Genomic DNA, 136,340 nt, shown 5'->3' with positions numbered 1-136,340 from the left:
ACAAAAAAGACAAACAAAGGGACAAACAGGATGATGGTTGAGAAAAATAAGACATCACAGTGTCTGAGTTCATTGTCGCAACACCAAGAGTTCATGTCTATTTCCTCTACCTCTCTGAAAAACAATAACAGGGATAAATTCATATCTTTCTTACTGCTTAGGGAAAGGGAGTGAGTAAAGTTGGGCAATTTGATTAAGATTTTGTGAGTAATAAGTTTGAAATAAGGATTTAAGAATTCTTCTCCCAAATAATTGTCCTAAATTTAAAGAGCCACAGATCCCCGCTGATTATGGTGACGTGAGGCGAGGATTGAGGGAAGGAATCTTGGTGCTAACATGTTAGAAACGATGTAGACAGGGGTAGTAAAGAATTCAAAGATTGCCTGACCTCATTGCCAAGAATATTGGTAACCTCAGAATCTCAGAATCCTGCTTGACTTCACTTTCTCAAATCTCAACTGTCTCAGTGTGAAATGGGAATAACATATAGTACCTCGCCTACAAGAATAATGTGAACATTAAATGATATGTGTGCAATTAAATGAGATTATTATGCAGTGTCAGGTGATATAGGAAAAGTAGGCAATAAATGGGAGTCATTATTAATAATAAAAGCAGCAGTTATAAGAATATAAATAATACAGGTCATGATCTTCTCTCTGACCTAGATTTCTGTATCATGAACTCTTAAAATCTTGATTCCAGAAATATTTAATTTATTATTATCCTCCATAAAATATTATTAATAAGAGAATAAAAGCTTATTTTTATATGAATAATTCTAAATTGTATTATACTAATACTTTTTAAAAAAATTGAGATACTTGAAGCCACTTATGGATTAAAACAAAACAAATCTAGAAACAAGCAATCTTACACTGTGACAATGCTAATGAGGTTTCTTGGCATCTCTTGATGGAGTGCCTTTTTTCCTCTAGTGTTTTGAGCAAAGTGCATCAACAAAGTCTCATCATTAAATTGTCCCCCCAGGAACACAGAAGCAACCTAAAATCATTTTTACTAGAGTCCTTGCGATGATAAGGAGAGCAGTAACATTTTTGGTTGAATATTTATTGAGCACCTCTGTGCCGCATGGTTCTAAGAGCTGAGGAGAGATCACTGAACAAGACAGTCCAAAATCATAGTCCTTGTGGAGCTTGCATTCTACTATAGGGAAGACTAACAATAAAAAAAAAAAAGGATAAGTAAAACATATAGCTTATCAGGTAGTGATAAGTGTGAATAAAATAAATCAGGAAAGGACAACTAAGAGTACTAGAGAATAAGGATGAGGATATCATTTTTTAAAGGGTGGTCAGGGAAGACCTTACTGAGAAGGTGATATTTGAGCAAAGATCTGAAGGAAGTGGAGGGTGTCAACCATGCAGAGAATTGGAGAAAAAGTATTACAGGCAGTGAGAACAGCAAGTGTGCCAAAGCCCTGAAGTAGAAGTGAGTCACAACAAAAAGACCACTGCGGCTGGAGCCAGGTGAGGGAGGGGAAGAATAGTAATATCTGAAATTAGTTTTGAGTAGAAAAATGACTTGATATCTTAAAAGGCTCACTCTGGCTGCTGTGTTGTGAATAGGTTGTAAGGGTATGTGTGAAAGAAAGGAGGTGAGTTTCGAAGCCATTTCAACAATCCAGCCTTACAATGAATGATAGCGAATCAGACAATGATGGCAGTAGCAGAGATGGTGAGATACAGCTGGATCCTGTATGTATTTTGAAGACAGAGCCAAGTATGTGGTGACAGATCAGATTGAATGAAGAAAGAAGAGAGGAGTCAAGTATGACTATGTAGTTTGGGGCCTGAGCAACTGGAAGAATACAGTTGTCATTAACTGAAATGAGCAAAGCAGTGAATTAAGTAGGTTTGGGAGGGGGAGATGAGGTGGTCAGTTTTAGGCATCCCACATTTTGAAATAACCTATTAGAAATCCAAGTGGATATGCCAATTAGGCAGTTGGATACACAAATATGAAGTTCAGAGAAGAGGTCTGCGATGGAGTATTTAAATGGTATTTAAAGCCATAAAACACTATGGAAATGAGTATGGGTAGAAAAGAGGTCTGAAGACTAAATCCTAGGCAATTCAATAAATTGAGTTTTGGGAAATGAGGGAGCTGGGAACTGATCACTGAGTAGGAAGAAAAACCAGGAGCTTATCCTGGAAGTCCAGTTTCTAGTTGAGGAGGAAGTGATCGACTGAGTGAAACGCTGCCTATTGAGCAAGTAATACGGGAGACCTGAGCACTGGTTACTGGATTTAGCAATGTGAAGGTCACTAATGACCTTGAAAAAAGGAACTATAGTGGTGGGATAGACATGAGAGTCCAGCTGGAGTGAGTTCATGAAAGAATGGGAAGAGAGGAATTGGAGACGGAGGGAAATAACCTTTTTGGAAAGTTTTGCTATAAAGGAGAGCAGAGGAAGGGGACAGTAGCTGGAGGGAAAGTGGGAGTCAAGGTGAAACATTTAATGAGAAAAATTATAGCATGTTTGTACACTGATAGCAATGTTTTTGTTGGGGTGGGGAAGGGATGTGGGGATTGACAACCTGAGAGAGATAGATGATAGATGATGATAGATAGGTAGGTAGATAGATAGATAGACAGATAGATAGAGAATGGCTGAAACAGTGAGTGCCCTTGAGTAAGTGAGAAGGGGTGGGAGTGTGTGCAGAAATGGAGGAGCTGGCCTTAGACAGCAGCATGGGCCGTTCAGTCCTAGTAACAGAAGGGAAGACAGAGCATATGGGAAAGGAGGTAGTGGAAACTTCTGATTGTTTCTGCTTTTTTCAGTGAAATGAAGTTTATCAGCAGAGAGAGTAAGAAGATAGGGAAAGGGTATTAAAGGTCTGGAGAGAGAAGAGAACGTATGAAACAGTTGCCAAAAAAAGTTGTATGGTGAGTGATCTAGAGAAATGTGGCAGGATTACTAGTAGGCACTGAAGTCCCCCATGAGGTCATGAATTCATAGTGAGACTGGGAAGCACTGTTGAGTGTTCAAGTTCAGCTACAGAGGTAGAGAGAAAGCTGGAATAAAGCTGGGACTTTGCCAGGCAAGTACCATGAAGAGAGAGGGGTGAAGGAATCAAGAATATATGTAATGGAGTGATTATAATGATAGACTGTGGGACTTAATCTGAATAAGGACACGAGAGAATGTGAGGAACAGCAAAAAAGAGAGTTGGATTTGTAGATTGTCACAGTGTGGTTTTGGGCAGCAGAGAGAGAAAGAACTGGAAAGATAAAATTCAGTGATTAAGAAGTGGGATCTTCAAATTTGAGATTAAGATGTTTTATGAATTGGTGAAGACAAAGTCTAAAGGTAAGTTATAGGTTGAACTGTGTTCTGAAAATTCATATGTTGAAACCCTAATCCTCATAACCCCAGAATGTGACTATATTCGGAGATAGGGCCTTTAAAGGAATGATTAAGTTAAAATGAGGCTGTTAGGGTGGGACCTAATCCAACCTGACTGGTATCCTTATAAGAAGAAATTTGAAAACACAGAGAGCTACTGGGGATTCCTGTGTACAGAGGAAAAACCATAGGAGGACACAACAAGAAGGTGGCCACCTGCAAGCCAAGGAGAGAAATCTCAAGAGAAACCAAACCTGCTGACATCTTGATCTTGTTTTTATAGCTTCCATTACTGTGAGAAATAAATTTCTGTTGTTTCAGCAACCTACTCTGTAGTATTAGTTATGGCAGCCCTAATACACTGATACAAGGTATAACCATGATCGTGACTGGCTGAGTGAGGTAGGGTGGATGCAAGAGGATTGGAGGAAAGGAACTGACAGAGCTGGGTATTGGAATGACTACTTAGAATGAGTATTAAAACCAACAATTATGACAATGGTAGTTTTGGAGAGAATGGCTACACTTAGAGAGTCAGGTGCTGAACTCTTCAAGAAATAAAAGGAAGTAACCTTGAGATGGAGTGAACTGAGGGTGGGAGATGACAGCAATATAAACCAGTAGTGAAATTTACAGTCTCTTCTGCCAATACTCAACCATCTCCTCTCTCATCAACTTTGAAGCAAAGCTAGTCACAATACTGAAAATGTTTGATTTGGCTTTCAGTTTTCCTCACCTTGAAATTTCTTGTCATAGTAATTCTAACAGGTCTGAAATGATGAGAAACGGGAAGAAGAGGTTGATCTCTCAAGAGGATAATTGGCTTCCAAGAAACCCAGAAGCAGTGTGTTTTACTAAACATATTTGCAAGCTTCTGAGAGGGTGTAATTGAGATTTCATGGAGTTTTATTGCTAATAGTTTGTTCTTTGGAGGGAAGTGACTAAGAATACCTTTTGTTAAAGTTCATGTGGAGGGAATCACTGAGCATTTCCCATCCTGTATTAATGATTAATGTATTAAATTGTAGCTTCCAGAATTTTCAGTGTCAGTGAGGTGAGTTGTCACTGCCAATCAGCACCTCCCTCAAACTAATTATGATAAATTGAGATCTTTTGTACTGGAAGCTTTCAGATACATTGAAAACAAACGACAAGTATTCTCACATGACATGAAGGTGAAGGCATTATTAACCTCATTTTGAATGTGGGGAGAAAATGGATCCAAGAAAATTTTTTTTTTTAATTAAATCTTTATTGTTCAGATTATTACATTTGTTCCTCTTTTTTCCCCCCCATAGCTCCCCTCCTCCCAGTTCCCGCCCCACCCTCCGCCCTCAATCCCCACCCACTGTCCTCATCCATAGGTGCACGATTTTTGTCCAGTCTCTTCCCGCATCTCCCACACCCCTTTCCCCCCCAAGAATAGTCAGTCCATTCCCTTTCTATGTCCCTGATTCTATTATAATCACCAGTTCATTCTGTTCATCAGATTATTTATTCATTTGATTCTTAGATTCACTTGTTGATAGATGCATATTTGTTGTTCGTAATTTGTATCTTTACCTTTTTCTTCCTCTTCCTCTTCTTAAAGGATACCTTTCAGCATTTCATATAATCCTGGTTTGGTGGTGATGAACTCCTTTAGCTTTTTCTTATCTGTGAAGCTCTTTATCTGACCTTCAATTCTGAATGATAGCTTTGCTGGATAAAGTAATCTTGGTTGTAGGTTCTTGGTATTCATCACTTTGAATATTTCTTGCCACTCCCTTCTGGCCTGCAAAGTTTCTGTTGAGAAATCAGCTGACAGTCGTATGGGTATTCCCTTGTAGGTAACTGAGTTTCTTTCTCTTGCTGCTTTTAAGATTCTCTCTTTGTCTTTTGCTCTTGGCATTTTAATTATGATGTGTCTTGGTGTGGTCCTCTTTGGATTCCTTTTGTTTGGGGTTCTCCGCGCTTCTTGGACCTGTAAGTCCATTTCTTTCACCAGGTGGGGGAAGTTTTCTGTCATTATTTCTTCAAATAGGTTTTCAATATCTTGCTCTCTCTCATCTTCTGGCACCCCTATAATTCTGATGTTGGTACGCTTGAAGCTGTCCCAGAGGCTCCTTACACTATCCTCGCATTTTTGGATTCTTTTTTCATTTTGCTTTTCCGGTTGGGTGTTTTTTGCTTCCTCGCATTTCAAATCATTGACTTGATTCTTGCGCTCCTCTGGTCTGCTGTTGGGAGTCTGTATAATATTCGTTATTTCAGTCCGTGTATGCTTAATTTCTAGTTGGTTCCCCAATATAAGATCGAGGGTCTCATTAGTTTTCTTGTAGATCTCATTAATTTTATCGGCGGCTTCTAAACAGTTCTTGAGAGACCTTAAAAGTGTGGTTCTGAACTCTATATCTTCCATTGACAATTTTGTCCTGTTTCTTTGTTTCCGCATTTTGTTATGCTTCCTTGGTGCACCCCCTAGTGGTCTTTGTGCACAGTCTTATAGTGAAACCTTGATTGTTGTAGCTAATACCAGGGAGAGTTTGACCGCCAGGCCAAGTGGCTATGAGACTCAGCTGTGTCTCAGTGAGAGAACTTCTGTCCTCTAGGGAGGTGCTAATCTAGCCTTTGCCTGAGGCTATCTGGCAAATGCCTCTGTGCAGGGCTTAGGCGGGGCGGGTCGCACAGGATCAACAGGGTGGTCCGGAGAGAGCAGTTATGGTGGCTCTCAGTCCTGTCCCCGGGGGCTCTGCCTCTCTGAGTCCCAGCACCCACTGCACACCTTGGAGAGAAAGCTGCACTCGCTCTGACCGATGCCAGACAGTCCTGCTTCTCCCGTTTGAGTCTGGGTCCCTAAAGACTCGCCCGGATCTGGAGCTCAGAGTCTGCGACTCCCTCCCGATTGAAAAAACCAACCGCGCCCTCCGCCGCCAGCCCGCTCTGCGCACTCCGCACCTCAGAGTTTGACTTCAGCACTGCGCCTCCTCTGAGTGTCCGTATGCGTTTCTCTTTCCTCCTAGTTGTAGGACCTCCACTCAGCCAGCGTTCCTGTGGTTCTGGGTGATGTCCCTTCCGTCTTTTAGTTTCACTTTTGAAGTAGTTGTTCAAGGCAGCAAACTCCGGCATTAACCTATGCCGCCATCTTGGTTCTCTCAAGAAAAAAATTTAAAACTTGCCCAGGAACTAGAAGTTAAGCCCAGACTTTCATATTCTTTGGACTCTTTCACTATGTTCACCCTTGTCTGATAAACTTTTTTGCATGAACACTCTCTTCTTCATTGCACAGATTTATTAAGTGTGGGTATTCTGATTCCTACAGTGTTATTTTGAAGATACACTGGTTTTAGTGGGAGAGATACCTAGTCGGTTGTTAGCAAGATAGATTGCTGATGTCTTCTGTGAAGACGGGGTTGGGGAAGAGCAACATGCCTGGCTAGTATTCCTCAGTCTTGGTCACACTCCAAAAGATGTCTCTGGTGATGTTTTCATGACACAGGCAGTTATGAAGGAAGACTGTTTAGTAAGGGTGACAGAAGAGAATAAAGAAGAGATGACAAGCTGGAAACCTTGATAAAACTGTGAAAAGGGGAAGTAAGCAATTTCCTTGTCTTTGGTTATCACATTAACAAAAATATCTAATGAATTCTTCCTGGGCAACTAAAAATTTTGCTTAATTTCATTCTTAAGAAAACTCTTTTTTAACATGCCTGCTTAAAAAAATTGTACTCATTAAAAGCACTTCTAAAGTCATTTGTCTCCAGTAAATTCCCAATTTTCTTGCCAAGGAATTCTTACTAAATCAGGATTTTCTTGCTAGTCCTCCAGGAACTGGGAAGAGTCACTGGGTTTATGCTCATTGGCTGTCCCTGGCCTTGGCTTCCCATTCTCTCTAGCAGAGCTGAGGAAATCCGCAGGATGCCTGCTATCAGTAGACAAGGTGACTCAGGAGGAAACACTCCACTTAAAATAGTCTTGGTGTGCAGTCTCTGAGTCACTTTAAAATCAGAGTTAAAATATGATCCTGGAATTAATCCACAGATGATGGGAAATGGAGAAGAAGGAAGTATCTAAAAGAAATTCATCATATGTTTGCCACAAAGACAAAAGTTTGAATGCAGCAAAGGCTAACATTCAGAGAGAAATTTCACCCAAGGAGTTCAGTGGGTGAACTGTGATTTACTCCACTGACCATGGGCATAAAGTAGTGGTCATGGGTCAATCTAGGTACCTACTGGGAGTGCATATTTCCTTAAAAACACATTAGAAAAGCTACAGTAGAACAGCTGTGTAAACAGAAATGGGCCATTAGGGTGAAGAATCCTTGATTTTTTGTGTTTAAAATTCTTTCTCTAGAATTATCTGGCCCCAAATGTCTATAGTGCCACTAGACTTTAGGTCCATCTCCAACTAATGGTAACCATCTAGCATTTTGCCTACTGAGAGGCGGGAAGGAGCATACAACTCATATTCAAAGCTCCTCAAGCAATAGTCCATATTAGGAATAGATTTGTCTTGCCTGCCTTTTATTCCCTTCTCCCTGGCTCCAAGCCCTCCAGAGTCCATTTATTTATTCCAGCTCTTCACAGTGAAGGACTGAGAAGCTGCATTCATCATTGATTCTTTAAATGTGTTTTGGACAATTATTACCTAGCAGGGAAGCAAATGAGCCATTTCTTGCCCCCAAGATGCTATGCTTAAAGTCTAGTTGGGGAAATAGAAAAGTTCAGCTAAAAGTTTGTAATACAAAATGTTGAATCCTCAATAGATGTAAGCATAGGCTTCGTGAAAGTACAGCAGGTACAGGAACCTTGAATAGAGCTGGGTTTATGGGAGATTCCTTGGAAAGGTGGGGATAGAACTAGTCATGGCAACTAGCTGGGCAAACTGAGACTCAAGCAAAGTTAAATGTTTACTATTACATAAGTGCAATGTATGACACTTGATTGTTTGGAAAACAATACGTTGAAATACATTTTGGGGACAATTAGAAATACATGAAAATAGATAATATTGGAAGGTTGTTTTTAATTTATTTTGGGTGTATTAACGGTATAGTTATGAAGGAAGTTGTTCTAATTTTTAGGAGATATATACACCTGAAATGCATTTAGCAAATGGTTTAACAAAAATCTGAAATCTGAAATGATTTAGCAGGAGGAGGAGGAGATGGGGAGGGAGAAGAAGTATGGATGTAAGATAGATTGATAAATGAAGCAAATGTGACAACCTGTTAACAATTGTTTAATTCAACCTGGATGTTCATTTAGCTAGTTTTTCTACTTTCCTGAATTTTTGAACTTTTTCATTAAAAATAGTTGAAAAAGTTCCCGGCTGGCATGGCTCAGTGGTTGAGCATCAGCCTATGAACCAGAGGGTCATGGTTCGATTCCAGGTCAGGACATATGCCCAGGTTGCAGGCTGGGTGTGGGGCATACAGGAGGCAGCCAATCAATTATTCTCTTTCATCATTGATGTTTCTATCTCTGCCTTCCTCTCTGAAATTAATTTTAAAAATATACATATATTTTTTAAAAAGTAGTTGAAAAAGAATACTTGGTAGACATTCAGTTGTATATTCACCAACAGTACTCAACATTCAGAGGGTGATTTCATTTTGGGAATTCAAAGTGGAAAATAAATGCTCTGCCCAAACAACTGCATTGGGCTGCACAGAGCACTGAGTTGGGAAAAAGTGGCTACTCTGCAGCTTGGGACCAGTGGAACTGGCTGTGTCTGGCTACAAAGTGGGATACAAGGAATGTAATTGGGAAGATGGCTGAGGAAGGAGCCCAGAGCTCAAAAGGTCCTGTGTATGTCAGGCTAAAGAGTTTGGACTTTATCCTGAGGAAGTCAGAGCCACTTAAAAGTGGATAGCATTTTGATATCACTTCATACCTGTCAGAATGGCTATCATCAATAAATCAACAAACAAGTGTTAGAGAGGATGTGGAAAAAAGAAACCCTCATACACTGTTGGTGGGCATGTAGACTAGTGCAGCCACTGTGGAATACAGTATGGAGGTTCCTCAAAAATTAAAAATGGAACTGCCTTATGGCTCAGAGATTCTACTTCTGGGAATTTATCCAAAGAAACCCAAAACACTAATTTGAAAGACTACCCCTATGTTCATTGCAGCATTATTTACAATAGCCAATATTTGGATACTTGGAAGCAGTCCAAATGTCTATCAGTAGGTGAGTGGATAAAAAAGCTGTGGTACATTTACACAATGGAATACTGCTGGGCCATAAAAAAGAAGGGAATCTTACCCTTTGTGACAGCATGGATGGACCTGAGAATATTATGCTAAGTGAAATAAGCCAGACAGAGAAAGGCAAGTACCATACAATTTCACTCATATGTGGAATCTAATGAACAAAATGAACTAACAAGAAAAATAGAGACAGACTCATAGAGAGCAGACTGACAGCTGTTGGGAGGGTGTTGGGGGGCTGGGTAGAAAGGGTGAAGGGTTTGAGCGAAAAAGAAAAAAGGAGAAAAAAACTCATGGACACTGACAACAGTGTGGTGATTGCCGGGGGAAGTGGAGGAGGATATGAGGGGACAAATGGTGATGGAAGAAGACTTGACTTGGGGTGGTGAACACGCAATACTGTGTACAGATGATGTGTTGTGTAATTGTGCAATTGAAACCTGTATAATTTTGTTAACCAGAGTCACCCCAATACATTCAATAAAAAGGAAAAAAAAAGAGTGGATAGAATTTTAAAGCTCATTCTAGTTTCAGTTTGAAGGATGGATCAGAGTTTGAAAGGTCTGTAACTAAAAGATCACTCTAGAGACAATTGTAGTAATTCCACTATATATAAAGAAGGCCGAATGCTGGTGAGGATGAAGAACAACAGAAATCCTCATTTGTTGCTGGTGGGAATGGAAAATGGCCCAGTCACTTTGGAAAACAGTTTGGCAGCCTTGTACAAAGTTAAATATACACATACCATATGTTGGAACCATGCCAGAGGTGCCTAATAGTCAAGGCCAATTAAAGCACAGAGGCCTTGTTGTCAATTCATCGGACTGTCCAAGGCCACTCTGCACCTAGGCTAAGATACCATACACAGCTGTAAGGCCACAGCAATCTCACGGTAAGCTGTGTCCCTCTATAGCCAAATGCTTGATGTCACTGTTGGCAACTAGCCTTCTTTGTCTCTGGAATTACTGACTAGCTAGTGTGAGAAGCAGAGGTGGTAGGACAGAGAATGTAGCTCCTATGTGTGCAGGAAAGAGGAGAGCTCAGATGGAGCTGAAAGCTGGTACTGCCATGATGTAAGGCTAAGAGCTCATAGAGAGCTCAGATATAGCTACCATATTAACCAGAGTGCTGGGCAGGAGAGACTGGAGAAGATGCTGAGCCAGAGAGCTTGGGTACCGCTACAATGTGAGGTGGTGAGTCTAGGGGGCAGCATGCGGCTGCTCAGATAATAGCTATGGGTGCAGAGATTAATGCTACTATGTAAGGCAATTATGTTAACCAGCTAGTGTCTGGATGCCTGCCTGTATGGACTTTGCTGTAAAGAACTGTTTTGTCTAATGGCTATGTAGTCACTGGCTTCTGCAATATAGACTCATTCTTATATGCCCACAACCTCTCATGGCTTCTCTGTCTAAGACCTGACGTCCAAGGAGGTCCAGACCCATGGAGGGGGGCTTGGGCCCAACACCTGTTACTACTGAGTAGAGGATAAAGGAGGAACTTGGACTAAGTTCCCAACAGTTAGTACAGTGGGCAGGGTTCGAGAAGGAACCTGCCCTGGCATAGTCGGGAAGAATTTAGAGGAATACATGACTCAGCAGCAGTGCTCGTGCAGGGCTCTAGCTCTGTCTCTGACACCATACAACCTAGCAATCCCACTCCTAATTATTTACTTAAGAAAAATGAAAACAACTCTACAAAGACCTTTACAGAAATGTTTATATTCACCAAAAATTGGAAGTATTAACTGATAGATAAATAAATTGTACATTTATAAATGGGATGCTATGTAATGAAAATGGAAGGAACGATTGATATTAGAACATGAGTGAATCTTGAAAGACTTATGTTTAGTGAAAGAAGGCAGACTTCATACTATATATGATTTTAGTGCTATGATGTGCTGAAACAGACAGAGCTATTGGTATAGAAATCAGATCGGTGATTACTAGGAGCTGGGGTGGGGGAGAGTTGACTACAAAGGGCCACAAATAACTTTATGGGGTGGCAGAAATACTGTATACAGTATTTTTATTGTGGTGGTGATTAGACAGCAGTATACATTTGTCAAAACTAAGCCTTCAAAGTGTGAATTTCACTGTACAGAAATTTTATCTCAATACCACTCATTTCAAAAAAAGGAGGGGAAGGTAAGAGGGGGTTTGGGGGCTGGATGAGAAGATGAAGAGATTAAGAAGTACTAACTGGTAAATTCAAAATAATCAAGTAAAGTACAGCATAGAGAACTTAGTCAATAATATTACAATAACTATGTATGGTGTTATATAGGTGCTAGCCTTATCAGGGGCTTAATAAGTTATATAAATGACTGATCACTAGGTTGTATACCTGAACCTAGTATCATATTGAATGTCAACTGTAACTGAAAAATTTTTTTAAAAAGTGGGAAGAAAAAGAATAATAGGATTTACAATTTACTGGATAGAGAATAGGGCTAGGAAAACTAAAAGATGTTTTGATGATTAAGAAAACAGGCATACTAGTCAATGAAAGAAAAATACCACATGATATCACTCATCTATGGATAATAAAGACCATTATAAACTGATGAACAAAAATAGATACAGAGGCAGAGCAGCATCGAACAGACTGTCAAACTACAGCAGGAAGGCCGGGGAGGGTTGCGGGGGGGGTGGGGGGGGTGGGGGAGGGGGCGGGGGGCGGGGGGGTGGGGGGGGGTGGGGGAGGGGGGCGGGGGGCGGGGGAGGGCGCGGTAAGAGATCAACCGTAGGACTTGTATGCATATAAGCATAACCAATGGACACTAGACCCTGGGGGGTAGGGGAGGCTGAGGGAAGGTCAAGGGGAAAACAAAAAGGAGACATATGTACTACCCTTTGTAATACTTTAAGCAATAAAACAAAATTAAAAAAAGAAAAAGAAAACAGGCATACTGCCCTAGCCAGTTTGGCTCAGTGGATAGAGCCTTGGCCTGTAGACAAAGGGTCCCGGGTTTGATTCTGGTCAAGGACATGTACCTTGGTTGTAGGATCCTCCCTCGCCTGGGCCCTGGTCAGGGCTCATGCAGGAGGCAACTAATCAATGTGATTCTCTCACATTGATGTTTCTCTCTGTCTTTCCCTCTCTCTTCCACTATCTCTAAAAATCAATGGAAAAATATCCTCAGGTGAGGAGAAGAAAGAAAGAAAGAAAGAAAGAAAGAAAGAAAGAAAGAAAGAAAGAAAGAAAGAAAGAAAGAAAGAAGGAAAGGCAAGGGCATACTCTGGGGACATACAGAGGAATTTTTTTTGTGTGTATATGTGCATGGACATGCCTGTCTCAAATAAACTGATGATAATCTTCCTTGGGATATGTTTTTCACTGATTTTACATGTTCTTTAAGCAATTAAAATATATGCAAAATGATTTCTTAATTCTAATTAATAAAAAATATTTCACTTAAAAAATGAAGAATGCCTATAATAAGGTGGCAGCGCTAGGCATGCAGATAGTTTGGAGAGAATTTAAGAAGGTAGGTTCTTTTCCAGGAAGTAATTTTTCAGGTAAGATATGCTTGCACATGAGCATATGGGCCAACCAAATAAGAATATTATTACAGTATTTGTGGAGAGAAAAGCCTGGAAATAATTTGATTTCCCATTAATAGGAAGCTGATTAAATATATTATGACATATCTACATAATATGGAATGAAATAAAGGTATGTGTGCTGATATGAATTGATTGATGAGCTCAAAAAACACTATTCAGAATATTACTATTTATGTAACAAAAAAGGTGTATATATACACTCCTATAGGCATAGAATATCTCCAGAAGATTATGACAAGAAGCTGTTCTATCTGCCAGTTTCCCTTCAGGAGACAGAAATTACACAATAATTTGCATAGTGAAGATTTAATATAAAGAATAATCCTATATAATAAAAGAGCAACATGCAAATTAACCATCCCTCTGCTATGCTCAAGCCACGCCCATAAGCCAATCAGGAGCGAGTATGCAAATTAACCCAACCAAGCTGGCAACTGCCATGGAGCTGGAGCAAGAAGGAGGCTTGGGTTGCCCTGGCCCTTGGCTCTGCTCAAGGCTACAAAGTTTCAATTATAGAAGATAAATGAATCCCAGATACCTGCTTCCAGCCAGCTATGGCCTCCGCTCAAGGAGGGGCTGGGAGCCTGGGTTCAGCCGGACATGGGCTCCGTTCAAGGCTACAAAGTTTCAATTATAGAAGATAAATAAATCCCAGAAAAAGAAAAAAGAAAAAAAGGAGAGGCTGGGAGCTTGGGTCACCAGGGGTTGTTGCCAGACTAAAAATGGCCATTAGTCCCTCACCCAGGCTGTCCAGGTACCCCAGAGGGACTCCCCCACCCTGAAGGGGCTGTGGGCAGCTTGAAAACAGCCCTCAGCCACTCACCCAGGCTGGCCACACCCCCATGGGGTGAGGGTCCCTGCTGGAGGGCTTGGCCAGCCTGAAAACGGCCCTCAGCCCCTCACCCAGGCTGGCCAGGCACCCCAGTGGGACCTCTACCCTGATCCGGGACACCCTTTAGGGCAAATCAGCCAGCTCCCACCCATGCACCAGGCCTCTATCCTATATAATCAAAGGTTAATAATCAAATTGACCCTAACAACAGAATGACAAGAAATGACTGCGAATGACTGGTCACTATGACACACACTGACCACCAGGGGCAGACACTCAATGCAGGAGCTGCCCCGTGGTGGTCAGTGCACTCCCACAGGGGGAGCTCTGCTCAGCCACAAGCCAGGCTGGCAGCTGCCAGCATAGCAGTGGTGGCGGGAGCCTCTCCCACCACCTCAGCAGTGCTAAGGATGTCCGACTGCAGCTTATGCCTGCTCCCCGCTGGCAAGTAGATATGACCCGAGGGCTGCCAGGCTGCCAGAGGGATGTCTGACTGCCAGCTTAGGCCTGATGCCCCAGGGAATGGGCCTAAGCCAGCAGGTGGACATCCCCCGAGTGGTCCCAAACTGTGAGAGGGCACAGGCCGGGCTGAAGGACACCCCCGAGAGCACAAATTTTTTTTTTATATTTTATTTTATTTTATTGCTTAAAGTATTACAAAGAGTATTATATATGTCTCCTTCTTTTCTTTCCCCCAACCTTGACAATCCCCTGGCCTCCCCTACCCCCCAGTGTCTTATGTCCATTGGTTATGCTTATATGCATGCATACAAGTCCTTTGGTTGATCTCTTACCCACCCCCCTCCTGCCCTCCCACACTCCCCAGCATTCCTGCTGTAGTTTGACAGTCTGTTCGAGGCAGCTCTGCCTCTGTATCTATTTTTGTTCATAAGTTTATAATGGTCTTTATTATCCAGAAATGAGTGAGATCATGTGGTATTTTTCCTTCATTGACTGGCTTATTTCACTTAGCATAATGCTCTCCAGTTCCATCCATGCTGTTGCAAATGGTAAGAGTTCCTTCTTTTTTACAGCAGCATAGTATTCCATCCTGTAGATGTACCACAGTTTTCTAATCCATTCATCTACAGATGGGCACTTAGGCTGTTTCCAGATCTTAGCTATGGTGAATTGTGCTGCTATGGACATAGGGGTGCATATATCCTTTCTGATTGTTGTTTCTGGTTTCCTGGGATATATTCCTAGAAGTGGGATCACAGGGTCAAATGGGAGTTCCATTTGTAGTTTTTTGAGGAAACTCCATACTGTCTTCCATAGTGGCTGCACCAGTCTGCATTCCCACCAGCAGTGCACAAGTGTTCCTTTTTCTCCACATCCTCTCCAGCACTTGTCATTTGTTGATTTGTTGATGATAGCCATTCTGACAGGTGTGAGATGGTACCTCATTGTTGTTTTGATTTGCATCTCTCGGATGATTAATGACTTTGAGCATGTTTTCATATGTCTCTTGGCTTTCTGAATGTCCTCTTTTGAAAGGTGTCTATTTAGGTCCTTTGCCCATTTTTTGATTGGATTGTTTATCTTCCTTTTGTTAAGTTGTATCAGTTCCCTATAAATTTTGGAGATTAGGCCCTTATCAGATATGACATTGGCAAATATGTAGTCCCATTTGTTCATTTTCTCTTTAGTTTCAAGTGCCCTAGGAGCTGTATCAGTGAGGAAATTGCTTCGGCACATGTCTGAGATTTTGTTGCCTTTGAATTCTTCTAGAAATTTTATGATTTCCTGTCGTACATTTAAGTCCTTTATTCATTTTGAGTTTATTTTTGTGTATGGTGTAAGTTGGTGGTCTAGTTTCATTTTCTTGTATATATCTGTCCAATTTTCCCAACACCATTTATTGAAGAGACTATCTTGGCTCCGTTGTATGTTCTTGCCTCCTTTGTCAAATATTAATTGAGCATATTGGTTCGGGCCGATTTCTGGGCTCTCTATTCTATTCCATTGATCTATATGCCTATTCGGGGTCTTTTTTTATTCCAGGTGAATTTTTGCAGAGTTCGTTCTAGATCTCTGAAGTATGCCATTGGTATTTTAATGGGAAGTGCGTTGAATTTATAGGTTGCTTTGGGCAGTATGGACATTTTAATGATGTTGATTCTACCAATCCATGAACACAGTATGTTCTTCCATCTGTTTATGTCTTCCTCTATATCTTTTTTCAACGTCCTGTAGTTTTCTGAGTAGAGGTCTTTTACCTCTTTAATTAAGTTTATTCCTAGGTAGCTTAATTTTTTTGGTGCGATGGTAAATGGGATTGTTTATATAATCTCTCTTTCTGAAAGTTCACTATTGGTGTATAGAAATGCCTCAGATTTCTTGGGGTTAATTTTGTATCCTGCTACATTGCCAAATTCATGTATTAAGTCTAGTAGCTTTTTGATGGAGTCTCTAGGGTTTTGTATGTATAATATCATGTCGTCTGCAAATAAGGACAGTTTTACTTCCTCTTTTCCAATTTGGATGCCTTTTTTTTGTTCTTCTTGCCAAATTGCAATGGCTAACACAATTTGTTTATGTGACGTATCACGTTTATTGATTTGCGGATATTGTATCATCCTTGCATCCCTGGGATAAATCCTACTTGGTCATGGTGTATGATCTTTCTGATGTACTGCTGGATCCGATTTGCTAAGATTTTGTTCAGGATTTTGGCATCTATGTTCATGAGGGATATTGGCCTGTAATTCTCTTTCATTGTGTTGTCTTTACCTGGTTTTGGTATTAGGGTGATGCTGGCTTCATAGAATGAGCTTGGAAGTGTTCCTTCCTCTTGAATTTTTTGTAGTAGTCTGAGGAGGATAGGTTTTAGTTCTTCCTTGAATGTTTGGTAAAACTCCCCTGTGAAGCCGTCTGGTCATGGGCTTTTGTTTGCTGGAAGCTTTTTGATGACTGCTTCAATTTCTTCCATAGTTATTGGCCTGTTGAGATTTTTTAGATTCTTCCTGATTGAGTTTTGGAATGTTGTATTTTTCTAGGAATTTGTCCATTTCCTCCAGGTTGTCTAGTTTGTTGGAGTCGAGCTGTCTATAGTATATTTTAACAATCATTTGTATTTCTGTGGGGTCTGTTGTTATTTCACCTCTATCGTTTCTGATTTTGTTTATTTGGGTCCTCTCTCTTTGCTTCTTGGTGAGTCTGGCTAGAGGTTTGTCAATCTTGTTCATCCTTTCAAAGAACCAGCTCTTGGTTTCGTTGATTTTCTGTATTCTTTTTTTGGTCTCTATGTCATTTATTTCTGCTCTAATCTTTATTATCTCCTTCCTTCTGCTCACTCTGAGGTTTTCTTGTTGCTCTCTTTCTAATTCTTTGAGTTGTAGAGTCAGCTGATTTACTACCATTTTTTCTTGTTTTTTGAGATAGGCCTATAGAGCTATAAACTTCCCTCTCAGGACTGCTTTCATTGTGTCCCATAGGTTTTGGATTGTTGTGTTTTCATTGTCATTAGTTTCCAGGATGTTTCAAATTTCTTCTTTGATTTCATTGGTAACCCAATCAATATTTAATAGCATGCTATTCAGCTTCCAGGTGTTTGAGTATTTTTGGTTGTTTTTATTGTAGTTTATTTCTAATATAATGCCATCATGGTCTGCAAAGACGCTTTTTATGATTTCAATCTTCTTGAATTTGTGGATACTTTGCTTGTGACCCAATATATGGTCTATTTTTGAATATCTCTTATGAGCATTTGAGTAGAACGTATATTCCCTGGCTTTGGGGTGAAGTGTTCAGAAGATGTCTATTTAGTCCATCTGATCTAGTGAGTCATTTAGGATTGCTGTATCTTTGCTGATTGTTTGTCTAGAGGGCTTATCCAGAGCTGTCAGTGGTGTATTAAAGTCCCCTACTATGATTGTATTGTTGTCGATCTCTCCCCTGATATCTTCCAGGAGTTTTCTTATGAATTTTGGTGCTCCTGCATTGGGTGCATATATGTTTACCAGAGTTATATCTTCTTGTTGTATTGATCCCTTTAGTATTATGAAGTGGCCTTCCTTATCTCTTGTTATGGCCTTCACTTTGAGGTCTATTTTGTCCGATATAAGTATTGCTACCCCAGCTTTCTTTTCCTTTCCATTTGCCTGAAAGATATTTTTCCATCCTTTCACTTTCAGTCTGTGTGAGTCCCTTCTAATGAGGTGGGTTTCTTGTAGACAGCAGATGTATGGGTCATGTTTTTTTATCCATTCAGCCACTCGATGTCTTTTGTTTGGAGCATTTTGTCCGTTTACGTTTAAAGTTATTATTGAAAGGTACTTGTTTGTAGCCATTTCTGTTTTTGTGTGGCTGTTTTCTTTCTGAGCTTTTTATTTCTTATTTTTATACCAGTCCCTTTAGCATTCCTTGCATTGCTGGCTTGGTGGTGATAAACTCCCTTAGCTTTTTTTTGTCTGTGAAGCTTCTTATTTCCCCTTCAAGTTTGAATGATAGCCTTGCTGGATAGAGTATTCTTGAATTCAGTCCTTTGCTTTGCATCACTTTGTAAATTTCTGTCCATTCTTTTCTGGCCTGATGTGTTTCTGTTGAGAAATCATTTGACAATCTAATGGGAGATCCCTTGTATGTAACTTTCCGTCTCTCTCTTGCAGCCTGTAAGATTCTCTCTTTGTCCTGAACGTTTGCCATGGTAATTACGATGTGTCTTGGTGTGGGTCTTTCCGGGTTCACCTTGTTTGGGACTCTCTGTGCTTGTGTGACTTTTTTCTTCCCCACCTCAGGGAAGTTTTCTGATATTATTTCTTCTAATAGGTTTTCTAATCCTTGTTCATCCTTCTGTTGTTCTGGTACCCCTGTTATTCGTATGTTGTTTCGTTTCATGTTGTCCCAAAGCTCCCTTAGGCTCTCCTCCTGTCTTTTAATTTTTTTCTCCAAGTGCAGTTCAGTTTGGGTTGTTTTGCTTCCTTGTCTTCTAATTCACTAATTCGGTCCTCCGCTTCTCCTAGTCTACTGTTGATACTTTCAATGGAGTTTTTCATTGCAGCTATATCACTCTTCATTTCTTCTTGGGTCTTACTTAAGTTGTTGATTTTTTCATCTGTTTCTTCTAGCTTCTTGCAGAGGTTGTCGATTTTTTCCTCAATCCGGTTTATGCACTCTAGGACCCTTATTCTGAATTCTTTTTCTATCATGTTGCATGCCTCTTTATTACTTAGCTGCTTTTCTGGAGAGTCCTCTTTTTCTTTCCTTTGGGGGTTTCTTTGTCTACCCATGTTTGATCTCACTGACATATCTAGACGTTGAGTCGTTCAGTGGTTGCTCCCTTGGTGGCAGTGACTCCTTGGTCTGTGGTTGCTCTTCGGGCGGTTGTGATAGCAGCTGCTCTTCAGTTGGCAGCAGCTCCTCTGGAGGGTGCTGTTCACAGCTGTGGTGGCTCTTCTGGCTGGTCGGGCGAGGTTTCACGTACAGCTGCTGTTCCTCAGCAGAGGGTGTTGGTGCTCAGGAGGTTGCTGTTGCTTGGATCTGCTGCGTTGATTTAAAGGCACAAAATACAACACAACAAGGCACCACGTACCAGGCACTATACACAAATATATTCACGATATTAATAACCCCAAATAAAGGTGACCACCTGAACTCAGAGAATTAGGGGATAAGGAAGAAGGAAGAGAAAAAGAGAAAAGAGAAAAAAGAAAAGAAAAGTAGGGACCAAAAAAAGGAGTGCAAAAATGAAATTGGGAAAAAGGAGGGGGGGGAAATAAAAGCGAGAAAAGAAAAGAAAAGAAAAAAAAAGAGCGAAAAGAGAGAATGAAGTGGAAGAGGGGAAGAGACTTATTTTTATATGAGGAGAATACTCCTATAGAACAGCCATTAATCCCAACAAATTCCAGCAACAGCTCCCTGGAGATGAATGCAAACTAGAAACAACCAATAATATAACGATGAAAATAGAATGGAGAACACTGATCCCAAAATAAAATAAAGAGAATATAAAATGGCACTTTAAAAAAAAATGGTAAAATGGTAGCAGTAATAATACTGGTTAAAAATAAGAAGGTAGTAATTAAAAGGGTAAAATCAGGTGATGGAAAAAAGAAGAAAGAAAAAAAAAAGAAAGAAAAGAAAAAAAAAGAAAAAAAAAGAAAAAAAATTGGTTTCTTAGTTAAAAGGTGAAAAAAGAAAAAAAAAATTGCAGTAGTGAAGGTCCTTCAGTTCTTCTATTCTTCAGTGTGGCTCGCCTTAGACCTGCCAGGTATTCAGGAGAGTGTTGAGTTTCCCTGCGATACACTGTTCCTCTGTGTTGTAAACCACAGTCCTTATTTTAAAGCAAGCCGCATTTGTTTCCCAGACTGCCTTATTTTGTGTTTAGCAAAGAGTCAGTTTGTGGGTCAGCCTCTGGGTGGCAGGGTTCTGGGGTTGGCCTCTGAGGCTATAGGGCCTCTCTGTCCAGTGGAGGTTCACTGCCCAGAGCTGGCTGCGCAATAGTTAGTTACCGGGGCTGTGTTGTTGCTGGGATTGAAAATCCCTCTATAGGCCAGACCCTGTTAACTCCCGGGGACTGATCAGGTTATTTTAATCCTTGATCTCGTTCAGGGTGGAATCTGGGTGTGGCTGTGCTCCTTGCCTGGGGGCTGGGGGGAGGAGACTCACTCTCTGGAGAGAATGTCTGCCCCAGACCTGGGCTGGGGGTGTCTCAGCACTCAATTTGCTGCCACCTCTCCCGGCCCCCCTTCTCTCCTCAGTCTCTCCCCAGATTCCACTCCTCCGCACACTCTCCCTCTCTTCAGCACAGGTGAGTGTCTATATCCGAAATGTCCCATAAACAGGATTCAGTGAAAACAAACAAACAAACAAACAAACGCCGGCCGCGAAAATGGGGAAGGCTCGGTTTCTGTAAGCGTCTTCTCTTACCAGGACTGCATGGTCTGGTCAGCTCTTCAGGCTGCCCCCTTTAGGCTCAGTCCTCCGTGATCACAGAACCCAGCTCTCAATTCCCCAGGCGGCACCAGGAATCCCACGGTTCTCCTTTCCCCTGTCAGGGGCTCTGCCTGTCCCAAGGGACACGGCTGTCTGCCACGCGGTCTCCCTCCGACTCTCTGGGTTCAGAGGTCTGGCAAACTTTCCTGCCCAAATCCCTGGTTTTTTTACCTTTCCAGGGGAGTTCTGCTCTTCCCGGCTGCAAACCGTCTCACCAGCTGAGCAATTTCGCCAATTCGGGGTGGGTGTTACTAGTTTCAGCTGCTCACTCCATTTGCTCCGTGACACGACCTGGAACGCGTCTGCCTATACCGTCGCCATCTTGGATTGTTGTGTTTTCATTGTCATTAGTTTCCTGGATGTTTTTAATTTCTTCTTTGATCTCATTGGTAACCCAATAAATATTTAATAACTTGCTATTCAGCTTCCAAGTGTTTGAGTATTTTGAGTTGTTTATTGTTGTAGTTTATTTCTAATATTATGGCCTTGTGGTCTGAGAAGATGCTTGGTATGATTTCAATCTTCTTGAATCTGGGGAGACTTTGTTTGTGACCCAATATGTGGTCTATTTTTGAAGATGTCCCATGAGCACTTGAGAAGAACGTATACTTTGTGGCTTTGGGGTGAAGTGTTCTGAAGATGTCAATTAAGTCCATCTGATCTAGTGAGTTATTTAGGATTGTTGTTTCTTTGCTGAGTTTTTGTCTAGTGGATTTATCCAGTGATGTCAGTGGTGTATTAAAGTCCCCTACTATGATTGTATTGTTGTCAATCTCTCCCCTGATATCTTCCAGGAGTTTTCTTATGTATGTGGGTGCTCCTGCATTGGGTGCGTGTATGTTTATCAGGGTTATATCCTCTTGTTGTATTGATCCCTTTAGTATTATGAAGTGGCTTTCCTTATCTCTTGTTATGGCCTTCACTTTGAGGTCTATTTTGTCTGATATAAGTATTGCTACCCCAGCTTTTTTTTCCTTTCCATTTGCCTGAAAGATATTTTTCCATCCCTTCACTTTCAGTCTGTGTGAGTCCCTTCTAATGAGGTGGGTCTCTTGTAGACAGCAAATATATTGGTCATGTTTTTTTATCCATTCAGCCACTCGATGTCTTTTGATTGGAGTAATTAGTCCATTTATGTTTAAAGTTATTATTGAGAGGTACTTATTTGTAGCCATTTCTATTTCTTTTTTTTTTTTTTGTGGCTGTTTTCTTTCTGGGCTTTTTAGTTCTTTTTACACCAGTCCCTTTAGCATTTCTTGCATTGCTGGCTTGGTGGTGACAAACTCCCTTAGCCTTTTTTTGTCTGTGAAGCTTCTTATTTCCCCTTCAATTTTGAATGATAGCCTTGCTGGATAGAGTATTCTTGGATTCAGTCCTTTGCTTTGCATCACTTTGTAAATTTCTGTCCATTTTTTTTCTGGCCTGATGTGTTTCTGGTAACATTTCGACATAAGAATGTCCAAACTTATAGACTCTATAGTACAGAGGATACACCTGAAAGCAAGATCTCAATAGACAGATAAATGCTTTGGAGAGTAACAGTTTGTAGTTTCTTATATGCATTTGAGATTAAGGGGGAAAACTGTAAGAAGAATTACATGAAGGTGGGAGAAAGCAAGATAGGGATTGAGTTAGAGGATAATTAAGATTATGTACTCTCTTACATGCTTTAGAAGGAGGGGTCTAAAAGGGTGGTCAGCTATTACTAGGAGCATTTCAAAAGTGTGTTAATCTAGATGCACAGAAAAAATGGACAGGGCTTACTTAAGATAAGCCTTAAGGTAAAGACGTTTTATGTCTCAGAGTGATTACCTGCCCAGTTAGGAAATTATGATCAGGTTACCCTGTGAAGTTATTTCCCATAGAACCCCTTTTTAATCTACAAGTCACATTTGAAATTAAAAAAATAGGTGATTCCACTGTTCCCTCTTCCAGTTTTTAGAAAAAAAGTTGGCATGCCATGCAGTGAGAGGAAATGAAACAAAGCTGTGTTCAGTGGCCTGGAGTGTAATGCTCAGAGGCTCCAGCAAAGCCTGCAGACCTCAACATGATATAGTTACAGATTCTCAAAAATTGAAGTAGTCTATTTTTAACATTTTATTTAAAATTTTTATTAATCAGTATAGACTGCTCCAAGAATTCAAAATATGGTGGGGAAAGGGAAATTTTCTCTTCTTTCCCTCATAGTTCTTCTGGTTGGCCTAAAAATCAAATTTACATGAGACAGATTAACAGAAAATAATTTAATTACTTATGTACATATGGGGGTCCATAATAAGAATTATGGATAAATTGGGCAGTTGAGGTTTATATGCCATCTTCAACTAAGAAGAAAATGTGGTGTGGTGTGTGTGTGTGTGTGTGTGTGTGTGTGTATGTGTGTGTTTGGACTTCAATGAGGAAGAAGGCAAGCCACATGAAAATGAAAGGAAATATTTGGTAAACAAATGTTTGCTGAATCATCTTTAACAATGGAACACATAGAAGACTTCCATCAAATGACCTTGCTATCACTCTCAGTTCATATTAACCCATAGTATCTATGATGCTAGCTCCCTTCCTGGAGCAGGTTCCCTCTCAAACTTATCTTAGGCAGTTAGGGAGAATATCGAAAGTTCTTTCTGAGTCTTTTGTTTCTTAAAAATAACCAGCTTAAAACAATTAATATCCCCCAAACAGACATATTTTGGAGTGATAAACTCTGCTCTCCCTCAGTGTCCATAGTGAACAAAACTGTAGCTCTCACTGAGCCTAGCAACAAGAAGGTCATTCTTCCTCTTGAAGTGCACCCTCTTAAACTGTGCAAATCTGGTTTGGCTGGCAAGGCATCCTTAACCTCGGGGAGACTTTGGTTCAGTGCTGTTTTTATTCCTCTCTGCCACATGCTATCACTGTTGAAGAACAGTTGGTTTGCCTTAAAATGTTTCCTGCCCTAACTGGTTTGGCTCAGTGGATAGAGCATCGGCCTGTAGATTGACAGGTCCCAAGTTCGATTCTGGTCAAGGGCATGTACCTTGGCTGTGGGCACATCCCCAGTAGGGGATGTGCAGGAGGCAGCTGATCGATGTTTCTCGCTCATCCATGTTTCTAACTCTCTATCCCTCTCCCTTCTCTCTGTAAAAAATCCATAAAATATATTTAAAAAATAAAATAAAATGTTTCCTGTCTGCTGTGAGGAGCCCTCAAGATGCCAGTCCATGCAGAGGCCACAGTGGCTGTGCACAGACAACAGCGTGCACCCTCAGCACTCATCCCTACCAGGCCCCACGTGGCAGCCTTTCAGCCCATCTCTTATTTTCTGTGCCCCTAGAGCTGGCCCTGAAGCTCTGAGTCAGGATGGATTCCTCTGTCCTGTGCTTTTTTTCCCAGTGATCACCATGGGGTAGGACAGCAACATTATTTCCACCCCACCCCCAACTCCCAAAATATAAAGAGCCTCTCTATGTCACCTTTGCCTAGACAATATAAATTACTCAACCTTTACTTACATATTCTCTATGGTCTAAATGATATGTATCTTTTAAGGAACCCCATCTCGTTCACCCCAAAGCTATTTTCTATCTTAGCCCATAAGGGAAAAGGGAAAGTAGCTTGCACTTCTCACACAAAAGAATTAAAGAGATACAACAGAATATTAACTCCTTTTACAAGGCTAAGATAAAATAATTCTAGTATATTTTCATTGTCATTTTTATTATTCAATGAAGTTACAGACCTGTAATATAATATAACTACAGACTCATGGTATGAGAAGTAAATACATCTAATCCCCTCAAAGGTGTTTTATCCTTCCATTTCTCCCCACCTCCAGCACTGCCCATGTTTTTACCATATTATACTCTGCTTAAATATTATCTGGTCTAATGCCATGTTTATTGAGAAGGGAGTGAACTTGACCAAGGGCAAACCTGGGGCTGAGGGCCCTGACTCCTAGTCCTAGTCCAGGAGGACTGGAGTCCTAGTCCCATGATCTTTCTGCAACATCTTCATATCTGGAGATACTACCAGCCTTGGAAAACCAAAGAATTACCTAGAGACTGGATGGGAAATGGAAATGAGTCAAGGTAGATGGTCAAGGAAGACCCCACAGCACCTGATTTAATTTTCTGCATCCCATTACTGAATACATATGTCTTTTTCAAACTGCTGAGTTCAAACTGCAGCTAATCTTTAAGCCATCTCACTCTTGTGGACCCCAAGAAGAAAGATTTATTTGATGTGGACCCCGAGAAAGAATTTATCTGCTGAGATGAACTTCCCATGGTTAATCAAGGGCTAAAATTTTATGAATAATAAGAATCTAAATTTTAAAAAAAGAGTCTAATGGCCATTTTCTGACAAGGGCTCTTCATGTACTCTGTATACAGGGAAGAACATCAGACTAAACTTTCAGCTCCCCACACTATGCCCCTCTTGTTTACCATCTGAGTTAACTACTGCAGAGAAGCCATGGTTTTATCTTTCTACTGAGGGACTGAGATCTGCCTCGTCCAGTTAGAATTGCATAAATTGTGTCTTCATTTGCATCTATATTGATCAATAACAACTGCAGAATTTGGAAACCTCATTTGTATAAAATTGGGATGGGCCAGAACTTTGTATAAAAGGTGGTCTCCCATTGTCTGGAAGGGAATACAGTTTAGATTGCTCCCTGAATATGTGTCTCTCAGGCTGCAGTTCATTTTGCTCAAATAAATGCTTTTTATTCTTTATTACAGTCTAAAATTAATTTTTGTTACACTCTGCTTGCTACTTTCCACATGTCTCTCTTCATCTCAGGGGTTTCTATCACATCTACTTATATATTACTAGAGGCCTGGTGCACGAGTTCGTGCATGGGTGGGGTCCCTCAGTCCAACACTGCCTGCAGCGCCTACCTGCCGCTCCCACTCATCCTGGCCCCACTGTGCCTGCCATAGGCTCGCACCCAATCAGGTCCTATCAGGAGAGGCATGTGTCACTGCAGCAGCCCTCGCCAGCCATGAGCCCTGCGTCTGGAGTCCTCCCAAGGGGAGTGGCCTGTGGGATCAGGCCAAAACCAGCTCTCCAACATCCCTCGAGGGGTCCGGGATTGGGAGAGGGTGCAGGCTAAGCTAAAGGATTTCACCAGTACACGATCAGGGCCTGGGAGGGACCATGGGAGGGCTCCAGGGCATGTCTGGCCCATCTCACTTAGTCCCTATCAGCCGGATGCCAGCAGCAAACTAACCTACTGGTCAGAGCGTCTGCCCCCTGGTGGTCAGTGTACGTCATAGTGAGCATTTGGGCAGCCTTAGCATATCATTAGCATATTACACTTTGATTGGTTGAATGGATGACCGGCCACTGGACGACTGGACACTTAGCATATTAGGCTTTTAATATATAGGACTAGAGGCCTGGTGCACAAAAATCTGTGCACTCGGGGGGGCATCCCTCAGCCCAGCCTGTCCCTTCTAACAGTCTAGGAGCCCTCACAGGATGTCCTACTGATGTCCCTGTGGGGAGCGGGCCTAAGCCGCAGTCTGGCCTCCCTCTGTGGAAGGCAACTGGCCGATCAGGTATATAGATACTTTCTGAAGGCAGCACAGACTCCTTCCTTATTTCTTTCCTCTGTGGTTGGAGAATAGGGGACTAAAAGGTGGAGACAGAACTGTGGCCAGGCCTGGGGCTCTTGTAGGCAGCAGAAAGAAGGAGAGGGCTGGGGAAAGTCTAGACACGGTTTTCTTCAATTGTCCTCCCTTTCTCCGGGCCCCTCGCTCTCTTCTTTCCTTGTCATGGTGGACGCTTGGGCCTCAGACTGACAGGAGCGACGGTGGAGTTCAGCCCCTTCACTTCTCAGCTAAACATACAACTGCCTCACATTCCAAGTGGAGCTGTTTTCAAGTGGCTAAAGTGCTGGCAATTCATGCCTCCCAGCCTTTCCCCTCTTGGGTTTCCTCCTTGGGTCAGTTGCAAACTTCACCGAGACACCGAAGCAACTCTTCCCTGGTAGCTCTGCACCAGCCCCTGCCTGGGCCCAGCCGGGCACTCTTCCTTGAGGTCTCTGGGTCCACAGTCTGAGCTCAGGGAGGTCACCCAGAGCCCGTTCCCCCGGACAGGTGGAGCAGGGGGGCTAGCTTGAAGAGCTGGAGGAAGATGGCAGAGTAAGAGTTGGTATGAACCAGCGCCTGCTTAGCCAGACTTCCTAAGCTCCCCACCAGGCCCAGGCTGGGCCCCTTCCCCACACCAGGAGGATCCCAGCTGAGGTCCCCCTTCCTGCACCCAGTGCTCTCCTCCCTGTTCTACCACTGGGAGAAGGGAGCAGCTCACCTGCTCTGGACCCTGCCAACCTGGCAGGCTGAGGGACAGGCAATGCAGCCTAGGGTGCTGGTGGCTGCAAGCCTTCTCCCCATCCCTGAAGCGTGGGTCAAGGTTGCAGCAGCTCACAGCCGCCCCTGGGCACCATGCATGGAGACACCACTCTCCACTGAGCCACCATCCGCCCAGGACCTGTGGAGGTTGGGGGCTCCCACTGGTCCCACTGAAGCCAAACTCGGCTTGGCCAGCCACCCCCACTGCCTGAGGGCTGCGCATGCCCCACAGGCCTCATCACCCTCATGAATCGTGGTGGTCTGGCTGTCCCATCCCAGAAAGTGGCTATCCCGATCACCATGGCTCACTCCCCGGTGCAATTGGGCCTTCCCAGCAATCATGTAGGCAGAAGCTGGGCCTCTGAGGGGAAGGAGGAGGGATGCACAGGCCAGGGTAAAAGTGGGGAACTTGGCGGTGTAAACGCAGCCCCCCCCCCCCAACGTCATACCGGCCCCTTGTGCTGCATTCCCGAACCACTGGGTGCCCTTGCCCAGCACTGTGCTTTTGGGCCTGGGGTGGGGGTGAGGGACCTGGAGGTGTGGCCTGAAGGCAGCCCTCCCTGGCTTGGAATCAGAGTGGTCAATCAGGGAGGGATGCAGGGTGCCCAATTCAGCCTCTCTCTCTCTCTCTCTCTCTCTCTCTCTCTCTCTCTCTCTCTCTCTCTCCCAGAGGGCCCTGTGTCCCTGGCGGGCAGGCGGGGGCTCAGGCGAAGGCAAGCAATGTCAATCACCTCGCCTGAGCCCCCGCCCACCCCCGGGTTGCACACGGGACTGGGCCCCTTGTCTCTGGAGGGTGGGCGGGGGCTCAGGTGAGGCGATTGGCATCACTTGCCTTCGCCTGAGTCTCTGCCCACCTCTGTGTAGCACACCGGAGTGGGCCCCATCCCCGCCCCCAGGTCGCACACTGGGGCCTGGATGGCAGCTTGTGCTGTCCCGCCCTGCCTGCAGTATGCAAATTAGCCGCCATCTTTGTGGTGGTTAATTTGCATATTGCTCTGATCAGCCAATGGGAGGCGTAGCAAAGGTAAGGTCAATTACCATGTTTGTCTATTATTAGATAGGATTATTTTGGCTTCTTGGAATCTTTCTTTCCTTAAGCCCAATTCTATATACCTGAGTTTATACTACTGAGGAGACTTAGGGGGTGGCCCCTATGTAGCCTCAGGATGGGGCTGATCACCAAAAGACCAAGTAATCAGATGTCTGGAATTTTTAGCTCCACCCACTGACCTCCAGGAAGTGGAAGAGAGCTTGGAGGTTAAGCTTTATAAAAATTCTTGAACAACAATATTTGATGAGCTTCCAGATTGATGAACACATCAAAATGTGAGGATAGTGATATACCCAGAGAGGACATGGAAGCTCTGTGTCCACCCCCGGCATTTTGCCTTGTGCATCTCTTTCCAATCTGGCTTCTTCATGCTAATATTAAACTGGCAAACACAAGTAAAATGTTTTCCTGAGTTCAATGAGCCATTCTAACAAATTATTGAGCCTGAAGAGGGGGGGGGGGGTCAAGAGAACAACCTAAGTTCTCTGAAATAGGTACAGTTTTAGAGGACTGAACCCTTAAATCTGTAGAATCTGTCACTAAGTCTGGATAGTTTTAAAATTGAATTGCATTGTTGGGCACCCAGTTGCTAACCAGAGAAAAGGAAAATTGGTGGTTGGTGTTGGAAAACACCTGTATTTCCACACAAAATCCCTGTGCTGGGTTTCATTTGTGTGGAACTCTAATTTTATGAAGAGAACTGCACAGCTACTCCATAATGGGGGCAGGGTTGTGAATGAGTCAAATCCCCACCCATCATATTTCCATTGTCTACCTTCCCGAAACCCATGCTAAAATGTAATGGTTGTGCCCACACTCCTTCAAGTGGGTAACACCCCCATCCTAGAATCCCTCCATGTACCCTTTTCTACACAACCCCTATCTGCCCTAGATGTAGCCATTATCCTGACCTATGGTAATCATTGCCTTACTTTTCTTCATAGTTTCGTCATGCAAATGCATCCCAAACACTATAACTTAGTTGTGCTTTTTTATTTTTTTGGCAGGAGGGTGAAAGGACGTGGGGTATGTATCATATCAAAGAAGATTTTACAGTGGGTAGTGATTCTAGAACTTGAGTAAGCATTGGAATCACCTCGAGCATTCATTAAACACAGATGAATCATTGGGTTCTACTCCCCTGTTGCTGGTTCAGTAGTCCTGGGGTGAGGACTGAGAATTTGCATTTCAAACCAGTTCTCAAGTGATGCTGATGATGCTGGGCCAGGACCACACTATAAGAACCACAGACTCATGATATGTGATGCTATATCCAGGGATGCCCGAGATTCATCTTTAAATAAACAGGCTTCTTATTTCCAATAATATTTTTGAAATCAGCTCCCAGATTTTACAATGCATGTGTATATTCTTTCCACTATGCTTAGCCAGTTCCCATGTGTCCAACCAGAAGAGCTGAGGTCTGAGATCCCATGAGCTCTTGTTGTTCCTAGACCACTAGTGCCAAACCACTATTCTATGAAGGTCAGAAGCATTGATGTAGCAGAGTTCTCTTGGGTGACTAGTCTCTAAAATTTGGATGCATTTCTTTCAAGACTAAGATCAGTAAAATCCTAAGATTCTCCATTTTGCACACAATCAAGAAGGAAAGCTTTCTATCCTCATCAATACCAAATAGTCAAACACAAAATTGCATTTGCCACTCTAGCTATACTGCTATGCAAACTGAAACCATGAGCTGGTTGGTGGTATAAACCAAAATACAGACTCAATCTCTTCCAACAGAATTTATATGAGGTAAAAAGAAAAGTGAAACTAATATTTTGTCCTTACCATCTTTTTGTCACTCAGTGTGTTGGCTCCCAGTGATCTCTGCTCTCCTGTACCAGGGTTGGTCTGTGTGATTAAGTATAAAAGCCTGCTGCTGTCCTTTTTCTATCTATGGCTCTTGGGTGCGTGTTCTCTCCCTTTCATCGTGTCTCTGGAGAAGCCCGTGCCTTGCTGTAAGCAGCTCATTGGAAAGGCAACCTTGCAGGTACTAAAGCCTCCTGATGAAGGCACATGAGGATCTTGGAAATGGAACCTCTACTCAAGTGAAGCCTCAGATGACAGAGGACCCCATAGGCATATTGACTGCTGCCTCATGGACAACCCTAACCTGGAGCCTGCATTAAAACTGCTCCTGAATTTCTGGCCCCCAGAAACCATGAGAAAAAAATTCTTCCCTTAAGCTGCTAACTTTGGGGTAACCTTCTATACAGCAGAAAATGGAAAATACAGGTGCTTTTCCAATGTTACCCTGTTTTAGCCTCAAACAACCCTGAGGGATAGTAATTGCTGTATTTTACGGACATAAAATGCCATCAATTGTAAGATGCTCCATTTATTCTATGAGCCATTCAAAAAGAAAAGAAATGCTGTTAGTCAAACTATCATATGCCTTCAGTTGTAAGATGCATTCCTAAGATGCACTCCAATTTCAAGTATGTTATGTGTGACTAAAATGTGCATCTTAGAATGTATGTATTGTGCTATCTGCATTTTGTGGCTGGGATTTCTTCTCATGCATTGGAGAAATGAAAGTTGTTTGTTGTTTTTTTTTAATCCCCATTATTAGCTTGGTGTGGAGTAGCCACTTAGTATATGTCTGTAAGAGGTTTTGTTTTGAATGGAGAGGTCAGTTATCTGAATGGACATAACCTGGCTTCTAGGGCAAACTTGGTTACAACATAGATCTTGTTTTTAATTAAAGATCAATATGGGAAATTTTACAAATTTCTCATGTTAGTCAAAGGAAGGTTGCTTTCTGGATTTTTAACCACCTGTCCTCTTACTGAAGTGCAAATGTGCTCCATAGGTGGCCTTTAAAATCAGCCCAAGGTGCTCAGGCTCCTTAGAGTAGCTGAAATTCTCATGTACATTATGTGAGTCAGACATTAGTATCATTCTCACTGGACATCTGAGGCAAGTGAAGTTGAGAGATATTAGGAAACTTGTTTACGATAACAAAACTAGGAAGTGACAAAAGCTGGAGTTCTACCGGCTGTTTTGACTGCTGCTCCTCCCACATCATTGTGCCTTCTCTAAAGAATGGTCCTGGCCTTAAATACATTCACAGCAAAGCAAAACAGGCAGCCAACTCCTGTGAGTGTTTTCAGAGGCCTCTAAATAGGCCTTTTACATGAATAGCTCACTGTCTTCATCTTGGAAGCACAGAGTGTTTCATTATCTCATTACTCCTAATAGCACCAGACATTTTCAAACAAATGAATTAATGTGTGCAGAAAGTTCTTGAGATTTGAAGACTATAGGCACAGTGTGAAAGTGCAGCATTGTCCTAAAGCCTGAACAGTTGTCATGTAGTCACAGACTTGGTGAGTCCTCCTGTGAAAATCTCAGATTTTCCAAGTCATGGAGTTAGAGGCAGGAATAGGGGAGGAAGGCCCAACAAAGCCACCCCTGGTTGGAGATGGAGAAAATCGATAAAGCAGAGATGCCACAGGGAATACCATTGGCAACTCTGATCAATTATTGATGTCTGCCTGATCTGCTGAGTAGAGAAGAATTCTAAAGCCATGTCTGGACCTGCTGGGAAAGAGTTCTGGGAATGGTTAGTAACGGTTAGTTCATGGGAACAGGGCTGGAGAGTTTGAAGCATATGTTCAGAAATTTACCCTTCATGCTACAGATCAATGATTCTCAACCCTGGTTGCACATTAGAACCATCAGAAGAGCTTTTTAAAAATTTTAGTGCCCTTGCCTCATCCTAGATAAATTGAATCAGAATTTCAGAGTGGGGGCTGATAATCTACCTATATTTTAAGAACAAATTATAATTGGCATTCAGTTCTGAGATCCACTGTTGTAAGATTATTTCCTTCTTGAGCAGTAGTTCTCAGCCTTAACTATACTTTGGGATTGCATGGGTTGTATTAAAAATTTATTGATGCCTAGGTTGCATCCCCATTTTTGTCCTGATTTAATTAACCAGGGGTGTGGCCTAGGCACTGGGAATTTCAAAAGCTACCAAGTAACTTTTTTTACAGGCTTTACTTTTTAGAACAGTTTTAGGTTCATAGCAAACTTGAACAGAAGGTATAGAGCTTAGTTCCCATATATCCTCTTCCCCAATGCAAATAGAATCTCCTCCATTATCAACATACCCCATAGAGTGGAACATTTGTTATAATGGGTGAACCTACATTGACACATCCAAGTCCATAGTTTATATTAGGGCTAATTCTTGGTGTTCTACATTGGTTTAGATAACTATACAATGGCATGTAGCCACCATTATAGTATCATATAGTTTCACTGTTCCAACAATCCTCTGTTCTCTGCCTAGTCACCCAACTCTGCCACCTCTTTCCCCAAATTTTGGCAACCACCATTTTTTTGTTTGCTTTTTATTTCTACTTTGGACCAAATTTATTCAATTAAAAAAAATTTAAAGAATTCTTTAACCACTGATTTTTTTTACTATCTCCATGATTGTGTCTTTTCTAGAATGTCATAGAGTTGAAATCATACAGTAAGTAGCCTTTTCCAATTGGCTTTTTTCACTTAACAATATGCACTTAAAGTCTTCCCCAGGAGGCTGTTGGTGACTTGGCACTCAGCCTACCTGAGCTGCTGCCACTATCACCATCATGGCCCGACAGCCAGGCACTTCTTACTCCGGGTTTGGAGTGCATGCCACATTGGAGTGTCTGCGGAATCTTCCATGGGAGGAGGCCACTGGGAGCCACTACAACTCAGTGCCCAGTCTTACCATCACTATTGCCACTCTCCCAGCCCAGCCATGCAGCACGACCCCAGAATCACAAGTCGTTGTTTGGGAGCTGCAGTGTTGACCACAGAGGGAGCAGTTACTGTCCCTGTCCCAGGTGTTGCTGGAACTGCAGTCAGGACAGAAAATGAGTAAACTGTGGCTAAGCCACAGAATTGGAAGTTCTAGGAGCAGATAGAGGTGGCCAGGACAGTGCTGGTTGCAGGGGTGCGTTGGGAGCACAGTGGCAGTAATCCGAGGCCGAGACTTACTGTTAGGGAGCAAGCAGGGCAAGCACCCCTCCATCATCCAGCCAGGGAAGTTAGCCCTGATCTGATTCTGCAGGAGGCGGCCAGGCAGTGGAGCTGTGAGGTGTCCAGCGGTTCTCAACCTGTGGGTCGTGACCCCTTTGGGGGTCGAACGACCCTTTCACAGGGGTCGCCTAAGACCATTGGAAAGCACATATGTACTTACATATTGTTTTTGTGATTAATCACTATGCTTTAATTATGTTCAATTTGTAACAATGAAATTGGGGGTCATCACAACATGAGGAACTGCATTAAAAGGTCGCGGCATTAGGAAGGTTGAGAACCACTGTGTTCGACAGTGATCCTGAGGGACCCTTTAGTTTCCAGAGGAACTTTTGAAGGAAAGCTGGATGGGGACTGGACAGTGGGGCCCGGGAAGGAGATCCTGCCCACCTGGAGAGCAGGGGAGCCCTCCCTTCCATAACCTGTGAAATGGCTAGTTCTGCCCCAACCTTCAGTGACCTGAGGCAAGGGAGAAAGGCTCTGGGGTGGAAAATCTGCATCCCTGTGGCTGGGTATGGCAGTACCTAGGTCTCCAACATTTGACCTGGTCAGAGCCTGGCAGGAGGCCCTACTCAGTGGGGGCCAGTGGCATTGGAAGAGTGGACTGCCAAGTGAGACTGATTTATTTTTAGTTTTTCATTCCCTCCTACTTGAGGTGGTGGTGTGGGGTTTCCAGCAAGTCAGGCAGAGCTGAGACATTGGAAGGAGAGGAAGTACTCATCCCCCTCCTACAAGCTATAGGATCCAGTCTCAACCCGAGTCTGTTCAAATCATCCTGGTCAAGATCAGAGACCCACCCTATTTTCTCCCCCATCTCCACAGAGACAAATTCCACTGGGAAAGGAGAGCAGCTCAGAATAGGGACATTCAAGGTACAAGACACAAAACAGACCCAGCCTCTGGGGCACAGAGGGCCACCTGCCAGACTACTTGGGGCCCTGCCCTGCCAGGCTTCATTCAAGTTGTCCAGGGCCAGGCAGCAATACCAACTCACTGAGGGAAGCCACCACTTTCCCAATACTGTCATAAGGGTGCACCAAGGAGCGGGAAGGCCAATGGATCTTGGACGATTAGCAGAGCTAATACCATGCACCATTGTTATGTTGAGATAGCAATGGCTCAAAGCAATTTCCTGACCTAATAGCCTCAAAGTAAATGTTTACTGAACCTTACTGATCTTTACTGATCTTTACTGACCTTTGAGAGGGTCTTCCTGCTACCTGTTTGACCTGCTTTACTGAGGGCAAGATGTGTATCTAAAATTGAATAAAAAGTGGATAAGGCCAAGTTTCCGTGCACCTCTCAAAGAGAGGTTTCCACCTGGCCCCCCATGCCTTCTAAATTCATATTTATTGTATAGTATTTTCATTTGTGCATCAGCCCCTACTTCAGATCCTGAACCCCCGCTGCAAAGGTTACAGCAACTCACATTGACCTGCACCAGAGAATCTCCCAGGAGATCCAGGGCTGACACATTAGGGGCAAAATTCAACAACATCAGAGCAAAATCCAGTGAGATCCACAGATAGCAAAATCAATTTTTTATTATTATTATTTTCTTCTCTTATTTTCACATTCCTGATTTTTCTCTATCCCTTTTTATTCTTTTCTTTTTCTCTAACCCTTCTTTTTCTTTTTCCTGTGTTCCCCTCTACTTTCTTTGGTCTCGTGTTGTTATGCCCAGAGTTCGGGGTCCCCAATAATCCACCACCAGGGAGCCTCTTCCGATGCAAAAGCAGAGAGTCTTTAATATAAGCTTGCTTGGTCTCTCCCCTGCCTCCATTACTGGATGCAAGAGAGAGTCCCGAGTTCCAAGAGAACAAAGGTTATATAGGGCTAGTTATTTGGGTGGGTTTGGGGGTGACGTGGGTTACAGAGATTGGTCATTTAGGTCAGGGTTTTTCATCAGGGTCTTTCAGCACAAAGGTCAGGAAGTGACCAGCACATTCTGAGGCTTGGGCCGTCCCCCACTATAGCCTTATCAGGACCTTAGCTGCATTCCTGGAGCTTCATTGGTCCACTCAGGTGGTGGTTGGGGGAGTTAGGTCAATACCGGCATTCTTGTGGTCACTCAGAAAAGGAGAGGGCTTGGGCTGAGGGCCCAGCCCTACAAGGCAAGATAGGGGAGAGGGAGGGGAGTATGTTTCTGCTTTGTCCTTTCAGTGTCTTTCACTATTTTTTTTCTTTCTTTTCTTTTTGTTGTTGTGTTTGTCGTGGTTTGGCTTTGTTTTTCATGTTGTTCTCAGTTCGGTCTTTTTTTATTTTATCAGCACCACTTTACCAGCTGATAAGACCAGGTTGGGGTTGAGCCTCACAGTAACCAAGCTTGAGGTCTAAATCCACCAATAATGGGACAAAAACAAGCAATGGGACCACATACAACAAAAGGGCCCACATAGCCCACATTTCTAGATCACCAAGCTCAGAAGATGACATTTCTAGATCACCAAGCTCAGAAGATGACATTTCTAGATCACCAAGCTCAGAAGATCAAAGAGATTATACCACGGGCTTCCACAATGAGGACACATCATCAAGACTGGGAGACATAACAGACTTATTCAATACAAAGAAACAAACACAAAGGAACAACAAAAATGGGGGAAAAAAGAAATAGGTCCCTAACAAAAGAAAAGGAAAATCTCTAGAAAGAGAGATAAATAAAATGGAAGTCAGCATTTTTATAAGCATAAGAGTCTAAAATAATGGTTTTTAGAATGCTCAACAGCATGAAAAAGGACATAGAAATAATGAAGATCAACCAGTCAGAAATGAAGTACACTATAGCTAAAATAAAGAATACACTGGACAGACACAGACTGATAATGAAGGGATGGAAAAAAAAAATTCAGGAAAATGGAAATGAGAAAAAAGCTGGACTAGCAATACTTATATCTGAAAAAATAGACCTCAAAGTGAAGGCCATATAAAGAGATAAAAGGGCCACTGCATAATACTAAAGGGAGCAATTCAACAGGAGTATATAACTCTGATAAACATATATGCACCCAATACAGGAGCACCCAAATACATAAAAATAAATTCTGGAAGATATCAAAGGAGAGATCAACAGCATTACAATAATAATAGGGGACTTTAATACCCCACTGACACAACTGGACAAATCCTCTAAACAAAAAGTCAGCAAAGAAACAGCAATCCTAAATGACTCACCAGATCAGATGGACTTAATTGACATCTTCAGAACATTTCACTCCAAAGCTACAGAATATACATTCTTCTTAAGTGCACAAGGAACATTTTCAAAGATAGACCACATATAAGGACACAGGCAAAGTCTCTTCAAATTCAAGAAGATAGAAATCATATCAAGCATCTTCTCAGATCACAATGGCATAAAATTAGAAATCAAGTACAATAAAAATCATGAAAAAAATCAAACACTTGGAGGCTAAATAGCATGTTGTTAAACAGTGACTGGGTTAATAAAGAGATCAAAGAAGAAATAAAAAGCATTCTGGAAACAAATGATAATGAAAACACAACAATCCAAAATCTATGGGAAACAGTGAAAGCAGTCTTGAGAGGGAAGTTCATAGTTCTACAGGCCTACCTCAAAAATAAATAAAGTAAAATAAAATAAAATAAAAATGGTAATAAATTATCTAACCCTGCAACTTAAAGAATTAGAAAGAGAGCAACAGGATAATCCCAGAGTGAGCAGAAGGAAGGAGATAATAAAGATCAGAGAAAAAATAAATGACATAGAGACCCCCAAAAAAACACACACACAAAAACACACACAAAAATATAAAAGTTCAACAAAACCAAGAGCTGGTTCTTTGAAAGGATAAACAAGATTGATGAACCTTTAGGCAGGCTCACCAGGAAACAAAGGGAGAGGACCCAAATAAACAAAATCAGAAATGAAAGAGATGAAGAAACAACCGACCCCACAGACATACAAAAATTGTAAAAAAAAAAAAAAAAATACTATGAACAACTCTACTCCAACAAACTGGACAACCTTGACAAAATGGACATGTTCTTAGAAAACAAGAAGCTTCCAAAACTCAATGAGGAAGAATTAAAAAAAACACCTGAATAGGCCCATAACTACTGATGAAATTGAAACAGTAATCAAAATACGTCCAGCAAACAAAAGACCTGGAACTAGACGGCTTCACAAGGGAGTTTTACCAAACATTCAAAGAAGAACTAAAACCTATCCCTCCTCAGCATTACCTTAATCCCAAAATCAGATAAAGACACTACAAAGAAAGAGCATTACAAGTCAATATCCCTGATGAACATAGATGCTAAAATCCTCAACCAAATTCTAGCAAACTGGATCCAGCATTACATTAGAAAGCTTATACACCATGACCAAGTGGGATTTATTCCAGGGATGCAAGACTGGTACAATATCCACAAATCAATAAACATGATACATCTCATAAACAAATTGAGAGATAAAAATCACATAATCATATCAATGGATACAGAAAAGGCATTTGACAAAATCCAACACCCTTTCTTGATAAAAAATCTCAACAAAGTGGGAATAGAGGGATCACACCTCAACATAATGAAAGACTTATATGACAAACGTACAGCCAACATCATACTCAATGTGTTACAGAAGACCAGAGAAGAACCAAGCAACAGTTAGAGAGATGGAGTGACATTATTATTATTATTATTATTATTATTATTATTGTTATTATTATTATGCGCAGGCCCAGAGAAAAATGTCTCTAGAATTCTGGGTGAAGTCACACAGGACGTTTCCTGTATTTATACCTTTTCACCCTCTTTGTCTCTCAAATATGGGGTTTTCCGGTTCCCTTTGCAAGTTCTTAAAAAGCCCTATGTGCTGGGGCTTTGAGACCCCCACCAAAGGTTTGGCCTGGTGCCAGCACTGATAACTTCCTCTGGGGAAGGTTTAATGGTCTCTCTGAAATGGAAGTAGTCTTATTTTCCTTAATATTTAAGCAAGCAAGCATTTACAGAAGCCAAAATAGCAGGGTTAAAATTTCAAACAGCAGTTTTTATATAAGATGGATGCTTCAAATGGGCAAAAACTAAAACCATTTCACCTAAGAACAGGAACAAGATAGGGATGCACACTCTCACCACTCCTGTTTGACATAGTACTGGAAGTGCTAGCCATAGTGATCAGACAAGAAGAAGAAATAAAAGGCATCCAAATTGGAAAATAAAAATAAAATTTCATTATTCACAGATGACATGATATTGTATATAGAAAACCATAAAGACTCCATCAAAAAACTACTAGACTTAATAAATGAATTCAGCAATGTAGCAGGATACAAAATTAACACCCAGAAATCAATGGCTTTTTTATACACCAATAATAAACTCACAGAAAGAGGAACTAAAAAAGTAATCCCATTTACCATTGCACCAGAAAAATTAAGATAACTAGAAATAAACTTAACTAAGGAGGTAAATGACCTCTACCCAGAAACTATAGGACATTGAAAAAAGAGATAGAGGAAGACATAAAGAGATGGAAGAACATACCGTGTTCATGGATTGGTAGAATCAACATCACCAAAATGTCGATACTACCCAAAGCAATCTATAGATTCAATGCAGTCCCCATTAAAATACCAACAGCATATTTCACAGATCTAGAAATAACTCTCCAAAAATTCATCTGGAATAAAAAAAAAAAAAACCCGAATAGCTGTTGTGATCCTGAGAAAGAAGAACAAAGTAGGTGGGATCTCAATACCAGATATCAAGCTGTATTACAAAGCCACTGTTCTCAAAACTGCCTGGTACTGGCACAAGAACAGACATATAGACCAATGGAACCAACCAGAGAAGCCAGAAATTGACCCAAACCACTATGCTCAATTAATGTTTGACAAAGGAGGCAAGAACTTACAATGGCATCAAGACAGTCTCTAATAGCAGTAAATGGTGCTGGGAAATTTGGTCAGACACATGCAAAAAAATGAAACTAGACTGCTGACTTACACCATACACAAAAATAAATTCAAAATGGATAAAGGACTTAAACATAAGATGGGAAACCATAAAAATATTAGAGGAATCCACAGGTAGCAAAATCTCAGATATATGCTGAAGGAATTTCTTCACTGAAACAGCTCCTAGGGCAATGAAAACTAAGGAGAAAATAAATGGGACTACATCAAAGTAAAAAGCTTCTGTACAGCAAAAGAAACCATCAACAAAACAACTCGAAAAACCCACTGCATGGGAGAACATATTTGCCAATGTTACATGTAACAGTGATTTAATTTCCAAAATTCATAGGGAACTCATACAGCTTAACAAAAGGAAGATAAGCAAACCAATAAAAAAATAGACACTTTTCAAAGGAGGACATACAGAAGGCCAAGAGTCATATGAAAACATGCTCAACATCACTAATCACCTGAGAGATGCAAATCAAGACAACAATGAGGTACCAACTCACACTGTCAGAATGGCTATCAACAAACCAACAAATGACAAGTGCTGGAGAGGATGTGGAGAAAAAGAAACCCTCTTGCACTGCTTGTGGGAATGCAGACTGGTGCAGCCACTGTGGAAAAAAGTATGGCGTGTCCTCAAAAAATTAAAAATGGAATTGCCATTTGACCCAGTAATCCCACTTCTAGGAATATATCTCAAGAAAACAGAAACACCAATCAGAAGGGATATATGCACCCCTATGTTCATTGCAGCACAATTCATCATAGCTAAGATTTGTAAACAGCCCACGTGCCCATCAGCAGATGAATGGAATAAAAAACTGGTACAGTCTTAGCTGGTTTTTCTCAGTGGATAGAGCATCGGCCGACAGTCTGGAGGGTCCCTGGTTCGATTCCGGTCAAGGGCACATGCTGGAGTTGTGGGCTCGTTCCCCACTAGGGGGCATGCAGGAGGCAGCCCATCAATGATTCTCTCATCATTGATGTTTCTATCTCTAGCTCCCTCTCCCTTCCTCTATGAAATCAATAAAAATATTTTAAAAAATAGAAAAAACTATGGTACATCTACACAATAGAATAACGCTACTATAAAAAAGAAAGAACTCTTACCATTCGCAATAGCATTGATGTACCTGGAGAACATTATGGTAAGTGAAATAAGTCAGTCAGAAAAAGATAAATATCACACGATCTCAGTCATTTGTGAAATATAATGAACAACATAAGCTCATGAACAAAAATAGATCAAGAGACAGAGAAGCATAGAACAGACCATCAAACATCAGAGGGAAAGAAGGGGTGGGTAGTGGTGATGTTGTAGGCTGGTAAGAGATCAACCAAAGAACTTGTTGGCATGCATATAAGTATAACCAATGAACACAGACACTAGGGAGGTGAGGGCATGTGCTGGAGGTGGGGGTGGCTGGGGAGAGGTCAATTGGGGAAAAAGGGAACATATGTAATACTATATATAATACTTTAAACATTAAAGAATTTAAAATATGTATGTGTTCCCATGATACTTAATTTACAGAAACAGCACACAGATTTGGCCCATGAATCATAGTTTTTGAATCTCTGATCATTGAGCAGGCACTGTTCTAAACTGGGGATGCTATACCAAGCAATACAGTCAAGGAATCTGTCTCATGGATCTTGGAAAACCTTGTTTATGAAAGTGAAGCTTAGGCTTCCAGTCAAGATGGTAGTGTGGGTAAATGAGGTACTAGAATCTTCCCACAACCACATAAAAAACAAATACAACTAATCTTCAGAACAACCATCATTCAGAACCTTACATCTCTCTGAATGAAAGTCCTACAACTAGTAAATTGAAGAAGCCACATCAAGACTGATAGGAGGGGTGGAGGCATGGGACAGGCTGGTCCCACACCCATGAATGATGGTTTTTGATTGGGAGTGATACCTTGGCTGCAGATGTCCCCTCTGAGAAATGAGGGGATCCCAGGCTCACAACAGGCCCTCCAGCCAAGGGTTCCAGTGCTGGGAAGAGAAGTCCCCATAACTTCAGGTTGTAAAAAACAAGTAGGGATTGAGGCTGAGAAAGACAGGAGGCTGCTGGAGTCCCAGGCAATTCCTCTTAAAGGACCCATGCATAGACTTACTCAGACTCACTCCCTCTGAGCTCCAGCAGTGGGACAGCAGCTTGAAAAAAACCAAGGACATATGGGGAGAATCTGAATTGTCTGGCATCAGAGCAAGAGCTGGGTGGAGCAGCTTTCTCCCAGACCAAAGTGCTATCAGAGGCCATTGCTCCTTTGCTGAGCCCTCCTCAACACAGCGCCAACAGGCAGGCACCATATCTCAGTCTCCACCAACCTGGCTCACACTCTTTGCCCCACCTGGTGATTCCTTAAGACCCTTCCCCACCCAACTTGTGGGCTCATCCAAGCTATTTACAGTGGCTTTTTCATACAACTGTCCTCTCTCATGCTTTGGGCTTTCCTAAAATCTCTTAAACAAGCAGCAGCTGGCCTCAGTGTGCTCTGTACCTCTTGCTAAGTGGCCCCAGCCTCAGCACTAGCAGCAGCCTGCTTTGGTTCACAGTTTGTCATCTCCTTGGAACCTCCAAGCCCATCATAAGTAGCAGCCATTAGCAAATCACTCAGTAGCTCATGCCAGGTGGCCCCAGGCAGGGCATAGGCAGTGGCTGACTTTGCACCTCTCTGTGGCCCCAGAACCAGTGTACCTTGTGGACAGCTTCAAACCATGTCAGATTACAGCCCTACAACCTCCATGAACAACATATTCGAGGGGCAGCCTCAATGGGCACCAAAGCCCCCTGAAGCAAGTCCTGCTCTTAAAGGACAACACCTACACAGGAGCTCTTCCACTGTAGTCACAGCTGGTCCTCATAGCCAACTGGCCTGGGGATTAATCCTTCCCAGTGACACCAACAGCAATCAAGGTTCAACTACAGAAGCACATAGCCCATGCAGGGGCACACCTAAAGTTTCCAGCACAGGTAACTGGGGAGGCTGCACTACTAAGCCCTACAGGACACCTAATATACAAGGCCACTCTACCATGTCTAGGATACATAGCAGCTTTGTCAAATATATAGAATCAAACACAGAGGAGTAGACAAAATGCAGAGACAAAGAGTCATTTCCCAAATGAAAGAACAGGAGAAATCTCCAGAAAAAGAACTAAATGAAAAGGAAGCAAGCAAACTACCAGATACATAGTTCAAAACAATGGTTATAAGAATGCTCAAAGAACTTTGTGAAAACTTCAAGGAACATGCTAGTGAGAACTTCAACAGCATGAAAACAAAACAAAACAAAAAAGACCTAGGAACCATAAAGAAGAACCAGGACTCTGAGAATCAAATCAGAGATTTGGAATGTGAGGAAGCAAAATGCATCCAATCAGATCAGCAAAAAGAAAAAAGATTTTAAAAATATGAAGATAGTGTAAGAAGCCTCTAGGGGTGCCAGAAGTAGAAGAGAGGGAGCAAGAAATTGAAAAACTATTTAAAAAAACAATGACAGAAAATTTTTCTTACCTGATGGAAACAATAGACATAGAAGTCCAGGAAGTACAGAGAGTCCCAAACAAGATGAACCCAAAGAAGCCTACACCATAATGCATCATAATTGAAATAACAAAGGGAAAGATAAAGAGAGAATCTTAGAAGCAGCAAAAGAAAAGTAATTAGTTACCTACAATGGAGCTCCCTTAAGACTGTCAGCTGATTTCTCAACAGAAATTTTGCAGGCCAGATGGGAGTGGCAAGAAATATTCAAAGTGATGAAAAGCAAGGGCCTACAACCAAGATTCTTCTGCCCCTGCAAAGCTATCACTTAGGATTAAAAGACAGATAAAGAATTTCCCAGACAAGGAAAAGCTAAAGGAGATCATCACCACAAACCAGTATTATATGAAATATTAAAGGGTCTTCTTTAAGAAAAAGAACAAAAAATAAAAAATATGAACAATAAAATGGCAATAAATACATATCTATCAATAATTGAATATAAAAATCAAAATAAATGAACAAATAGAATAGAAACAGATTCATAGATATAGAGAACATTTGACAGTGTCATATGGGTGAAGGAATTTAGAAGTACAAATTAGTAGTTATAGTACAATCATGGGGGTATAATCAATAATATTCCAATAACTAGATATGGTATCAGATGGGTATTAGATTTTTTGAGATGATCACTTAGTAAGTTTTATGTCTAGTCACTGAAGTGTACACCTGAAACTAATATAATACTATATGTCAAGTATAATTCAAAAATTAAAAATGGCTTTTAAAAAAGAATATCTTGTTCACAGCTGTGTCCTCAGCAGCTTATGCAGTACAGGGCACACAATGGGCAATACAGAAATACTAAACCAGTAAGTAATGAATGGTCTGAGGACTGGAAGAGGTGAGTCAAACCTTTCCAGTGGCAGGACCGTAGAAAACTCTGAAGTCCCTGAGATGCTAAGTAAAACACAACAAAATAATCTCCATTGGCAGTTTGATTCCTTAAAAAGGAAAAACAAACAAAATAGCACTAGTGATATCTGATATGCATCAAAAAAATAAATGTACAAGAATGATCACAGCAGCATATTTCCTAAAATGCAAAAACTGGAAAACAAAATATCCATTGATAGAATGATAGGTAAATAAAGTGTAGTAAATTTGAACACCAGAACACTGTACAGCAAAGAAAAAGAACAAACTACTGTTACATGAGACAACACAGATGAATCTCAAAAAATATTGGAAAATGAAACCACCACTCCCACCTCCAGGTTGGACACTGAGAAGTGAAACCATAAATTGCTCCACAACTTACTGTTACATTATGACAATTTTATCATTCCATAGCCTTTGCAGGCCAGAATACTTTTGCTGACGCAAACAACTTTATTTATTATAGAAACTTCCTGAAAGACTCATCATCTCTTCAATAGAGATCATCAACAGTTTACATCTCAAGAGTCTTTGAACCTCTCACCTCAAAAATCCTTGCCTTGATGTTTCTGCCAATGCTAACCGATATCATAATCCTCACCAATCCTACTCAAGCTTTCACATTGAAAGACTTACCTTAAACCAGAATGAAAATCTCAAGCTCAGCTATTCCTTTCTCCCTCCAACACACTACCAAAGCTCTCTCAAGGTGGCATCCTCCATGATGGCAATAAGCAGTACACTCAGCTTTCTCTTATGGAGAGATTGTTCTGGTGATATTTTAGGAGCCAGAATTCAAAAACATAATTTTTAGTGAGAAAAACCAGACACAAAAGAGAGCATATTTTATGAATCAATTTATATAAAGCTCAAGAACAGGCAAAACAAATCTATGGTAATATAAATCAGAACCATATTTGCTTAGGCTGTGTGTAGTGATGATGAGGTGCCCATTGCTTGAGAGAAGACAAGAGTTTTTTGGGGTGCTAGAAATGTCATATATCTTGATCTAGATGAGGGTTACATGGGTATAAACATGTATAAAATTCACTGACTTGTACATTTTTGTGCACATTTTACTGTTGTAAAAAGTGATTTAAATAAAAATTCAAAAAAAACTTTACAGGTTAAAAATTTAATAGGTGTCAGAGATTACAAGGATAGCTAACTAGTTTTAGGGCTTTCCTTGCTTTAGTCAAGGGCTTGCCTTAAACAATATGGGGTTAGATATTCTGAGAGATCCCACTTGACTGCCCTGGTTTTGTTTTCAGAGCCTTCTAGGCATCATCTAGTTTACATCTGAGACCAAGAACAACCATTGCAATTGGCCCTGAGCCCTGAACATGAATCAGTGGTATTTGTACACATGTGACAGAAAAGGGTGTGGTGAGAATTAGCAAGTTGAATGCTTGACACAGTCTTCTACTGGCAGGATGCAACTTGTGAATCTAGACACCTTTAAACTGCCCCTCTCGGGGAACTATTACAGTGTTGTTCCTATAAAAACCCAGTGTGTGAAATGTGGGATAAGGATATTCACTACCCCTTTCTCATTATTTTTGCAATTCACCCAAATTTTCTTATGTAGCAATAGTTTGTTCTTCTTGCTGTACAGGACGATGCTCCAACCAACTGAGCCACATGGCCAGGGCTAATAGTTTGTTCTTTTTAATTGCTGTGTAGTAGGAAAATGTGTGTATATGTGAAAGAGAGAGAGATAATTGATTAATTTCAGGAATTAACATGAAATACACCTCCAGAAAGGCTTAGCAAGTTTCTTTCACCACAGTAATTAAAATAAATATCTACATTGACAAAGATACACATACATAGGTATTTCATATTAAAAGGGAAGGAGGAACAATTTGTACTAGCCTAGGGTGGGTGACTCAATTTCTGTACCTGTTAAACCACATTGGGCATCTTCACAAACCAGGCTGGTCCAAGTCCTATAAACCCATGCCGTTGTTAACGTTACTCTCATTTCAGAAATGTGAAGTGAGAAAAATTCAGGCTATACTACAAAAATCCATGATTAAAAGTCAATGCTTAAAGGAATTTCATTACTTTCATTTTTAAAATAGAAAAACAGATAATGTAGTTATTTTTTAAAATCCTATTTAGTAGCAAACTAAGTAGATACCATGAACTTACATTTCCAAACACAGAGCAGGAATGTTGGCCTCCCCATAATATTTTTTAGCCTGTGGTTACTGCCTGCCCCACCTAGCCCATCCCTCCACCTAATTGCAGGCACACTTACTCTTCAGTGTTGACTGTGGAATGACTCCTCTGTTTGCCAGCAAAAACAATGGTTTCTCATACATTTGGGGTGTTTCCTTTGAAGACTGTGGACTGCTCCCTGAATGATTCTGAGTCTTTCTTTTTTCACTTTTATTTTCTTTCCAAAAGTAATGTGTTTATTGTAGAAACTTCAATAAGTATAGATAAGCAAATCAAGACAAAAATCACCTAGAATCTGATCAAAATTACCTTTTAGTTTATATATATTAAATATAAATATTTTTTATTATGCTGACAACATTTGATCAAACAAGTTCCTTGTTGGGCTTTTAAGACCCTTGTCAGTTTTCTTGGTATAAATAATACTCTCAAAATTATCACTGGAAACTGAACATCCTTGATGATTGTTTTAAAATAAATTTCTAAAGATAAAAATGCAGGATTAAAAGATGTGCAGTCTTTATAGATTGTTGCTTTTCTGAAAAGTTGCACCAGATCCATATCTGATCCCACAGAGAGTGAGCATCAGTGGGAGCATAATTGAAGCATTCTTGTACATATGTAAGAAACAAGTTGTAATGAAGGTAACATCCCATCAGTTTTCTTAGATTTTGATTCAAGAGGGTTTCCTTTATGAGGGCAGTTATTTGTAAATTTGGTAACCATGGTAAATTTGGTTACTATTCCCTATGGCTCTTAGATTGAAGTAGATAACCTTGGTGCCATGTTTTCTAGTCAGTTGATTCAAATTCTACAGCATTCTTATTGTTTTATGTGGCCAGGTGATAAAGAGCTGTTTCAGTATCCCTTAGGAAATTTCCCACCAAATTGAGGGGTTTAGAATATTACAGATTCAGGATAGCTGGTAACTTGGATAAGGTATTTGCTCTGGGCAATGCCAATCCTATCTAATAATAGACAAACATGGTAATTGACCATACCTTTGATACGCTGCCCATTGGCTAATCACTATGATATGCAAATTAACTGCCAACAAAGATGGCGGCTAATTTGCATAGTGCAGGCAGGGTGGTACAGCACAGCTGTCCAGCGCAGCCAGCCACCATCCAGGCCCTCATGTGCGACCGCAGAAACCACCTGCCTGCCGCCCCTGATCCCAGAAGCTGCCCAGAAGCTAGTGATGGGGGGGAGATGGGGGTCCCCTGCCCAGGCCTGACACCTCTGGCGGAGGCGTCAGGCCTGGGCAAGGGGCCGATATGGTGATAGGAGGGTGATGGGGTCGACTCCTCTGGCCGAGGCGTCAGGCCTGGGTGGGGGGTGGAGCTGGTGATCGGGGGGAAATGGGGATCCCCTGCCCAGGCCTGATGCCTCTGGCTGAGGCGTCAGGTCTGGGCAAGGGGCCGATCCGGCAATTGGAGGGTGATGGGGGTTGACGCCTCTGGCCGAGGCGTCAGGCCTGGGTGAGAGTGGAGCCGGCGATGGGAGGGAGATGGAGGTCCCCTGCCCAGGCCTGATGCCTGGACCAGAGGCATCAGGCCTGGGCCGGGGGGGCCAAGCCGGCGATTGATTGGCTAAGCTCCCTGTATGCCACTTGTAATATTCTTAGTAACTTGGATAATAAGAATCCAAAAAGGTGATCTAGGGTTTTTCACCACACTCCTGGAGAAAAAAACAAAGGTCCGCTGCTGGAAGGCTAAGAAATGTCATATCCTGCCCTAGCCAGTTTGGCTCAGTGGATAATGCCTTGGCCTGCTGATGGCAGTGTCTGGGTTCAATTCTGACCAAAGGCATGTATCTAGGTTGCAGGCTCCTCCCTGGCTGGGGCCCAGGTCAGGGCTCATGCAGGAGGCAACCAATCAAAGTGTTCCTCTCACTTTGATGTCTCTCTCTGTCTTTCCCTTTCTCTTCCACATTCTCTAAAAGTCAGTGGAAACATATCCTCAGGTGAGGATAAAAAAATAATAAAGAAATTATTATTATATGAAAGACACATCTTGAAAATGCCTAAAGAAAGTTGTCATTTTTTCATGGTGAAGGGACTCGAGTCCATGTTGATGAAAAAACCTTGCTGGCTGTGGTGACTGGCAGTGGCTACAGCAGCGGGGTGATGGGGCTGGTGCCTTCCCCTAATCAGCCTGGTCACCTCCCACAAAGGGAGGCCAGACTGTAGCTTAGGCCCGCTCCCCAAGGGGAGCAGGGAGCGGGCCTAAGCTGTCACTAGGACATCCCCGAGGGCTCCCAGTATGTGACAGGGGGAAGGCTGGGCTGAGGGACACCCCCCCCCCCCCCGCCAGTGCATGCCTTTCGTGCACCGGGCCCCTAGTTATTAAAGAATTTACAAACCAGGGGAAAGTGAACTACTCAATTTGGACCCTGGGTAGGGATGAAGAGGTTACAGGGGCTTGTCAAAGCTGTCTTGGGTGGGTGGAGAGGCTGAGGCAGTGTTGGAGGAGCTGTGATCCCTGCATGCTGGCAGGGACAGCAGAGGCAGGGGGCCAACAAGAGCTAAAAGTCTGGGTTTCACGTTAGACCTGGGTTTCGATCATAGTTTTATCACTTGGGAAAGATATAGTCTTGGGCAGATTACTTAACCTCTCTGAGCTTTGACTACAATGGAGACAAACACCACCTTCTAGGACTATTGAGTGATTTTGGTGAAATAATATGTATAGGAACCAAGTACAGTAACTGACACATTGAAGGAATTCAATGGTTGCTATTATTACTATCATGGTTAGTAATTATTATGCAATTTCTTTTGAGGATACATTTAGAAAATCAAGACACTTATAACTGGTCATTATGCCTCTTTTTTGGATACTCTATTGCATGGGTTCTTAACCTTTCCAAGAACTCACAGGAGGTCCATGGATAGATAGATATCTGTGAAAAAGAATATTAAATTTAGATGGGAGAAAAAGTCATTATTTTTATCAACCTCAAATGAACATTTAGTATTTCCTTTATTATGACTGCATGCAACAAATCTCAGTAGTATCAGCAATACTGATCATGCTTTCATCAACAATACAAAGTTACATATTATTTTCATATCACATTAAAATCATTGCAGGATCTTGAAATCTCATTTCAATTGGAATCGTGTTGCAAAAGAACAGTAGTTCTTAGACCCACTCATTAGACCACTGCTAGTCACCCGTGGTCACTGTTTACCTATGCACAGACACTGATGTGATAGAGCTCGCCATCAAGAAACCCATATCATAATTTTCAAAATCATTTTGATAAAATACTTCAATATATTGATTTACTTTGTAATCCTATATACTTTCATTTATCCACTTTTAATTTTCTCTTTCTCCCTTTCTCCCTTTCTTTTCTTTCTTTCTTTCTTTCTTTTTTCTCTTTCTTTCTCTTCTTTCTTTCTTTCTTTCTTTCTTTCTTTCTTTCTTTCTTTCTTTCTTTCTTTCTTTCTTTCTTTCTTTCTCTTTCTTAGTTTCTTTCTTTCTTCCTGAGAGAGGAAGAGAGAGAGAGAGAGAGAGAGAGAGAGAGAGAGAGAGAGAGAGAGAGAGACATGGATCTGTTGTTCCCTTTATTTATGCATTCATTGGATGTGCCCTGACCAGGGATCAAACCCACAACCTAGGTGTATAAGGACTATGCTCTAACCTAGTGGTCGGCAAACTGCGGCTCAGCAAACTGCAGCTCGCTAGCCACATACGGCTCTTTGGCCCCTTGAGTGTGGCTCTTCCACGAAATACCGACTTCTGCGCATGGGCCATGGAGTTTCAATCGCACTGTACGTGTGTGCCCGCATGTGGTATTTTGTGGAAGAGCCACACTCAAGGGGCCAAAGAGCCGCATGTGGCTTGTGAGCCGCAGTTTGCAGACCACGGCTCTAACCAACTGAGCTACCCTGCCAGGGCTATTCACATTTTTTAAAAATTCTTTATTGTTTGAAGTATTACATGTCTCCTCCCCCCCCCCCCCCCCGCATACCCAGCACATGCCTTCACCCCTCTACTATCTGTGTCCATTGGTTATGCTTATATTCATTCAGACAAGTCCTTTGGTTGATCTCTTACCACCTCCCCTCCCTTGCCTTCCCTCTGAGATTGTGTTACAGAATTTACCAGGTGACCAGAAAATACACACAGGAGTACTTGGAGATACAGGAAAAACCCATTTATTTCCAGATGTACTAGTACTGTGACTCAGGAGAACCTGTTTCCAAATCCTGAGCAAGCCAATATGGAAGAAGCTTTCTCTTTATACCCTTTGGTTTCTTTGTCGCCCAAATATGGATCAGACTTCCGGACCTTTCGCGTGCTTTGCAAAAAGCCCCGTGTGTTGGAATGGGTGCCGTGAGACCACACCTAAAGGCCTGGCCTAGCGCCAGCACTGATAACCGCCCCTTCCACCCCCCCCCCCCCGCCCCCCGGGGGTTGTGTATGGTTCATGGTTTATGGCCTTTGAAAAATGAGAGTATTTAGGTCTTGCAAGACCAGATAATTAAGGAAGGGGAAGTGAGTTAATTATCGGCTAGCAAGAATGTGCATTAGGGATACTGATTAAGTACAGTCAGGCTGCTAGCCACCCCCCCCCCCCCAAAAAAAAAATGTCTTATTTCCCCATCAATTGGATGGTCTGTTCTTTAAACAGTATCCTTGATAAAAGTCTGTAGACTTCATCAAACTGCCAGAGGGACAGAAGTACAAAAAAGATTAGAATCCTTCTGTCAAGAAAGTGCTGTTGGGTGCCTCACAGGCAAGAGGAGCTCTGTGTTCTAACAGCCAGCAAAGATGCTTTATTAACTGCTTGTCTGTTGCTGAGACAAATAAACACCTTTAGAGATGTAGATGTGAACAAAAACAACTCCATCTCTGTGTTCCAGATTTCATTTCATTTTTTGTTTCATGCTGCAACCTTTCACTAACCTCACTCACTGTTCTTGGCAAGTATATCAAAGCCTTTTAGTTGATGACATCTGTGTGCCTTAAAATATAGCCATAAACACTGTTGGGAAGGAGGGACAACTGGAGATAAATATCAAACTGGTGATAGCATCGATTATAAGCAATTATCTATCGCAAGACCACCAGGAGGCATGGCCCCTGTCACTACTGCAGTCTTTGTCCCTGTCTTGTCAATTATAAGTACCTGCCATACTTTTTTTTTTTTTTTTTTTTTTTTTTTTTATAGTAACAGGAGTCCATAGAAGAGAATAATCTGTGCAGAATTGTTGGGTCGTGTGTCCTGCTCAGACCCAAAGTTCCCATAAGTAAATTACTCTGCAATATATTCTATTATATTTTAATGGAGTTGCCTGCTTCATTTGTTGGTCTTAACATACCATCCTGTTACAGTGGTCATTACAGCTTAGCTCCATCATCAGACAACATTGAAAGCAGAAAATTTCTGAAAACAATTCCCAATAAATAGGTCAGGGGATCCTGTCACTTGAAAGAGCCTAACTCTATACAACCAACGTAAAATATCAAGAAAGAAAATATTTGTCATCCCTCCCCCGCCCCAGCCTGATGCCAGCAGTACCCAGCAGAAAGGTAGGCTACCTAACAGGTGAGGCCACCAAGGGATGGCCGAGCAATGAGCAGAGGAAAGTAGGAGAGGAGGGAGGGGATGAGGGAGAGAAAGTGGGATAAAGAAACAGGGAAACACACAGTGCCTAACGATAGAGGTTTCATAACCTGCAGACTGGAAAAAATAGGGAGAAAAAAAGGAGACATTTTAAACAAAAGACAATGAAACTAAACAAGAAAAAATGGTAGTGGATACTTTATTTTGTTGTATTTAAACAAGAAAGTTTGGGATATTTCCTTGTGGTCCTCCTGCCCCATTTCCCTTCTCCCCCATTTTCTCATGGTGCTTTATTCCGTTTCCCATCATCCTTCCTGTCTAATTATCCAGGCCTTTCTCTTCTTAAATATGTGATCCTCAGTGCTTGTCTTTGAAGGACAAAAAAGTTTGCACATGTTAGGAAAACTTAGGATCTGAAGTGCTTGCAGCAACCAGAAGCATTGTACATTTTGACTCATTCATTAGGCTTGGAGCATCGTGAGTCAGTCCTCCCACTCTGGGCAAGGAGCTGTCCCTCCCAGAAGGCAAAAACAGTGCAAAGAAGCTTCATATTAGAGAGTTGCAGGTACATCGATGGGAAACACCATATAAACAATGAAAAAAATCATCTTTTCAAGTTGTTGAATTTTCTCCTTCATGATCTTAAAAAAGCTACTAGAAATCTTTCATTTAATAAACACAAGCACATATATACAGTAGAAACTTGGATGTAATATTTATCATGGCAATGTTTCTTAAAAACATTACTTCAGGGTTTATCTCAAATGCATTGAGGACCATCACTCCATCTGTAAATAATCTCAAGAGTGTGGTTTATTTTCTCATTCCTTAAAAAAAAAAAATATATTTGTTTGCTAAGTGCAAACACTGACATCACATGAAGATGCCAGTCTTTACACACATTTATAAAAAGAGCATAAAAGAAATATGATACACTAGTACAAAGTTTTACAAATTAATACAAGTAAAATATATAAATTACAGTGAAATGAAGGAAGATTGTGGTTCTGTCTTGGGGTGGTTATTTTAACAGTCATATTGCTGTAAAGAAAATGAAATATGCATTAGGCTACAAACAGGCTAAATGAACAATGATGGCATTTCAGTCTTTTAAATTTCTACTTTAAGCAAGCATGAAACTGGCTGATCTCAACTTCAGCAGAGTTTCTAGGGCCAATACTGAGAGCTCAGACAATGCTCACAAAACATTTCCTAAACAAACCAGACAGACCAGTTGTCCTCTCGGAGTAAAGGCTGCAGAAAGGGGCCATGGAAACTGTAGCTTACCAATGCTCAGTTGGCTTTGAGCATGTTTGGTAGGTTTTTAATCTTAGGAATTTTAGAGATAATGCCTTGGGAGTTTCACACAGGAGTGGGCTCAGTGTGGGTAACCTTTCTCACTAAATGCTACCAAGTTCTACAGTTGACTCATCTTCAGTAAAAAACTTGCTCTTTGAAAGTCACTTTTGTCTTATAAACAAAGGTAACAGAGCTGCTCTGCAGTGTTGGGAAAAGCAGCCACTCCTCCTGTGACTCAAATGTAAACCCAGGGGACTAGTTTCTCCCTCCCAGGAGAGAGTGTCGCTCTGCTAAAGCGCGACAGTAACTTTGGTCACTGGCACACTATGCCTGTCCCCAAGAGGCATGGGAACTGAGGCCTAGGGGGCCGCACAAAATTTAAGCTGCGCCTCATGCAGCTCAGAGCTAACGACAGGCTACTTAGCAATCGGAGAGGGCTCTTGCCTGCCTCTCCCAAACCATCTTGCTGGAAACGGCTCATGGTAAAGGGTTCCCACGCCTCTGTTTTCTTGGGATTTTGGCGAGCTCCCAAGGAAATTATTAATCTTACTGGATTAGCCTAATCAGGCAAACTAGATTTTTATTTTAACTTCCCCTCAAAAAATTAGAAAGTTTTCATTTACTTACAGCGATGTGTATTTTTTTATGGTAATAGTGGACTTTTGGTGTTCACTGGGTTTTGTCTTATTTTAAAAGAAAGTTAAGAGACCTTGAACCATTTACAGAGAAGTAAATGGTTAGGGAAATATACATTAAATAAATTTCTATTTACCTAATCCTGTTTTACAGAATAAGACATAAAACAACACCACCCTCCAAATTAGACCAAAGCTGACCTTCCATCAATTTAATAATATATAATTTTTAGGAGGCTATAGAAACAAGATGTTCCCCACTACTAACAAATGCATATTTTTCTCCAAAATCATATCCCCAGGAAACAACTGCTTCCTGGTTTTCTTTCACAGTGAAAGGCTTTTCATGAGCTGCTACTAGTGATTCTCTCTGCTCAGCTGTTTGAGCTTTTTATGACTTCTTATTAGAAAGGAGCTGTAGAAAACCCAACAGAACAGCAAGTATTGCATACAGGTTAAGAGCAGGTGCTGCGGCAAAAGATGACCCAGGGTTGGAAGCCCATTACTTTCTTGACTAAGTGATTTTAGGCATATTGCTTAATGTCTGAGTCACAGTCTCAGCTGAAAAATCGGTTTAACACTATGCCTAATGCAATGAATGTTGACTATTATTTGTGAAAACTAGTTGGGAACAGGAGAGAAGAAAAGAGAGGACATTTCTTTTGTGTCTGCAGCCAGAACAGTGGGTTGGCTCCTGAATGGGGCACTTTGTCTATGGGTGGCATTTTCCCATATCCACAGAGCTAACTATGAAGGTAACTGTAACATTCAAGGAAACTTATTATTGAGAGCAAAACTGAACACTATAAATACTTTGCCACAAAGACAATGTAGGAATAAATGCTGGTAGGCTGAGCAATGTTTGATTTTTGCTTTTTTCTCTGTTACGGTGCATTATATTGATTGACTACATGAGGGACAGGCTACAATTTTTTTCATGCAGGTTCTTACCTGATGGTGAGTACAGCAGTAGCCACATATGCCTCCAAGCATTCCGTTTATTACTTGAATGAGACACAAGATGAATTCAATTCCACCTAGTGCCAAGAGTATAGAAAACAGAGAAACATTCCATTCCACAACGTGCCTGGGTTCGATGCACTGGGACCATGTGGATGTATCCAGAAGGTATCTGTGCATAAAAAGAGAAACTTCTGACACATGACCAGACCTAATGGGATATCTCATAAGCTACTTTTTGTGCGGTGTCTTTTCATTCAGAAAAAAGGAATGAATTAATCCAATGGCCTATCTCAACTTCTTCCAATCCATGACATTCCACAAAACAACAGTTTAGCCCAATTTTGTTGCCATGATAAACATAAAATTTAACAGAGAGTATTGAGCACTCAGTGTGAGACATTGAGCAGGGCTGCGAATGCAATAGTGAATATGACATGGGCTCTGTCCTGGAAAAGCACAATTTCAGGGAACAGACAATAGCTATCTCACTCAACAGATATACTAATCAGGTAAACCAAGTGTGAAAAAGCCACAGAGGAATGAAACCTAACTTGGACCAGGGAGAAGACCTACATATGTAGCTTTCCCACAAGTCTGAGCTTCATGAAGGTAGAAACCAGACTTTTCATGATTGTTTATCTAGCCCCTAGACCACTATCTGGAACATAGTAGGTTCTCAACACATTTTTAAAGTAATTGACTGATACATAACAATCCAAAGTTACTATGAGAAATTTTAGGAAATAATGCTGAGGTAATATCTGAATATATATATATATATATATATATATATATATATATATATATAATCTTAGGAGATTTTCTAAATACCTGGATATTCTTATAGTCTGAAAAATTCTCTCATTCTTCTTCTAGAATTTTGACCTTTGGTACATCATAGAGTGTTTAAATCCTTAATGAAACAGGATTTAATTATGTGAGAAAATCTAGGATTGACTTAATTCCACAAAGAGGTCTGGTATGATTCTTTCCTTTTCAGTTTTTCCTACCACACAGAACGGGGTTGGGAATTAGAAACTTAATTTTGGAATGGCTCACTGAGACAATCCACAAATCAATTTGTTTACAAAACATTCTGTCCTTCGGCTCTGTCTTTCTTTCTTTTTTAAAATTCTTCATTGTTTAAAGCATTACATATGTCTCCTTTTTCACTCATTGCCCTCTCCCCGGCCATTCTCCCCCCCACCTCCACCCCCCACCCCAGCACATGCCCTCACTTCCCTACTGTCTGTGTCCATGGGTTATGCTTATGTGAATGCATACAAATCCTTTGGTCCCAACCCTGTTTTTCTGTATGTCACTGAAACAAAAACCTGTAATTTCAGGATCAAAAGTAAAAAAAAGTTCTTTGGCCCCACTTGGCTATTGAACAACTAATCACTGGCTTGTGACCATTATTATTCCCCATGTTGCAATCCCTGAACAGGTTGAAATGAGGAATAACATAGAAGCAGTTTTCTTGTAGAAGCTAAAGTGAATTATGGGAGGAGTCATAAAAAACTTTAGCAATGGCTCTCAACTCTCCTTGTATTCCAGCTATATTAGTCATAACTTTTTTTTAAGAGATGGGTTTTTTGCAGTAGTTTTGTATGTCTGTGCATACATAAACAACCAATTTCTACTAGTACATTCAGTATGTACTGAACAAAAAAAAGTCACAATTTTTGAACACCAAAATTTTACTCCTGTAAGTGCTAATTTTCTTTCAAAGGCTACCATTGGGTTGTATTCATTGTAAGCAAGTAGATAATATTAACAGCCAACAGTGATAGTGCTCACAGGGTATTTGCTTCTATGACAAATATTTTACATATGGTATCTTGCTGACAGCTGCCACTAGTTTTATTTTACAGATGAAGTAACTAAAATGCAGAGATCTCAGTTCACTTTTTCGTGGCCATTTAGAGACTAAATGCAGAGCTTGGAAAAAACTCAGGTTTATCTAATTCCATACTCAATCTTATGACCTTATTACATGCTATAAAATTCATGGGGGACAAACACTCTTCATAATATAAAGATAGTTAAAATTCATTATTTATATTATTTTTAATTATTTATAGCTAAGCCTTTCAAAATTCAAAGAAGCATGTCATTCACTTGTTATAATGTACATCAGTTTCTATCAGCTGTTTCTGTTCATTTCTTAATAACAGATAAGAAATAAGTATCAACATAAAACAATGGAGCATCATAAATTATCCTGATGTTAAAATTGTAAGACCTGTCTTATATAGCAACTAGAGGCCTGGTGCACAAAAATTTGTGCACTTGGGGGGAGTCCCTCAGCCCGGCCTGTGCCCTCTTGCAGTGGGACTCCTTGGGGGATGACCACCTGCTGGCTTAGGCCCACCCTCCGGGGGATTGGGCCTAAGCTGGCAGTCAGACATCCCTCTGGCAGCCCAAGAGCCCTCAGGGGATGTCCACTTGCCAGCGGGGAGCAGGCCTAAGCTGCAGTCAGACATCCTTAGCACTGCTGAGGAAGTGAGGGAGGCTCCCACCACCATCACTGTACTGGCAGCCATCAGCCTGGCTTGTGGCTGAACAGAGCTACCCCTGTGGGAGTGCACTGACCATCAGGAGCAGCTCCTGCACTGAGCATCTGCCCCCTGGTGGTCAGTGTGTGTCATAGTGACCAGTCATTCCCAGTAGTTCTTCTGTTAGGGTCAATTTGCATATTACCCTTTTATTATATAGGATAGAGGCCTGGTGCACAGGTGGGGGGTGACTGGTTTGCCCTGAAGGGTGTCCTGGATCAGGGTGGGGGTCCTCCTGGGGTGCCTGGCCAGCCTGGGTGCGGGGCTGATGGGTGTTTGCAGGCTGGTCACACCCCCTTTAGGGTGGGGGTCCCCACTGGGGTGCCTGGCCAGCCTGGGTGAGGGGATGATGGCTGTTTTCAGGCTGGCCACACCCCCTTTAGGGTGGGGGATACCCACTGGGGTGCCTGGCCATTCTGGGTGAGGGGCTGAGGGCCATTTTCAGGCTGGTCAACCCCCCCCCCCCCCCCCAGCGACAGGGACAGAAGCTCCCAGCCTCTCCTTTTTTCTTTTTCTTTTTTTCTTTTGGTATTTATTTACCTTCTATAATTGAAACTTTGTAGCCTGAAGTGGAGCTCAGAGCTGGCCAGGGAGGGTGGGAGGGAAGCTTAGCTTCCTCCATCACTAGGGGCAACCCAAGGCTCCAGTTCCGTGGCCACAGCCCGCTGAAAGCAGGTATCTGGGGTTTATTTACCTTCTATAATTGAAACTTTGTTGCTTTGAGTGGCGCTCAGAGCTGGGGCCACGGCAGGCAGAAAGCTTGGCTTCCTCCATCATTGGGGCAACCAAGCATCCTGCTTGCTCCAGCTCCGTGGCTGCTGGCCGCCATCTTGGTTGGGCTAATTTGCATATAGTTGCTCTGACTGGCTGGTGGGCGTGGCTTAAGGCATAGTGAAGGTATGGTCAATTTGCATGTTTGTCTTTTATTAGTGTAGATATCACTTTAAGTAAGGATACATTGTACATAGTTATGTTTATGTGAATGTGTATGGGAAGGAAGAGTAGTAGTATGATTTTCCTAGGCTTTGATTAAATTCACATAGTTTCCATCTATATAAGGATTCCATAATATTTCTTATAAAATAGTAGAAGCAGCCAATTGTTCTGAAATAGTGTACATATGAACACAAACTATAGCCAGGCTATGTGGGTTCAAATCCTGATTGCATGTCCTCACAATGTGGCTTTGGTTAAGTTACTTCATCTCTCTGTGTCTTTGTTTGCTCATTTTTTTAAGTGGGAGCGATAGTGGAAGTCACCTCACAGGGTTATCATGAGACTGCTTCAGTGTGTCCATTAAAAAGCCTTAGAGCTTCTCCACATCAGGCACTGAGCATCAACCCTGAGACACCCTAATCCATGACTGAGTCAGTGCCAACAAACCTGGCTGAGTGGATGGATGAACGGATGAATGATGCCTTTTTAGTTTAATGGGTTTCCACTATACACATGTGGTGGATAAGAATGTGTGGTCTGTTACAGAACAATTACTCACTGTCCTTCAGTGTCCAGAAAAGTATAGTTCCACTGGTTGGAGGAATCAAGACATAGTGGTCCTGCCGCTAAGCCCAGAGCTGCCACAATGACACAGTAGCCAGACCCTGCAATTCCGATGAGAGATGCCAGCACAGAAGAAAGCATCTAGAGGAGGAGAAACACTGGGGGTGAGCCACAGAGCATCCTGCAATGGTGTGAAAACCAATGTCTCCACCAGAGCAGGAGGACCTACCGCACATCTTTTGCCACAGTTGTCGTGGCCACAGCAGCCACAGCAGTCCTCTTGTTCCAGCCCAATGAAGACAAACGCTGGCAGGAATATCTGATTAGAAAACAAACAGATTAAAGTCATTGTCTTTCCCCAAGTCCATAAGGGTCAGGTTCAGTACTTTTGGTAAAATACATTTGTTTCTGACATTGTTAACTGGCATTGGGTTAAATTGATCAGGCATCTCAAATAATGTGAAATGATGAAGAGAAAAAACCCTCTAAATGTAATATCTGCTTGTTTTCATGTAATGTGTAAAGCATTCTTTAGGGTGAGGGTGTGTGATATGGGAGGACTAAAACAATAACCTTTGAATGTGCTTATTTCACATGAGTTCCTAACATAGCCCTAGCTGCAACTGCTGCTGGGTTTTGTTGTTGTTGCTTTTTGCAAGTGTTGTTTTGCAATTATTAAACCTTTCCTTTAAATCTGATTTGTTTTTCATTGCAAAACATAGAAGATACCAACAATCCTTAACAGAATAACTGACACCTTTTTTTGTAAATGGAAGAGATGGAAGCTCTGTAATAATAAAAGTGAACTGCTTCTTTGAAGACATGATTGTATGGTTATAGCTTTATAACAAAGCTCTTTATATAAAGTAAGTATGACATACTTTGAGATAAAAAGAAGCTTAAACAAGTACAATATTATTGAAGGACAAATGATTATATTAATGTGATAGTAATGTTTAAATTCAAAGCAGATTTATCAAACTATAATTAGTATATGAAGGTTTAAATGTTTTAATATCCTTTATTTGAATAAGAAAACTATTTTGTCTAGTATTAGCAATTCTATAAACTTCTCTTTAAAATTCTCAATTCCAGAATTTTAGAGTAGCAAGCTCAAGTTTGTACACATTCTTTCCATGATATGCTTAAAGCTAGTATTTTCAGCTCCAAAATTGGCAAGCACATTCCTCTCACTTCAATTAAAAATAAACTTTGAAAAAAACAACACATTCCACTGCTAGCTTCAGACACTGATCTGCTGCTAACAGCAAGATTTTCCTGGACACCACACCCAAGAATTACATAAAGGAGAAAATCTATAGTTCTTTCTAAATAATAATGCACTCACAATTTATATATATATATATATATATATATATATATATATATATATATATATATATATATTTTTTTTTTTTCCTGTTGCAGATGCCTGAGGACAAACAGCAAAGATTTTGTATCCCAAGTTCTGTTGATTTAGACAGAAAACCAGCTGACTCCTCTCAACTCCCCAGAGCAAAAATTATCCAGGGCTGCCAGCTTCAGGACTAGAAACTCCAGTCTCTCTAATCTGATTTAACAGCTAGTATCTGTTTCTAGTTGTAAAGTAAGAGAGTTTAGCACAAAGATAGTTCATTTTTAGTTGAAAGAGGATTTTGTAAAACGACATCCAATAAAATTAGTATCTTATACCTATCTCAACTTTTGCATAATCTGCTTTCAAAAGAAGAATGAACAAAAATCACTGGATTTGGAAATAGGCATTATAGAAAACTTTCCATGAAAACACAAGAAATCATCACATTAAACAGAAGAGAAGTTGTTAAAGTTGTAATAATTTTGAACAACTTACCAGCAAGCCCCCTCCTATGATGCCAGAAAAAAACCACACAAACTTGCTGAGGTGGTCTTCAGAGGCATACTTTGTTTCCCCATTGGGAAAGTACAGCAAGATGTTAGCTACAATGCAGAGGATGGCGAGCCCCACCAGAGACTGTCCGATGCATCGTGCGCACTTGCCGTAGCACATAGTGGCAGGGAGTCTGGGGGTTATTTTTCCCCCTTCACTCTGCAGGTGAGGGATGGCCCAAATCAGATGGGAGTGTGCCTGTCTGCACAGAAAACAAAAGCCGATTTTCAGCCCATTCCTACAACCTCTTAAATACTGTGATTCTTCGTCACAGGGTGGATGAGGTAGCTTGCTTTCATTGGTCCTGATTACAGGCTGCAGTTGGGGAGGGGAGAGAGAAGGAATGTCCCGCCCTTCAAAAGGGTTGGGACAAGTGAAACCAGGGGCAGGACATGAGGAACAGTCATAGGGAGGAGAGAAAATGATTAATCCTCAACAAGAAATTAGCTGTGCAACTCCTTTACAGGATTAAAAAAAATCCACAGGAAAGTCTAGTACAACTTACTAGTAACTGCCAAGTGTAAGTGTCCATGCTGTGATCTGCCCGGCTTGAGGCTTTGAAAGATGGTGGACTGTGATCCTGCTCCATGCAGGACAGTTTTCAGTTTGAGAGCTCTGGGTTCACTTCCACTTCTGCACTGATTTAATTCGAAACCCGGTCTAGTCCCTGAGGTCTGAGCTTGTTTCCTGTTCTGTTAAAGGCAAGGCGTCCAAGCCATTGCCCATGGATTTGAGCAAGCTGTCTGGAAAATTACAGAGCAGCCTTCTTTCCTCTGCCTACGGCATGCTCTGCAGGCTGTCCTGACTGTCCAGTCTTCCAAAACAAATCTGGTACTAAAACAAAGATGGCATTAGTCAACATCAAGAGCTCAGACACCTTTTTATTGCTGAGTATTGCTGTCAGGCAAAGTGATGGCAGGGAGGGCCCAGGGAGGTCTACAGTGTGGGGGAAGGATAGAGAAGAAGAAGAAGAAGAAGAAGAAGAAGAAGAAGAAGAAGAAGAAGAAGAAGAAGAAGAAGGAGGAGGAGGAGGAGGAGGAGGAGGAGGAGGAGGAGGAGGAGGAGGAGGAGGAGGAGGAGGAGGAGGAAAAGGGGGAGGAGGAAAAGGGGGAGGAGGAAAAGGGGGAGGAGGGAGGGAGGGAGAGAGGGAGGGAGGGGGAAGATGGAGGGGGAAGAGGGAAGAGGGAGGGAGAGAAAGAGAAGAGAAGAGAAGAGAAGAGAAGAGAACTGACAAGCAGACTGGGGACACAAGATTGAGAGAAACTGGAATGACTAGAGTCACAGTCATTGATGCGGGGGATGGGGCAGGGTGAACTGTGGTCTCCCCAGCCAGACAGTCCCCTGAGATGGGTTGTCACAGGCTTACACATAAAGGCAGAAAAAGGGTGTATGACCAACTTTCTGATGTGGTTCCTGCAGAGAATTCTGGTTCTGAATCTGTTTAGCCCTTGAATAGCAGGTTGGACCATCAGGCAGCATGGGAAGAGGACAGGGTGGCCAGATGAGCCAGGACAAAATAATGAGGACAGAAAAGAAGCCAAAGGCCAAGATGGTGAGTTATTAATTCAGAAAAGAAAAGGGAGTGAGGCTGGTGAATCCAGAAGCTCAGGCGGAGGCCAGAATCCAAGGAATTTGGGCCAAAACTAGAGAGCAAGATGCATACTAAATGTGAGGAGCCAACTGGAGTTACTGACGGCAATCCACTCTGGGAGGAGGACTTAAGAGGAAGCATGGCCTGAGCATGCTAGCAAACGTGAGGCCATGATCCACACTAGCCTGAGGAAATAGACAAATGGAAAACTTAGTGTTGGCAGGGAAGCTGGCACCACTGTCTGCTCAGGTGTAGGGAGGCAGTCTGCACAAGTGCACCATCCCTTCACCACCATGCATCCAACAACAGGGAATGGGTGCCCTCTGTCCTGGCTGAAGTCCTACTGCAGGCAGGATTCCACAGATGTCAGGGTCTGGGTGGCAGTATAGGTGAGTGAGTTGAGGCATTCTCATTCTAGCCTTCCACTCTGTTGATCTGTCCCACCAGTTTTTCCATGACACCCACCACACCCTTGTCTGTCTAAAACCCTGCATATAACTCCCATTTTGTCCTTAAACATCACCCCCCCCCGCCCCCATCCAGCACCATGCAGACCGTGATGCCCTAATGTATATCCTCATCAGCCATCCCAGCTCTGCTAAGGTCTCAGAGAGCAGGCTATCTTCCAGGGCATAGCAGCTAAAACAGTGTCAGCATTTAGTTGGCTCTCAATAAACATTTGCTAAATTTTGTTCAAATAAATAGCAGAGTTGAGTATGTTCATTTCTAAGGTTATTTGCTTTTAAGAAAAACCAAAATGTCTTGTGAAAAGTTAGGCAGAATTGGCATTTCCATTTGAAAATTTTCAGTTTTACCCAGGATTCTCAGGAGCAGCTAATCAACCAAGTGATTCTGTGGTTCTCTTTTACATTTCCAGATCCCAGCTACCTTTGGGGGAAGATGACAAAAACTGTTATCTAGTTTCTGTACATTTAGGGGAAGAGGGAGGAACAATTAAATAGTATGCAGCCTCTCTCGTTGCAATAGAATTTTATAGCTCTCTTGTGTGGAGCTGCTTCCAGGTGAGGAAACTGAGGCTCCTATGGGTAAGTGAGGAAGCTAGAGTCACAGGCTGGTGAGTGACACACTCTGGATTCCTCCTACTCAGGTCTCACTGACTCAGACACTCGTGACCTTTACTTTACATGTTGACATCACAACACCCTCTCCAATGAAAAACGTGGACCAGATTTAAGCACTTTTTATTTGTCATTTCTGAATAACATAATTTCAAGACATTAATTATTTTGGTTCTACTTTAATTAGACAAATGATTTTAAAGTTAACCTTGTATTTTCAAATGAGAACACTTCCCACAAACATGGGTTGAATGGCCAGAAATCTAGTGGAATCACAGCACTAAGGCTATGGCCAATAGTCAATAAGCTTGGTTTTATTGTAGAAAAATAGAACTGTCAACAATCAAGATATATGCATGCACAATTAAAAGTTTAAAAATACTAATTAATTTTTCCTAAATTCAGTATAGGAGAGAAATAATAAAACCTATTTTCATTTTTTTTCATCCTGATTTAATGTGTAAAAGGGTTTCCCCACCTGGCCTTTGATCTTACATAAAAAAATATGTTAAACATTTTCCTCCAGAAAGCTTGGGGTGGACCTCTCTCCCTTGTGCTTTTGTGCCATTAAAAATTCAGCCCAGTGGGGCTTCTGTGGGAATTGGAGATCATACAAGATTGAGAAGTAAGTGCAGTTGGCTTGGAGCTGATTTTTAGACACCACTTTCCAGGGTTCCCTGATGAAAGGAGCTTTTCTTTGGTGGTTGAGTTCTGAATAAAAAAACCTTCCTGCTATAAATCTGCTGTCATTTCTGTGATTTCAGTGCTCTCACAGACTTAGATTGAAGTATACATAAGAAGTGGTGTGAGCAGTCTCCAAGTTATCATTCCAAGCTGGTGAGCTAATACTCCACCTAGACCTCCTGGTCTCACTACTCCCAGTCAAACTGGTTTTTGTGGTTGTCAGTCAAAAGCCAATGTGGCAAATTTCCCACTGATACTGAATGAGCTGAAAACTCCAGTTACTAGTGATTTTGCCCTAGGGGAATTTTGCCAAAAACCTTTCTAGAAATGGAGCAGTTGAGACTTGGTGTGTGTGTGTATGTGTGTGTGTGTGTTTGTGTGTGTGTGTGTGTGTGTGTGAGAGAGAGAGAGAGAGAGAGAGAGAGAGAGAGAGAGAGAGAGAGAGAGAGAAAGAGAGAGAGAGAGAGAGAGAGAGAGGTTTGGCTGTAAAACTTGGTTCTGACCAAGGTAGACAATTGATTGACCTTACTTCCTACCTTCCTGTGCATAATCTCTGCCTGACATTGATTCCAGCATCTAGCAAAAACACATGCCTCAGATTTCCTCCCCAGAAAGGGAATTGAGATTCTAACTTGCTGAATAATCTAGTGACAACTTCTTCATTGTGTTAGGTTACAAAAACACAGTCATGTACTATGAGTACTTTGATGGGAAATCCATTCCATTTTCAAGTTAAGCCATTAGCTACCCCTGTTTCAACGGACTAAAAGATTCTGCGGTCATGATTTTCAACAAGTCATGGTGATTTGGAAATTACTTATTCAGACTTAGAAGGTGAGGAAAACTTGAGCAAGAATTGCAAAGGAACTAAAACACCAATTTAAAACCTAAAAATTATCTAGAATATTTCTAATGATTCTTTCCTTGCCCAGAAGGAGCCAACTAAGCTTTTTGGGGAGACCCTTCAGGATAGCTGTTCCTGGAGGTAATGAAATCAGGAATTTGGTATAGAGATGTCAGTTGTTGAGAAGATATTATTAGAAACATGCTTGGGATTAGACTCCCTGCTTTGCCTTGCATCTTCTTTGCAGACAGATTCTGGCAGCTCTCACATCTCCTCAAGAGAGCACCAGGGTGAATGATTGTGGGCTTTGTCCTCCTCCAATTTCTCCTCCTCTTTCCTCTTTTCTCAATTGTCTTGGTGTCTGTAGGAATCTGAGCCCCAGACAGTCACATTTAGATTTGGCACCAGGCTTGTGTGGTTTTCTTTCTGACTTTTATTTTCTTTTTTAATGAAGAAGGACGAACATGAACATAAATAAACAGAAAACATTTTTTTCTTGAATCGCGTATGTGGCATTTCACAGGGCTATCTTTAGCTTACAGTATATTACAGCATATTAAAGAAAAATTTAAAATTATTGTAGAGAATTCTTAAAAATTGTAGAGAATTTCTACAAGAGGGTAAAGATTTCTGACAAATTCACTTTTTATTTATTTTCTGAAAAGGATATAGATCAGGGTTTCCCCTTCATTTTCATTCTTCTGTCAGAGCTTCTAATCAACATGAGGATCATTCAACAAATATTTACTGAGTAATTACTGTGTGCCAGGTATGAATTGAAGAACCTTACATGTAATCTCACTAAATTCTCACAATCACCTTTTGAGGAAGACACTGTTATAAACACCATCACACAGGTGATTAAATTGTAAGTAACTCTCCCAAGATCTTATGGCTTGTCCATGGGGCCGGGATGAGAATTCAGGCAGTCTGGATCCAGAGCCCACCCTCTTAACCATCCCACCATTTTACCTCCAACCCAGGCAGGTGGTAGATGAGAACAAATATTTCCATAAGTGTTAATACCATTATATGTAAAATACACCTAGCCCCCAGATATTGGTTTCTAAATTTAATTCTCCAATAAAAAAACAAAACAAAACAAAAAACCCAAGACACTTTAAGAAAATGGCTGGTTCTAGGGCTGACGCAAGGAAGATTTGGGGGTAATTCTGAAATGTCTTGTGTCAGTGTTTAGTGGTCTTTTAGGTGATGATTAGTAAAGTTTAGTCACAATAGATGACACAGGAAATACTTGGGCTAAAAAAATGCATTTTACTCTGTCCTGAAAACAGAGGCACAGTATGCCATGCAGGGCCACAGGGAATGACACCAGGGTGGTCAGGAGGCAAAAGGGGCAAGAAAGAGGGCAGAGCTTAGGCCACCTTTATTGGAGTTTCAAGGGAAAGGCAAGGCAGGGTAAAATAAACAATTTAGGATTGCCTAGTTTGGATAATTGTGAAGAGCTATAAACTATAGGGATGATCTCTAGTTGCCTGGCACCTGGCACTGGGATGATTAAGGAAGCAGAATATTGCCTCCTGGGGTCAGGAGTCAAATAGAGGAGGACTGGCACAGGATTGGCCAGTCTATATATTGAAGGTATGCTGGGCCTTTGCTATCTCAAAGAATTGGCTAGCTCCAGAAGGTGTAGTCTGTCCCAGCCAGAAAGGTTTTTAAGATACCAAACACCTTAATATACAGAAAATAAAAATATAAGCTAGAAAGTCAGGAAATGCTCACAGAATGATTGTCCCCTGTTGAAAGGACACAAAGGTCAGCTTGAAAAGATTTTCACGGGCAAAATCTGGAACAATTTGAACATTAGTAATGGATTATAACTGGTTGAATAATTAGGAATTCACAAGTTTGTAGAGCTATTAACTAAAAGTTCAAGGAAAATGTAACATTGACATTGTCTCAAAGTACGTATCACCCTGCAAATTCTTATATTTACAAAAGGGAAAAGAGTAACTGGAGAAGACTGGTGGACACCACCTTAATCAGGTGATACAAGTTAATATCACCAGTAGTGAGGCTAATGAATATCATGAGCCATCTGATAGGATGCAAAGAGGGGGACTTTAATGTGCCCCCCCATAATCCTACCTCTGATATTTATGTCCTTGAATAATCTCCTCATCATGAGTATGGGCAGGACCTGTGACTTCTTTCTGAGCAATAGAATATGGCAAAGGTAATGGGATGGCATTCTGTGGTTATCTCACATTATATAAGGCTCTGTCTTGCTAACAGTCTGACTCAAGAGTCTTACTCTCCTTTTTGACTTTGAAGAAGCACAAGTTCTACAACCACAAAGAAATAAATCCTGCGAACAACAGAGTGAGTTTGGAAGCAGTTCCTCCCCCAGTAGAATCCTGAGAGAACTCAGCTGTCAATTACACATTGATTACAGCCTCATAGAGCACTCAGCTACACTGTGCCCAAAATCCTGACCCCCAGAAACTGTGAGATAATAAATGTGTGCTGTCTTAGGCTGCTAAATTTGTGATAATTTATTGTGCAGTATAGAACACGAATACAGTTACTTCTACCATATTCCTGCCAAAGATGCGGGCAATCTTCAGATGTGTCAAGGTAATGAAAGTAAGGAAAGACTGAGGAAATAGGCTTGGTTGCAGCAAACTGAGGACACATCTCAACTGAATGCAAGGCAAGATCTTGGATTGGATCCTGGCCCCTCGGGGAAAAAACATTGCTATTAAGGACATTATTGGAACAACTGGTGCAATTTTAATATGAACTATGGATTAGATAGTAGCATTGGATAATTATTGAATTCCTTGATTTTAATCATTGTAAGATGGTTATAAAAGAAAATGACAACGTGAATATGGCAAAGTGTTAACAATTGGCGAATCTAGATTAAAAAATATAGGAGTATTTGGCACTATTCTTGAAACTTTTTAATAAATCTGAAATTATCTCAAAATAAAAATTTCAATGTTAGAGTTCACCTTTAAAATTGTACTGGAAATAAGTCAGGGAGCCCTATTGCCATTTTGGGAACCCCAAGGGACTTAGGGACCATAGGTTGAGAGCAATGCGCAGAGAGAGCCTCAGCTACGGATGGCTACCTCAGCCAGTCCACTCTCAGCAGATTGGGGAACGAGGGCCTTAGGCCTAAAGGGGATCTGGGCAGTACCCCACAGAGTCCACTATATGTCACCACATCAACTTCACTGCACTCAATCCAGGAATTATTGCTCCTAGGTGAATAACGGATAAGAATTAGTACCAAAGGGCAACTCTTAACATTAAATTCCTGACAACATACCAAACCCATAGAAAGTGATAAAAGGTTTTATATACTTCACACTCTTTATATGCTTTCAACCTATGGAAACTGTCTTACACAAGGTATATCCCTTCCTGAGGGCAACCCACTTGTAATGACTGATGAGAAGGAATAGACTTAGGTCCTTGCTTCAACTGAGGCAACTCAGAAGGGCCACCCTAGCTCCAGAGCTCCATGTGGAATCAGTCAAGGTTCCTGTTATAATTGCATCATAGTTTAAGTTCTCCTGTTGCCCAGTTCTGCTTCTTCCTCCCTTCACCTCAAAGCTGATGATCCTAAGAGCACTCCTTACAAAACTTCCTGCAAGCTAATCTCCATCTGTAGTCTACTTCCCAGGTAAGTTCATTTTTAGCACATGCCTTCTCCAAACCTATCAGACTATCTCTTGAATAGTAGATGCCCTGACTATATAGATGCTCCTTCCCATGGAACGCAGACATTTCTGATCCATAAAGAATGTGAATTTTTAAATTCTGATTTTTAAAAGGATAATGTGGAAATAGAACCTAACAAAAATTAGATATTTCTCAGCCTTTCTTCTTACCACATTGTCCTCATTTGAGAAAAATTGATCTGTAATTATTTTGTTTACTTCAAAATTTTAAACTTACAGAGAATTAGACAGAATCATATATTAGCCCTCCCATATAGCTCCTCGTTCAACTTCAAAAATTATCCACCACCAATCTTGCTACATCAATACCTCAGCTACTCCCTCTCATTCATATTATTTGAAGCATATTCCAGACATTATATAATTTGTAATTTTTCACTATGTATCTTTTAAAAAAAAACATTACTAGCATAACATTATGAATTACTAACAGCAGTTCCTTAATAACATCAAATATGCTTCCAATGTTCAAATTTCCAGTTGTCTGAGGGATCTCCACCCCCCCAGTGCACAAATTTCATGCACCAGGCCTCTAGTATGACATAAAAGACCTGGTTTTTATTGGTAACAAAGGCTGATACTACTGTGGTTTCCTGCCTACTTTCATAATTAAAGAAAATAATAAATTTCAGTTAGAGCTTAATGGAGACAAAAACACAAGATTTTTCCCATATGAGTTGATGAATCTCTTAATTCTTCTGTGCAGCCCTTGTTAAGAAGCCCTTATATATATAATTTCCTAAACATTCAAGTATATTTGTATATATTTTTAAATTCCTAGAAGTGTTTTGAATTAGAAAGTGCTAATACATTTCTAATTGAATTGTATTAGAAATACATGGGGAGCGGGCCAAAGCCATCAGTCAGATATCCTTAGGGTTGTGCAGAGGCAGAAGAGGCTCCCACTACTGCTGCTGCGCTCGCAAGCTGTGAGCCCAGCTTCTGGCTGAGCAGTGTTCCCACTGTGGGAGCACACTGACCACCAGAGGGCAGCTGCTGCATTGAGCATCTGCCCCCTGGTGGTCAGTGCATGTCATAGTGACGGGTCATTCCACTGTTGGGCTGAAACCGGCTTTCCGACATCCCCCGAGGGGTCCCAGATTGCAAGAGGGCGCAGGCCAGGCCGAGGGACCCCACGGGTGCACAATCGGGTCCAGGGAGGGACGCGGGAGATTGGCCAGCTGGGGAGGGATCATGGGAGGGCTCCAGGGTGTGTCTGGCCTGTCTCGCTCGGTCCTGATTGGCCAGACCCCAGCAGCAAAATAACCTACTGGTCAGAGCTTCTGCTCCCTGGTGGCCAGTGCATGTCATAGCAAGCAGTTGAGTGGCCTTAGCATATCATTAGCATATTATGCTTTGATTGGTTGAATGGCTGACCAGACAACTGGACATTTTGCATATTAGGCTTTTATTATATAGGATGATGTAAATGCATCATAACAGAGGCTGTGTGGTAAGGCCTAATAGATGTCCCCTCTATTAAAGAAATCAGGGACTATATTGTCATGCACTCATTCGGCGAGCATCTCCAGCGCTTTCTCTAGCCCTGAGCAGTCTTTCTGTGGGTTTCCAGGTGACGGAATTTCTGACAACGACCCCTGAAGGCCCCTCCAAGGAGACACTGCCAACAGACACTGCACTGGCTTATCTGACTCTCAGATTTGTTTTGTTTTGTTCATTTGTACATTTTTTACAGTGGAATCTGTGTCTGACATGCTAGACTTGAACTGTTTCACATTGACAAAAAGATCTGGGTCTCTAGGCCCCCCAGCAAGACGGCCTCTGCAAGGCCTCCTGGGAGATCTGACAACTGCCCATGGGCACTATGAAGAATGGACCCGTCCTCTCCTCGGACAAACAGTTGGCAGGAGTCACACATTTCCCAACATTTAGGATCCAGGCAACACTGTGAAGGGGTCCAGGGTGACTGGTGTCTGTGTGGGCAGACCCTAGTCGCCCCGCTTCCTCTCAAGTGTGAGAGAGGCCTTGGCTGCTCCTAACAGCCCAGCCAGGGAGCTGGGATAAGGCTCCTGTGGCTCCCCGGGGCCTGTCTGGCTCGGTCGTGGCAGCCGCGGGGGGAGGCCCCCTTGGGGACTGGAGAAGCCATGGTAAGGAGCTGGGGTAGTCTCTAGGACCTCAGGGGATCTCTGTCCACAGCCAGCATGCAGCTGGGCCTCTAGTCAGACAGTCCCCAGGATGGGTCCTGCCAGCATCCCAATGAGCGTGGGCCAGTAGGCTCCCCGCTCGTCGCAACCTTGCACAGCATGTGAGAGCTGGAGCAGAGGGTCCGCTAAGCTGCCCTACTCTGACCACAGGACCTGTGAGACCCAGGCCTGCTGTTGGCTGAGTCCACAGGGGTTTTACTGCCCCTGCTGCCCTCTGCCACCACCTCCCCTCTTGTGCAGCATAGCTGTCTGCCTGCCCAGCTCCCATGTTCCTGCACAGCTCAGTGTCCTCCCATGTATTCCTGAGTGCACCTTGCTTTCTGAAGTTCTGTCCTCACCCTTCCCACCACTTACTCTCCACTTGCTCATTGGCCACAGAGCCTCTGACCCCACCCCCCTGGGGGCCAGTTTCCATCCTCCTGTAAGGAAGGACCACGCACATGGGCTGACAGCAGCACACGCTGATGGACTTGCAGTTCTGTCAGTGGGGACACAGTGGCAGCACTGGGTGTGGTAGGTGCATCTCTGCCCAGGGGCTCGGGAGAACCACTGGCTCCACGTCCAGCCTCTTCCTTCAGCAATAACAGCCAAGCCCCTCACACTTCCTCAGGTCCTCCTTCTGCCTCCCTTGGCCCCAGTGCAAGGACTCCCGTGATCACAGAGGCCCAGGGATTGAGGGCACCCTCCCGCCTCAGTCAGCTTAGGCACCATCGCAATTCCACCTGTTTAGCTTTGCCTGCCACCCTTTAACACCTGGGGACGGGATGCAAATTTCACAGCTGGCTTTCCTGCCTTCACACATTGTGAGAGCTGTAAGTTCAAACAATGGTCTGAGGCCTCCCCGAAGCCTGGGGTTCACCCTCCAGGGACATACACCCTCAGGAGACCCCGAAATGCACAGAATGCTCACATCTAAGGGCTCTGCTCCCCACGGGCTCTCTGGCACTGGGCACACCCTGAGGATATATTTTAAGGGGGGACATTTAATGGTTCACAAACCACATCATAAAAATGATGTCTGGGTCCATCTTCTTGTGAAAACGTCTCCCAGTTTGGCCTTCGTGGTTCACACCCTCTTATTCTCTTCTCACAACCTAAAGGGGTTGGAGGTGCAGCTGCGATGATGAGCTGAGCAGTGAGAGAGCTGGAGCCCCTCAGAGCCAATGCCAGGCCTGCAGTGCAGGGGATAGCGGGGAGGGGCAGCCACTGCGTCACAGCCCCCAGCGGCAGTCGCTTCAGGGACTCCGCTGAGTGACTCCCCGGCATGCATCGATGGTCTCGATGGGAGTCCCAACTTTCCCAATAAATCTCCAAACAAAATTAATTTTAATGGCTTTAATTAGCCTTAATGGACTATTCCTATTAGTATCTGCTCCTTTTGTGAGGTTGTAGAGGAAATACTTAGAGAGGAACAAACCAACAGGCCAATGAGGGAAATGATTGGTCCAAATATTTTGAAATTAATTGCCTGTGTGCTATCTACTCACATCTCCTTCCCCGTGCAGTGCTTACACTTCATCTGGAGTGGTCTTTAACTCAAGTGGTGGCCGGCTTGAGTGACCTGGAGGAAGCAGGGGAGAGCAGTAACCACTGGTTGCTCCTGACGCTGCTGGCGGTATCCTTTCTTCCTCGTGGAGGGGAAGCAGTTTCAGGAGGCCAGCAATGCTGTCAGGATTGTGCTGGCGGCGCTGGTCCATTGGTGCCTGGCCTGTCCTCTGGAGATTGAACCTGCAAGACTACTAAGGGAGCCAGTCCCTAGTTCCGCCCTGCCTCCGCCACTGATTGATTGGAGTCTGAGGGCCAGGAGGAGGGACCAAGCAGTCTGCCTTCCACCCACCCGCTCATTAGTCGCTGCTGCCCTGGATTCTTCAGTGCCTGAGGGACCCCGGTTCCCCTGTTAGCCATCCCCTGATCAATGGAGCCTGCTGTTCTGTCATCCATCTGGTCATTTAGGTCGTGACAGACCCTGGCTTTTTATATATTAGGATTACAGTTATTGCAGATACACTGAAATATGATTTTATGTTTACTCATATGTTATAGGCACCTCTCACCGACACCAGAGAGGTGTTACTGGACAGGACAGCCCCCTGAGCTAGTTGGGAGAGGGTTGTCCCCAAACTCGATCCTTGTCTTCTCATATAAATGAATTTATATGAGAGACCTTGGCTGCATTGTGAAAAGCATGCAACTTTATTGAAAAAGCAAAGCAAAGCAAGCAAACCTATTTTATCCAGCTTGGAGCACAGATGGGCTTTCCCAGCTAATCATGGAAAAGCGAGTGTCTGGAGCAAGTTTGAGGAGTAATATACCCTCCTCCTGTCTGTAGGTTTCAAAAGATCCTTTGCTGAGTATCTTGATACAGATTAAGTCTCAATGTTTTCTTGTTGTGGTCTTCCCTGAATCCTGCAACTTTATCTTGCCGAGCCCCCCTCCCCCTGTCCCCCCCCCCCCCCCACCATGCCCCAGACTTCTGGCTTCTCTGCTTAGTGAATAAAAATGACCTATTTTCCTTTCCTCTTTCCCCCTCCTTTCCTGCATTCTCTCATTAGGGAGGTCTTTAACTATTTTCTCTCCAGGTGTCCTTGGCTGGGGAAGATAGTGGTTATTTGTAGGCCAGCTGTAGGTTCCTCACACTGTTTGGCCCTGTCCTAAGTTTCCTGACTCGGTTTCCTCTATTCCTCCTGCATGGAATCCTGTAAGAATACTATGTAATTGCAGTAGTTATAAGGCTCACTTTTAGATTTTGTCATTTAATTCATTATTAAATAAGCACATATATTTTAAAATAAAAATATTTTGGTAACTATATTTTAGAATAATTGCGTTCTTTTCAACCCTAAGAATTTTACTTTACACACCTGAAAGCATTATGGTGAGAAGAAATTCATAGGCTTTACCAGACTTCTGAAGAGGCACATGATACAAAATAAGTTAAGACTATGGTAATTAACAGCATCATGTATATAACAGCAAATTATTGGAAGCAGCCAAAAAGGGTGGACTAGCTAAAAATATTTGTACATTGCTACAGTGGAATACTCTACATTTGCCAAAAAAGGAATCTCTTTATGTAATAAAATGAAATGCATCCCAGATGCTGTAAAAATAGCAAAGGAGTAAGTGGAAGAATCTGTGTAGTATGCTACAACGTGTATAAAAAAACGAAGAGGGAAAATATACAATCAAATGTCTATCTGCTTCCATGTGAATGTAATACCTCTCAGAGATAAACAAGCTACCAGTAATATTGGCGGCCTTCAGGGATGAGAAAAGGGGTGGGGATGTGGTATCTGGAATGTCAGGGAAACTTTTTCCCAGTAAACCTCAGAGTACATTTAAAATGTTGAACCTTGTGAATGTATGATCTATTAAAAAATTAAATAAACAAAATCTAACATTTAGAAACTCCTTACTAGTGCCTGTCAAGGGCATTAATGCACAGCCAGGGCAACACTTCAAGTCCAGTGCCCACCTTAACTTTGGAGCAGCAGCCTGCCTGCAGAAAGCCCTTGGGTTCTATGGCTTTAGCCGCCTACTCATTTCCAGCCCCGAGTAAAAAGTTCCTAAAATTTCCTTGGCTCTTGTCTTCCCTTACACCTATAGCATTGTTGCTTCCAGAAGTAAAATTTAGCCTGTGCCAGTCCAAAGTAAACACACTCCACTCTTGTCTGTACTTTTCTTACATCACAGATGCTCACAAATCAAGATGGCTCTGGTGGAATTATTCTCAAAGGACAGCGAAGGGAAGAATGTGAATATTTACAGGTTAAGTATTTTTTGTCTCCAATAGTATTTGTTCATGTTTTCATAATGCATTTAGTTTAAAATTAAGTCTTACTTAATAGAATGGGGCAGATTTTTAGTCTTGTTATTTACAAGTGAGAGAACATAAATATTATTGGATTAGATCACTAAAATATTTCTTCTTCCCCAAACTCTTCTCATGAATTTCCTATTGTTTTCAAAATGAAGCCAAGTTTCAGTACAACCCATTGATGACCATGCTTTCCCAATATGTTTTTGGCAATATAGTGTACATCTATATTACCAAAGTAAAATATTTTGAAGAAAACATTAATGTGGAAAGCTGAGTGCAGTGCTAGCATGAGTAACAAGTGCAAAATTAGGCAAGTCAGAAAAACAATTGTAAGTGTATATAAATATTTGCTTGAATTTTTTTTCTTTTTAAATATATTTTATTGATTTTTTTACTGAGAGGAAAGGAAAGAGATAGTTAGAAGCATCAATGAGAGAGAAACATTGATCAGCTGCCTCCTGCACACCTCCCACTGAAGATGTGTCCACAAATAAGGTACATGCCCTTGACCAGAATCCAACCTGGGACCCTTCAGTCCTCAGGCCGACGCTCTCCACTGAGCCAAACCGGTTACGGCTTGCTTGAATTTTTATGATAACAAATGGTGCTTCTTCTTGAGACTTGGAACAGCAGAGGGAAGCCTGCTTTATTTTTCAGAAAATATTTTATTTAGAAGCACACTTGAGGTTCTTTGTATAATAAACAAAACTATAACAGGCTTTTGCCACAAGAACTCTACCAGATTATTTAAAATGTTATGACCTTATTATTTTTATGGTGTACTCTGGGAAAATATTTGAGGTCTCAACAGAAACCTTCAGCTTGTTTTTGAGTTAGAAATGTTTTCTTTGGAGTCATGAACAGGATGAAGAAAAATGGGACAGCTGCCAAGACCCTGCGCTTTGAGCTTTTCCATGCTACAAAGCAAAATAGTGGCTGGAACTGTTGGGATGTTCAGGGCTGCTGGTGGGTTAGGGGTGGGAAGAATTTGGGAAGATGATGATAAAACTGTTACTTCTGAAGACCTGTGTAACAAGGCAAGTTGTAAAGAAAGGAATAACTGTTATTTTCAGATTATTTTTCCACCCATAACACTCAGTACAAAAATTTTCCTGGATTGGGTTCCCCAGAGGAGAGCATGGAGGTTAGGGCTTTAGAGTGGAAGCCACACAAGCTACCTAATCGAGGAAGAAGGTTGGTTTCCCTGTAGCCCTGCGGCTGGGAGTGGGCCAGGTGCACTGACCCCAGGCAGATTTCTGGAAGGCTCTAGGGCTTGGGCTCCCTCTCATGGAAGTGCCTAACGGGAATGATTACACGGTGCCCATTAGAGGCTCCACACTTACCTCCAAGTTCACAGGAGTCTGAGGTTCTGTGTGGGGTAGAGCAGTGTACCACCATGAGGGACATCTCTGGTCTTCCTAGTACAGCTGCCTGACCAGTGCCCTGGGAAACTGGTGAGTCATAGCAGATGGAGTAGCTGATAGGACTCTGCCAGCCATGGCATTGCAAATACCAGGATATCCTTGAATAAATCCCTGGAGGATAAGAGAGAACACACCAAACATGATTGAGGTTGAATTTTCTGCCAGTCATGTGGGTGAAAGTACAGAGCAAATTTCTCTGATTTAGAGAAATGTAGCATTTATACACCAGAAAATAAATTCTTACTTGCTACACTGAAAGTATTTCTATATAATTAGGTATAAAGCCCATTTTCCCTGTACTAGCACTATTCCCATGTAAACATGCCTCTCTCTCTCTCTCTCTCTCTCTCTCTCTCTCTCTCTCTCTCTCTCTCTCTCACACACACACACACACACACACACACACACACCTATCAATATCTTGGAAGTGAGACTGCCTGGGACCAACTTGCCTCTCCACCCTTCCTTATCGCCCTTCGCATTAGTTTTTTTTTTATTTGTTGGCTTCATTCATTTATTCATTGAATTAATTCTATAGAAACTCTTGAGGGGTTAATATTTGCCTATAATTCAAAGACATAATTCCAATCTCAAGATGTTCATAGTGTAGAGCAAGGGTGTGGAACATCTGCCTGAGAGCCCTGTAAGGCCTGCCAAATCATTCAGTCTGGCCCTGCCAAGGCATGGCGTGGCAGGGGGTGGGAGGGTGGGTGGGCGAGGATGGGGGGAAGAGGGGAAGTGTTAATGAAATGTTTGACTAAATATAGCAGGCTAATATTTTTTTGTTAATTCTCACCCAAGGATATTTTTCCATGGATTTTTTAAAACATTTTCTTTCTTTATTGATTAAGGTAATACATATGTGTCCTTATCTACCCATTGCCCCCCCCCCCCCCACACACACACACACACTCATGCCCTCACCCCCGTACTGTCTGTGTCCATTGGTTAGGCTTATATGCATGAACACAAGTCTTTTGGTTGATCTCTCCCCCTTTTCCCCAACCTCCCCTACCTTCCCTCTGAGGTTTGAGCATCTGATCAATGCTTCTCTGTCTCTGATCTGTTTTTGTTCATCAGTTCATGTTGTTCATTATATTCCACAAATGAGTGAGAATATGTGATATTTATCTTTCTCTGACTGACTTATTTCAATTAACATAATGCTCTCCAGGACCATTCATGCTGTTGCAAATGGTAGGAGTTCCTTCCTTTTTACAGCAGCGTAGTATTCCATTGTGTAGATGTACCATGGTTTTCTAATCCACTCATCTGCTGATGGGCACTTAGGCTGTTTCCAAATCTTAGCTATTGTAAATTGTGCTGCTATGAACATAGGGGTGCATATGTCTTTTCTGATTGGTGTTTCTGTTTTCTTGGGATATAGTCCTAGAAGTGGGATCACTGGGTCAAATGGCAGTTCCATTTTTAGTTTTTTGAGGAAACTCCATATTGTTCTCCACAGTGACTGCATCAGTCTGCATTCCCAACAGCAGTGCATGAGGGTTCCTTTTTCTTTGCATCCTCTCCAGCACTTGTCATTTGTTGATTTGTTGATGACAGCAATTCTGATAGGTGTGAGATGGTACCTCATTGTCATTTTGATTTGCATCTCTCTGATGTTTAGTGACTTTGAGCATGTTTTCATATGTCTCTTAGCCTTCTGTATGTCCTCTTTTGAAAAGTATCTATTTAGGTCCATTGCCCATTTTTGGATTGGATTGTTTATCTTCTTTTTGTTAAGTTGTATGAGTTCCCTGTAAGAGTTAGAGATAAAACCCTTATCAGAGATAACATTGGCAAATATGTTCTCCCATGCAGTGGGCTTCCTTGTTGTTAGTTTCTTTTGTTGTGCAGAAGCTTTTTATTTTGATGTAGTCCCATTTGTTTATTTTCTCTTTAGTTTCCATTGCCCTAAGAGCTGTATCGGCAAAGATACTGCTTTGGCATATGTCTGATATTTGTTGCCTGTGGATTCCTCTAAGACTTCTTTGGTTTCCCGTCTTATGTTTAAGTCCTTTAGCCATTTTGAGTTTATCTTTGTGTATGGTGTAAGTCGGTGGTCTAGTTTCATTTTTTTGCATGTATCTGTCCAGCTTTCCCAACACCACTTATTAAAAGAGACTGTCTTGACTCCATTGTATGCTCTTGCCTCCTTTGTCAAATATTAATTGAGCATAGTGGTTTGGGTCAAATTCTAGGTTCTCTATTCTATTCCATTGGTCTATATGTCTGTTCTTGTGCCAGTACCAAGCTGTTTTGAGAACAGTGGCTTTGTAATATAGCTTGATATCTGGTATTGAGATCCCACCTACTTTGTTCTTCTTTCTCCAGATTCCTGCAGCTATTTGGGGTCTTTTTTTATTCCAGATGAATTTTTGGAGAGTTCGTTCTAGGCCTGTGAAATATGCCATTGGTATTTTAATGGGGAGTGCATTGAATTTATATATTGCTTTGGCTTGTATGGACATTTTGATGATGTTGATTCTACCAATCCATGAACACGGTATGTTCTTCCATTTGTTTATGTCTTCCTCCATCTCTTTTTTCAATGCCCTGTAGTTTTCTGAGTATTGGTCTTTTACCTCTTTAGTTAAGTTTATTCCAAGGTATCTTATTGTTTTTGGTGCAATGGTAAATTTTTTTTTTAAATCACTTTCTTAAAGTTTACTATTGGTGTATTGAAATGCCATAGATTTATAGGCATTAATTTTGTATCCCACTACATTGCCGAATTCATTTATTAGTTCTAATAATTTTTTGATGGAATATTTAGGGTTTTCTAAGTACAGTATCATGTCATCTGTGAATAATGACAATTTTACTTTTTATTTTCCAATTTGGATGCCTTTTATTTCTTCTTCTTTTCTGTTTGCTATGGCTAGCACTTCCAGTACTACGTCAAACAAGAGTGGTGAAAGTGGGCATCCCTGTCTTGTTCCTGTTCTTTGGTGAAATGGTTTTAGTTTTTGCCCATTGAGTATGATGTAGGCTGTAGGTTTGTGGTAAAAGGCTTTTATTATGTTGAGGTATGATCCCTGTATTCCCACTTTGCTGAGGGTTTTTATCAAGAAAGCGTGTTGGATTTTGTCAAATGCTTTTTTGCATCAATTAATATGACTATGTTATTTTTATCTCTGAAATTGTTTATGTGATGTATCACGTTTATTGATTTGCAGATATTGTACCATCCTTGCATCGCCAGGATAAATCCTACTTGGTCATGGTGTATTATCTTTCTGATATAATGCTGAATTCGATTTGCTAGAATTTTGTTGAGGATTTTGGCATCTATGTTCATGAGGGATATTGGCCTGTAATTCTCTTTCTTTGTGTTATCTTTATCTGGTTTTGGTATTAGGGTAATGCTGGCTTCATAGAATGAGTTTAGAAATGTTGCTTCCTCTTCCATTTTTAGGAATATTCTGAGAAGGATAGGTTTTAGTTCTTCTTTGAATGTTTGGTAAAATTCCCTTGTGAAGCTTTCTGGCCCCAGGCTTTTGTTTGCTGGAATCTTTTTGATGACTGCTTTCATTTTCTCCATAGTTATCGGCATATTGAAATTTTTAGATTCTTCCGGACTGAGTTTTGGAAGGTTTTATTTTTCTAGGAATATGTCCATTTCCTCTACGCTGTCAAGTTTGTTGGAATAGGCATGCTTATAGTTTTTTGTTTGTTTGTTTGTTTTACAATCCTTTGTATTTCTGTGGGTCGGTTGTTATTTCGCCTCGTTCATTTCTGATTTTGTTTATTTGGGCCCTCTCTCTTTGCTTCTTGGTGATACTGGCTAAAGGTTCATCAATCTTGTTTATCCTTTCAAAGAACCAACTCCTGGTTTCATTGATCTTTTGTATTTTTTATTTGTTTGTTTTTTGACTCTATGTCATTTATTTCTGCTCTGATCTTTATTATTTCCTTCCTTCTGCTCACTCTGGGCTTGACTTGTTGCTCTCTTACTAATTCTTTAAGTTGTACAGTTAGATGATTTATTACCAGTTTTTCTTCTTGTTTTTTAAGGTAGGCCTATGGAGCTACAAACTTCCCTTTCAGGACTGCTTTCACTGTGCCCCATAGATTTTGGATTGTTGTGTTTTCACTGTAATTCATTTCCAGGATGTTTTTAATTTCTTCTTTGATCTCTTTGGTAACCCAATCATTGTTTAATAGCATCCTATTCAGCTTCTAAGTGTTTGAATTCTTGTGATTGTTTTTATTGTAGTTTGCTTCTAATATTATGCCATTGTGATCTGAGAAGATGCTTGATATTATTTCAATCTTCTTGAATTTGGGGAGACTTTGCCTCTGACCCAATATGTGGTTATCTTTGATAATGTCCCATGTGCACTTGAGAAGAACGTATATTCCATGGCTTTGGGATGAAATGTTCTAAAGATGTCAATTAAGTCCATTTGATTCAGTGAGTCATTTAGGATTGCTGTTTGTTTGCTGATTTTTTGTCTAGATAATTTATCCAGTGATATCAGTGGTGTATTAAAGTCCCCTACTATGATTGTATTGTTGGCAATCTCTCCCTTGATATCTTCGAGGAGTTTTATACATATATATATATATGCATTGGGTGCATATGTTTACCAGGGTTATATTCTCTTGTTGTATCAATCCCATTAGTATTATGAAGTGGTTTTCCTTATCTCTTGATATGGCCTTCACTTTGAGGTCTATTTTGCCAGATATAACTATTGCTACTCCAGCTTTTTTTTTTTTTTCCATTTACCTGGAAGATATTTTTCATCTCTTCTCTTTTAATCTGTACGAGTCCCTTGTTCTAAGGTGGGTCTCTTGTAGACAGCATATATGTGGGTCATGTTTTCTAATACATTCATCCACTTGATGTCTTTTGATTGAAGCATTTAGTCCATTTACATTTAAAGTTATTATTGATAGGTACTTGTTTGTAGCCATTTTTATTTCTTGTGCATTTGTTCCTTCTTACCTTTTTATTTCTTCTTTTTACACCAGTCCCTTTAGCATGTCTTGCATTGCTGGCTTGGTAGTGATAAATTTCCTTAGCCTTTTTTTTTGTCTGTGAAGCTCTGTATTTCCCCTTCAATTTTGAATGATAGCCTTGCTGGATAGAGAATTCTTGGATTCAGTCCCTTGCTTTGTATCACTTTGTAAATTTCCTTCCATTCTTTTCTGGCCTGATGTGTTTTTGTTGAGAAATCATTTGATAGTCTAATGGGAGATCCCTAGTATGTAACTTTCTGTCTCTTTCTTGCAGCCTTTAAGATTGTCTCATCGTCTTGAACATTTGCCATCATAATTATGATGTGTCTTGGTGTGAGTCTTTTCGTGTTCATGTTGTTTGGGACTCTCTGTGCTTGTGTGACCTCTTTCTTCCCCACATCAGGGAAGTTTTCTGACATTATTTCTTCAAATAGGTTTTCTAAGCCTTGTTCCTCTTCCTGTCATTCTTGCACCCCTATTATTCATATGTTGCTTTGTTTCATGTTTTCCCAAAGTTCCCTAAGGCTCTCCTCTTCTCATTTAATTTTTTTTCTCCAATTGAAGTTCAGTTGGGTGTGTTTTGCTTCCCTGTCTTCTATTTCGCTAATTCAGTCCTCTGCTTCTCCTAGTCTACTGTTGAAACTTTCCATGGTGTTTTTATTGTAGCTATGTCAGTCTTTATTTCTTCTTGATTCTTATATAAGTTGTTGATTTTTATCATCCATCCAATTTATGAACTGTGTGACCCTTATTCTGAATTCTTTTTCTGGCATATTGCATGCCTCTGTTTCACATAGCTGCCTTTTTAAAAAAAAAATAAATCATTATTGTTCAGATTATTACAGTTGTTCCTCTTCCCCCCCCCCCATAGCTCCCTTCCACCGAGTTCCCACCCCACCCTCTGCCCTTACCACCCCACTGTCCTCATCCATAGGTGTATGATTTTTGTCCATTATTTTCCCACACCCCCCACACCCCTTTCCACCCCCCAGAGAATTGTCAGTCCACTCCATTTATGTGCCCCTGATTCTATTATATTCACCAGTTTACTCTGTTCATCAGATTTTTTATTCACTTGATTTTTAGATTCACTTGTTGATAGATATGTATCTGTTGTTCATAATTTTTATCTTTACCATTTTCTTCTTCCTCTTCTTAAAGAATAACTTCAGCATTTCATATAATACTGGTTTGGTGGTGATGAACTCCTTTAGCTTTTGCTTATCTGTGAAGCTCTTTATCTGACCTTCAATTCTGAATGATAGCTTTGCTGGGTAAAGTAATCTTGGTTGTAGGTTCTTGGCATTCATCACTTTGAATATTTCTTGCCACTCCCTTCTTGCCTGCATAGTTTCTGTTGAGAAATCAGCTGACAATGGTTTGGGTACTCCCTTGTAGTAAATGATTTTTTTTTCTCTTGCTGCTTTTAAGATTTTCTCTTTGTCTTTTGCTCTTGGCATTTTAATTATGATGTGTCTTGGTGTGGTCCTCTTTGGATTCCTCTCATTTGGGGTTCTACGCTTCCTGGACTTGTAAATCGATTTCTTTCGCCAGATAGGGGAAGTTTTCTGTCATTATTTCTTCAAATAGGTTTTCAATATCTTGCTCTCTCTCTTCTTCTGGCACCCCTATAATTTGGATGTTGGTACGCTTGAAGTTGTCCCAGAGGCTCCTTACACTATCATGATATTTTTGGATTCTTTTTTCATTTTGCTTTTCCAGTGTGGTGTTTTTTCCTTCCTCGTATTTCAAATCTTTGACTTGATTCTTGGGACCCTCTAGTCTGCTGTTTAATCTCTGTATATTATTCTTTATTTCAGTCAGTATATGCTTAATTTCTAGTTGATCATTTTTCATATCCTCGAGGGTCTCACTAAATTTATAGGCAGTTTCTAGAAAATTCTTGAAAAACCTTTAACCGTAGTTTTGAACTCTATATCCAGTAGTATGCTTTCCTCCATTTCTGTCATTTGAGACTTGTTTCTTTGTCTCCGCATTTTTTATGCTTCCCTGTTTTTTCTGTGCTAAGTGTCCTATAGGGACCAGTGGATCAGCCTCCCCAATTAACTGGGTTGGACACTCTTAGTGCACCCCTTTGTGGGCTGTGTGCACAGTCTTGTTGTAGTTAAGGCTTGATTGTTGTAGGTATCACTGGGAGGAATTGACCTCCAGGCCAACTGGCTGTGAGAATCAGCTGTGTCTACAGTGGGAGAACTTCTGTGCTGAAGACACCCTTCTGGGGCAAGACTTGCTTCAGTGGGGCTTTAGTGCTCACTGAGTCTACCCCCTGAGTGTGTACCTTATGGATCAGAGGAGTTGTAATCTGGATGGTCCCACTCTGACCACTGGGTACACTGGCTCTTGGATCTCTAAGGAGGTGCTAATTTAGCCTCTTCCTGAGGCTACCCAGCAGGAGCTACGGAGACATCTGCAGGTTCATCTTCCTTGTTTGGGTTTTGGAGGTGCCCAGATGAGGCCCAGCTGTGAAGCAATGCAAGCTGCTTTGGGGCCTTGGGACTTCTTTTGGATGTTCTGGGTCTTTCTGATCCAGCTGCAGTTTGTTAGGTAATTTTTGATTACAAAGGTCCAGGCCATTCATATGCAAAAGCCTCTGTGCACAGCTTGGGTGGGGCGTGGTCTCAGGGAATCAACAGGGCAGAGCAAACAGCTATGGCTGATCTTCAGTCCTGCCCTAAGAGGTCCCGTGTCTCAGTGTCCTGGTAATCGCTGAAAGCACCTCTGAGAGAAAGCTGCCCTCGAGTTTCGGCCGCTGCCAGAAAGTCCAGTTTCTCCCCATATGAGTCTGGGTCCCCAGAGAGTCGCCCGGAATTGGAGTCAGGGATGTTGGGAGCTTTGACTCCCTCCCAATTGCAAAAGACACTGGCGTCCTCCATTGCCAGGCCCTTTCCATGTGCTCGAGCCCCCGTACCTCTGCACTTCACTTCCGCACCTCCTCAGTGTGCTTTTCTCTTTCCTTCTATTTGTAGAATTTCCACTCAGCCAGCTTTCCTGAGGTTCTGGGTGATGTCTCTTTTGTCTTTTAGTTGTATTTTTGAAGTGGTTGTGCGAGGCAGCAATTTCAGGTGTTTACCTATGCCACCATCTTGGTTTCTCCTCACTTAGCTGCTTTTTTAAAAATTCCTCCTTTTCTTTCCTTTAGTGGTTTCTCTGTCTCCCCATTGTTGCTCTCACCAATGGATCCAGGTGTCGAGTTGTGTGGCGGCTACTCCTCGGGCAGCAGCAGCTCCTCGGGCGGCGGTTGCTCCTTGGGCGCTCATGGTAGTGGCTGTTCCTCAGTTGATGGAAGTCCCTCTGGTGGGCACTCTCATGTGGCTGCTCACAGAAGTGGTGGGTCCTCTGGCTGGTGGGGGTGGGCTGCTCACATGGCTGCTGTTCCTCGGTTGGGGGTGGGCTGTGTGTGGCTGCTGCTCCTTGGACTGAGGCTCGCTGCTTGTGGGGCTGCAGCTGCTTGGATGGGTGCAGTCTGCCCATGCAGTTGCTGTTCCTCAGGTGAGGAAAGGCCATGTGAGGCTGCTGTTATTTGCCCAGGGCTGGGCTGCTCTTGTAGCTGCTGCTTTTTGGATGGGGGTGGGCTGCTCACACTGCTGCTGCTCGTGTGGTCTTGGCGCCCTGGGCAAAGCATTTAACCAGCCAGAGGGGAGTGTGCTTCAGAGCTCACAGGAGCCCATGGGTGGGGTGGCTGGAGTCTCAGTGACTGTGGGACTGCAGCTGAGGCAGCAAGTCCCTGTAGGGAGTGGCTGTAGAGTCCCAGGTGGTGTCTGAGGGCATCCTGGGTGTTGGTGAGGCTGGGCTCCCAGTCACAGCAGCTCCCCCTTCAAGAAGCATGACCTCTGTGTAGAGCTGGCTGCCCCAGGACTGTTTGCAATGGTAGCAGAGGCTGCCCAGCTAGGCAAGCTTGATCTGCCTGTCCCCAAAGGTCCTGCAGAATCTAACTGTTCCTCACTCACATACACATGCACACACCCCACTGTCCACATACTCCCTTTTCGCTCCCTCACTCACTCAAGCTCTCTCCCTCACTGCCAACATCTTCCTGCCTCTGTAGTTGGGTCTGGAGTGTTATTGACAAGTTTGTGGATGGAGTCTCCTCTCTAGGTGTCTGGTTATGTGGCTATCTCTCTACCATATTGACCAAACAGGACAAAATGCAACTTGACAAGGCATGACACAAAGGGAACAAAACACGAATGTACTCATGACACCGATAACCACAATATAAGTGACCCCCAGAGAAAAGAGAGAATTAGGGGAGAGAAAAGAGAGCACAAATGCCATCAAGGAGAGAAAAAAATGGTAAGAGAGAAAAGAAAATGAAGTAAAAGGAAGAAAGAGGAAAAAAAAAATATATATATATATATATATATATATATATATATATATATATATATAGAGAGAGAGAGAGAGAGAGAGAGAGAGAGAGAACACCACAGAACAAACAGATAAACCAAAAAATGCAAACACCAAACACCCAGAAAAGAGGTTGGGGGCAGAATCTGTAGAGGCCAAGCTTATATACAGAAAGTAAGGTAAACAAATTGGATGAATATGGGAAGGACCTCAGTTCAGTATATAGGAAGTAGAAAGAGGATGAGTGGATAAGAAGAAAGAGAAATAAGAGAAAACAATTTTTAAAAAATTAATTTAAAAAATAGGATAAAATAAAAAAATTAAAGAATAGAAAAAATAAAAATAGAATGATGAAAAAATAATGCAAAAAGAAATAAAAATAAAGAAACAAATGAATAAAGGAAATAGAGAAAAAAGAGTTATAACAAAATAATAATAAAATAAAATAAAAATGAAAAAGTGAAGTGTCCTCCAAGTTTTAATGCCCCATGGGGGCTGGTTTAAGATCCCATGCTTCTGTACTGTCTGCCACTTCTCAGTTTCCTGTTAGATTGTTGAAGTTCCAAGGGGTCCACTGCTCCTCTGTTTGTGTCTATTTCCACTGACTTGAATGCCAGCAGATGGGACCAGCGTTCCCACTTAGCCTGTCTGCCCACTTTCAATATTAATCTCTCAAGTGGCTGTTTCTGAGATGACTATAGTTGGTGGGTTGCTGTATGGCTTTCCAGGACTGAATGGCCTCTCTTTAGGCCAGTCCTTGTGAGCTCTTAGAGACTATTCAGATTTGTTTTTTTTTTTGTATCCTTTATAGTACTCAGGGTGTAGTCTGGGTGTGGCTGTATTGGTTGCCTGGAGACTGCAGGGAGGGGCTATCTCTTCAGGGGAAAATGGCTGCTTAGGTCCAGTGTGTCAGGTATGTCTCAGTGCCAGACTCCCAGCCACCTCTCCCCTAGCTGCTCTTCTCCCCAGCCTCTCCCCAGACTCCACAAGTCCGCACCTCAGCCATGGGTGAGTGTATTTGAAAGGTCCTATGAACTGGGTTTAGCAAATAAAAGCAAAGACCAAAGAGGGGAATGAGCTGCGCCACTGCGAACCCCTTTTTTCTGGCATGGCACGGCTTGGGCAGTTGTTCAGGCTTCCCCCTTCAAGCTCAGCCTCTAATGGCTGTGGGCTTAGGTCTAGAATCCCCTGCCACCAGCAGCCCTGTGGGCTTCCTTTCCACAGTCAGATGTTATGCCTGTCCTAAGGGACATGGCCTTGGTCCCTTAGGGCTTAGAGATCTCATAATTCTCTCCAGCCCAGATCCTTGATTTTACCTTTCTCCAGGCATCCTCTGACCTTCCTAGCTGCGAATTGTCTCACCAGCTGTGTCTACTTCGCCAATTCAGGGCAGATGTTATTCGATTAGTTGCTCCTTCTATCTGCTCTAGGACAAGGCTCAGGACACATCTGCCTATTCCACCATCAGTTTGTCCACCTCTCCATTGATTTTTAGAGAGAGTGAGAGAGGGAAAGACAGAGAAATATCGATGTGAGAGAAGCATTGATTCATTGCCTCCTGCATGAGCCCCTACCAGGGCCCGGGTGGGGAGGATCCTATAGCTGAATAATTTTTGTTGATAATGGCCAAAAATTATGTTATAAATATCCAAATGGCCCTTGTCAGAAAAAAGGTTCCTCACCCCTGTTTTAGAGCATGATGATCAGGGGTTGGGAGGGGGGAAGAGAGAGCAGTTCATGAATCTAGAAGGCAGACAGAGGACTTTAGCAGTACAGAGGGGCAGTAACCCAATCTGGAATGAGATGAGGAGTCAGGCTAAGTTTTTGAGAAAAAAAAAAGTTTCTGCCCTCCCCCCCAAAATCACTGGGCAGATCTTGAGATTGTAGAGAGTAAATGGGAACGAGGGTGGGGGGACATGCCAGGGAAATGGACCATCCAGGGCAAATACTTGGGGGCATGAAAAATAGTCTGCTGAACTAACTCCAGACTGGGGCTTTGCAAGGATGTAAGCTGAAAAGGGAGCAACCACACATTCTTTCTGCCCATTGCTGTTTCTAAACATTATGCTCTACATGCTGCCCTTGACAATCACTAATTTCTCAAAGATTTTACCCAGTATTGACATTTATAAGAAGAAGTAGCAAACCAAGCAAAATAATTTCTAGCAGGAAAGTAAAAGATGACTATTGTGACAGTTTTATATGACAAATCATTTGAAGGTTCTGAATTCCTCCTGATATATATGAAGAATGAAAATATACTAGTCAAATGTTTAGACTAATTCATTTCTATATCTAGATTAAGAATTGTGATATAATGTTTTTCTGCAAATAACACTTATTAGCAGATGTTACTGCAACAAATATCTTTCCTGATATGGATAAATTTAACATATAATTTATTGCTTGTCAACTGAAAATAAAATTATTAAATTATTTAATGAATAATGCAATTACCTGTCTTTGAGAAGACACAGAAAAATTAGTATGGACATGATTGTCCACATAGGACAAATGTTATTTTTAGACAAAATGCAACATGCCTTCTTCTGGGTAAAATCTTGTCCTAGATTAATTTCTCCATGCAGATATTCCTTCTTCTTTCATTAAAATCTACATCCTAAGCCATCTCTCTTTCAGGAAATGTCCCATGAACCAAACTCAGTATGTTTTTAGCAGCTTGCTCATTTTTCCAGAAGAAACAGGAGTATCATTTTCAATCAATGTTTATTGCACATGAGTTGTTTGTCAGAAGTTCAATGGACCAAATAGAGAGATGAAAGAGATGACAAAATTAAATAATTGTTGCCTCAAATTAGTTCCTTCTTTAAAGACAAAAAGTTTTAAAAATTTTGTTCCTTAGGAATAATTTAAGATTTTCAGTGACTGTTACTTTAGAGCAAGTCTCTACAACTTTTATTTGAACCGTGGACCCCTGTGATAGCCTAGTGATACCTATACCCCTTCCCCGAGTAATCTTTTAAATGCATAAAATAAAACACATATGATTACAATTAAAATAGATAATTATATAGAAACTAGAAGCCTGGTGCACATTTGTGCACTCAGGGAGGTCCCTCAGCCCAGCTTGTGCCCTCTCGCAGTCTTTGACCCCTCGGGGGATGACCGCCTGCTGGCTTAGGCCTGCTCCCGGGGGATTGGGCCTAAGCTGGCAGTCAGACATCCCTCTAGCAACCTGGGAGCCCTCGGGGGATGTCCACTTGCCAGCGGGGAGCAGGCCTAAGCTGCAGTCAGACATCCTTAGCGCTGCTGAGAAGGTGGGAGAGGCTCCCACCATCACTGCTATGCTGGCAGCCATCAGCCTGGCTTGTGGATGAGCAGAGCTCCCCCTGTGGGAGCACGCTGACCACCAGGGGGCAGCTTCTGCATCTGCCCCCTGGTGGTCAGTGTGTGTCACAGTGACTAGTCATTCCCAGTTGTTTTGCCGTTAGAGTCAATTTGCATATTACCCTTTTATTATATGCCTGGTGAATGGGTGCGGGCTGGCTGGTTTGCCCTGAAGGGTGTCCCAGATCCTGCTTGGGTGCCTGGCCAGCCTGGGTGAGGGGCTGAGGGCTGTTTTCAGACTGGCCACACCCCCTTCAGGGTGGGGGTCCCTGCTGGAGTGCATGACCAGCCTGGGTGAGGGGCTGAGGGCTGTTTTCAGGTTGGCCACACCCCTTTCAGGGTGGAGGTCCCTGCTGGGGTGCCTGACCAGCCTGGTTGAGGGGCTGAGGGCTGTTTGCAGCCTGGCCAAGCCCCCCAGCAGGGACCCTCATCCCTTGAGGGTGTGGTCAGCCTGGGTGAGGGGCTGATGGTTGTTTTCAGGCTGGCCACAGCCCCTTCAGGGTGGGGGTCTCCCCTGGGGTACCTGACCAGCCTGGGTGAGGGGCTGATGGCTGTTTTCAGGCTGGCCACGGTCCCCAGCTACCCAAAGTTCCAGTGGAGGCTAGCTGGAAGCAGGTATCTGGGATTTATTTAGCTTCTATAATTGAAACTTTGTTGCCTTTAGCAGAGGCCACAGCTGGCCAGGGCTGGTGGGAAGCTTGGCTTCCTCCATCACCCTGGCAACCAAGCCTCCTCTTTGCTCCAGCTCCATGGCTGCTGGCCGCCATCTTGGTTGGGTTAATTTGCATATAGTCACTCTGATTGGCTGGTGGGCCCTGCTTGGGGTGTAGCGATGGTATGGTCAATTTGCATGTTTCTCTTTTATTAGATTAGATACAGTCAGCAAAATGGCTTTAAAACTTTATAATAACATATGTGCTTTAAGACATTAAATAATAAGATCTAAGCACAAGTCTAGTAGCTACTATTTTTGTCAAAAGTAGTGATTAGATATCTACTACAATCATAATGTTACAAGAAAATGTCTTTTGTTTCTCTTGGGTACAGAGGAACAGGTAATAATTACTATGGTTTGGAATCTACATTCATAATTGAGGGAAGTAATAGAGGTTCCAGAAAACAACATTTTTTTCGCCCAAGCCTATGGACTGCTGAAACCTAGCCTGGGCCCAGGCGAAGAACCCTTCTTTGGCAGGGGCCTGGAATCAACACACTGACTCCATTTCTACTGTTAAGATAGAAATCATGGTGAGGGCTGAGCGAGGTGGGGGGAAGGGGGAGAGAGCAACGAGGGGAAAAAGGGACACATGTAATACTTTCAACAATAACAATTTTTTTTTAAAAAAAGATAGAAATCACTATAATGAGACCCATCCCTCCAAGAGAAGACAAGGGTAGCTTCATTCCCATATAGGAGATTTGAGAAGGAAAAGGAGGTCCACTATTGCCTTGTCCCTTTAAGATGCTTCACTGTAAACTCATTCCACACTTCTTTCTTCATTCTTTATCATTTCAGAATTTATTTATTTAAAAAGCTTCAGTCCAGAGACAGCCCAGAAAAACAAAGCAACCATGTGCATGCCAAAAGACCCTTGGGCCCCAGCTTCATCTCCTACACAATCTTTTTTTTTTTATTTATTTATTTATTTATTTTTTTTAAATATATTTTATTGATTTTTTACAGAGAGAAAGGGAGAGAGATAGAGAGTTAGAAACATCGGTGAGAGAGAAACATCAATCAGCTGCCTCCTGCACACCTCCCACTGGGGATATGCCCGCAACCCAGGTACATGCCCTTGACCGGAATCGAACCTGGGACCCTTCAGTCCGCAGGCCGACGCTCTATCCACTGAGCCAAACCGGTTTCGGCATCTCCTACACAATCTTGATAAATCCTTTAGCTTTGATCCTTACCTTATGGCTCAGTCACCATAAGAGTAATAGCTATCTAGCAGTATTGTGGTGAAGGTTAAACATGACATCTATGAAAATACTTGGTAAGCTGTAAAAAACTATGCAAACACTCCATATCTATACTAATAAAAGCCTAGGTGGCCCTCATGCCCTCATGTCATCACAAGATGGCTCCCCCCATGTCGTCACAAGATGGCCACTCCCACATCATCACAAGTTGGCTGCAACAAGACGGCTGCCTCCACATCATCACATGATGGCCGCCACAAGATGGCCACAACAAGATGGCAGGCAGGGGAGGGCAGTTGGGGGCAACCAGGCGTGCAGAGGAGGGCAGCTGGGGGGGGGGACAAGGCCTACAAGGGAGGGCAGTTAGGGGTGACCAGGCCAGCAGGGGAGGGCAGTTAGAGGTGATCGGGCTGGCAGGGGAGAGCAGTTGGGGGCAATCAGTCTGGCAGGGTAGCAGTTAGGTGTCAATCAGGCTGGCAGGGGAGCAGTTAGGGGGCGATCAGGCTGGCAGGCAGACGTGGTTAGGGGCAATCAGGCAGGCAGGCCTGTGGGATCAGGCCTAAATCAGCAGTTGGACATCCCCTGAGGGGTCCCAGATTGGAGAGGGTGCAGGCTGGGCTGAGGGACATCCCTCCAGTGCACGAATTTCGTTCACTGGGCCTCTAGTCTATACTCATAATAGAGGAATATGCAAATTGTCCAGGATGCCATCACAGTAACAGTAACAACCAAACAGCAGGCTGGCAGGCTGCATGGGGTGACCAGGTCAGCAGAGGGGTTAGTGAGGGATGACCAAACAATTGAACAGCAGGCTGCCTGGGGTGAGCAGGCTGGCGGCGGGGGGCGGGCGGGGGGGGGAGTGGCAGTTGGAGGCAACCAGGCTAGCGGGGTGGTGCAGTTAGGGGTGACCAGGCCAGTGGGGGGGGCAGTTAGGAGTGACCAGGCTGGCGGGGGGAGCAGTTGGGGGCAAACAGGCCAGCAGGCAGAGGTGGTTAGGGGTGATCAGGCTGGCGGGGGGGGGGGGGGCAATCAGGCAGGCAGGCAGGTGAGCAGTTAGGAGCCAGCTGTCCCAGATTGTGAGAGGGATGTCTGACTGCTGGTTTAGCCTGATCCCTTGGATTGGGCCTAAACCAGCAGTCAAACATTCCCTGTGGGGTCCCAGATTGGAGAGTATGCAAGCTGGGCTGAGGGGACTCCCCGGTTCATGTATTTCTTGCACCAGGCCTCTAGTATTGATAGAATATTGGGTCTCCCTATGTCTTTTCTCACTGTTGTATAAGACCCCTGGGGCCAGAGAAAGGCAGCCAATGACAACACAGTAAGAAAGAAGTGTCCCTAGCTTGAGACTAGTACAGAGCCGAAGAAAAGTAGAGTTTCCTCTGCACCTGGCAGACCTCAGAGAATCTTTCCCTGCTACTTTATAGCTGTATAACCCCTCCCCCACCTTCCCCACCTGCTCCACCTGCCTCAATGAGAAGAACATGAAAAGTTTCCCAAGTTTGCTTTAGCCACCAGCATATTCATCCATCCACCCACAAATAATTATGAAACAATGTTAGAAATGGCTGGGCAAGTGCCAACCAATTGGAATTGTAAGCCATCACAGAATACAATGGCTCACCTGTTTTGAAATAAATATTTAAACCTACAACTATTTGTAAGCATAATTTTTAAGTCCCAGGAAACATTTTTTAATCTTCAGCCTATACTTGGCTAAACTCTTCTAACACTGAAACCATATCCCATACTGTGTGAATGGTTATTATTTTAAGACTTATATGTATCTTTTAGAGAAACAAAGAAAAATATTTGGGGATGAAATGACATGAAGTATAGAAGGTTAAATGAGATTGGCCACGTGTTAAACTTTGTTGAAGCTGAATGACAGTTGCAATGAATTTTATTGTACTATTCTTTCTGCTTTTGTATATGTTTGATTTTCCCATCATAAAAATAATTAGAAGCCTTACTTATCCAAAGGGAAAGACAAAGGTCAATGATGGCACATTAAGGAAGAAATATTCCTGGCTAGGAACACATTTGTGTTAAATAAGTGCAAACAAATGAAAGTGAGTTAGTATATCAGAACATTTAGATTCTTTATGGTTTGTCTGGAGAGATGAGTGCTATGAATCCTAGTTTGTTCTCAAATTACTTTACCAATATTGATGCTGTTATGTAACAGATGATATCAATAAACATTACATTAGGCAGAAAAACACATGGGCTTTTTTTGCATCTTTTTAGCTAGACTGATGTGACTGCCAGTGAGGACCCTATCCTCCAGTTTTATCTGTTCAAATATTAGCTGGTCTTTTATAATAGAAAATCGGAATGACTGTTTATTTTGAAAATGCATATGGGTTATTAACAAGATGGTCAATTTAGGGGTCTTATGTAAAAAATATATAGTATATATTTAAAGTGAATTAAAATTCATAATGTGTTATTCATGGAATATTTTAGGAAATCATCATACCTTCAATACCTTAAGCATATACAGCAGCCTCAGAACTATAAAAATATCTTTAAACAGCAAGTTAATATCTTCATGTAAATAATTCACCACTTTAATCTTGTAGTCAAGCCATAAATCAATTATAAAAAAGGGTTATCTCATAAGAACATGAAACTAGTAATTACAGTTTGGTAAGACAACACTATAAAATGATCCTGAAGATGAAATTTGAAGAAGTTTAAAAAATGCTTCTCTAGAGCATTTTTGCTTTCCTCAGTATCATTAAAACTTTATACTAAGACTAATAAACACATTTAGTAGTAATTATTAAAATCAAAAGGAAACGAATTAGTTTCTGTATGTTGTTATTTAAGTTATAAAAAGAAATATGGCTCTAACTGGTTTGGCTAAGTTGGAGTGTCAGCCTGCAGACTGAAGGGTCTTAGGTTTGATTCCCTCCAAGGGCATGTACCTCGGTTGCACCCCGATCCCTGGCCCCATTTGGGGTGCATGCAGGAGGCAACCAATTGATGTTTCTCTCTCACATTGAAGTTTCTCTCTCTCTGTCTCTCCCCCTCCCTTCCACTCTCTCTAGAAATCAATGGAAAAAATATCCTTGAGTGTGGATTAGCAAACAAACAAACAAACAAAAAAGAAATATGTATTCCTCTGTCACATTTATAAATATCTCTATGAACATAATTTATGAATTTTATTCCATATTTCCATGAAACAGGTCTTAATATTATATTGTTATGCCACACAATAAAAACTAACAAATGAATATTATGTTAATTCTTTTTCTCCCATTTTGTGGCAAAACATACAACTTTTTAAAAAAAATATATTTTATTGATTTTTTACAGAGAGGAAGGGAGAGGAAGAGAGTTAGGAACATCAATGAGAGAGAAACATCGATCAGCTGCCTCCTGCACACCCCCTACTGGGGATGTGTCCGCAACCAAGGTACATTCCCTTGACTGGAATCGAACCTGAGACCTTTCAGTCTGCAGGCCAACGCTCTATCCACTGAGCCAAACCAGTCAGGGCAAAACATCCAATTTTTGATCAAAACAATAGTGACTTGCTGCCACAATGACCAGCTCCTTGTGTGATCAGTCCTTCATCTCATAATTGAGAAAGTCTCTCTGTGCCACCCAGGGAGCTGATTCATGACAAAAGTCGACAAGCTGTTAGACAGCCATTCTTTATCCTGTTCAGGGTCTTGCTGGGACAAATTGCGTCAAGGGTAGTTGCCTGAGTTTTAACTCTTTTAAGAAAACCTAATGAGTCAGAAAGAAATTACAATTTCTATATTATTTTATTGAATGCTGATTTAATTCACTTTTGATTGCTGTGGTCCAACTTATCACATAAACGTGTCTAAAAACCAGGTCAGTGGCCCAGCCCGTGTGGCTCAGTGATTGAGCATTGACCTATGAACCAGGAGGTCACAGTTCGATTCCCAATCAGGATACATCCCCAGTGTGGGGCATGCAGGAGGCAGCCAATCAATGACTCTCTCTCATCATTGATGTTTCTATCTCTCCCTTGCCCTTCCTCTCTGAAATCAACAAAAATATATTTTAAAAATCAATGATCCATGATCTAAATATATCAATCATGAAGTATTTCAATCATAGTATTCAAGGGTGTACTGGCTTGATTTTTAGAGTAATGTTTTCCTCAGTGGAAAGAAAAAAGGAAGCAAAACTTCAAAAAGAGTGTGGTGGATACACTGCTTACTAAGAATGCCTCTATTTATGCAGATCTTTATAGTCTTTAAAACCCTTCTAAATTTATAGCCAAAATGTTGATAAAAGTGCTGTAAGATTGTTCCATTTTCTAACCATAATTGAGCTATTTCATTTGATGCTCAAAACAACATTATGATATAGGCAAAGCAGGTATCATTGTTACTATTTTACAAGTGGGAAAACTAAGATTCTGAGATGTCAAATGATTTGCCCAGGATCCCAGACAAAGAGGCCAGTCTAGAAGCAAACCTATGTTTCCTGGATCCTATCAATTTCCCTCCTGACATGCCATATAGCTTCTAAGATAGTTATGAATGATGATTGACCTTAAATCAGTTGTTTATCTTGAAAAGCATATTTCTTCCGGGATTCCCAGCTGATGGGCACCAGCCCTCTGCCCAGGATCTTGGACTGATGGTTAACAGGAGGGGAACAGGTGGCTGTTGGCTATCAGGCATTGCAGAAAGACTGGGACACTTTCTTTGGAAAAGAGTTTCCAGGCTCAGAGTTGCCAGGCATTTTAAAAAGGGGAGAAAAACAAATTCCCCTCTGCAGCAAATGGAAAAAGAAACACCAAAGTCAGTATTTAGTGTTCCAGATGAAAGTGTCATTCTGAAGATAATTTGTTGTTATTTTTATAAAGAGAAATACAACTTCGGCTCTGTATACCAAAACCATGGCCTCGGCAGAAATCAAGATGGTAGCATAGGAAAACAGTGATACTCATATCTTCACACAACCACATCAAAAATACAAATAACATACAGAAGAACCATCATTTATTTTAGAATCACCTGAAATCTGGCTGAATGGAAGTCCTATAACTAGACAATTAAAGAAGAAAACACATTGAGACTAGTAGGAGGAGCGGAGGCATAGAATGGCTGGTCCGACAACCACGTGTGGCATTTTTTTAATCAGGAGGGATATCTTGGCTGCAGAGGCCTCCTGTGAGGAGCAAGGAGTCCCAGCCCTACACTAGAACCCTCAGCCCAGAGTTCCAGTCCTGGGAAGAGAAGCCCCCATAACTTCTGGCTATCAAAACCAGTTGGGATTGAGACTGAGTGATATGAAGGCTGCTGGAGTCCTAGGAAGTTTCTCTTAAAGGAATGGACTCACTCCCTCTGAGGTCCAGCACTGTGGCAGCAGCTTGAAAGGATCCAGAGACATACAGGGAGGAAATAAATTGTGTGGCATCAGGGCAAGAACTTGGGAACAGCTTTTTCCCAGATAAAAGTGCTGGGAAATCCCCCCCCTGCCCCCCCCCCCCCCCCACACACACACCACCATTCCCCATAGAGCTGACTGGCAGGCACTATATCTGAGTCTCCATCAACCTAGCCTTCACTGTTCACCCCACCCTAGTAATTCCCTGAGATCCCATCCCACCTAATTTTCAGCCCCACCCAAGTTGTTTGCAGTGTCTTTTCCATATGAATGGCCTGTTCTGGCTCAGGCTTCAGACTGTCCTAAAATCTCTCAAAGCAGCAGCTGGACTCGGTGTGCTCATATCTCTTGATAAGTGGCCTCAGGCTCAGCACTAGCAAGGTTCACAACTTGGCCTTTCCTAGGCATCTCTAAGACAAACACAAGTAGCAGCCATCTGCAGATCACTTTGTAGCTTATGCCAAGTGGTCTTAAGTAGGACACAGGCAGTGGTTAACTTTGCATCTCCCAGGAGGCCCAAGAGCCAGGGCACTCAGTGGACAGCTTCATACCACACCAGATTACAACTCTACAGTATCCACAATCAGCATAGTCAAGGGGAGAACTCAGTGAGCACCAAAGCAAGTCCTGCTCCATAGGGTGTCTCTTGCACAGCAACTCTTCCATTGTAGTCACAGCTGGCTCTCATAGCCAATTGGCCTGGGAGTCAATTCCTCCCAGTGATGCCAACAGCAATCAAGGCTCAACTACACTAAGACAGTGCACAAAACCTACACAGGGACCCACCTAAAGTGCCCAGTTCAAGTGACTGGGGAGGCTGAGCCACTGGGCCTTACAGGATACCTACTACACAAGATCACATTATGGTTTCCAGGAGACATAGTAGCTCTACCTAATACAAACGCAGAGAAGCAGTCAAAATGTGGATAGAAAAAAAAAATGTCACAAATGAAAGAACAGAAGAAATCTCCAGAAAAAGAACTAAATGAAATGGAAGCAAGAAAACTATGGGATATAGAGTTCAAAACAATGGTTATAAGGTTGCTCAAGGAAATTAATGAGAGCTTCATGGACCTTAGTGAGAATGTCAAGAAACTTAGTGAGAATTTCAAGGAAATTAATATCAACATCAAGGACATGAGAAAGGACCAGTCAGAAATGAAGGATACACTAACTGAAATGAAGAATAATTTACAGGGAAGCAACAGTAGAATAGAGGATGCTGAGAAAGCAAGAAACACCTAATCAGAAGAGCAAAAAGAAAACAACCCAAAAACATGAAGATAGTGTAAGGAGCTTCTGGGACAACTTCAAGTGTACCCCATTCGCATTATGGGGGTGCTGGAAGGTGAAGAGAGGCAGCAAGAAATTGAAAATATATTTGAAGAAATAATGACAAAAAACCTTCCTTACCTGGTGAAAGAAATAGACATACAGGATAACCAAGATGGCAGCATAGGTTAACGCCGGAGTTTGCTGCCTTAAACAACTACTTCAAAAGTGAAACTAAAAGACAGAACGGACATCACCCAGAACCACAGGAACGCTGGCTGAGTGGAAGTTCTACAACTAGGAGGAAAGAGAAACGCATACGGACACTCAGAGGAGGCGCAGTGCTGAAGTCAAATTCTGAGGTGCGGAGTGCGGGGAGTGGGCTGGTGGCGGAGGACGCGGTTGCCGTTTTCAATCGGGAGGGAGTCTCAGACTCTGAGCTCCAGATATGGGCGAGTCTCTAGGGACCCAGACTCAAACAGGAGAAGCGGGACTGTCTGGCTTCGGTCAGAGCGAGTGCAGCTTTCTCTCCGAGGTTTGCAGCGGTTGCTGGGACTCAGAGAGGCAGAGCACCTGGGGACAGGACTAAGAGCAGCCATAACTGCTCTCTCCGGCCCACCCTGTTGATCCCGTGCGACCCACCTGCCCCGCCCAAGCCCTGCACAGAGGCATTTGCCGGATAGCCTCAGGCAAAGGCTAGATTAGCACCTCCCTAGAGGACAGAAGTTCTCTCACTGCAGACACAGCTGATTCTCACAGCCAATTGGCCTGGAGGTCAAACCCTCCCTGGCATTAGCTACAACAATCAAGGCTTAACTACAAGACTGCGCACAAAGACCACTAGGGGGTGCACCAAGAAAGCATAACAAAATGCGGAGACAAAGAAACAGGACAAAATTGTCAATGGAAGATCTAGAGTTCAGAATCACACTTTTAAGGTCTCTCAAGAACTGTTTAGAAGCCGCCGATAAACTTAATGAGATCTACAAGAAAACGAATGAGACCCTCGATGTTATGTTGGGGAACCAACTAGAAATTAAGCATACACGGACTGAAATAACAAATATTATACAGACTCCCGACAGCAGACCAGAGGAGCACAAGAATCAAGTCAATGATTTGAAATGCGAGGAAGCAAAAAACACCCAACCGGAAAAGCAAAATGAAAAAAGAATCCAAAAATGCGAGGATAGTGTAAGGAGCCTCTGGGACAGCTTCAAGCGTACCAACATCAGAATTATAGGGGTGCCAGAAGATGAGAGAGAGCAAGATATTGAAAACCTATTTGAAGAAATAATGACAGAAAACTTCCCCCACCTGGTGAAAGAAATGGACTTACAGGTCCAAGAAGCGCGGAGAACCCCAAACAAAAGGAATCCAAAGAGGACCACACCAAGACACATCATAATTAAAATGCCAAGAGCAAAAGACAAAGAGAGAATCTTAAAAGCAGCAAGAGAAAGAAACTCAGTTACCTACAAGGGAATACCCATACGACTGTCAGCTGATTTCTCAACAGAAACTTTGCAGGCCAGAAGGGAGTGGCAAGAAATATTCAAAGTGATGAATACCAAGAACCTACAACCAAGATTACTTTATCCAGCAAAGCTATCATTCAGAATTGAAGGTCAGATAAAGAGCTTCACAGATAAGGAAAAGCTAAAGGAGTTCATCACCGCCAAACCAGGATTATATGAAATGCTGAAAGGTATCCTTTAAGAAGAGGAAGAGGAAGAAAAAGGTAAAGATACAAATTATGAACAACAAATATGCATCTATCAACAAGTGAATCTAAGAATCAAGTGAATAAATAATCTGATGAACAGAATGAACTGGTGATTATAATAGAATCAGGGACATAGAAAGGGATTGGACTGACTATTCTTGGGGGGGAAAGGGGTGTAGGAGATGCGGGAAGAGACTGGACAAAAATCGTGTGCACCTATGGATGAAGACAGTGGGTGGGGAGTGAGGGCGGAGGGTGGGGCGGAAACTGGGAGGAGGGGAGTTATGGGGGGAAAAAAAGAGGAACAAATGTAATAATCTGAACAATAAAGATTTAATTAAAAAAAAAAAGAAATAGACATACCATTCCAGGAAGCACAGAGAGTCCAAAACAAGAGGAATCCAAAGAGGACCACACCAAGACACATCCGAATTAAAATGCAGAAGGCTAAAAACAAAGAGAGAATCTTAAAAGCAGCAAGAGAAAAGCAAGAAATATTCAAAGTGATGAAAAGCACAGACCTACAACCAAGATTAGTCTACCCCGCAAAGCTATCATTTAGAATTGAGGGTCAGATAAAGAGCTTCACAGATAAGAAAAAGCTAAAAGAGTTCATCACCACTAAGATAGTATTACATGAAATGTTGAAGAGTATTCTAGAAGAAGAAGAAGAAGAAGAAGAAGAAGAAGGAGAAGGAGAAGGAGAAGGAGAAGGAGAAGGAGAAGGAGAAGGAGAAGGAGAAGGAGAAGGAGAAGGAGAAGGAGAAGGAGAAGGAGAAGGAGAAGGAGAAGGAGAAGGAGAAGGAGAAGGAGAAGGAGAAGGAGAAGGAGAAGGAGAAGGAGAAGGAGAAGAAGAAGAAGAAGAAGAAGAAGAAGAAGAAGAAGAAGAAGAAGAAGAAGAAGAAAGAAAAAATATGAATAACAAAATGGCAATAAATGCCTATTTATCAACAGTTGAATCTACAAATAAATGAACAAGGCATCAAACTGATGAATAAAATAGAACCAGAGGCATAGAAACATGAACAGACTGATGAATCTCAATGGGAAGGGGGAAGGAGGAGTGGAAAGAGATTAACCAAAGAAGTTATATGCAGTACCTGTGGACACAGACAATTAGGTAGTGAAATCCTAGGGTGGGGCAGGATCTGGGTGAAGAGGGGCAAGGGGAGAGGGAAAGGGGAGGACGTCTGTAATACTCTCAACAATAAAGATATTTAAAAAATAAAACACTTAAAACACACCAAAAGAGAAAAACAAAAAACCATGTCCTCATCCATGAGGGACACTGATGCAGAAACAAGTAGAAGCCACCCAAAATCTGTCATTCCTACAGGACTAGGCAATGCTTAAGTAAATAATCGGTTTCCATCACACAACTGAAAGTTTAGTCAAGTCCAAACAGACTGCTGACAACCTTTTTAAGTCAACACTGATATCTAAAATAAACACAAGATGACTAACACACACTGGTACTATGATAAAAACATACTGTATTGTGAAAGAGCTCCTAGCCAAGAGATTTCTTGGGCTTTTTACCTGGGCAACTGTTGATTAGTCAGAAGAGTAAGTCCCCTAAACATTTTAAAAATTATTTAATTCAACAAACTTTTGTTTTGAGCACTTACTCTCAGGAGCTGTGAAGAATAGGAGATTTTACCCTACTTTCAGCTTAACAAGTTAGCTTGTTACAGTTTCATAGAAGCTGGCAGACATACTAGAAATGAGACTCCTGAGTCAGAGACACAGACTTACAGCAGTAGCAGTAACCAGTGCCAGCATTTGAGAGGAACTCTGACCTTGGCAAACCAGGTCTTTTATATTCAATAGCAAACACACCTGCTTATTACTGTTGAGGTAGACACTTCTTCACTCTTCCAAAGCAGTTTGCTATACAGACATCCTTGAAAAACAGTCCAGAGCAAAGGCAGTCAATACTTCTACCTGGAATATGTGTATAATGTGAGAAATTCATGGAGAATTATCTCCCAAGACTTATTCTTTAGCAGACACTGTGAGGAATGCTAAGGATATGAAGATTAAAAGAAGGAACATGCTATCTTGTTTCTGATAAATCTAATATTGTTAATAAATTTAATCATGACATTGAACTCCCAAATTCTGTCCATAGAAAATGTGGGAAGTTCAGTTTGTTCAGTATCTATCCTTAACTTGATTCTATAATAATAAAAAATTGGTGGAAGGCCAAAAATATAAGCCTATGTGCAATGTGATACCACACTTTTAACTTTAAAAGACAAAGAAATACTTATGCAGAGGAAAAAAAGACTAAATGGCAATATCAATATACCAAAAAATTATCCAAAAATATTAACGATGATTTTCTCTGCATGAGGAAATAGGAGAGATTTTTCCTCCCTCCTTCTCTCCCTTCCCTTCCCTCCCTACCTCCCTCCCTTCCTTCCTTCCTTCCTTCCTTCCTTCCTTCCTTCCTTCCTTCCTTCCACATTAAGATTAATGAAGAAAAGGTAGTAGGATAGGGAACAATTAGAACTAGCTAAGAGTTCATTTTCTTTACTTAAAAATATATATTAACATGTTTTTTTTTAGCTTAAATATTTTTTTTCTTTTTTTTATTATTAGTTAAGGTATTACAAATGTGTCCTCATCCCCCCCTTTAACCCCCAACCTCCCCCCCCCCCACACACAAACTCATGCTCCCATCCCCCCGTTGTCCATGTCCATTGGTTTGGCTTATATACATGTATACAAGTTCTTCTGTTGATCTCTTCCCCTTACCCCCGCCCTCCCCTACTTTCCTTCTAGGGATTGATAGCCTGATCGCTGTTTCTCAGTCTTTGGGTCTGTCCTTTTTCATCAGTCTATGTTGTTCTCTATAATCCACAAATGAGTGAGATCATGTGGTATTTATCTTTCTCTGACTGGCTTATTTCACTTAGCATAATGCTCTCCAGTTCCATCCATGCTGTTGCAAAGGGTAAGAGTTCCTTCCTTTTTAGAGCAGCATAGTATTCCATCGTGTAGATGTACCACAGTTTTCTAATCCACTCATCTGCTGATGGGCACTTAGGCTGTTTCCAAATCTTAGCTATGGTGAATTGTGCTGCTATGAACATAGGGGTGCATATATCCTTTCTAATTGGCGTTTCTGGTTTCTTGGGATATATTCCTAGAAGTGGGATCACAGGGTCAAATGGGAGTTCCATTTTTAGTCTTCTGAGGTAGCTCCATACTGTTCTCCACAGTGGCTGCACCAGTCTGCATTCCCACCAGCAGTGCAGAAGGGTTCCTTTTTCTCCACATCCTCTCCAACACTTGTTGTTTGTTGATTTGTTGATGATAGCCATTCTGACAGGTGTGAGATGATAACGCATTGTCGTTTTGATTTGCATCTCTCGTATAATTAGTGACTTTGAGCAGGTTTTCATATGTCTTTCTGCCTTCTGTATGTCCTCTTTCGAAAAGTGTCTATCTAGGTCCGTTGCCCATTTTTTTATTGGATTGTTTATCTTCCTTTTGTTAAGTTTCATGAGATCCCTGTATATGTTGGAAATTAAACCCTTATCGGTGGTATCATTGGTAAATATGTTCTCCCATGTAGTGGGTCTTCTTGTTGTTTTTTTGATGGTTTCCTTTGCTGTGCAAAAGCTTTTTATTTTGATGTAGTCCCATTTGTTTATTTTCTCTTTAGTTTCCATTGCCCTAGGAGCATTATCAGAGAAGAAATTTCTTCAGCATATGTTTGCGATTTCGCTGCCTGTGGATTCCTCTAGTATTTTTACGGTTTCCCGTCTTACGTTTAAGTCTTTTATCCATTTTGAGTTTATTTTTGTGTATGGTGTGAGTTGGTGATCTAGTTTCATCCTTTTGCATGTATCTGTTCAATTTTCCCAACACCATTTATTGAAAAGACTGTCTTGACTCCATTGTATGCTCTTGCCTCCTTTGTCGAATATTAATTGGGCATAGTGGTTTGGGTCGATTTCTGGGGTCTCTATTCTATTCCATTGATCTATATGTCTGTTCTTGTGCCAGTACCAAGCTGTTTTAAGAACAGTGGCTTTGTAATACAGTTTGATATCTGGTATTGAGATCCCACCTACTTTGTGTTTTCTCAGGATTGCTGCAGCTATTCGGGGTCTTTTTTTATTCCAGATGAATTTTTGGAACGTTTGTTCTAGATTTGTGAAATATGCCGTTGGTAATTTAATGGGGATTGCATTGAATCTATAAATTGCTTTGGGTAGTATGGACATTTTGATGATGTTGATTCTACCAATCCATGAACACGGTATATTCTTCCATCTGTTTATGTCTTCCTCTATCTCTTTTTTTAGTGTCCTGTAGTTTTCAGCATATAAGTCTTTTACCTCCTTAGTTAAGTTTATTCCTAGGTATTTTAATTTTTTTGGTGCAATGGTAAATGGGATTGCTTCTGTAGTTTCACTTTCTGTAAGTTCACTATTGGTGTAAAGAAATGCCATGGATTTCTTAGCATTAATTTTGTATCCTGCTACATTGCTGAATTCATTTATTAAGTCTAATAATTTTTTGATGGAGTCTTTAGGGTTCTGTATGTACAGTATCATGTCATCTGCAAATAAGGACAGTTTTACTTATTCTTTTCCAATCTGGATGCCTTTTATTTCTTCTTCGTGTCTGATCGCAATGGCTAGTACTTCCAGTACTATGTTGAACAGGAGTGGTGAGAGGGGGCATCCCTGTCTTGTTCCTGTTTTTAGGGGCAATGGTTTTAGTTTTTGCCCATTGATTATGATGTTGGCTGTGGGTTTGTCATATATGGCTTTTATTATGTTGAGGTATGATCCCTCAATTCCTATCTTGCTGAGAGTTTTTATCAAGAAAGGGTGTTGGATTTTGTCAAATGCTTTTTCCGCATCAATTGATATGACTATGTGGTTTTTTTCTCTCAATTTGTTTATGTGATGTATCACGTTTATTGATTTGCGGATGTTGTACCATTCTTGCATTCCTGGGATAAATCCTACTTGGTCATGGTGTATGATCTTTTTGATGTACTGCTGGATCCGATTTGCTAGGATTTTGTTGAGGATTTTGGCATCTATGTTCATGAGGGATATTGGCCTATAATTCTCTTTCATTGTATTGTCTTTATCTGGTTTTGGGATTAGGGTGATGTTGGCTTCATAGAATGAGCTGGGAAGTGTTCCTTCCTCTTGGATCTTTCGACATAGTCTGAGGAGGATAGGTTTTAGGTCTTCCTTGAATGTTTGGTAAAACTCCCCTGTGAAGCCATCTGGCCCCGGGCTTTTGTTTGCTGGAAGCTTTTTGGTTACTGCTTCGATTTCCTCCATAGTTATTGGCCTATTGAGATTTTTAGATTCTTCCTGGTTAAGTTTTGGAAGGTTGTATTTATCTAGGAATATGTCCATTTCCTCCAGGTTGTCTAGTGTGTTGGAGTAGAGTTGTTCATAGTATTTTCTAACAATCCTTTGTATTTCTATGGGGTCTGTTGTTATTTCTCCTCTTTCATTTCTGATTTTGTTTATTTGGGTCCTCTCTCTTTGTTTCTTGGTGAGCCTGGATAGAGGTGTATCAATCTTGTTTATCCTTTCAAAGAACCAGCTCTTGGTTTTGTTGATCTTTTGTATTGTTTTTTTGGTCTCTATGTCGTTTATCTCCGCTCTGATCTTTGTTATTTCCTTCCTTCTGCTTACAGTGGGCTTTTTTTGTTGCTCTCTTTCTAATTCTTCGAGTTGTAGAGTTAGGTCATTTATTCTCATTGTTTCTTGTTTCTTGCAGTAGGCTTGTAGAGCTATGAACTTCCCTCTCAAGACTGCTTTTGCTGTGTCCCATAGGTTTTGGATTGTTGTGTTTTCATTGTCATTCGTTGCCATGATGTTTTTTATTTCTTCTTTGATCTCACTGGTGACCCAGTCGTTGTTTAATAGCATGCTATTTAGTCTCCATGTGTTTGATTTTTTTTGGATTGTTTTTGTTGTTGTTGATTTCCAGTTTTATGCCTTTGTGGTCTGAGAAGATACTTGATATGATTTCAATTTTCTTGAATTTGAAGAGACTTTGTCTGTGACCCAATATATGGTCTATCTTTGAAGATGACAAATGTGCACCTGAGGAGAATGTATATTCTGTGGCTTTGGGGTGAAATGTTCTGAAGATGTCAATTAATTCCATCTGATCTAGTGAGTCATTTAGGATTGATGTTTCTTTGCTGAGTTTCTGTTTAGAGGATTTGTCCAGTGGCGATAATGGGGTGTTAAGGTCCCCTACTATGATTGTATTGCTGTCAATCTCTCCCTTGATCTTCTCCAGAAGATTTCTTACGTATTTGGGTGCTCCTATATTGGGTGCATATATATTTACCAGAGTTATTTCTTCTTGTTGGACTCCTCCCTTTAGTATTATGAAGTGGCCTTCTTGATCTCTTTTTATGTCCTTCACTTTGAGATCTAATTTGTCAGATATAAGTATTGCTACCCCGGCTTTTTTTTCACTTCCATTGGCCTGAAAAACCTTTTTCCATCCCTTCACCATCAGTCTGTGTGCGTCTTTTTTTCTGAGGTGGGTTTCCTGTAGACAGCAGATATATGAGTCATGTTTTCTTATCCACTCATTTACCCTATGCCTTTTGACTGGGGAATTTAATCCATTTACATTTAAAGTTATTATTGATAGAAACTTGTTAGTCGCCATTTTTGTTCTTTACCGCTGCATTCCTTCTTTGTTTCCTGTTTTTTCTATTTACAGCAGACCCTTTAGCATTTCTTGCATTGCTGGTTTGGTTGTAATAAACTCCCGTAGACCATTTTTGTCTGTGAAGCTCCTGATTTGACCCTCAATTTTGATTGATAGCCTCGCTGGGTATAGTATTCTTGGATTCAGACCCTTCCTTTGCATGACTTTGTATATTTCATTCCATTCCCTTCTTGCCTGATGTGTTTCTGTTGAGAAATCGGTCGCTAGTCTGATGGGGGATCCTTTGTAGGTAACTTTCTGTCTCTCTCTGGCTGCTTTTAAGATTCTTGCTTTGTCGTTGGTGTTTGCCAATTTAATTATTATGTGCCTTGGTGTCGGTCTTTTCGGGTTCATTTTGTTTGGGACTCTGTGAGCTTCTTGGATTTGTGTGAGTTTTTTCCTCCCTATATCAGGGAAATTTTCTGTTACTATTTTTTCAAACAGGTTTTCTATTCCTTGCTCAGTTTCCTCTCCTTCTGGCACCCCTATTATTCGGATGTTGTTTCGTTTAGCATTGTCCCAGAGTTCTCTTAGGCTCTCTTCCTGCTTTTTAATTTTTTTTTCTAGAAGCTGTTCTGTTTGGGTATTTTTTTCTACCTTGTCTTCTAGCTCGCTGATACGGTCCTCTGCTTCTTCTAGTCTACTGTTGATGCTTTCTATTGAGTTCTTTATGGCAGTGATGTCGTTTTTCATTTCTTCTTGGTTTCTCTTCATTTCCTCTTGGTTCTTCTTCATTTCCTCTTGGTTCCTACACATATTGTTGAATTGGTCTTCCATTCTTTTCATCCACCTTATGACCATTACTCTGAATTCTTTCTCTGACAGGTTGCTTGCCTCCATTGCCTCTATTTCGTTTACTTCCTTTTCTGATGATGCCTGTTTTTCTTTCATATTTGGGTTGGTTCTTTGTTTCACCATGATTTCTCTTCTCAAGGTGTTTGGTTATGTAGATCTCTCTCTGTTGCGCTGATTCAAAGGCACAAAATACAACACAACAAGGCACAACGTACAAGGTACCGAACTAAATGCATTCACGATATTAATAACCCCAAATAAAGGTGACCCCCCCGAGCGAAGAGAATTAGGGGATAAAGAAGAAAAAAGAGAAAAATATTAGAGAGAAAAATAAAAAACAAAAAGGAGTGCCGAAATGAGATTGGGAAAAGGGAGAGAAAAAAAAACACACAAAAAGACCAAAAAAAAAAAACCCCAAAAAAAACCAACAACAACAAGAACAAAAAAAAAATTAAGAGAATGAAATAGAGGTGGGGAAGAGGCTATTTGTATGGGGATAGCGAGGGATTGGAAATTAGATATATAAGTAGGGTGAAATTTAGACAGTGGGTAGAAAGAAGGAATAGGTAAAATCCAAAGCAGGAATAGGGTAAGAGAAACAGGACAACAAAAGGGGAAAAGTGAGGAAGAGAGTTTTGGCTTAAGGGTAAATGTGAGATAGAGAGAAATGATGCTAAGGGAATGATGAAAATAGAGTGTAGAACACTAATCCCCAAAATAAAATAAAGAAAAATAAAAAAAATAATAAAAAATAAAATGACCCTTGAAAAAATGGTAAAAGGATAGCAATAATACTGGTTAAAAAATGTAGTAATTAAAAAGGTAAAATCAGGTGATGAAAAAAATAAAAAATAAAAAAAATAAATAAAATAGGTTCTTAATGAAATGGTGAAAAAAGAATTAAAAAAAAAATATATAAAAATATTCGGAAGTGAAGGTGCTTCAGATCTTCCACTCTTCTTTTTGGCACGCCTCAGTCCTGCCAGGCATTCAGGGGAGTGTTGAACTTCCCTGCGATACACTGTCCCTCCGTGCAGTAAACCACAGACCTGATTTTAAGGCAGGTTGTATTTTTTTACCAGACTGCCTTTATTTGTGATCGCAAAAGAGACAGTTCGTGGCTCTGCCTCTGGGTGGCAGTGTGTCTGGATTTACCTCCGAGGCTCTAAGTCCTCTCTATCTGTAGGGTTTTGTCCTCTATGGTATTTGGAACTGATTCAGGAAAGACCACTGCCCAGAGCTGGTTCCTTGCCACTGTCCGCTGTTTCCCAGGCTCCCCAAAAAGAACTTTCCCCTACAGGCTCTGCGAATGACCCCAACTGGGGAATCCCATGCGCTGGGTTTAATAATCAAATGCACGGATCTAAGGGGAACTGTAACAAGAGCCTGATAGTTGTGCGAATTCGCAAGCCTCCACCTTCCAGGTCTGCGCACAGTCTCCGCGCGCGGTCTCCGCGCGCCCACTCGCCCCTGGCACCAAGCAGCCAGCAGATTGGCAAAGTCCAAGGCTGCTCCTTTACATCCAGTCCAGCTATGGGCTCATTTTTCGCGTTCCCTTCTGCCAGCAGCCCTGTGGGGCCCCTTCCCCACTCGCGGGTCACACTGGTCCCAATGGCTGCAGACTCTGTGGGGCGCAGATTCCGCCCCGCGCGCGAGCTTGGTCCTCCCTCCAACCCGAACTGCAAACCGCACCTTTAGGGGATGTCCAACCTTTCCGTGAGAAGAAGCAGTGCTCGTCTGAGTTCAGGCAGTCACGCTGCTTGAGATCCCTTGTTTCCAGGTTAGTAGCTGGTCTCTGGATGCCGGCAACAACCACCCAAGATGGCGCAGTCTCCACTGCTTAGCTGGCGCACCTATTAACATGTTTTTTAAAATCAAAGAAAGTTTGAGAAGATATGAGTGGGAGAGTGTAAATAAATATTCCTTTCACTTCTATCTACCTGCCCTCAAATATTTCTTCCTCAGAGGTAACCTCTGTTACACATTTTTTCATTTAAATATATAATTTGCATGAACAAATATACATGTGTACTACTTTTGTGTGTGTGTCTTTCCTTCTCTTTTTTAATTTTGTACCTTTATTAGCAAGTTATCATGAAGAGTTTTCTATATTTATCACTACATACACTATCTTTATTACCCTTTTCAGATGCTTAGTGTCCCATTGTCTGAATGTACTACAATTTATCTAACATTTCCCCTAGTGATGGGTACTTGGGTTGTTTCTAATCTTTGCTATCACTAACATTTCTGCAGGGAATATACCTCAAGTACATTTATGTGTACATATGAGTATACTTGTGAGTTAGTTTCCTAGACTTAAATTGCTGAATCTAAGGCATGGACACTAAAATTCTTATATTTTTTTGTCCTAAGGGGTTGTACCAGTTTGATACTCACCAAAATACATGTGAGTCTCTTACCCCCAAAACTCACCCATGCTTTTTAATAATTGTCAATCTGTAGACTTTTAAAAAAAAATGGTCCTGTGGTTTTAATTAATTTAACTTCTCTTATTATGAACTAATCGTGATATTCTAGCTATAATATTTTAAAAGATACCTATATTATTGTTATCAAGTTCTTACAGTATGTTCTGTTGGGCCTGGACAAATAAATAAACAGGGTATGGATGACAGCTAGGTTAGGGATGGCAGTCACAAAGCATGAGTATTGCTCTTCCCCCTTCATGTCAATAATCTTTGGTTTTATTTCTGAGCATGAATGAACACTCAGGAGTGTTCTCATCACAACTCTGGAGTGTGCCATCACTCAATTAGAGTTGATGTCTGAGCTTATACTATTTGCCATACTTGTTTTAGATGGCATATAACTAAATAAAATAAAAGGGACAAAAGCCCAAGCTATGGCATCCCACATAACAACTAATTTAAAAGAAAGAATTCTTCTGGCATGAATCTCTGTAGGATTCACACTGTGTAACATGGCTAGTTTTCTGACATGTTTTTCTTTTTCACAGAGTTATTAGGTGTACATTAAGCTCCAGTTATACAGAGACTGCAGGAGCTGCTTGGCTAGTGTACCATTAACAGGTGGCTTTCTTTTCTGGCTTCCCTCCTCTCTGAGTACTCCCTTCCAAATAAACTACTTACATTCAAATTATTCTCTTAGGTTTCTTCCAGGAACCCAAACTAAGATACAAATTTTATCTAACTTAAGAGACATGAAACCAAGGCAGGGGCGGCTGGACAGGGAAGCCTAACTCTGGCAGTTGGGGGAGCAAACTGGCACAGCACACAGAGGTGTTGACCGCTCCTGCTTTCAGACTCCTTCCTGTGTCATCTTTTCATTGTAACCTTCACAAATGTAATTTCAAAGTAATTCTTTAAAGATATTAAACCCTTTAAGAGGTACAACTTTTGTTGTACAAATTTGTTTTTGCAATGTGGGACTTCTGGAAACTCCATTCATGGACAGATACTGGACCCCCACCTCTGGCACATACCTAATCCCTCTCCAAATATAATGGCCATACCTCTCCCTGCTTCAAGTGAGTGACTCATGGCTATCAGCCGTGGGCAAACTATGGCCCGCGGGCCGGATCCGGCCCGTTTGAAATGAATAAAACTAAAAAAAAAAAAAGACCGTACCCTTTTATGTAATGATGTTTACTTTGAATTTATATTAGTTCACACAAACACTCCATCCATGCTTTTGTTCCGGCCCTCCGGTCCAGTTTAAGAACCCATTGTGGCCCTTGAGTCAAAAAGTTTGCCCACCCCTGGCTTAGCTCCTTTGGGTGGTCTGCCATCTACCTACCCTCAACACTCAGAGTATTACTAGGAAAAGGCAGGCATCCACTGATGGCTGGGAACCCAAAAACAAAGCTGGTATGTATTAGTAGAAGCAAATTTGGTTCCGACAGATTTACTTCAGAGAATGGTTGTACTATAATGTATCCAATTACTCCCTATTGCTGGATATTTAGGCATATAGAGTTATTGTTTAGAGTTGAAAACATAAGGACTATAATAATGAGACTGTTTTTGTGTGTGACTTGAGGTATTAGTTTCTTTCCCTATAGTCAGACCTCATTCATAGACAGTTAACACAGCTCTCTACTTTCTCACCACTGAAGCAACTCAGCCAAAATCCATTTAAAGAGGAAAAACAAATCCTCTGAAATTCCAGAAAGAAAAGGTATGTTATAAAGGAGAAAAGTATTCCACACCCCAAAGTTCTATGTTGGAAGCATTCGTAGTGTTACTCGGGCCAACCCATATGCCAATGGAAAAAACCAGTCAGTTTCTGGGGATTTGCATCCAGAGATCAGGAGCAGGACTTGGAGTCACTTTTATCCTTAGGAATACTATTGAAGGACAAAGTGTTGAGATTTGCTCTGAACTCTATAATCCTGGAATCCAGGAGGTCCAAGTGGTCAAATTAGAGAAACAGCTGGATGACAGCTTGCTATACTTAGGAGATGCTCTTCCTGAGTACAGCACTGTTGATGTTAATATGAAGCCAAGTCTACAAGAATTGAGCCAAGAAGCTCCTGTTAATTGCCTGAAAGTAAAAATGAAGCCTAAGGGCTGGTCCAAATGCTGGGAGCATCCAAAGTTTAATATCAAGGGAATCAGATTTGATCTTTATTTAATTGAAGAGCAAATGAGAGAAGCTCAGAAGTGGAATCGGCCATAACTTGAGTTTGATATAATGAGGGAATATGATACTTCAAAAATTAAAGCTGCAATATGGGATGATATTAAAGTGTCAGAAAAATTTTGATTTGAAATGTATTTAGCTCCTTGCAAATGATATACTGACTGTCAGAAAATTTTTTTCAGAGACCAATTAAATTTCATATATAAGGACATAGTCATTAAATCAACTAAGCATTCATTATTTTATGAGTACTGTTAAAAATTAAATTATCACAGAAGCTTATTGCTTAAAAAAGAAATATACAAAAATGTTTATATATTTGTGAAACAAAGGTGCAAAATTGATACTCAAAAGATGCAAAAAAAAAAAAAAATTCGGCAATGTAGCAGGATACAAAATTAACACCAATAAATCTATGGTCTTTTTATATACCAATAATAAACTCACAGAAAGAGAAACAAAAACAATCCCATTTACCATTGCACCAAAAAAATTAGGATACCTAGGAATAAACTTAACTAAGGAGGTAAAAGACCTGTACTTGGAAAACTACAGGACGTTGAAAAAAGAGATAGAGGAAGACATAAACAAATGGAAGGACATACCATGTGCTTGGTAGAATCAACATCATTAAAATGTCCATACTACCCAAAGCAATCTACAGGTTCAATGTAAAACCCATTAAAATACCAATGGCATATTTCAAAGATCTAGAACAGGGGTGGGCAACCTTTTTGTGAGTGTTGCCAGAACCAGCAAAATCTCTGACTCAAAATTCTTCTGTGTGCCAACCCTAATTTTTTGAGAACATCTTACACCTACTTGATATCTCTTAAGGTGTATGTATGTGAAGAACCTTGAAAAAATAATAAAATTCATTTGAGCAACAAAAACACAGTATATGATGATGAAAAATACATTTATTTTTAATGTATACATGTACACTGATAGTCTGACAGAAAAGTTTATGATTCCGTTTGATATTATCAGTGGGACTTTTGCTGCCAAGAGAAAAATAGAAATTTATTCCCCTTTTGTTAGTACAGGTGGGCAAAGCGAGAGAGAAGATTTCATTTTTATAGAGTGAAATTTTGAATAAGTAGGTGAGGCGGTTGTCTTGTCAATGAAAACCTGTTGCGTCTGAGGCTGAAACCAAAACACTGGTCAGATCTAGGAAAGCAGGGAGAGTTAAGGCAGAGGCATAGAAATTGCTCTTCCCCTCTCTTGTCAATCCATGTCTATGGTCTTTAAGTTAACTTGTTATGTAAAATTATTTATTTATCTAAGATGCACCTACACTGAATTTATCTGAAAAATAAAAAAGTCAATATTAAGAAAAAAATTGTAAATGGAAGATTATAGAGAGGGTTCCCGTGCCAGCAAAAGTTACTGGAGTGCCATGTTTGGCATGCATGCCAGGGGTTGCCCACCCCTTATCTAGAACAAACTCTCCAAAAATTCATCTGCAATAAAAAAAGACCCCGAATAGCCACAGCAATCCTGAGAAAGAAGAATAAAGTTGGAGGGATCACAATACCATATATCAAGCTATATTACCAAGCCACGGTTCTCAAAACTGCCTGGTACTGGCACAATAACAGACATATAGACCAATGGAACAGAAGAAAGAACCCAGAAATCAATCCAAGCCATTATGCTCAATTAATATTTGACAAAGCAGACAAGAGCATACAATGGAGTCAAGAGGGTCTCTTCAATAAATGGTGCTGAAAAATATGGTCAGATACATGCAAAAAATAAAACTAGACCACTAGCTTACTCCATACACAAAAACAAACTAAAAATGGCTAAAGGACTTAAACCTAAGATGGGAAACCACAAAAATCTTAGAGGAATTCACAGGCAGCAAAATCTCAGACATATACCAAAGGAATATCTTCGCCAATACAGCTCCTAGAGCAATGGAAACTAAAGAGAAAATGAACAAATGGGACTACATAAAAATAAAAAGCTTCTGCACAGCAAAAGAAACCATCAACAAAACAACAAGAAAGCCCACCTCATGGGAGAACATAATTGCCAATGATATTTCTGATAAGGGTTTAATCTCCAAAATTTATGGAGAACTCATACAACTTAACAAAAGGAATATAAACGATCCAATCAAAAAATGGGCAAAGGATCTAAATAAACACTTTTCGAAAGAGGACATACAGAAGGCCCAGAGACATATGAAAGCATGCTCAATGTCACTAATCACTTGAGAGATGAAAATCAAAACAACAATGAGGTACCATCTCACACTGTCAGAATGGCTATCATCAACAAATCAACAAACGACAAGTGCTGGTTATGATGTGGAGAAAAAGGAACCCTCTTTCACTGCTGGTGTGAATGCAGACTGGTGCAGCCACTATGGAAAATAGTATGGAGTTTCTTCAAAAAGTTAAAAATGTAACTCCCATTTGACCCAGTGATTTCACTTCTAGGGATATATCCCAAGAAATCAGAAACACCAATCATAAAGGATATACGCACCCCTATGTTCATAGCAGCACAATTTACAATAGCTAAGATTTGGAAGCAGCCTAAGTGTCCATCAGCAGATGAGTGGATTAGAGAACTGTGGTACATATACACAATGGAATACTATGCCGCTATAAAAAAGATGGAACTTTTAAAATTTGCAAAAGCATGGATGGAACTGGAGAGCATTATACTAAGCGAAATAAGCCAGTCAGAGAAAGATAAATATCACATGATCTTAGTGGCAGTGAGCCAGATGGCGGCGGCAGGCTGGATGGCAAGCGAGGAGTGGTGGCGGGCAAGGCAGTGAGCTACTTGCACACGATTTTGTGCGCTGGGCCTCTAGTAATAACATAATAAAACTAATTTGTTTTTCAACAAATTTTTAAAAACTGTATGGTTTTAATTATTATTATTTTATTTTGAGAGTCCGTTTATTAAAGTTGGGGACAGTGAAACAAGGAAGATCATGGAAGTAGCAACAGGAGAGCCTAGGTGTGACTGCTTTAGCTCACTGGGAAGTCAAAGAAAAGGGGGCCTTGGAGACAGATGTGTGTGTGGGAGGGGGGTTAGCCCTCTGGTTGCAAGTCTTGTGGGGACCGTTAGAGTTTAGGAGATGCATGCCTGTGGGGGAAGAAGAGGAGGAAGTGAAGGCACATGTGTGCTTCTAGAAGGGAGAGTGCTTATGGCGTGTCTTTTACTTGAGGGTTTTTATCTCTCTCTTGTAGGCCGGAATCTTAGGGGAGGTCTCAGGGGAAGATCTCAATAGAATATTTGTCAGCTTTTCCAGGTATGTCCTTTATGGGGCATGGTCTCTACTGATTGGTCAGTGTCAGGGCAGCAGATCATTAATCACTGAAGCTGGTCCTGGCATTGCCCACCTAGTTTTTTGTTCGTTTGTTTGTTTTTAATTGATTTATTTAATTTTATTTTTCCCCCTTACCATTTATCCCCTCTATGCTCTCTTCTGCCTCCACTCCCCTTTCCCTTCCCCCTGCAATCACCACACTATTGTCCATTAAAACTGTATCATTTTAATTATTTTTAACAATCTCTTTATTGTTAAAAATGTCTTGGTATGCATGATAAACTATATAGTTACCCTAGTTAGGGCAATGTCTCTTTGCAGGAATAAGTCTAAGGCTCAGGGACTGAAATCCCTGGTTGCCCAAGCCAGCTGGGAGCCTCTCCATGAAGTCAGGCCTCAGCAGCACAAATGCTCTGCTCCTACCTGCCCTGGGGTTGTCTATATTTAGACCTCTCCTGACTGAAGCTTCCCTTGGCACATGGCTCTATCAAAAGAGGAGCTTGAGAGAAATACTGATCTACCTTTGTCTCTCCAAGGCCAGACTCCCAGTCCATAGCAGGTGTAGGTCACACAACCCTGAACCCTTCATTAATTAAAGGCAGGTGGTGGGCAGATCTTCCCTTCCTGTATTGTGCCTCCCATAGTAGGTAAGGAGAATGGAGAAAGCTTGCCAGTGAAAAACAGGCAAGAATCCCACGAAAACACTGCCTTGGAAACATTGGCAAAAAATAAAAAGTTTGAAGGCCAAATATAAGAAAAATTAATTTGGGGGTTGGTTGCAGATCCTTACTGAGAGTTTCTAAGCTGACTTTGAAAGCAATTGAGGATAGTAACAGACATACAATTTCTCTCATAAGCCATTTGATTTACTCAAAAATCTTGCTCCACAAATCACATTTAACTCCAATGTTTTCTTAACTACAAAAATCTAAAAGTACACTTTCACAGAGTGGAATGTCCTGCTCCACCCTAAAATAGCAGAGTTCAAAGGTTCTTAGCCATTTCCATTTCTCACAGTTTCTGTCTGTCAGAAGTGGAAACTTTAGGCTAGATGAGTTACGATTCCTGTGAAGGAAAACAAAAATGAGATAAAGCTAAAAAGTTATCAATAACTTTATCAGTAAAGTTAAATAAATCACATGTAAATCCTATATTAAAAGGAAAGAAAAAATCAAATATACCATTCATCATGTCACTTTTACAAAATTATTTCCTTTAGGGTATACACCTTCTGAGACTTTTTTTCCAGGCTTTTCATAATATAGCCCAACCAGGTTCTTCATCTGTATGTTCCCCCAGGTCTCAATCATGCACTGCCACCCTTGTCACCTAGGCTCCTCACTGTTTCTCAAACATTTGTGCCCTGTCTTGCTTTCCCCAACTGGAAGCCCTGCTCCTGACAATTTTAGTTCTATTGAAATATTCACCTTTCTTCAAGTATCAAGTGTAATCTCTCTTCTACTATAAAGTCTTCTTGGCTCACAGTAATTTTTCATTTTTGGAAACTTATATCACTTTTTTAAAACATATTTTTATTGATTTCAGAGAGGAAGGGAAAAGGGAGAGAGAGATTGAAACATCAATAATGAGAGGGAATCATTGATCGGCTGCCTCCTGCACATCCCCTACTGGAGATCGAGCCCACAACCCAGGCATGTGCCCTTGACTGGAATCGAACCCAGGACCCTTCAGTCTGCAGGCCAATGCTCTATCCACTGAGCCAAACCAGCTAGAGCAACTTACATAACTTTTTAACAAATCACTTCACCTCTGGTCATTCGAATTTTCTTATCTGCAAATAATGACACCATCTATTTTTTAGTAGTTTTGTGAGGACTGAATAAGATGATACACACTTGTGACTAATTACCCATCAATGTTGGCCATTGCATTGGGGGAAAGAATGATATTGTAGAGAGTCCTTTGGGTCCATCAGCATTGGGTTCCAAAATCATTTAACTCCCAGAACTTGTGAAATGGGAATAATAATTCCTTTCTCATAAAGTGCAGTGAAGACCAATAAAGAGAATGTAGGTAAAGCTTCTCTTGGCCCTAATGCATTCAGCTTGTTTTATTTCCTCCTTATTGCCTTAGAGGAAATTCTTTTATTCACTCATTTCCTAAGCATTTCTTGAAGCTTGGGTTACAACTATGAAGAAGACTCCTCTCCCATGACCTGGCAATGGCAGTACAATGATGGGGATGTTCAGAATGCCATTAGGAAGGGCACCTGATCCAGACTTGGGAGGTCAGGAAAGCTGAGAGCTGAGTGGGGGTAAGGAGGACTATGATGGTCATGCATCCCAGGTAGAGGTACACAGCACATGCAGAGGCCTAGATGTGGAGGACATATCCCAGCACAAGTTCAACATGGCTTGACACAATGTGGACAAGACAGGCAGAGGAAGTAATGTACCTTTGTAGACATATGTGTCCCATTAGTGTTCACATACATAGTCTGCTGAGAGCTTCAAAACAACCCAACAAGATGATCAAGGCAGATATAGTTATCCTCATTTTAAAGGTAAGCAAACAAATGTTCAGAAAGTATAAATGACCAATAGATTAAATGAACTAATACAAGGTCAAAGCTAATTAATGGTGAGGACTTGTGACACTTTCTAGCCTCCTATCTGAGTCATTATTATACTAGTACTCATACTAGTGGCCCAGTGCATGGACTTGTGCACTGGTGGAGTCCCTCAGTGTGGCCTGCGGAGATCAGGCCGAACCAGCAGTCCAATGCTACCTGCCACTCCTGCCTGCTGCTTCTGCTCATCCTGGTTCCGCTGCGCCTGCTGCCGCTGCTCCGCTGCGGTCTCCAGGCTGCAGTGGCCAGCTGTGAGCCCTGCTTCTGGCATGGCTGGTCAGCTGAGCAGCGCTCCTGCTGTCATAGCACTCTGACCAACTGGGAGCAGCTCCTGTGTTGAGCATCTGCACCCTGGTGGTCAGTGCACATCATAGCAACCGGTCAACCAGTCATTCGGTTGTTCGGTTGTTTAGTCACTTAGGCTTTTATATATATAGATTCCCTTATTTCCAAGCTAGATGTTAAGAGTGTTGAGACCAAATTATGTCTTAAAATTTTATTTTTGAATCTCTCACAGCGAAAGTCAACTAGCAAGTGCTCAGTAAATGTGTGCTGATGGTCACAATAGCAGATTCATGTTCTATAACTTAGTGAGGAGAGAGAGAAAAATAACAGCAAGAAAAGAGCACATATCTGAATAACTAAATAAATGCAGTAAAGTTAAGCCCTATTCTAAACCATTAAAATGCCTCTATGTTATAGTTAAATAATAGGTAAATAAATGATGCTTCATATAACACTGTAAGCTATGGCACTGATCTAAATAGAGCTTTATAAGTGGGGAAAAACAAAGTGCAAAACAGTGCGTATTTTATAGTGTCTTTTGTATAAAAATGGTGAGGGAGCGGATACATGATATTACTTGTATACATATAAACCATCTCTTTAAGCAAACTCAGCAGCTATAAAGGAGTTGCCTTGGAGAAGGGGTTTTAGGGGTGCAGGCGAGAGAGAGACTTTTATTCTATGCCTTTTTGAAACATCTTATTGGATTTATTTTTAATTACATTAAATTTAAAATGCCATATTTTTCAACAGTGGCTCTAATTTCACTGTCTTCTTATTTTACTTTGGTTTTCACTTTGCCCTCTTATGTGATCTAGAAAAAAAACTAGTCTTGTAGACATGACATTCCTTATAGGTTTGTTTACTTGTTTGTTTGTTATTATTTACATAGGTCCTAATTTCAAAGACCCCAAACCCTCTTACACAGTGGTGTGCTGAGAAATGTGTAATACCGGCAGTCTGAGTATAGTTTCAGCATAAATAATGGTATTGTTTGATATTTTTGTTTATGTTAACAAGTAATGAAAATAAAACAATAAAGATAATAAAGATATATATTTGAATTTAACTTATTCATCAATGATGTGAGCAATTTATTTGCTACATTTTTAATAATAGTTTATAAATATTGGAAGAATAATTTCTCAATTTTTATGCTAGTCAAAATATTATGGTCACAGATGTGACACATTTTAAAAGTTAATCTGCATAATTACCATTTTCTCCATCATATTAAGTTTGGACAGTCAACCAAATAATAAATCAAACCCTAACTTACAGCTTTTGCCATTTTCATGGTATAAATTCTCCCAAGGCTGATTTCAAGCTATCAACATTACACTACTGAATGGAGAATTACGAAGAAATGTGTGACATCCCATCACTGGGCAGTATTTCTGCCATATGGATACAATAGCTATAAGTAGCCTTAAGAGCCCCCATGATGGTATAATGTAGTAAAACAATTAGGAAGCAATGAGTTTTCAATATTTATTAGTTTTGTTTTTAATATATTTAATTGAATGTTTATATGATTTTATTTTTATAATAAGTATCTTTAACTTCTAAAAATTTAAGTTAGCACACTGCTGTTCCTCTGGAAAGAGAAGGTCATCTTAGGTTGATAGGACATTACAGAATTTTCCCTATGATAGAAGCATGTTAAGAATGCTTCCCTTCTCATGAATTTTGATAAGAAGGTATCAATATTCAACTGGCAAAGAGGGCCTGCTGACTTTACCCTGGATAAAGAGAAATGATTAATCCTTGTAGAGCACAATTCAAATATCAACATCAAGCGCTTTTTAAAAACACACAGAGGTACCCTGATGTCCCTTTCAGCTCAAACATTCTAACAATTTAAGGTTTTATGCTCTGACTACTGTCTGTGTACCTTCAACAAGGTACTTGAACTCTTTTGAATTTCCATTTCTTCATCTGTAAAATGGAGGTGGTGAGGATAGACTAGGAATAGAAAAACATCAGTGGTTCATCAGAAAGAAGCCAATGTTCATCAGCAGAAATGGATACACAAATTGTGGTATCAAAAGGAATGAACTCTTGATATACACAACATGGGTAAATCTCAAAATTATAATGCTGAGTAAAGAAGACAGATAAGAAAGTATACATATTCTGTGAATCATTTTTATAAAATTATAGAAAATGCAAACGGATCTATGGAAACAGAAAGCAGAGCCGTGGTTGCCTAAATAAATGAGGGATGAGCCCTGACTGGTTTGGCTCAGTGGATAGAGTGTCAGCCTGCGGACTGAAGGGTCCCAGGTTCGATTCCAGTCAAGGGCATGTAATTTGGTTGCTGGCACATCCCCAGTAGGGGGTGTGCAGGAGGCAGCTGATCGATGCTTCTCTCTCATCGATGTTTCTAACTCTCTACCCTCTTCCTCTCTGTAAAAAAATCAATAAAATATATTTTAAAAATAAAATAAAATTATATCTATTTAAAAATAAATAATAAATAAATAAATAAATGACAAGAAAGAGGAATTACAAAGGAATACACAGAGACTTGGGGGGCGGCAATGGAAATGTGTGTTATTTTGATTGTGGTGATAGTTCCATGGGTGTATACATGTGTCAAGACTTATCAAATTGTGAACTTTAAATATATGGAACTTATTGTATGTCCATTATACCTCAATAAGCTATTAAATAATAGGAGAAACTAAGAAGCAGTGTTTTGCTCCGTGATTCTGAATTCTCAGTGGCTCTCTTCATTGCAGAGGATGCTAGCAGTTCTGAGTCTGTTTCTTTAGCAATGCTTTTCCATGAGGAAGGAAATGCAGTTTGCAGTTTGTGCCCCTCTGATATCCATGGATCAGTTCTCATACAGAGGATCATAAGCTGTCAAATTTCAAAGAGCCAAACACTTGCAAGAAGTTTGTAGAGTGTGTTTATTGTTTGTAATTTATGACTATAAACTCTGTGAACTCTTCCCTTCTCATGACTCTCCCACTTTTATGTGAGTTCAGCAGTTGTGTACTGTGAAATCAAAGACTTAGTTTCTGGGAAAAGAAAAAAGGAGAAAACTATGTATGACTACATTAAGTGACAAAATTGGCTGGAGTCAGTGTTTCTAAGATTCAGGCCACTAACCTATATAGCTATATATATATATATATATATATATATATATATATATATATATATATCCTATCTAATAATAGACAAACATGGTAATTAACTGTACCTCCGACATACTTCCCATTGGCTAATCAGGGCGATATGCAAATTAACTGCCAACCAAGATGGCGGCCGGCAGCCAGGCAGCTGAAGCTAACAGGAGGCTTGGTTGCTCCAGTGATGGAGGAAGCCAAGGTTCCCCGCCTGCTGCTGCCAGGCTCTGAGCTGCACTCTAAGAAACAATGTTGCAATTATAGAAGCTAAACAAACCCCAGAAACCTACTTTCAGCCAGCCAGGCCTCAGAGCTGGAGCTGAAACAGTGCTTCAATTATAGAAGCCAAACAAACACAGATACCTGCTTTTAGCAGCTGAGGTCTCAGAGCCGGAGCCGAGCCTCAGAGCTAAAGCTGGCTCTCAGTTCCAGTGACAGCCATAGTAGGTAAATAAATCCCAGATTTAAAAAAAAAGGAAAAAAGGAGAGGTTTGGAGCTTCAGTCACCCGCCAGCCTGAAAATGGCCCTCAGCCCCTCACCCAGACTGGCCAGGCACCCCAGTGTGGACCGTCACCCTGAAGGGGGTGTGACCAGCTGCAAACAGCCATCATCCCCTCATCCAGGCTGGCCAGGCACCCAAGCAGGACCCCTACCCTGATCTGGGACACCCTTCTGGGCAAACCAGCCAGCCCCCACCCGTGCACCAGGCCTCTATCCTATGTAGTAAAAGGGTAATATGCAAACTGACCCTAACAGCAGAAAGACTGGGAATGACTGGTCACTATGACACACACTGACCATCAGGGGGCAGATGCTCAATGCAGGAGCTGCCCTCTGTTGGTCAGTGCACTCTCACATGGGAGGAGCTCTGCTCAGCCACAAGCCAGGCTGATGGCTGCCAGTACAGCGGTGGTGGTGGGAGCCTCTCCTGCTCCCTCAGCAGCGCTAAGGATGTCCGACTGCATTTTAGGCCTGCTCCCCGCTGGCAAGTGGACATCCCCTGAGGGCTGCCGGGCTGCCAGAGGGATGCCTGATTGCCAGCTTAAGCCCAATCCCCCTGGGAGCGGGCCTAAGCCAGCAGGTGGTCATCCCCTCAGGCCAGGTTGAGGGACCACCCTTCTCCCCCCGAGTGCACAAATTTTTGTGCACCAGGCCATATATATATATATATATATATATACTGAGTGGCCGGATTATTATGACCGGCCAGATTGTTATGACCGCCCCATCAGTACTTAGGAAACAGCTCAAGTGCCCATCAGTAGATGAGTGGATAAAAAAGCTGTGGTACATTTATACTGCTACTATGCAGCAGTAAAAAAGAAGAATCTCCTACCCTTTGAGACAGCATGGAGGGAGAGTATCATGCTAAGTGAAATAAATCAGTCAAAGACAAGTATCACATGATCTCACTCATATGTCGAATCTAAGTAACAAAATAAACTAAAGAATGGAGTGGATCCAGAGACACGGACACATGGAACAGAGTGCGGAATCTCAGAGGGAAGGCGAGGGGAAGGTGGTTGGGTGGGAGGTAACCAGCCGAAGATCTTGTATGCATATATGCAGAACCCATGGACACAGACAATAGGGTTTGAAGGCCTGGGGTGGGGGGTGGGCTGTAGGGGATCAGTGGGGGGGAAAAGAGGACATATGTAATACTTTCAATAATAAAGAATTATTTTTTAAAAAAAAAATTAAAAAGGCAAGGGCTGCAGATAATCTGGCAGCGACCATTTTATCTTTTTGGTCCCAATTATGCCAATTTAATTAAAATTCCCTGTTCTAAACTGTTGCCTTTTACTGAAAGAAAGGTATTTTAGTGTGGCTTATGTAAAATATCAAATAAAGAGTATTTAACACTTGTAAAAAAATGGTACTAATCTGAGTTTTAAACAGTATTTATTCTCCCCTTCCCCAACTTTTAAAATTTCTAGAGTAAAAGAAATAACTTCCTGGACAGCTCACTTTTAGAATCTAGAAAATGGAAATACAAGGCAAAATCTGGATGTTTCTGAAGAGACAAAGCTTGTCCCTAAACTGTACTACAGTTCCTGGGGACTCACATACAAATGCAGATGCATTCTCATCCTTTAACAGTCCTCTCACCTTAATGGTCTGATCTCAGAGGCCCTCCTGACTGTTCTCAGTAGTTCCTTGCTCATAACTTTCTGTCACTCTCTACTTGGTTCTAATATTTAACACATTCTTAATCCCTAATTTACATTGTACCCATGCACTCTCTGGCCCCTTTCCTGGAAGGGAAGTTTCATGAGGGCAGTGCACATGCCCTAGCACTATACACCCAGCACCCAGCTTGGGGGCGGGCACAATGTGGTTGCTCAGCGTGTTTCCTCCAGGCACATTCATTGACTGAGATTCTGTCAGAGATAAGGTAACAGTTCAAACCAATGATATCCTTACTGACTGTCCTCGTTTCATATTGGCTCCCTTTATACTTGATGAAGACTCATACTTGAAATTTCTCCAGACATGCTATCTTGGGCCTTCATCAGCTCTCTTTTAGTCTACTGACTTGGAGGGTATAGGGAACCCCCTGGGGGTAATGTGGTTAATCCATACTATAATTTGCTCAGAAAATGAGTAAATACATAGCTAAAGTAGGGTACCTTTATGTCTTCAGTTGTTCAAGAAAATTAAAGATAAAGATACCAGCTCATAGTCAAATTGATAAAAAGTGGCATTTTTATGGTATTCACCTAGACTAGACCTTGAGTGTTTGCCCCTCTCTGCACCCTTCCTGTCCCTCCTCTCTCACAGGATTTCCAGAGGAAGCTTTGGTTTCAAAGCCAGCCCTGGAGCCCGCACCACACCCACCTGTGTGACACTGGGGGTTCCTTTTCTGCATACCACTCAGCCTCAGGCCAGAGCACCTGGGCTTTGGAAATCTTGCCCAGGATAGAGCTCTTGAGAGCAGGAATTCAATTTTTCAGGTAACAAAACTAATAAAAGTTTATGGTTACACAGAAACACTATAGTGCATGGGAAACACAGAAAAATGCCTTTCAGACAAGTGTAAACACTGAAACCACTGCTTTCCATGGGGAAAGACAACCAGCCTCAACATTCTGGCATGTCTCTTCCCAGAAGGTTTTTTTTTTCCCTAGGTACTTATTTATCTCTATAAATACAGAAATAGCAATGATTAATTTCCAAAGGAAATATCTTTTAATCCTTCACAAACATTTACTTTTTTTTTTTTTTTTCAAAAGAGGCAAAATTTTTGTTAGAGTAGGAGAAGTATGGCTTGTTTAGTTCACGGCCATAGACCAGCATTTAGAATGGTGCTTGGCTCAAAATTATTTGTTGAATGAATGAAAGCACATGACATTGCTCTGTTAAACATGCTCTATGTTGAGAATGTTCATTTGTCCTTGTATCTTTCTTTCCTTGTCTAACATTTCCCTCTGTGCAACCCTTGGGCAATTCTTCCAAACAAATTGGAATCTTTATGGAGAACATGTCCAGGAGCTTTAGCCAAAGGTTATGGGGTTTAATTGAAAAAGGTAAGTCAATGGTGAGCCCAGATATTTGCTTATTCAGAAATAAACAAAACCTTTGAATATCTGGCCTAGTCAGACTATAAAAGAATAAAAGCTGTCTATTTGTAGGAACAGGCTTAGCCTTATAGAGCTGTGTGAGTGTTATCTATTTCTAAAGTGTGTGTGTAGTGGGGTGGGAATGGAGATAGAGAACAAAATGACATAACATGTCACACGTTATCATATATATAGACTTTCCACTAAAAAATGTTTCATCTGAATCTAATTGTGAGAAACAATCAGACAAACCTAACTTGAGGGGAATTCTGGCCTGAACTCTTTAAAAAGGAGCCAGAACATACATGTGAACCACCAGGAATTGCAGTAGAATTTAGAGATGACATTTTTTTCTATTGCCTCCTTTTTCCATTGTCTAGATTATGAAAATGAGGTAGCCAGGAAGTAGACTCATTTGCTCTAGAAATAAATTAATTTAATATAGACCATAGCAAAATCCCATTCATTATTTAATTACCAGGAACATCTCTCCTTGATTAGACTTTGTTGACTTCATTAGCTTAGACCAGAAGCCAAAGGAATGCAGCTGTCCCTGGAATATATGTTTGTGAGCAAATGGAATAAAAGCCGGTCATGTTGTACATGGAAGTTCTCTCTTTTTCTACTCCTAATCACTTTTCTCTCTGAGGCACTCATTCTCTGATAAGATACTCATATTTTGGAGATTTTCTCTACTCTCTCCATTAGCACCACTGTGCAAAGTGGTCCTGGCTATAGAATAAAGGGAATTTCTGCTGAGGAGAGGGTAGAGAGGTTTTCTCATGAGGCAAAGGAGGCTCCCACCAGTTCTAAAATACATTTCACCATTAGAATTCAAAGGTGGGGAGAAGAGTAAGCAGTACCCTACCTTTTAAGCCTCTCATCCTACCATTGCCTTGGGAAGGTTAAAAACTTGCTATTCCATTTTAATACTCAGAAATATTACCAAGGTAGAGAGTGGAGTCAATCACAGAGTTTGGCTGGCTGAAGTGAGTTTAGATTACTTTTATTAATTAATTCAACCCAGTTTTATTGAATTCCTGTTATAGTTAGAATTCTAGAAGATACAATTATAAGTGGAAGAGTGAAGGTCACAGAGAGGGGTTGGCAGTCATTATACAGCTAGTATAATTTATATAATTAGTTACTTATTTAGAATTGAGAAAAGAGCTAGATGAGAGAAGAGTGCGGTGCTTTGAGAGCATATGACAGAGGACCTAATCCCATCCAATGAATGCAAAAATGCTTCCCCAAAGAAGTAGCATTGACCTGGGCTTTGGAGTTGGAGTAAGAGATGACCTGAAGGAGAGTGGTGGACAGGGGAGGGTATTCCCTGAGAGAAGACCAAAGTGGTGGGTCACAGAGTGCTTTGGGACATCTTGGCAAGTCAAGGTAAATAGAGGTCAGATGATATAAGGCCTTACAGAAAGGTTCAAGTTTTTGGTTTTAATCCTGGAAATAATGGGATGCCACCGAATAGTTTACACAGGTGAATTACACTGCAGAAGAGTGACCATAGAGATACTAAAAAATTATCTTTGTAAAACTTTTATTATTTTCAAATATGATATGATATTGCACATAGAAAACCCTAAAGACTCCACCAGGAAAATACTAGACTTCATAAATGAATTCAGCAAGGTAGCAGGATACAAAATCAACATCCACAAATCAATGGCATTTTTATACACCAATAATGAATTCTCAGAGAGTGAAACTAAAAAAGCAATCCCATTTACCATTATAACAAAAAAATTAAGATACCTAGGAATAAACTGAACCAAGGATGTAAAGGACCTGTACTTGGAAAAGTATAGGACATTGAAAAAAGAAATAGAGGAAGATACAAACAAATGGAAATGTATACCATGTTCATGAACTGGAAAAATTGACATCATTAAAATGTCTATACTACTCAAAGCAATCTACAGATTCAAAGCAATCACTATTAAAATTGACAGAGCTAGAAAACATATTCCAAACATTTATATGGAAACATAAAAGACCCCAAATAGCTGCAGCAATCTTGAGAAAAAAGAACGAAGTAGGAGGGAGCACAATACTAGATATCAAGTTATACTACAAAGCCATTATAATTAAAACAGCCTGGTACTGGCACAAGAACAGGCATATAGACCAATTGATTAGCACAGAGACCCCAGAAATTGACCCACACTATTACGGTCAATTAATATTTGACAAAGGTGGCAAGAACCTATAATGGAGTAAAGAGAGTCTCTTCAACAAATGGTGCTGGGAAAACTAGACAGACACATGCAAAAAGATGAAACCAGACCACCAATTTATACCATACACAAGAATAAACTTAAGGTGGATAAAAGACTTAAATGTAAGGCATGAAACCATAAAAATTTTAAGAAGAATATAGGCAATAAAATCTCAGACACTCACGTAACAATATTTTATGGATATATCTCCTAGGGCAAAGGAAACTAAGGAGAAAATAAACAAATGGGACTACATAAGAATAAAAAGTTTCTGCACAGCAGAAAGGACGACCATCAAAATGAAAAGGGAACCCATTGTATGGGAGAACACACTTGCCAATGATACATCTGATAAGGGGTTAATATAAAAAAAATATAAAGTACTCATATGACTCAACAAAAGGAAGACAAAAAATCCAATTAAAAAATGGACAGAAGACCTGAATAAACATTTCTCCAAAAATTACATACAAATGGCCAAGAAACATATGAAAAAATGCTCAGTCACTAATCATCAGAGAAATGCAAATTAAAACCATAATAAGATATCACTTCATACCTGTCAGAATGGCTATCATCAAAAAATCAACAAACAAGTGCTATCAAGGATGTGGAGAAAAGGGAACACTGCTGGTGGGAATGCAGATTGCTGCAACCACTCTGATAAACAGTATGGAGTTTCCTCAAAAACTTAAAAATGGAACTTCTATTTGACCTAGTGATCCCACTTCTGGGAATATAAAAACCCCAAAACACCAATCAGAAAGAATATGTGCACCCCTATGTCATAGTACTGTTATTTACAATAGCTAAGATTTGGAAACAGCCCAAGTGCCCATGAATAGATGGATGGTTAAAAGCACTATGTGATATTTACTCAATGGAATACTATGCAGCTGTAAAAAAGAGAGATCTCTTACCATTTGGGACAGCATGGTTGGACCTGGAAAATATTATGCTAAGTGAAATAAGCCAAACTGAGAAAGACAATATCACATGATCTCACTTATTTGTGGAATCTAATAAGATGAATTCACCAACAAAATAAAACCAAAAGCAGGGAGGCATGGAATAGACTGACATACCTCAATGTGGCATTAGGGAGACCGGAAGAGATAAACCAAAGAACTTACTAGGTGCACCAGTTAATAATGCAGATGTTATAATAAAAGAAAACACGATAATTTCAAGAGAAACATCAAAAGTGTTTTATTCAAAGTAATGTCCATCTCTAGCTACACATTTCCCCCATCTTTCAGGTAATTTGTGGATACCGTCCCAATAGAACTTTTCTTGTTTTGAGGCAAAACATTCAGTGACCCAATTTCCACTTCTTTGTACATTTTGAAGTGCTGCTCAGAAAGTGCATGTGCCATCGATCGGAACAAGTGGTAATCTGAAGGAGCATGGTCTACTCCTCACACAAGCAGTATGGTCTCTTCCCTGCCCCCCCCTCCCCCCCCCCCCCCCCGCCCCGTGGATCTGGCTGGTCTGGTGCCTTCTTTTTCTCCAGTTTCTAAAATTTTCATGAAGACATTTAAAAATTCTGGAGAAATACAAGTGGCATGTTTGGCTATTGCTGTGGAAATTATTAATTTGGCTGACACACTCATTAACTATACTTCCAAGTAATCTCCATACTTACTGAACTCAAAATGCTCCCCTCCTCCAATTAAGAATACACTGTATTGACATATGAATGTATAGTTGGAATTGACTGAAATCTAATCATAGGAATGACCTCCAGCAAGTATTGTAATCAACTGAGGAAATTTTAAGTATGACTTCCTTATAGTGGACAGAATACACTAAAAATGACATTTTGGGACTTCAAAGCCCAAGTTTTAATAAGACTGGCAGTTCTGATTTCTTTGCTGTTGAAATGATCCCCCTAGGAATGCTAGAGACTGCCATACTATGAAGAAGCCCAAGTTACCCACATGGAGAAATTAGATGCCCTGGCCAAGAGCTTCTTCTAAGAGTAGTCTACTTCCTACTGAACACAATCACAGAAAATTCTGGGCAAGACCAGCAGAAGGACTGCCCATTCAATATTCAGAATTTTGAAAAATAATGTTACTTTAAGCCACTATATTTTGGGGTGGTTGTTACTCAGCAGTAGGTAACTGAAACATTGTCAGATATTAATGCTCAATAAGTATAACTTTTTTACTATTATTCAAAAGATTATCTTATCTAATAATAGACAAACATGGTAATTAACCGTAATTTCGCTACCCTTCCCAGGGCGATATGCAAATTAACTGCCAACTAAGATGGAGGTTATCCGCCAACAAAGATGGCGGTTAATTTGCATACGTAGGTGCAATGCTGGGAGGTGAAAGGGGAAGGATGGAAGAAGCTGCCTGCTGCTGCTGGTGATCAGAAACCAAGGAGGCAGCCAAGAGCCAAGGGGCAGGGCAAAGGTGGCCCTGGTAGCCACCTTTGCCCTGCCCTGTAATCGGATAACCAGGTGCCTTTGCCCGCCCCTGGCCAGTGATCACGGGAAGCAGGGGCAGAGCCAGCAATGGGAGCTGAGGATCCCCTGCCCAGGCCTAACGCCTAGGTCAGAGGCATTAGGCCTAGGCAGGGGCAGAGCGGGAGATCGCAGGGGGCTTGGGGTCCCCCTGCCCAGGTCTAATGCCTGGTGAGAGTCGTTAGGCCTGGGCATGGGCGGAGCCAGCGATCATGAGCAGAGGCGGTGTAGGTAGAGCTCAGGAAGTATGTCTCAGCTCTGCGGCTGATGCAATGGTGTGAGCTCACTCCACCATGACATGCTTTCTCGGCACACCAGGAAGTAGCAACGACCACCTGAACGAACTCCTAGAGCCACATGCACAGTACCTCAGCCTTTCAGCCATTGGTTGCCTGTAGCAACGTGTCTCCCTCTGATTGGTCCCCTCATACTATATATACTCCTGTAGTTCCGCAATAAAACAGATCTGCGTCACTGAATCTGGTCTCCGGAGTCGTGCATGCAGACGGCCTAGCGCAGCCGTGGGCAAACTACGGCCCGCAAACTGGATCCGGCCCGTTTGAAATGAATAAAACTATTGAAAAAAAAGACTGCACCCTTTTATGTAATGATGTTTACTTTGAATTTATATTAGTTCACACAAACACTCCATCCATGCTTTTGTTTCGGCCCTCCGGTCCAGTTTAAGAACCCATTGTGGCCCCCGAGTCAAAAAGTTTGCCCACCCCTGCCCTAGCGTGTTGGGGCTCCGTCATCCTCACCCCCGAGGGACCCCCTGCTTCAGGCGGAGTTGGTGATCATAGGGAGCTGGGGGTCCTCTGCCCAGGCCTAACTCCTTGGCCAGAGGTGTTAGGTCTGGGCAGGGGCGGTGCCAGCGATCACGAGTAGCAGGGGGGGCAGCCAGCCAAGGTGGGAGCTGGCGGTCCCCTGCCCAGGCCTAATGCCCCGGCCAGAGGTGTTAGGTCTGGGCAGGGGTGGTTCCAGCAATTGGGGGTAGCAGGGGCGGAGCCCAGGATGGTGGGAGCTGGGGGTCCCCTGCCCAGGCCTAAGGCCTTGGCCAGAGGCATTAGGCCTGTGCAGGGCAGAGCCAGTGATTTTGGGGAGCAGGGAGGGAGCTGGCAATGGCAGGGAGAGGGGCAGAGCCAGCGATCATGGGGAGCAGGGGCTGAGCCAATGATTGAGGGAGCTGGAGGTCCTCTGCCCAGGTCTAATGACTCGGCCAGAGGGGTTAGGCCTGGGCAGGGACCAAGCCGGTAATTGGTGTGAACTACAGAGGAAACACCTTTTCTGACCGCTCATTGGCTTAGCTCCCTGTATGCCACTGGTAATATTCTTAGTAACTTGGGTAATAAGAATCCAAATAGGTGATCTAGGGTTTTTTACCACACTCCTGGAGAAAGAAAGGATGGTCCACTGCTGGAGGGTTAAGAAATGTCATATCCTGTCCTAGCTGGTTTTGCTCAGTGGATAATGCCTCGGCCTGCCCACTGCTGGGTCTGGGTTCAATTCTGACTAAGGGCATGTACCTATGTTGCAGGCTCCTCCCTGGCCTGGGCCCAGGTCAGGGCTCATGCAGGAGGCAACCAATCAAAGTATTCCTCTCACTTTGATGTTACTCTCTGTCTTTCACTTTCTCTTCCACATTCTCTAAAAATCAATAGAAACGTATCCTCAGGTGAGAATAAAAAAATAATAAAGAAATTATTATTATATGAAAGACACATGTTGAAAATGCCTAAAGAAAGTTGTCATTTTTTCACGGTAAAGGGACTGGAGTCCATGTTGATGAAAACACTTTGGTGGCTGCGGTGACTGGCAGTGGCTGCAGTAGCGGGGTGATGGGGCTGGTGCCTTCCCCTGACCAGCCTGGTTGCCTCCCAAAAAGGGAGGCCATACTGTGGCTTAGGCCCACTCCCCAAGGGGAGCAGGAAGCAGGGAGTACGACATCCCCTGAGGGCTCCCAGTATGTGATAGGGGACAAGCTGGGCTGAGGGACCCCCCCTCCAGTGCACAAATTTTTGTGCACCGGGCCTCTAGTCCTATAGACAAACAGGGTAATTGACCATACCTTCGCTATGCCTCCCATTGGCTAATCAGTGCAATATGCAAATTAATCACCAACAAATATGGAGGCTAATTTGCATACTGCAGGCAGATTCCGCTGCGCTGCCCCTCCTGGGGCTGGCAACAGCTTGATCCTGAGCTGCTGGCCTGCCCAGCATGGGATCCGTGCCTGTCCTGTGTGGGGCGGGGTGGGCGGCAGCGCGTTTCCCAGCCGCCCCTCGCCCCAGCGCCGGGATCTGGGCCTGCTGTGTGCGGGGCAGCGCAATTTCTGACTCTGAGAAGTGGCCTGGGGGCTGGGAGGCAGCTCCTCTGACCACAGCGCCAGAGTCCCGCTGCTCCACCAGGAGAGGAGCAGAGAAAGGTCGGAGCCTCCCTCAAGGTGACCCAAAATCCCCACCAACACCAGGCAGGCCGCTGGGCCTATGCCAGGAGGACTCACCTCCAATCCAGCTGGTGGATGCTGCAGCCATGGCACTCCTGGGTGCAGGCCCAAGCGGGACACGGGGTGGCGGCGGGGCGCCATGAGTCCTGGGCTCCTCGCAGCCTCCTCCTGCTTCAGGGCCTCACCCTCCACGGTCTCCTCCTCCCCAGTGCCCAGAGCAGCGGACCCACTGAGGGCGCTCCCCGCTGGCCAAGGGGGTGAATGGAGCAGCGGGGACTCCCTGGTGAAGGGTTGCTCTGGGGAGGAGTCCCGACACCTCCACACCTTGCTCCTGTTCAGCAACATCCCCGAGATTGCGCGTCTGCACCGAGGGCTGTGGGGCAGCGTGATGGCACGGATGGTGGAGAAGGCAAGGTGCACGCGGGCGCTGCTACAGCCCGGGACCTCCTCAAAGGCTTCAAGATGTTCGGCTCTCTCTTCAAGCCCTACATCCGGTACTGCATGGAGGAGGAGGGCTGCATGGAGTACATGTGCAGCCTGCTGCACAACAACGACCTCTTCTGGGCCTATGTGACATGGGCCGAGAAGCACCAGCAGTGCAAGCAGCTGAAGCTGAGCGACAGGCTCGCCAAGCCCCATCAGCGGCTCACCAAGTACCCGCTGCTGCTCAAGTCCATGCTGAGGAAGACGGACAAGCTGCATGCCAAGGAGGCCGGCATCACCATGATCAGCTCCGTGGAGCGCTTCATGCAACACGTGAACGCATGCATGCGGCAGCGACAGGAGCGGCAGCAGCTGGTGGCCGTGGTTAGCTGCATGGATGCCTACGAGGTGGTGGAGGGTAGCAACAACGAGGTGGACAAGCTCCTGAAGGAATTTCTGCACCTGGACCTGACCGCGCCCATCCCTGGTGCCTCCCCAGAGGAGACGCGTCAGCTGCTGTTGGAGGGCAACCTGAGGATGAAGGAGGGAAAGGACAGCAAGATGGATGTGTACTGCTTCCTCTTCACGGACCTGCTTTTAGTGACCAAGGCAGTGAAGAAGGCTGAGAGGACCAAGGTCATCAGGCCACCACTGCTGGTGGACAAGATCGTGTGCTGGGAGCTGCAGGACCCTGGCTCCTTCCTCCTCATCTTCCTGAACAAGTTCCACAGCGCCATGGGGGCCTACACGTTCCAGGCCAGCGGGCAGGCTCTGTGCCGGGGCTGGGTGGACTCCATTTACAATGCCCAGAACCAGTTGCAGCAGCTGCATGAGCAGGAGCACGCGGGCAGCCAGCAGCACCTGCAAAGCCTGGAGGAGGAAGAGGAGGGTGGGGAGAGTAGCTTCCCCACCATCCTGCGCAAAAGCAGCAATAGCCTGGACTCCCAGCACTGCACCTGGGATGGCTCCACAGAGACCCTGGCCGTGGTGGTGCTGGAGCCCGGGGAGACGCTCTCCTCTCCCGAGTTCGAGGGGGGCCCCTTGAGCTCCCAGTCAGACGAAAGGTCCCTCAGTACCACCGCCTCATCTGTCACACAGACCAGCGAGCTGCTGGTCCTGGGCCCTGGGGATGGCCGCTCCTGCTCCATGGACTCCGCCTATGTCACCCTCTCCCCCACCTCCTTGCAAGACTTTGCGACCCCACCCCCTGTGGCGGAGCCAGCACCCTGGCCCCTAGATTTACCACAGGTCCCTCCACCCCACCCTCGCCCCACCTCTGCCGCTGCACCCCTGTTCAGCTGCTGCCCCACCTGCCCCACCTGCTCAAGTCCAAATCTGAGGCCAGCCTCCTGCAGCTGCTGGCAGGGGCCGCCATCCAGGGGGCACCCTCAGCCCCCAGCCGCAGCCTGTCGGAACTCTGCTTGGCTGCCACAGCCACCCGCGCTAGGACTCAGGGCTCCCCTCAGGAAGCTGGGCCCCGCTGGAATTGCAGGGGCGCACCAAGCCTTGGCAGTGGCTCCCAGCTATCAGAGATGGAAGGCAGGACCACCTGCCTGGTGGGGGAGCCCGAAGGGCCTGCCAGGAGGAGCAGAGAGCTGCCCTCAGGGACCCCCCCCCCATCTCTGCCCAGCACAGGAAGCTGATGCTGGCCCAGCTCTACCGCATCAGGACCACCCTGCTACTTAACTCCCAGGCCCTGAGCACAGCCTGGAGCCATGCATGCCTGGAGGGCACGGGCCGGGGCGGGCACACATGTGCCTGGTGTAGCGGGACTTGCTGGGGAGCCTCCCCTCCCCCCCCCCACCTTCCCGGGCGGGCCTCAGGCCCTGTGCCCAACACAGAAGGGCCGCAGTGCGGCCACCAGGCCCTGAAAGCTACACAAAGACAACCTGCTGCTGGAGGGCAGGCATGCGGTGCTCTGTGAAGACGCCAGAGGTAGGAGGTAGGGAAGGAAGGTCATGGAAGGGAACAATTGCAAGCGGATATCCCTAAGGTTCTGAAAGCAGAGGACCAGCTCCTTGCAGACCTGAACTCCGTGTGGGCCTCTTTCTCACACTGTGTAAGCGGTGCAGACACAGGAGGAGGTGATGGACCGGGGCTGCGCCCAAGGAAGACTCGGAGGAAGCAACGTGTGGACAGGGCCAGGCGGAGCAGGCAGGCCTGTGCGGAGCCCGCTGGAGTGCAGCCAGACCCCAAGGTGACCACCAAGCCAGGCCCCAGGGAGAAGCGAGCAGATGCCACTCCACTCGCTGGAGAAGACCATTGAGCAGAAAACTAAAGAAACCAATTTTACATCATTTCCCAGGTGGAGAACAGTTGGCATGTAAGCCCCTGACCAGTGCCCAGCCTCTCCTCTATCTCACTCTTAGGTACTGAAGGACGGGCCGCCCGCCTCTCCGGATGGTGCGGGAGGAGGAGTCTGGCCGCTGGCTCTGGGATCCCTCCGCGCCCGCTGTGGGGCCTGGCCTCCCCGGAGCGGATCCGGGTGTCCAGACCGGCTGCGTGGTGGCCGGCGGGGGGCCGAGGGGTGGGGGCCGGGCGGCGACTGACCACGGGGGAGGTCATGGGAGCGGAAGGCCTCACCGCTTGGCTCTTTCCTCCCTCCCACCGTGGTCGGCTCCCCGCTTGCCCGCGCTGGGGCTGAGGGTCCATGCGGCCCTCGGGGCCTGCGTGGGCCAGCCACCGGGCCCCATGGGGGGGGGCATTGGCTCCCCGGCCCGGCGCGGGCTGCCACCTGCCCGCTGCCCCCCCGCACCGAGCCCGGTGCAGCGGCAGCAGCGGCAGCGGCAGCGGAGTGGGGCGCGTGCCCTAGCTCGGGGAGGCCGCCATGCTGCAGTGCACCGGCCCCATGGCCGGGCCTGCTCCGGGCGGATGCCGCTCCTCCGGGGCTGGGCCGCTCCACTGGCCGCACCCCGTTTGCTGGGCCTGTGCCGCCCAGACGCGCTGGAGTCCCAGTCTGCCCGCGGGCCAGCTGCAGGTGCTATGCGGGAGGGCCATCCTGACTTGTGGCGAGTTCGAGCGGCAGCAGCAGGAGCCGGGCAAGGACTGCGCCCTCCATCTTGCCTTGGGTCCTCCATCTTGGGACAGAGCCACGTGCGCCCTCCATCTTGCCTTGGGTCCTCCATTTTGGGACGGTGCCATGTGCTTCTTCCCGGAAGACGCCGCTGCTAGCCACACCCAGGATTTCTCTGGACTGACCAATAATAATCAAGGGAAGTACACGCTATCACTATGACTGACTCGCGCCTGGCCAATCGGCGGGACCCACAGTCCCCTCTCCTGCCCTCACTCCACCCCCCTTTAAAACCCCCTGTCCCATCAGGTCTCGCTCTCTTTCGGCCACTGGAGCTTACCGTTGCATCGGTGAGTGTGGCAGGGGAGCCAAACCTAGGTTTGAAAATAAATGACTCTTTGCTTTTGCATCTGACTGACTGGCTCCCTGGAGGTCTTGGGAACTTTGAAATCTGGGCACAACAGGTACCATGTTCTTTGTCCTCTCTTAACTGCAACTCATTTTTAAACTAGATTGCTTTTAAAAGAAGACTAAATAAAGTTTCCCTTAAGTTATTTAGGTGGTGCTGGGGCTGCTGGGGGCCGGATTAGAGACACAAACATGCAGGGGAGCCCAGCACCCAGCAGCCCCAAGCCCCGCTGAGGCAGTGTTGGGGCTGCTGGGGGCTTGATCAGAGACGCAAACCAGCAGGCCCGGCACCCAGCAGCCCCAAAGGCCCACTACCTTGGTGCTGGGGCTGCTGGGGGTCGGATCAGAGACACAAACCCGCAGTGGGCTCTGAACCCAGCAGCACCAAGCCCGCCACCACAGTGCTGGGGCTGCTGGGGGCACGATCAGAGACACAAACCCTCGGGGGGGTGGGGGTGGGGGTGGCGGCACCCAGCAGCCCCAAGGTCCACCACCTCAGCGCTGGGGCTGCTGAGGGCAGGATTAGAGACACAAACCCTGTGAGCCCTGCACAGGATGGGTGCTCCCCTCCAGGCGAAGTGCTTTCCCTCCAGCCCTGCTCTCCCTGGGAGTCAGGCGTGGAGGGCGCTCTCCCTGGGAACCCGGAAATCCGCCTCTGGGACGACTGCACAGCAGCCACGCCTGGCGAGCCACGGAGAGGGTGACCTACCCCTGCGGATGTGTACGCTGGCGGAGGTCACGCAGCTGCCATAGTTGAAGTCGTCCTTGATGTAGGAGTGGGGATAGCGGGGATCAGAGTTGGCCAGGTTGTCAATGGAACCCCAGCTCCCCACTGAATGACGAGCACACGGACCTCAACGGTCCTCAGTCACTTCCTGAGCAGCAGTCAGCCCCGACCGGGATCAAACCCAAAACCTAAGTAGGTGTCCTGGCAGAATGGAACCCAAACCTTTGCTGTGGCAGAGGAGCTCGGACCCACAGCAGGGGCCAGGGCAGCCAGAGGGGTTTTGTTGAGGGGCCCTGACAGGCAGCGCAGCACAGTGGGTTAGAACCTCTTCCTGATACAGCAAGGTTGCAGGTTGGATCCTGGTCAGGGCACAGGCAAGAAGAAACCAAAGAGAACATAATAAGTGGAACAACACGCTGGTGTTTCTCTCCCTCCCTTCCTCTCTCTAAAATAATCAATCAATAAAAATAAAATAAAAAATAAACCCTCTGGCTTGCAGGGTTGTTAAAAAAGTTAGAAAGTGAAGTCCCATCCCTTCCCGCTCATTCAACAAATACTTCATATGCTCCTTCAATAATCACACTGGGGATGGGTGTTTGTTGGTTTGTTTTGGTTAATCCTCACCTGAGGACATTTTTGCATTTATTTTATTTTTTTTCCCAGAGAGTGGAAGGGAGGGAGAAAGAAAGAAACTAATGTGAGAGACATCAATTGGTTGCCTCTTGCTGAATCCCCGACCAGGGCCCAGATTGAGCCTGCAACCCAGGTACGTGCCCTTGATTGGAATCCAACCCGGTATCCTTCAGTCCGCCTGTAGAAGCACTATCCACTCAACCAAATCAGCATTTTTTTTTTAAGTCCTCCCATAAGGATATTTTTTTTCATTGATTCTAGAGAGAGAGGAAGGGAGAAAGTTCCCCAAGCATTCTGACAGGGGTGGAACCCACAACCTGTGTATGTGCCCTCACCTG

At 42.5% G+C, this 136,340-nt stretch overlaps 2 protein-coding genes and 1 pseudogene across 3 annotated transcripts; 2 read left to right on the top strand and 1 right to left on the bottom strand.

The window, feature by feature from the left end:
* Positions 1-51,654: 51,654 nt before the first annotated feature.
* Positions 51,655-60,598, bottom strand: TM4SF1 (transmembrane 4 L six family member 1). The gene is made up of 5 exons (XM_081088412.1): positions 60,276-60,598; positions 58,653-58,742; positions 58,419-58,564; positions 54,354-54,534; positions 51,655-52,509 (listed from the first exon to the last, which is right to left on the bottom strand). The coding sequence occupies exons 1-5, from the start codon at positions 60,450-60,452 to the stop codon at positions 52,495-52,497; spliced, it is 609 nt and encodes a 202-aa protein (XP_080944538.1). The 5' UTR covers positions 60,453-60,598; the 3' UTR covers positions 51,655-52,494.
* Positions 60,599-61,809: 1,211 nt separating this feature from the next.
* Positions 61,810-110,903, top strand: LOC308515439 (large ribosomal subunit protein bL19m-like; annotated as a pseudogene). The gene is made up of 4 exons: positions 61,810-61,884; positions 66,787-66,873; positions 67,058-67,128; positions 110,279-110,903. The product of its transcript is annotated as a large ribosomal subunit protein bL19m-like (transcript).
* Positions 110,904-130,937: 20,034 nt separating this feature from the next.
* Positions 130,938-133,145, top strand: LOC308515438 (pleckstrin homology domain-containing family G member 5-like; the record flags this gene model as incomplete). Its single annotated transcript, XM_081086026.1, is given in 4 exon segments — positions 130,938-131,235; positions 131,238-132,443; positions 132,446-132,835; positions 132,838-133,145. Coding segments are annotated over 4 exon segments (2,202 nt in total).
* Positions 133,146-136,340: the final 3,195 nt, after the last annotated feature.

The sequence above is a fragment of the Myotis nattereri genome (genome assembly GCF_964212035.1).
Source record: "Myotis nattereri genome assembly, chromosome: 3".
Lineage (NCBI taxonomy): Eukaryota > Metazoa > Chordata > Mammalia > Chiroptera > Vespertilionidae > Myotis > Myotis nattereri.
Note: the sequence above shows the minus strand (reverse complement) of the source record. Positions and strands in the feature narration are given on the sequence as shown.

What these genes read in the sequence shown, in the direction of transcription:
- TM4SF1 (XM_081088412.1), bottom strand. Translation starts at nt 60,452, where the DNA reads ATGTGCTACGGCAAGTGCGCACGATGCATCGGACAGTCTCTGGTGGGG. An exon ending in TCATAGGAGGGGGCTTGCTG is followed by an intron (nt 58,743 to 60,275) that starts GTAAGTTGTTCA and finishes TTTTCTAATCAG; the next exon opens with ATATTCCTGCCAGCGTTTGT. An exon ending in TTTCTGGACACTGAAGGACA is followed by an intron (nt 54,535 to 58,418) that starts GTGAGTAATTGT and finishes TTTTATGCACAG; the next exon opens with ATACCTTCTGGATACATCCA.